This window comes from Eleutherodactylus coqui, chromosome 6, assembly GCF_035609145.1.
Source record: "Eleutherodactylus coqui strain aEleCoq1 chromosome 6, aEleCoq1.hap1, whole genome shotgun sequence".
Classification (NCBI taxonomy): domain Eukaryota; kingdom Metazoa; phylum Chordata; class Amphibia; order Anura; family Eleutherodactylidae; genus Eleutherodactylus; species Eleutherodactylus coqui.
Window position 1 is genome coordinate 33,803,727 of NC_089842.1, and position 144,179 is coordinate 33,947,905.

Here is a 144,179-nt window from a genome sequence, read left to right on the forward strand (position 1 = left end):
CGTATGATTTTGTAGAACTACTACACCCCGCACACACGGACCCAGAACACTGAGCACAGTGACAGGCAGGCCAAATAGATTTTTTGCACAATATTTTTTAGAAAAGGCCCACTGCCTATATTCAATCAATAATATATGTCTTCTGTCCCTGCCTACACACTTCTGTCCCTGGAGTATTACTGCAGGGCGCAATGCTCTGCACGGCCGATATACCAAAAAAAAAAAAATGTGCAACGCTGCAAAAAGCAGCCTCCACAGTACTGCACACGGTTAGATGTGGCCCTAAGAAGGACCGTTGGGGTTCTTGAAGCCTACAATCACTCCTAACGCTCTCCCTGCCTAAGCACTTCTGTCCCTGGAGTATTATTGCAGGGCGCAATGCTGTGCATGGCCGATATACCAAAAAAAAAATGTACAACACTGCAAAAAGCAGCCTCCACACTACTGCACACGGTTAGATGTGGCCCTAAGAAGGACCGTTGGGGTTCTTGAAGCCTACACTAACTCCTAACACTCTCCCTACTGCAGCTCCAACACGATAGCACTGTCCCTCAGCTATGTCACAACGCATCTGAGGCGAGCTGCGGGAGGGGACGATTTTTATACTCGGGTGACACCTGATCTCGCCAGCCACTCACTGCAGGGGGGTGGTATAGGGCTTGAACGTCGCAGGGGGAAGCTGTAATGCCTTCCCTTTCTTTCAATTGGCCAGAAAAGCGCGCTAACGTCTCAGAGATGAAAGTGAAAGTAACCCGAACATCGCGTGGTGCTCGTTACGAGTAACGAGCATCTCGAACACGCTAATACTCGAACGAGTATCAAGCTCGGACGAGTACGTTCGCTCATCTCTAGTGTAGACCTGTAAACTCTGTCACAGGATATCATCCTGTATATGAGGAGATGCTTGCTTCATTGAGCGTTTAGTCGGACAGCAATCTGTGGGGTGGTCCAATCTGGAAACAGAACTGTAGGGGTATCTAAGAAAAGGAATGCGCCATCTAGATCTGCGGGAGAGTGGAATGTGTAGATATGACCACGGTTTCTTAATATGATTTGAAAAAGATGTCCCCATCTGTAGGTGGGGTCAGCTGCTCTGGTTGCTTCTAGGAGGGTTCGCACTAGTCTGCACATATTGAGGGTGAGTCTAGAGTCTAGTAACAAAGTGATTTTTGCGCTGTTGTAGGTCATCTTACCCTGTCTCCAGGCTCTGCTCAGGATTTTCTGCTTTTGTTTGTAGAAGTACATGTGGCAGATTATATCTTGTGGATGGTTGGGGTTCCTATTTCTTGGGCCTGGCAGGTGATGGACTCTGTCTAGTTCAATTGCTCTGTCTTCAGGGCTGTTCAGTATTTTATCGAAGATAGAGATTACACGATCATAAAAGGCATCGGGAGGGATGTCCTTAGGCAGCCCCTGCTGTTTCAGGTTGTTGCCACGCCCTCTACTTTTGATGTCATGGAGGTTATGGATTTTGGCTTTAGGGTTGAGACCAGTTTAGACATGGATTGGATTGATTGATTAACTGCATGTATGGCCGCATCATGTTTTTCCTCAGTACATTGCAGTTGGGACTCTAGGTCTGCTTTGACTGGTAACACACTGATCATCTTCCATAATTCTTGTAATGGATTAGATTTATCTGAGGGATAAGTAGTGTGGGTCCTGCAGACTGTTTAGAGTCACCCTGGTGTGGGAAGACCAATACTGGGGGAGAGGTCAGGTCATCAGGATTCTTGGGAGAGAAGGCTGTAGGGGAGACAGGTGGTGCGGAACCACTTCTCCTAGCATGCCCATTCAGTGCTATGCCTCCATCAGGAGAGGGAGAGTCTATCTGGTGCACTGCCCCATTCTTTGCATCAGTGGTTCTGCTCACCTTCTGCCCAATGAATGGTCTGTGCTCTCTGGCCTGGGGGACAGTAGTGTCCCCAGGCTGCCCCTGTCTCTTCACAGCATCGATGGGTGTCACGGGGTCTCCTCCAGGGCACTGGACAGTGCCACTGTCACTCGCTGATTGATCCTCCCGAGGGGGTGGGGGTGGGGCATGCTCCTCCAGTGCCGTGACAGGAGGTCGCCGGGCAGAAAATACAGCCGCCATGCTGCCCAGGAAGCCGCTCAATGGAGCTTCTGCTGGGCATGATGTAATCCCTTTTCTCTTGTTACGCATTGCCATGCCTCAGGGGGTATGTGTACTGTGTGTGTTAGCTGAAAGTGGTGATATGAGGGTCCGGGGCTCTGGTTCTTGCTGCCTCACGCCGCTATGCCGAAGCCGCCCCCTATCCCTTCTGCTTTCTCTCTTAACTACATAGCATTCATTGAGTACTATGTATCCTGTAAAGGAGAAGGCAGAAGTGGTCAAGAACCGCTTCTACTCCGGGTCCTGTGGCTAACAGCTGGGGACCCGACCTGCTCCTGCTTGATTATAGAAGCTAGAGATTTAATCCTTCGTTTTATTACTAACCAGGATTAAAGCCTAGAACCAAGTGCTGTAAATTTACTGAGCTTGGTTCTTAAGGGGTTAAAGGGACTTTAGACTGAGCCTTGAATTTTAAGGGGAAGTTGCTAGACATACCAGGGGAATAATGAGTCTGTGAGAGGGGAGCAGCCTGTCATCTGTAAGAAATAAACGACCACTTGTGTATTATAGGGTTAAAATCATTGAGGAACCAAAAGTGAAAATAACTTATAGAAGTTCCTCCATTCTTTAGCACTCAGACTTTTCCTGGAGATCTGGTATTTCTACACCCTGCACTCGGCTCTCCGGTAAGACCTTCATCTCTTATAAGCTGATTATATAAAGTATCACTTGTTTTATGGTGAACAGTTGTACAAGGGGGTCACAAACTTCAGGAAGATCCAATCTTCAGACAAGTTCAGAGCGTTTTTATTAGCCGTTCAAGTCAGTGAAAGAAACATCATAAACTGCAGCGAGTCATAAACCTCAACCACATAGGGGATTTATCAACCCATCCAGAGGTGAAGCTAAAGGCTCAGGGGCTCGGGCCGCCCCTCCCCTGTACCCACACCTAAACCGCGCAGCATACAGCTGCAAAACAAATACATGATCGGCCCCTTTGCATAAAGCTTTCCAAACAGGACTTATTTCCTGGACTAGATGAAAATTTGTTTGCAGCCCCTTAGGCCAGGCTCACAGGAGCGTATGATTACCGCATATTACATGCGTGTTGTACGTGCATTTCATACTCAGTAATTTGCTGGCAATCAAGTACATTGCAATACGCAGTTCCTTGTGGCAGTTCCGTATTATGTGTGACAGAGCCTGTTGTTGTCGATTGATGCATAATCAATGCCGCCCATATGTAATTACATTGTATATGGACAGCATGTATATTGTGAAGCGATGGTGCAGGAAATATAAACAAAAAAAACCTGATGGACTCCGCATGACAGCGTGCGTGAGAAAAAACTGCATGCGGTCTTCAAAAACCACAAACATATTTAAGAAACTGCATACACTATTAAAAACCACATGTGAATTTAAAAAATCCATGTGTTTTTTTTAAACCGCATGCAGCTTATTGATGCATTTTTTAAATTGTGTGTAAAGTGTGCAATCTTATACAGGAAATGCCCAGGTTATACCAGCACAGTCCATATCACTATATACATGGTTGACGTCACTATATACAGGGAGAAATACAGTATATACATCTCCCGTATATAGTAATATTGACCATGCTGGTGTAAGGCCGGTTTAACATCTGTGTTTGATCCTCCGGCCAGAGGTTCGGTCGCAGATCCGGCACAAAATACTGGAAGAAAAAGTGCTGCAATGCTTCTACTTCTGCCCAAAAGCCGGAAAACTGGGCAGAAAGTGGACGGACCCCATTATAGTTAATGGGGTCCATCTGACGTTGTTCCGTTCTGTCCAGAGACAGAGCCGTTCTGCCATGGGAATTCTTTGTTTCTGCTCCCCGAATGGAGCAGAAAAGTGGAATCTCTAATTCTATATATATATAGTGATATAGACCATGCTGGTATAACCTAGGTATCTCCTGTATATAATTATATATGTACAGCTGCTATATGTTACACATCTCCTTTATATAGTGACCACCTGATTACCCCACGTTGCCTGTGTATTTTTTTTAGACATGAAATACTTTAAATATATGTGTGCATGTACTGATATAATATGTTAGTATATGAGGAGGAAGAGGTCATCTGTGTAACATATTAGTGTATGATAAGGAGACGGTCATCTGTGTAATATATTAGTGCATGAGGAGAAGGTTGTCTATGTAATATATTAGTATATGAGGAGGGGGTTGTCTGTGTGATATATTGGTATATGAGTAGGTGGTCGTCTGTGTAATCTTAGTATTTGAGGAGGAGGAAGTTGTCTGTGTAAAATATTATTATCTGAGGAGCAGGAGGTCTGTGTAATACCGGCGTTATTAAAAATCTAAAACTTACTGACTTCCCCTATAATTTTTTTTGTTTGCGATTTCTTATACTGCAGAGGTAAAAGAAAAGCTGCACCGTGATTGGTTGCTATTATACTGCTGAGGTAAAAGGAAAGCTGCGCTGTGATTGGTTGTTATTTCTTATACTGCTGAGGTAACATGAAAGGTGTGCTGTGATTGGTTGCTATATATTATACTGCTGAGGTAACATGAAAGCTGTGCTGTGATTAGTTGCTAATTCTTATACTGCTGAGGTAAAATAAAATAAAAGCTGCACTGAGATTGTTTGCGATTTCTTATGCTAATGAGGTAAAATGAAAGCTGCGCTGTGATTGGTTACTATTTCTTATACTGCTGAGGTGAAATGAAAGCTGCGCTGTGTTTGGTTGCTCTGGGCAACACAGATTTCCTTTTGGGCAGCTTTCATAAGAGTGGGTGCTGGGCTCATTTCTGTGTGGTACATAGTGGCTCAGTGCTGGTGGGAAGCTGTGTGGTAGTTGGAGCAGAGGAGGAAGTTGTCTGTGTAAGATATCTGAGGAGCGGGAGGTCTGCGTACTATATTAGTATTTGTGGAGGAGGAGGTTGTCTGTGTAATAGATTAGCGTATTATGATGAGGAGGTCGTCTGTGTAATATAAGACTGTGAAATAAAAAACATCTGCTCAAGTGCAATTTCAGCATTCCCTCCCCCTCCCCCCAGGGGTAGTGGGGCTGTCTTATCCCCCTACCCGCCCAAATCTGTCTGTATGGGTTGAGTTATATATGTACCAAGTTTGGTTGAAATTGCTCCAGGCGTTCATGAGTTATGGTGGCACATACACACACACACATACATCCTATTGTGTGTATACTGTACACCAGCATAGTATATAGCAGTGGTTCCCAAACATTTTCAGCCATGTAGCCCTTTCTAAAGCAAAAGTTTCTAATGGAGCTCCAAGATGTCATCAGGGGAGGGGTTAGAGGCATGGCTTATTATGTCGTATAATTTTTGCTTCCGTTGTTATTAAAAGGACAGGACCGTTTAAAAAAACAGAGAGGAATGCTGGAGCGCTGGATGGGCTATTGATAGATATTATATCTAAATTTAACATGTTGCGGAATTAACTCTCTCACCACATTTCAATATTTTTGTGGAGTTTTTTTCCACAGCATCTGGGTGAGATTTTCAAAATCTTGTCAACTTTGCTGCTACAGCTACTGTAAATTCTGCAGCTAATCCGCCCTGTGTAGTAATATGGACCTCCTATATTGCCCCAGTAGTAATAGCGTCCCATATATTGGCCCCAGTAGTAATAGCGTCCCCAATATTGGCCCCAGTAGTAATAGTGTCTCCTATATTGGCCCCAGTAATAATAGTGTCCCCTATATTGCTGGCCCCAGTAATAATAGTGTCCCCTATATTGCTGGCCCAGTAGTAATAGTGTCCCCCTATATTGGCTCCAGTAGTAATATAGTACCCTGTATTGGCCCCAGTAGTAATAGTGACCCCTATTGTGGCCCCAGTAGTAATACTTTCCCCCACAGTGGAACAGTAGTAATAGTGACCCCTATATAGGCCCCACTAGTAATAGTGACCTCTACAGTGGCCCCAGTAGTAATAGTGACCCTTATATTTTCCCTAGTAGTAATAGTGACCTCTATTGGGGCCCAGTACTAATAGTGACCCCTTTTTTGACCCCCAGTAGTAACAGTGACCCCTATTGCAGCCCCAGTAGTATTAGTGGTCCCTATATTGACCTCAGTAGTAATAGTCACCCCTATTGCGGCCCCAGTAGTAATAGTCACCCCTATTGCGGCCCCAGCAGTACCATAATAGGCTCCCCAATCGCTGCCCCAGTAGTGATAGTGGATTACAATAGGGGCAATTGGGAATGCCGAAGACCCCCTTGGAGTTTCGGGCCCGGGCGGTCACCCAATCGACCCTCTTATAATCTGCCATTGATACTGACTCTTGGCCTCAGTAGTAATAGTGACCCTCTATATTGGCCCCAGTAGTAATAGTGATCCCCTATATTATCCCAGTAGTAATAGTGACACATATATTTGCCTCAGTAGTAATAGTGACCTCTATTGCGGCCCAGTACTAATAGTGACCACTTTTTTGACCCCCAGTAGTAACAGTGATACCTATTGCAGCCCCAGTAGTATTAGTGGCCTCTATATTGACCCCAGTAGTAACAGTCACCCCTATTGCGGCCCCAGTAGTACCATAATAGGCTCCCCAATTGCGGACCCAGTAGTGATAGTGGATTACAATAGGGGCAATTGGGAATGCCATGGACCCCCTTGGAGTTTCGGAGTAATCTGCCATTGATACTGACTCTTGGCCCCAGTAGTAATAGCATCCCCTATATTGGCCCCAGTAGTAATAGTGACCCTATATTTGCCCCAGTAGAAATAGTGATCTCCATTGCGGTCCAGGAATAATAGTGGATTTTTTTGATCCTAGTAGTGCTAGATGATAGCCGTGGACCCCTGGATTCTTGGGCCCGGAGCGATCCCTAATTGCCCCAATTACAATCGGCCATTGATCTTGACTCTTGGCCCCGGTAGTTATAGCATCCCCTATATTGGCCCTAGCAGTTATAATGACACCTATATTTGCCCCAGTAGTAATAGTGACCTCAATTGCAGCCCCAGTAGTAATAGTGACCCCTATATTTACCTCAGTAGTAAAAGTGACACCCTATTGTGGCCTCAAGCAGTAATAGGCTCCACCATTGCGGCCCCATTAGTGACAGTAGATTACCAGTGGTTATTGAGATGTGGGCTCCCTTGAAGTCTTGGGCCCTGGGTGATCGCCCCAACTGCCCCTATTATAATCCGCCATTGGTCCTGACTCTTGGCCCCAGTAGTAACAGCATCCTCTATATTGGCTGTCGTAGTAACAGCGTCTGCTATATTGGCCCCAATAGTAATAGCATCCCCTATATTGGCCCCAGTAGTAATAGTATCCCTGATATTGACCCCAGTAGTAATAGTGACCCACTATATTGGCCCCAGTAGTAATAAAGTCCTCTATATCTGCCCCAGTAGTAATAGTGTCCTCTATATTGGTGGCCCCAATAGCAATAGTGACCCCCTATTTTGGCCCCAGTAGTAATAGTGACCCCCTATATTGGCCCAGTAATAAAACTGTCCCTTATATTGGTTCCAGTAGTAATAGTGACCCTTATTGTGGCCCTAGTAGTAATAGTGACCCCGACAGTGACCCAAGTAGTAATAGTGTCCCCCACAGTGGCTCCAGTGGTAATATTGTTCCCTATATTGGCCCCAGTAGTAATAGTGACTCCTACAGTGGCTCCAGTAGTGATAGCATCCCTTTTATTTTTTTTTATTAAAAGTGACCTCTATTACAGCTCAGTAGTAACAGTGACCCCTATTTTGACCCCAGTAATAACAGTGACTCCTATTGCTGCCCCAGTAGTAATAGGCTGCGCCATTTCAGCCCCATTGGAGTCTTGGGTCCGAGGGTGGTTGCTCCAATTGCCCTTTTTATAATCCACCATTGGTTCCAACTCCCATCTCTACTCACTTCTGTAGCAGTGTACCGAGGAAATCAGCATGCAGGACGTGCGTTTGCATAGCAACACAAATCACATTCTGATTTCCTCGGTCGGGAGAGGATTTCCTCGAGATCCCGCTACAGGGGTGAGTAGAGCCGGGCCCAATGGCGTGTTATAATAGGGGCGATTGCCACAGACACAAGACTCTAGGGGGGCCAACGGTCAATCCAATCTCCCCTATTGTAATCTGCTTTCACTACTGGGGTCATTTTCACTTTCATTGCACCGCTGACTGGAACAATTACGTGGCCGGCAGTGCAGTGACTAGTGCCCGGTCACACTTGTGACCCCTGTGACCCCTAGCGGTATGCCAATCAAGCACTAGTTTTGTGGTGTAAAAGTCACAAATTTTGGTTCCCACCATAAAATTTTCAACTTTTCAGCCTCTAGTTAAAGAGATTCTGTGATGTCCTGTACGCCCACAAACTAAAGTATTGCGCACCATAAGCTACACTATGGGGATACCTTTTTTATATTTTCCTTTCTTGCCATTTTCACTGTCCACCTGCAGAGCCGCCGCTCTATGTATCCGCAGACTACTTAGACCGGTGTGCATGTTGAGGTAAATTCTTGACAGAATGCCACAGGCTGTTGCAGCCAATCACAGACCTCAGCGGTTGACTAGAAGTGCGGGGATTCGGTACAGGTGCATATAGGCTCATTTATTATTGTTTGCCATGGAGATCTTACAAATATATATATATATATATATATATATATATATATATATAATTTTTTTTTTTTTATCTTGGAGAACCCCTAAAAAGAAAATTCTGGACAATTTTTCTCTTTTTATCTGTAAATGTAATAATGTTTTCATCTTGCAGGGTCGCACCATCCTCTTCAGGAATGGGTTCAAGAATGAGTATTAGAGTTGCCAGGGATGGTAAGGACGCCTTTTCTTCCTTTCCCTCCCATCACTGTATACAATAACTGATCCCTCCACATACGGAGAATTCACACATTCTAATGTCCTGATAAGGAGGAGACTTTTACACGGGCTGATAAATCGTTCAGAATCCCACATCCAGGAGGAAACTAATGATTTTCATTCAGCGTAAATGCTGCCCTGACTGAATGACGAATGAGCATTCGTTAGCTTCTTATTAATTTTCTGCATGCAGGAAACTGAACAATGGATCAGACGGTGTAAACAGGCAGCCGGTCACTTATGAAGGACTGCCTGCTTAGGGCCCTTCTACACGCAATGATTATCACTCAAAATTTGTTTAAATCTCAGAAAGTGAGCGATAAACATTACTTGTAAACGCAGGCATTCGAGCACTCTTCGTTCATTTTTCGCTCAGCGTTGGATTTTAGTCCGCCTAAATATAACAGTGCTACACATTTTTTGTAACAAATAAGCAGACAAGTCGCTCATAGTAACTTTAATGCGCTGAATTCCAATATGATGTCTGTTTTTTTTCTGCCACGTAAGGTTTTCCAGTTAGGGGCAAAATATAATTAATTGCTGTTGTACTTTATTTCTTGGAAATATCCCTATACAATTAATCCAGTAGGCTCGCTATTAAACTTGCTTAATAAAAAGAACAAAAGTTATTGCGCAGTTATTTCACAATCACTGTTACACACCGTGCGCTGACTGCACGCTATAAGGGTAGGTTTATGTAAGATATAGGAAATGTTTCCACATTGCGGAAATGCTGCGGATCATCCACCAGTAAGTTGTAATTAGTGAACTGTGTTTTTACAAGTCATTGGTTAGACTAGAACTATTTTTCAAAATGTAATAATAATATGGCTGAGCGGCGCGGATGTCTGAACAACCCAGACAATTTCTGCTATGTCTGTGGACAGTTCACAACAAAGACACAGCAGAGGAAAATAACATCCTTGGTAAAGTGGGTCTATCACAATTATGATGATGACCAAGATAACAAGTGGCATCGCACGTCATCTGTGTCACGTAACACTCATCTCACACAGAGGCTGAAAGCCAAGGGTAGAATGCCTTTTGCAATTCCGATGGTATGGCGAGAACAAGGAGACCTCTATACTGACTGTTACTTCTGCGTGACAAATACCAAAGGTTTCTCTAGTAAACAGAGGGATAACATTCTGTATCCAGATATATCTTCTGCAATAAAACCTCATGACGCTAGATTACCTATTCCTGAACCAATGGGAGGGTTGCTATTGGCATCTGATGGGGCAGCATACCTGGGACTACTATGGTGGTCACTATTACTACTTGGACCAATATAGGGGGCACCTTAACTACTGGTGCCAATATAGGGGAAACTATTACTACTGGGGTCACTATAGTGAGCACTATTACTACTTGGACCAATATAGGGGACACCTTTACTACTGGGGCCACTATAGGGGAAACTGTTACTACTGGGGACACTTACTACTGGGGCCACTGTAGTGGACAGTACTGCTACCAATATAGGGGACACTGTTACTATTGGGGCCACTATGGGGGACAGTACTAGTGCCAATATAGGGGACGCTGTTACTACTGAGGCCACTGTGCGGGTCACTTTTACTACTGGAGCTACTATAGGGGTCACTATTGGGGCTCATTCCAATCGACATAAGTGCATTTCAGTCGTGCAAATGCGATATGTATTTGCAAGACCAGAAATCACTTACACCCTTGTTTTTCGCCTGCTCTGGCATGTTTTTAAGTGCACAAATGCACTGCATATTTGCAGATGAATAGATAGGCTCATTGAAATAGTGTGCAAATAAGCAGGTTTCCTGCGTACTCACTGCGTATTTCTTCCCACCCATTAACTTCAGTGGCTTACTGCAGTGTGTAATAGGCCCCAACAAGGTCATGCTGCAATTTTTTTGACGCGATTGTACATTGTGCAAAAAATACTCTCATGTGAATAAACCCATTGAAATCAATGGGTTCTATTCACTTTTTATTACGCATGCAAGACACTTGAGTAATTGAAGACCGTTACAAAGGGAAGTACAATCCGAATATGATTGGCGATTTTCGCTGGTTCTTACAGAGGGAAAGTAATGCTTCTTAAAACAAAGTTTTTTATTTGTTTTTCAATTTTAAAGTAATGTTTCTTACAGGAGAAAGTCAAGATCCAAGCGTAATTTTCCAACAAACACAGTTGAATAGTAATATTAAGGCATGTCCAAACTGTTACCATCTTAAATAAAGGGAATGGTTCGTAACTTGAAAGTGAGACGTGCTGCTGGTAATCAGTTGTACCGGTGTAATCGGCAGGTTTTAATTTTACAGAAACATATAAATTACTTTCCCCAGTTCGCTCACTATGGCCAACCACAACTGTTCTGCTGTCATAGAAGTGTAGAGATCCAGCCTTACCAACATTCAGCTATTAACACTTAAGAAATGGGTCGTGGTTGAGCTCTTCCCTTTAATCGGTATACTGTGTCCACACCATGGTGCCCTTTTCTGAATATCCCACATTGGCCCTCGTTCTTCTAATGCCTCAATCCCTTACAGTGTTTTCCTGCTGATACATCCCCTCTACTTGTGAGACAAATCCCCATCTTCGCCCCTTCAGTTTTTTTGAGACAGCATGCGGCAAACACCATCTGATCCCTAACTGAGCTTGCTAGAGATGTGCGGTACCCTTTATAGTTGTTCACTGGGAGCCCCTAAATTATTGTCTTCCTAACTTTTTATTTCTCATAAACCTTTTTGCATTTCCAATGACAATAGATCCGCAGAGGCAGAAGTACGTCTATATTTCAATTGAAACTGAAGCCCTTCGCAGATATAGACTAAATTAAAATTTTACTTTTATTAGAACCCTTACTAAAAAACATGAAAATATTTGCTGACAAACAAACATAAAACACAATACAATCTATGAATGGAAGGGTCATGTGATCGGGCTGCGCGCGCACCATGTGACCGGCGTGCTGACGTCACCTGGTCACGTGTCGGGATCATATGACCGACGTGCTGACATCACGCCGTCACCCGCGCATGCGCGATCTCCTCACTATGGGGGTAATACTCAGGTCCCCTACTACGGCTTCTATTAGCTTCCGACGGACCGGTAAGATGGATCGGACTACAACACAAGTTCGGCACCCTATTTTTCTTGATGGCGCTATCCTACTGCATAAGTCTATGTTTATATTCGCCGCTCTGGAGGTGTTAATTACAGCAATATATTTGGCTCCACTCACTATTTCTAATTATTGGCCAATTTTTCGGTACCCACCCACTAAGGGAGGATCTAGCAGGGTATATCTTCAGCCACATACTGGGCTCACATTGAGCCGTCACCTTTTTGAGTGACCCGATCCTATTTACGTCAATATATAATTGATGATTGACGTTTGCTAAAGCTAATATCCATGAGCTATTTGATTGGTGTAGTATCTAAAATACACCAATCTACATAGACATCCAGTGTCCACACAGGACCTAATATTAAGGTCTTGGCATATACTGTTATCTATGTTGGGCTATTTCAAGGTATTATAGATCCTGTCTTACAATTATCAGACTCGATCTACTTTAGGGCATAACAGTCATTATTTATTATTTTTTCACTTCATTGTAAGCCACGAATGCACCTGCTTTATCTAAGTAGTGATCTTGAGAAGCACCAATAATAATGACTGACTTACCCTAAAAATCTATACTTGTCCCCTAGTTTTTTGTTTTATGTTTGTTTGGCAGCCCATATTTTCACGTTTTTTTAGTAAGGGTTCCAATGACAATAGAGGTTCAAACCCCTCGGAGATGTCAAACAAATGCAAATTAAATCAAGTCACTTGAAATGATGCTAATATATCCTAATGATGCTCAAACAGCAAAAGTTGCTAATAGTTGTGCTTCAAATACAAAGAACTTGCGGCTAAAAAGGATCATCCGGAAGTACTGTGTAATAATGGGTTTTCCCACTTTGGATGATTCCTGCTTGTTAGAAGGGTCTTTTGACAATGAGCAGATGACAAAGGGTCCCCCTGCTGAGACCAGTACTGATCAGCTATAATCTGTAGGGAAACCTGTCAATAAGTGTCCACTTTCTCTGCAGCACCCCTACAGGGAAAATGAAGCATTGCAGAGTGTTCATTCATATCAATGGGATGCCTGGGTAATACAGAAAAGGACAAGTCCACCAGAGAGAGATGCTCTTTATAACTGCTCTACACTCCGACCAATACATAAGGTTCCTGAGCAGAGGACCCCCCCCCCCTCTATTATGAATTATCTGTCACCGTTCTGTACTAGAGACAGCTCCACAGTGGTGAAGATATTGTGCTGTATAGCTAATAGCACCTAAAAAAGACTTCAGTGGGATTAAAGATATGTGCCCCTCTCCTACACCCTCATCCCCAGACACACATCCACACGCATACACTGGCAACTAATGGCCCCTTTTACATGGGCCAACAGTTGGGTAAATGACTACATGAGCGGTGAAGTCATTGCTAAGGTCGTTAGCGCTCGTGCAAAGCATTTACACTGACAGACTTCACTAGTGGATTGCGGGCTTCTCGCTCAGCGCTTCAGCTTCTAAGTGAAGAACTGAGCCGGGAGTGTTTTAAACTGAACGAGAAGTCTGTGATCCAGCAATGGATTTTAAGCTGACTAAAAGTCAGCGATAAAACCTGGGAATGAATAGTGAGTGATTTTTCAGATTTTTCAATAATCATTCAGAGTATTCACACTGAACGATTATTGCTCAAATTTCTTTGTTTAACTGGATTTTGAGTGATAAGCGTCCCGTGTAAATGGCCCATAAGATGTGCTGCTTATCTGCATGTATACGAAGATCAAAGAAGAAATATCCCATATAATTACCTTCTAATTGTGCTGCTTAGTTACGAGGGATTTCTCACTAGTGGACAAGAATATTATACATGAGATGCCGTTAGTCCTCTGCAGGTTCTAGATGACGTCATTCTTGTGTCTCCTTCATTTCCTAGATGATGATGATGAGACCAGACGGTTTTTCCAGCAACTCTGTCAGTATGAAGACCATGTAGTGAGGATAATACATCAATATTTCCAAGATGATCTGCACCACATAGTGGAGAACTTGAGTCCTATTTCACTCTTGGATCAACTGAGTTCCCGAAATATCCCTTATGTTGAGGTGAGTGGAGATGAATCACCGGTGTTGTATACAAGAGTCCCATGTGTTATAGAAGCAGTTTAGTCCAGGTGGCCGTCCTGCTGTCTCCAAGGGGCTGAGATACAATTGTGCTTCATATCACAAAGTAAGATGTCTCTTTCCAGTTTAGTAGAAGGCAGCAGCATATATTTAATTGAGAACACTCCAAAAGCTCATAACCCAGTCTAGATGGAGTATTTAGCCCCTTCCCTGCACACATACTATGCATTTGGAAAGTCCCCGCTTTTTTTACATGTTGCTATGTTGTGGCCTTTTGTTCCCCATCATTCTGTACTTAGTACCCCATAATGACAAAGTGACAACAGAATGGTGGAAATCTTTGTAAATTTTCTTGAAAAATGAAAAACTAACATTTTGCATTGACATAAGTATTCACACCCTTTGGTATGATACTTACTATTTAGTTCTGGGGCTCTCATTTCTCTTGATCATCTCTGAGATGTTTCTACTCCCTTATTGGAGTCGCCTGTAGTAAATTCAGTTGATTGGACATATATAGACAGAAGGGTCTTTAAAGGGCTTACCGTTCACAATGCATATCACAACCAAAACCAAGGAGGAGGAAAGAACTGCCTGTAGAGCTCAGAGACAGGATTGTGTTGAGGCAAGGAGCTGGTGAAGGTTATATAAACATTTCTGCTGCCCTGAAAGTTTGCAAGAGCCCAGCGGCCTTCATAATTCTTAGATGGAAGAACAACCTAGACTCTTACTAGAGCCACCAACCCCCAAACTAAGTGGTAAAAGTGTCTTGTAACTAAGGTGACCAAGAGCCCAGCAGCCCCCATAATACTTCCATGAAAGAACAACTAGGACTCTTCCTAGAGCCTCCGACCCCCAAAATAAGAGGGAGAAGGGCCTCAGTAAGAGAGATGACTTCAAGAACCCAGTGGTCACACTGGTTGAGCTCCCAAGATCCTGTGTGCAGATGGGAGAAACTTCCATAAGGTGACCATCACCGCAGCCTCCACCAATCTTGGCTTTATGGCAGAGCGGCCAGAAAGAAGCCTCCTCAGTAAGACATATGGAAGCTGCCTGGAGATTATCAAAAAGCATCTAAAGGAACCTCAGTCTGCGAGAAACAAGATTCTCTGCTCTGATGACACCAAGGTAATATGAGGCAGCTTGGTCTGGTCGAAAACATGTGTATCTGGGTAAAGAACTCACTCAGAGATAGAAAGCAGAGGGTGGTAATAAATGATTCGTACTCTGATTGGGCCACCGTCGCTAGTGGTGTGCCACAGGATTCGGTATTAGGCCCCATTCTGTTCAATATATTTATCAATGACCTGATAGAGGGACTGCACAGTAAAATATCAATATTTGCAGATGATACAAAATTATGTAAGACAATTAATACAACGGAGGACAATGTGCACCTGCAAATTGACCTAGATAAACTGGGTGCTTGGGTAGAAAATGGCAAATGAAGTTCAATATTGATAAATGTAAGGTTATGCTCATGGGCAGGAGAAACAATGTCACCAATATACACTAAATGGGTACCGCTAGGGAAAAGTGAGATGGAAAAAGACCTTGGGGTACTAGTGGATTGTAGACTTTACTAGAGCAATCAATGCCAGTTAGCTGCTGCAAAAGCAAATAAAATCTAGGGGTGCTTTGAAAGAGGTATAGGGGCGAGGGACGAGAACATTATTTTTCCACTATATAAGGCACTTGTCAGGCCCCACATGTATCACTGTGTACAGTTCTGGAGACCGCTGCTCAGGAAAGATGTTGCAGTGCTTGAGGGAGCTCAAAGAAGGGCTACTAAATTATTTAAAAACGGAATGAGAGGACTGGAATACCCAGAGAGGCTATCAGAATTGGGATTATTTACCCTAGAAAAAAGATGGCTAAGGGGCAACCAAATAACTATGTATAAATACATGAGAGGACGATACAAGGATCTCTCCCAGGATCTGTTTTATCCAGAACTAGAGATGAGCGAGCATACTCGCTAAGGACATTTGCTCGATCGAGCATTGTCCTTAGCGAGTATCTCCCCACTCGGCAGAGAAGGTTCGGGTGCCAGTGCGGCTGACAGGTGAGTTGCGGCAGTCAGCAGGGGGGGAGCGGGGGGGAGAGAGTGAGAGAGAGATCTCCCCCCCGTTCCTCCCCACTCTCCCCAGCAGCTCCCTGCCCGCCGCCAGCAGATGAATCTTTGCTGCCGAGCGGGCAGGTAATCGCTAAGGGCAATGCTCGATCGAGCAATTGCCCTTAGCGAGTATGCTCGCTCATCACTACCCAGTACCACAACGGTAACAAGAGGGCATCTGCTACGTCTAGAAGAAAGCAGGTTTCATCAACAACACAAAAGGGGGTTCTTTACTGTAAGAGCAGTGAGACTGTGGAACTCTCTGCCTGAGGATGTGGTGATGGCAAAATCAATGGAGGTGTATAAGAGGGGACTAGATGTCTTTTTGGAGCACAATGATATTACAGGATATAGACATCAAATAACCAGCGGGGTTGTTGATCCGGGTCTTGGAGTCCGGTGAGAACTTTCAAATGTTGATCCAGAGATTAATCTGACTGCCATTATGTGACAAATTGGCTTCTGCATCATTGGGGGGTTTTCGCCTTCCTCTTGCTCAATGGAGGGGAGTGGAAACAGGCTGAACTTGATGGACATTTGTCCTTTTTCACCCTAACATACTATATTTCTATGTTATTATGAATCACACAGCATAGGATTAGATACACGGCTCAGCAGACAGTATCACACAGGATAGAATTACATATACGGCTCAGCAGTTAGTATCACACAGATGAGGATTAGATACCTGGCTCAGCAGACAGTATCACACAGGATAGGATTAGATACACTGCTCAGCAGACAGTATCACACAGGATAGAATTACATATACGGCTCAGCAGTTAGTATCACACAGATGAGGATTAGATACCTGGCTCAGCAGACAGTATCACGCAGGATAGGATTAGATACACAGCTCAGCAGACAGCATCACACAGGAGAGGATTAGATACACGGCTCAGTAGTCAGTATCACACAGTAGAGGATTAGATACACAGCTCAGTAGTCAGTATCACACAGGATACAATTAGATACACGGCTCAACATACAGTATCACACAGGAGAGGATTAGATACACAGCTCAGCAGACAGTATCACACAGAATAGTATTAGATTCACAGCTCCACAGACAGTATCACACAGAATAGTATTAGATTCACAGCTCCACAGACAGTATCACACAGCATAGGATTAGATACACAGTGCAGTGTCCCAGAACATCATTTCTGGGCCCCTCCATATATGTCATACATCTTATGTGGATGAACTGTGCAAACCTGTCTTGTCATTTACAGTATGTGAGGTGCAGAGCTGCAGAGCGTGACAAGTTAATTTCAATAAATCACTGCCTGCAGGTAAGGCTGGGGTCACACTGGGTGGATTTGCCGCGGAAATTCTGTGCAACCTGTGAAGAGTGCTACCACAGACGAACATAAGGGCACCTTTACCCCTTGTGTGTTGAAGATGGAGGAAAAAGAGAGACTTCCCATGTAGAATGTGCTGAGAATAGAAGTGGATTTGGATAACGGCAATCACATCACCAGTAACTGCATACCGTGGCCCCCTATGACATCTCCAGGCTCTCGGCTACTTTTGGTAGCCAGGAGCAGGGCGATTTTAAATTTCCCGGGCAATCCTTGACTTTTGCAAATGCGTCCGCCATTATGCTGACAGATGCATACGCTGAAGCCGGAGTAAGGTCTGAGGATATAGATCCTATCAGGGGACAAATCCACTAGAGATGAGCAAGCATACTCATTAAGGACAAATACTCGAGCGAGTATCGTCCTTTTCGAGTATCTGCCTGCTCGTCTGCAAAGATTCGGGTGTCAGCAGGGGTGAGCGGTGGTTTGCAGGAGTGAGCAGGGGGAGCGGGGGGAAGAGAGAGAGAGATCTCCAACCCAATCCCCCCCGCTCTCTCCGGCCACCCCCCGCCAACAAACTAATCTTTTCTGACGAGCAGGCAGATACTCGAAAAGGACGATACTCGCTCGTGTATTTGTCCTTAACGAGTATGCTCGCTCATCTCTAGTAATTTCATCTCCCCTCAATGATACATTCCGTAAGAAGAGATGGAATTTCAATTTTTTAAACTTTTTAACTTTCCATGGATAACGGTGATCATGTGACCGGGAAACGTATACAGTGGTCCCTGATCGCCGAGTGCTCAGGGTGAGTCACATTGTGAACGAGTCCTGCTTAGCCTCGTTGTACGACAAGTATGTACAGAGGGGCTATCCTAGGGATCTGGTTGATCAATATAAGGCTAAGGCCAGAGTCACCCATAGGGAAGATCTGTTAATGAAAGTTGGGGTAAGACCTGATTCTGGTAGGATTCCTTTTGTTTCTACCTATGGGGTTATTAGTAGACTGGTTAAAAATATTATTAACAAACATTGGTATCTACTGGCACAATGTCATCCGCCAATAACTGAATTCCAAACACCACCAATGATGGCGTATCGGCAGGGTTGTAATTTCAAGGACCAGTTGGTCCACAATGTGAGACTGAGAGAGAGCACCAATGGGCAATGTATACTGACTCCTTTAAGGAGTGGCAATTTTCCTTATCTCAGTCGTGTTAACTGCAATAATCTGATGAAAGGTGACAGCTTTGCCCATCTACAGACAGGTAGGCATTAGAAAAAAATAATTCTTAGAAAAGAATTTCTAGCCACAAAAGCACCATTAGGACGAGTAAAGTAGACTTGCCCATCCCTAAGCTTTTTTTGCAGGCGGCGCATGCTGTTAGTCTTTTATGATATAGGGTAATTGACTCGGTACCCAGTAACATCAGGGGTGGTGATCGGGAGAAACAACTAAAGCTCCTTGAAGCTAGGTGGATTTTTTAGTTGGACACTATTTATCCAAGGGATCTCAGTTTTGATTATAATTAGAGATGAGCGAACACCAAAATGTTCGGGTGTTCGTTATTCGTAACGAACTTCCTGTGATGCTCGAGGGTTCGTTTCGAACAACGAACCCCATTGAAGTCAATGGGCGACCAGAACATTTTTGTATTTCGCCGATGCTCGCTAAGGTTTTCATGTGTGAAAATCTGGGCAATTCAGGAAAGTGATGGGAATGACACAGTGACGGATAGGGCAGGCGAGGGGCTACATGTTGGGCTGCATCCTAAGTTCACAGGTCCCACTATCAAGCCACAATAGCGGCAAGAGTGGCCCCCCCCCCCTCCCAACAACTTTTACTTCTGAAAAGCGCTCATTAGCATGGCATACCTTTGCTAAGCACCACACTACCTCCAACAAAGCACAATCACTGCCTGCATGACACTCCACTGCCACTTCTCCTGAGTTACATGCTGCCCAACCGCACCCCCTCCCCCCCACAGCGCACACCAAACTGTCCCTGCGCAGCCTTCAGCTGCCCTCATGCCACACCACCCTCATGTCTATTTAGAAGTGCGTCTGCCACGACGAGGGACCGCAGGCACACACTGCACAGGGTTGGCACGGCTAGGTAGCGACCCTCTTTAATAGGGGCGGGGCGATAGCCCACAATGCTGTACAGAAGCAATGAGAAATACAATCCTGTGCCACCGCCATCAGGAGCTGCACACGTGGGCATAGCAATGGGGAACCTATGTGCCACACACTATTCATTCTGTCAAGGTGTCTGCATGCCCCAGTCAGACTGGTTATATGCACCTTAACAGTAACCGCGTTGGTGGTAATGTGGTGGTGACTGCGGACCTAGTACCACGGTTGTATTTTGTTGGTTTTCGGAATGTGGCCAGGATTAAGTGGGCCGTGGCGGGGGGATGGTGGGGGGGCTCTCTTGTAGTGTCGGTAAAGGTGAAATTCTTGGACTGCCACCAGACGAACCAATGCAAAGGCATTTGCCAACAATGTTTTCCCTGTTGGAGGAGGAGGGGGATGTTTTTGAGGCACTACGTGTCCTCTCCACGTGTCCGTGGTTATATGCACCTTAACAGTAACCGCGTTGGTGGTAATGTGGTGGTGACTGCGGACCTAGTACCACGGTTGTATTTTGTTGGTTTTCGGAATGTGGCCAGGATTAAGTGGGCCGTGGCGGGGGGATGGTGGGGGGGCTCTCTTGTAGTGTCGGTAAAGGTGAAATTCTTGGACTGCCACCAGACGAACCAATGCAAAGGCATTTGCCAACAATGTTTTCCCTGTTGGAGGAGGAGGGGGATGTTTTTGAGGCACTACGTGTCCTCTCCACGTGTCCGTGGTTATATGCACCTTAACAGTAAACGCGTTGGTGGTAATGTGGTGGTGACTGCGGACCTAGTACCACGGTTGTATTTTGTTGGTTTTCGGAATGTGGCCAGGATTAAGTGGGCCGTGGCGGGGGGATGGTGGGGGGGCTCTCTTGTAGTGTCGGTAAAGGTGAAATTCTTGGACTGCCACCAGACGAACCAATGCAAAGGCATTTGCCAACAATGTTTTCCCTGTTGGAGGAGGAGGGGGATGTTTTTGAGGCACTACGTGTCCTCTCCACGTGTCCGTGGTTATATGCACCTTAACAGTAACCGCGTTGGTGGTAATGTGGTGGTGACTGCGGACCTAGTACCACGGTTGTATTTTGTTGGTTTTCGGAATGTGGCCAGGATTAAGTGGGCCGTGGCGGGGGGATGGTGGGGGGGCTCTCTTGTAGTGTCGGTAAAGGTGAAATTCTTGGACTGCCACCAGACGAACCAATGCAAAGGCATTTGCCAACAATGTTTTCCCTGTTGGAGGAGGAGGGGGATGTTTTTGAGGCACTACGTGTCCTCTCCACGTGTCCGTGGTTATATGCACCTTAACAGTAACCGCGTTGGTGGTAATGTGGTGGTGACTGCGGACCTAGTACCACGGTTGTATTTTGTTGGTTTTCGGAATGTGGCCAGGATTAAGTGGGCCGTGGCGGGGGGATGGTGGGGGGGCTCTCTTGTAGTGTCGGTAAAGGTGAAATTCTTGGACTGCCACCAGACGAACCAATGCAAAGGCATTTGCCAACAATGTTTTCCCTGTTGGAGGAGGAGGGGGATGTTTTTGAGGCACTACGTGTCCTCTCCACGTGTCCGTGGTTATATGCACCTTAACAGTAACCGCGTTGGTGGTAATGTGGTGGTGACTGCGGACCTAGTACCACGGTTGTATTTTGTTGGTTTTCGGAATGTGGCCAGGATTAAGTGGGCCGTGGCGGGGGGATGGTGGGGGGGCTCTCTTGTAGTGTCGGTAAAGGTGAAATTCTTGGACTGCCACCAGACGAACCAATGCAAAGGCATTTGCCAACAATGTTTTCCCTGTTGGAGGAGGAGGGGGATGTTTTTGAGGCACTACGTGTCCTCTCCACGTGTCCGTGGTTATATGCACCTTAACAGTAAACGCGTTGGTGGTAATGTGGTGGTGACTGCGGACCTAGTACCACGGTTGTATTTTGTTGGTTTTCGGAATGTGGCCAGGATTAAGTGGGCCGTGGCGGGGGGATGGTGGGGGGGCTCTCTTGTAGTGTCGGTAAAGGTGAAATTCTTGGACTGCCACCAGACGAACCAATGCAAAGGCATTTGCCAACAATGTTTTCCCTGTTGGAGGAGGAGGGGGATGTTTTTGAGGCACTACGTGTCCTCTCCACGTGTCCGTTCCATGTAAGCAATAGTAGCACTCAAGACAGGCCCCAGTAACAATTCTGAAGCAGCAGTATAGCGGGAGCGCAGTCTTCGTTCCATGTAAGCAATAGTAGCACTCAAGACAGGCCCCAGTAACAATTCTGAAGCAGCAGTATAGCGGGAGCGCAGTCTTCGTTCCATGTAAGCAATAGTAGCACTCAAGACAGGCCCCAGTAACAATTCTGAAGCAGCAGTATAGCGGGAGCGCAGTCTTCGTTCCATGTAAGCAATAGTAGCACTCAAGACAGGCCCCAGTAACAATTCTGAAGCAGCAGTATAGCGGGAGCGCAGTCTTCGTTCCATGTAAGCAATAGTAGCACTCAAGACAGGCCCCAGTAACAATTCTGAAGCAGCAGTATAGCGGGAGCGCAGTCTTAGTTCCATTTCAGTAGCCTTAGTATAGCCAAGGCACAAGTGACATTTATGTAGCTAAAGTGTAGGCCAACCCCACACACCTTTCTGTACCATGAGTGCAGGCGAAGAACATAGAAATTACTATGATTACACTGTAGGTGAGGGCCCCAAAAAATTGGTGTACCAACAGTACTAATGTACCTCAGTAAAAATTGGCCATGCCCAACCAAGATGGCAGGTGAATCGCTTTGGTTAATGTGGCTTAAGTGGTAACTAGGCCTGGAGGCAGCCCAGTGTAACGAAAAATTGGTTCAAGTTAAAGTTCCAACGCTTTTAAGCTAATTGAAACTTATAAAAATTGTTCTGAAAAATTATTTGAGTGAGCCTTGTGGCCCTAAGAAAAATTGCCCGTTCAGCGTGATTACGTGAGGTTTCAGGAGGAGGAGCAGGAGGAGGAGGAGGAGGAATATTAGACACAGATTGATGAAGCAGAAATGTCCCCGTTTTGGATGGTGAGAGAGAACGTAGCTTCCATCCGCGGGTGCAGCCTACGTATTGCTTAGGTATCGCTGCTGTCCGCTGGTGGAGAACAGAAGTCTGGGGAAATCCAGCCTTTGTTCATCTTGATGAGTGTTAGCCTGTCGGCACTGTCGGTTGACAAGCGGCTACGCTTATCTGTGATGATTCCCCCAGCCGCACTAAACACCCTTTCCGACAAGACGCTAGCCGCAGGACAAGCAAGCACCTCAAGGGCATACAGGGCTAGTTCAGGCCACGTGTCCAGCTTCGACACCCAGTAGTTGTAGGGGGCAGAGGCGTCACCAAGGATGGTCGTGCGATCCGCTACGTACTCCCTCACCATCCTTTTGCAGTGCTCCCGCCGACTCAGCCGTGACTGGGGAGCGGTGACACAGTCTTGGTGGGGAGCCATAAAGCTGGCCAGGCCCTTAAAGACTGTTGCACTGCCTGGGATGTACATGCTGCTCGATCTACGCACATCCCCTGCAACATGGCCCTCGGAACTGCGCCTTCTGCCACTAGCGCTGTCGGCTGGGAATTTTACCATCAGCTTGTCCGCAAGGGTCCTGTGGTATAGCAACACTCTCGAACCCCTTTCCTCTTCGGGAATCAGAGTGGGCAGGTTCTCCTTATACCGTGGATCGAGCAGTGTGTACACCCAGTAATCCGTCGTGGCCAGAATGCGTGCAACGCGAGGGTCACGAGAAAGGCATCCTAACATGAAGTCAGCCATGTGTGCCAGGGTACCTGTACGCAACACATGGCTGTCTTCACTAGGAAGATCACTATCAGGATCCTCCTCCTCCTCCTCCTCCTCCTCAGGCCATACACGCTGAAAGGATGACAGGCAATCAGCCGGTGTACCGTCAGCAGCGGCCCAAGCTGTCTCTTCCCCCTCCTCCTCATCCTCCTCATGCTCCTCCTCCTCCTCCTGTACGCGCTGAGAAATAGACAGGAGGGTGCCCTGACTATCCAGCGGCATACTGTCTTCCCCCGCCCCCGTTTCCGAGCGCAAAGCAGCTGCCTTTATGGTTTGCAGGGAATTTCTCAAGATGCATAGCAGAGGAATGGTGACGCTAATGATTGTAGCATCGCCGCTCACCACCTGGGTAGACTCCTCAAAATTACCAAGGACATGGCAGATGTCTGCCAACCAGGCCCACTCTTCTGAAAGGAATTGAGGAGGCTGACTCCCACTGCGCCGCCCATGTTGGAGTTGGTATTCGACTATAGCTCTACGTTGTTCATAGAGCCTGGCCAACATGTGGAGCATAGAGTTCCACCGTGTGGGCACGTCGCACAGCAGTCGGTGCACTGGCAGCTTAAAGTGATGTTGCAGGGTGCGCAGGGTGGCAGCGTCCGTGTGGGACTTGCGGAAATGTGCGCAGAGCCGGCGCGCCTTTACGAGCAGGTCTGACAAGCGTGGGTAGCTTTTCAGAAAGCACTGAACCACCAAATTAAAGACGTGGGCCAGGCATGGCACGTGCGTGAGGCTGCCGAGCTGCAGAGCCGCCACCAGGTTACGGCTGTTGTCACACACGACCATGCCCGGTTGGAGGCTCAGCGGCGCAAGCCAGCGGTCGGTCTGCTGTGTCAGACCCTGCAGCAGTTCGTGGGCCGTGTGCCTCTTATCGCCTAAGCTGAGTAGTTTCAGCACGGCCTGCTGACGCTTGCCCACCGCTGTGCTGCCACACCGCGCGACACCGACTGCTGGCGACATGCTGCTGCTAACACATCTTGATTGTGAGACAGAGGAGGAGGAGGAGGGTGCTTTAGTGGAGGAAGCATACACCTCCGCAGATACCAGCACCGAGCTGGGGCCCGCAATTCTGGGGGTGGGTAGGACGTGAGCGGTCCCAGGCTCTGACTCTGTCCCAGCCTCCACTAAATTCACCCAATGTGCCGTCAGGGAGATGTAGTGGCCCTGCCCGCCTGTGCTTGTCCACGTGTCCGTAGTTAAGTGGACCGTGGCAGTAACCGCGTTGGTGAGGGCGCGCACAATGTTGCGGGAGACGTGGTCGTGCAGGGCTGGGACGGCACATCGGGAAAAGTAGTGGCGACTGGGAACTGAGTAGCGCGGGGCCGCCGCCTCCATGATACTTTTGAAGGACTCCGTTTCCACAACCCTATACGGCAGCATCTCAAGGCTGATGAATTTTGCGATGCGGACGGTTAACGTTTGAGCGTGCGGGTGCGTGGCGGCGTACTTGCGCTTGCGCTCGAACACTTGCGCAAGCGACGGCTGAACGGTGCGCTGAACTACACTGCTGGATGGGGCCGAGGACAGCGGAGATGAGGGTGTGGGTGCAGGCCATGAGGCGGTAGTGCCTGTGTCCTGAGAGGGGGGTTGCATCTCAGTGGCAGGTTGGGGCACAGGGGGAGAGGCAGGGGTGCAAACCGGAGGCGGTGAACGGCCTTTGTCCCACCTTGCGGGGTGCTTGGCCATCATATGTCTGCGCATGGTGGTGGTGGTGAGGCTGTTGGTGTTGGCTCCCCGGCTGAGCTTTGCGCGACAAAGGTTGCACACCACTGTTCGTCGGTCGTCAGGCGTCTCTGTGAAAAACTGCCAGACCTTAGAGCACCTCGGCCTCCGCAGGGTGGCATGGCGCGAGGGGGCGCTTTGGGAAACACTTGGTGGATTATTCGGTCTGGCCCTGCCTCTACCCCTGGCCACTGCACTGCCTCTTGCAACCTGCCCTGCTGATGCCCTTGACTCCCCCTCTGAAGACCTGTCCTCCTGAGTAAGCGTTGCACACCAGGTGGGGTCAGTCACCTCATCGTCCTGCTGCTCTTCCTCCGAATCCTCTGTGCGCTGCTCCCTGGGACTTACTGCCCTTACTACTACCTCACTGCAAGACAACTGTGTCTGATCGTCATCGTCCTCCTCACCCACAGAAAGTTGTTGAGACAGTTGGCGGAAGTCCCCAGCCTCTTCCCCCGGACCCCGGGAACTTTCGAATGGTTGGGCATCAGTGACGATAAACTCCTCTGGTGGGAGAGGAACCGCTGCTGCCCAATCTAAGCAGGGGCCCGAGAACAGTTCCTGGGAGTGCTCCCGCTCCTGAGCAGGTGTTATTGTAGTGGAGTGAGGAGGCTGGGAGGAAGGAGGAGCAGCAGACAGAGGATTCGGATTGGCAGCAGTGGACGGCGCAGAACTGCGGGTAGACGATAGGTTGCTCGAAGCACTTTCTGCCATCCAGGACAGGACCTGCTCACACTGCTCATTTTCTAATAACCGTCTCCCGCGTGGACCCATTAATTGGGCGATGAATGTGGGGACGCCAGAAACGTGCCTCTCTCCTAATCACGCAGCAGTCGGCTGCGACACACCTGGATCAGGAGCTTGGCCTGTGCCCACACCCTGACTTGGCCCTCCGCGTCCTCGGCCGCGTCCACGTCCTCTAGGCCTACCCCTACCCCTCAGCATGCTGTATTACCAGTGATTTGATTTAACAGGCAGGAAATAAATTGGCGCAAGACTGCAGGCCAAATATAATTTTTGCCCTTTTGGGAAAACGAAAGGCCCCACTGTCTCTAGTGAATGAATAATCTAAGTTTAATAACTGTGCTGTGTCCCTGCTTATGTGTCACAGAACGTGAGGGTAGCAGAGTTATTATAACTGTGGCAGAGCAGGTATTTTTTTTCCCAATTAAGGAAAGCAAATGGCGAAGCCAGCAGTAAAGCGTAGCTGGGTGCGTATGATTTAGCAATGTTTTTCACGCAGCTCACACGTGTCCACAGCCCGTAAGGACGGACAGAGGCTGGACAAATAGATTTGTTTTCAGTTTTTTCCCACCAAAAGGCAGCACTGCGTATATTCTATGAACATGAGAAGTTTAATAACTGTGCTGTGTCCCTGCTTATGTGTCACAGAACGTGAGGGTAGCAGAGTTATTATAACTGTGGCAGAGCAGGTATTTTTTTTCCCAATTAAGGAAAGCAAATGGCGAAGCCAGCAGTAAAGCGTAGCTGGGTGCGTATGATTTAGCAATGTTTTTCACGCAGCTCACACGTGTCCACAGCCCGTAAGGACGGACAGAGGCTGGACAAATAGATTTGTTTTCAGTTTTTTCCCACCAAAAGGCAGCACTGCGTATATTCTATGAACATGAGAAGTTTAATAACTGTGCTGTGTCCCTGCTTATGTGTCACAGAACGTGAGGGTAGCAGAGTTATTATAACTGTGGCAGAGCAGGTATTTTTTTTCCCAATTAAGGAAAGCAAATGGCGAAGCCAGCAGTAAAGCGTAGCTGGGTGCGTATGATTTAGCAATGTTTTTCACGCAGCTCACACGTGTCCACCGCCCGTAAGGACGGACAGAGGCTGGACAAATAGATTTGTTTTCAGTTTTTTCCCACCAAAAGACAGCACTGCGTATATTCTATGAATAATAACTGTGTTGTAGCCCTGCCTATACAATTCTTTCCCTGCAGTATCAATGGAGGGTGGAATGCTCTGCAGAGGCGATTTTGAGAAGCCCCAAAAAAATGCAGCACAGCTAACAGCAGCCTGGACAGTACTGCACACTGATAAATATGGCCCTAGAAAGGACCGTTGAGGTTCTTGAAGGCTACACTCACTCCTAACACTCTCCCTGCCTATGCAGCACTTCCGTCCCTAATGCCAGGTGCAACGGTCTGCAGAGGCGATTTTGAGAAAAAAAAAAATCCCACTGCTAACAGCAGCCAACACACAGCTATCAGTGGCCCTAATAAGGACCTTTGGGGGGTCTTGAAGCCTACACTAACTACCAATTCTTTCCCTACAGCAGCTCCGGTATAAACAGCACTGTCCCTCATCTAACTCACACCGCATCTGAGGCGAGCCGCGGGAGGGGCCGACTTTTATATTAGGCGAACACCTGATCTCGCCAGCCACTCACAGCAGGGGGGTGGTATAGGGCTTGAACGTCACAGGGGGAAGTTGTAATGCCTTCCCTGTCTTTCAATTGGCCAGAAAAGCGCGCTAACGTCTCAGGGAAGGAAGTGAAAGTAACCAGAACACAGCATGGTGTTCGTTACGAATAACGAACATCCCGAACACCCTAATATTCGCATGAATATCAAGCTCGGACGAACGCGTTCGCTCATCTCTAATTATAATCCACTGTTATTTGTGTGGTCTTTCATAATCTTACTGTTGGTGCTATATTAACATTTATATATGAACATTGCTTGTACATCTTGAGTGTTTCAGGTTATTTACATATATTTTTGTTGTTATTTACAGTCCTGTTTTTTCTTGAGGAGATCCCGGAGCTGGAGACACTGACACCCTGGGACGGCCCTTAGATTATGAGAATTGTAGATTGATGTAGATCGTGATGGTGTTTCACCTAATTAGTGTGCTGTTGTGATCTAAATAAAAGAAAAATAATTTTATGAGCAACATTCTCTGTTGTGATAGTTTATGATTTGTTCTCACCCACTGTATGATGATTAATGAGTCCAGTTATACACTTAATGATGTTGGCACAGAAAAAATGATTTATTTATTTGGAGTTGCTAGGTGCTGTATATTTCATTAGTTAGGCTGAGGGTGTTTTATTGATCCTTGGCCTTTTTGAGTGATATTGTTATTCCTCCAGTCTTCTCAGACAGATATTGGGATGCTTGCGGTATTTTGATGCAAGCTGTGGCTGATGGGAGGGAGGTTAGCACTTAGGTATAACTGTTGGGTGGTTGGCCCATGTAAATGGATTACATGGATAGACAGCCAGGATCTGCGCTTGCACCGGTCACCTGCGTCATTACCACAGGCAATATGGTGCCATCTGTATTGAGGAGGAACCAGCAGGAGGTTGCTATGATTTTGCATGTCTGCGTCATCAAATTAAGGTAGCCAGGCATAGTAACGTTGGCGCAGGGTGAATCTCACACAGACGCAGTATCCAGGTTTTGATACTGGGTTCCAAGTATGTGGTACCGCATGAGTGTGGCAGTTCTCGCATATGCGCAATAGATGCGGGGTGACGCTGGGACACTGAGACACGCTCATGCACCTTTTCGAGAGGGATGTAGGTCTCGCACAGGTGCAGTAGCTCTGATGGTTACGCTGGGATGCATACATGTGGTGAGGATAATGGGTTAATCCCGGGGCAATCAGTGTATTCAGGTGCAAGAGACGTCTCTACACCCTATTAGCGTGTAGAATTGTACAGAGCGTTTTTATGAAATCATATGTTGGTGTGGTGATTTTATGTGTAGGATATTTAAACAGTGTTTGTCTTGACTCGGTCCCAGCCTCCACCAAATTCACCCAATGTGCCGTCAGGGAGATATAGTGGCCTTGCCTGCCAGTACTTGTCCACGTGTCCGCGGTTAAGTGGACCTTCCCAGTAACCGCGTTGGTGAGGGCACGTATAATGTTGCGGGAGACGTGCTGGTGTAGGGCTGGGACGGCACACCAGGAAAAATAGTGGCGACTGGGGACTGAGTAGCACGGGACCACCGCCGCAGCCATCACGTTTTTGAAAGCCTCCGTTTCCACAAGCCTATATGGCAGCATCTCCAGGCTGATTAATTTGGCAATGTGCACATTTAAAGCTTGTGCATGCGGGTGCGTGGCAGCGTGTTTGTGCTTTCGCTCTAATGCTTGTGCTAGCGACAGCTGAACGCTGCGCTGAGAGACATTGTTGGAAGGGGTCGAGGACAGTGGAGGTGAGGGTGTGGGTGCTGGCCGGAAGGCGCTCGTGCCTGTGTCCTCAGAGGGGGATTAGATCTGAGTGGCAGGTTGGGGCACAGGGGAAGAGGCAGTGGTGTGACCTGGAGGCGGTAAACGGCCTTTGTCCCACCTTGTGGGGTGCTTGGCCATTAAATGTCTGCGCATTCTGGTGGTGGTGAGGCTGATAGTGGTGGCTCCCCGGCTGATCTTGGTGCGACACAGGTTGCACACCACTGTTCGTCGGTCGTCTGCGCTCTCACTGAAAAACATCCACACATTTGAACACCTAGCCCTTTGGGAAACAGTTGGGGGATTCTTCGCTCTGGCCCTGCCTTCACCCCTTGCCACCCCACTGCCCTGTCCTCAGTAGGCTTAGCAAACCAGGTGGGGTCAGTCCCCTCATCGTCCAGCTGCTCTTCCTCCGAATCCTCTGTGCGCTCCTCCCTCGGACTTACTACCCTTACTACTACCTCACTGATAGACAGCTGTGTCTCATCATCATCATCCTCCTCACCCACTGAATGCTCTTGAGACAGTTGCTGGAAGTCCCCAGCCTCATCACCCGGACCCGGGAACTTTCCAAAGGTTGGGGATCGGTCACGACAAACTCCTCAGGTGAGAGAGGAACCATTTTTTCCTACTCAAGACAGGGATCCGAGAACAGTTCCTGGGAGTCTGCCTGCTCATCAGAATATGTCATTTTCATGGAGTGAGGAGGCTGAGAGGAAGGAGAAGCAGCAGCCAGAGGATTCAGAGTTGCAGCAGTGGACTGCATAGAATTCTGGATGGTCGATACATTGCTGGATGCATATTCTGCCATCCACGACAGGACCTGCTCACACTGCTCTGTTTGTAATAAAGATCTACCATGTGGACCCATAAATTGTGATAAGAAGCTGGGCACCCCAGAAACTGTCCTCTCTCCTAATCCCGCAGCAGCCGGCTGTGATTCACCTGGACCAGGAACTCGGCCTGTGACCACACCCTCACTTGGACCTCTGCATCCTCATCCGCGTCCACGTCCTCGACCCCTACCCCTCATCATGGTGGATTACGAATAGAGCAGGGGCCGAATAAATTACCCCACTATACAGCACTGACAACTGGGCCTTAATTTACTCCACACAGAGACTTGTAGATAGCGGAGGCTCTATGCTGTGTCTAGGAAAAAAGTAATCCGCTGTCTCGCGCTGATACCTTGGGGTAATTTACTGCTTGCAGAGACTTGTAGATTATAGAGGGTGTGTGGAGTGGGAGAAGACTGTAAAGCCAGTGGATAGTGCTGATAACTGCGGCGATCTCAACCCCACCAAGGAAAGGGTATTGTGAGACGCTCTGCACAGCGGCTGAGCTGAAATACTTTGCAGTGGCCCCGGTAATATTACCGTACTGTTTAGCGGTGAGACCGCGGTCTAATGCACTGCAAACAGAGAACGGTATAAATAATTATAGAATTATTTGCATACACTTTCACGCTGAGAGCGGTATTGTAACACAAACTCCAGCCAGAAAAAAATTATAAGGAAGGCTACAAACAGGCCTACCTGTGTAATACTGAAGCACTACAACTCCCAGCAGCCACCCAGTAAAATGCACACGGTCAGATGTAGCCCAACGAAGGAGCTTTTTTTTAAAAAAAGAATACAGGCTGTATAGTGTATATCACTTTCCCTCTAGAAGTGGCTGTGTCCGTAAGCTCTGCGTATAATTCACTGCAGAAACAGACTGGTGTAAATAATTATGGAATTATTTGCGTACACTTTCACGCTGAGAGCGGTATTGTAACGCAAACTCCAGCCAGAAAAAAATTATATGGAAGACTGCAAACAGGACTAGCTGTGTAATACTGAAGCACTACAACTCCCAGCAGCCACCCAGTAAAATGCACACGGTCAGAGGTAGCCCTAAGAAGGACCGTTGGGGTTCTTGTACACAGGATCCTACACTACCACTTTCCCTTTCTCTGCAGCACTTTTCCTATTTTCTGTATTACAAACTGCAGACTGAGAACGCTATAGCTGTAATAGGCTGCACAGCCCGAGATGAAAAAAGAAAAATTTGTGCAAAACTGCTCCCAGCCAGCCACAACAGTAATGCACATGGTCAGATGTGGCCCTAAGAAGGACTGTTGGGGTTCTTGAGGACAGGATCCTACACTAACACTTTCCCTATATCGTCAGCAGCACTTTCCCTATACTCTCCCAGTGTGTGTCTGAGGCGAGCCGCGGGCAGGACCGCTTTAAATACTCGGCGGTCACTTGATCTCGCCAGCCACTCACTGCAGAGAGGTGGGATAGGGCTGGCACGTCACAGGAGGAAGTGGTAATGCCTTCCCTGCATGTCTATTGGCTAGAAAATGGCACTAAACATGCAGGGAAGGGAAATGGAATTGACTCGAGTACCGCGTGGTGTTCGTCTCGAGTAACGAGCATCTCGAGCACCCTAATGCTCGAACGAGCATCAAGCTCGGACGAGTGTGCTCACTCATCTCTACTTGTATGATATTGGCTTGATAAAGACTGCAGCTTAGCAGGCCAAACGTTCCTGCTACATGGATTGCTGTTATATGGATTGAATAAAGAAAGCATCCTTTTTAAAGGATGCATGTTATGGATTTTATTGCACCCCAGATGCTGCTCTGATTGAAGTTGGAGTCGTACTATGGATGGATGGTCTACATCTTGGTGAGCCTGCATCATAGCCCGGGTTTACTCCTCTCCGTATGAGAAGGGATTGTTTGTTGCGCGGCTATCTGCTGGACTGTGTGTTTTACGTTATGATATTACTGTTTATTAACCCTTTGTACTATTGATCTCTGTAGAATGACCCTCATGTGTGAACCTTCTTGTGCTCTAGAAATACCAAAGTCTAGAACACGATAGAAGAACCTTGGCCCGGACTTTACTACAAGATATTTTCCATGGAAAAGCAGAAGCTGTAATAGCGCTGTGGGTCAGTCTTCATGCTCTGCGGAGGCATCATGATTCCCCCGACCTGGCAGCTGTACTGGAGGAGCTCCGTCATAGAGGTAACATTGTGTATGAGGTGTCAGTCATATAAAAGGGGTTCCCAGAACTTACACTGACCACAATATATTCTTCTTTACCTCGGACATTTACTGGTAGAGAAGGTGGTTGACTTCTTCCAGGAAAAGTGTTCTCCTTGGATAGTTTGAGTAGTGATAAATGGAACACTGGATGGATTTTCAGTTTGTTAGGGAGTTTTAAACTGAAAACAACTTGGCTTATTTTTGCAGTAATCTGAGAAGTTCCTATTAATGTCTGACCCCGCTTTGGAGATCATACATGCAATTTAAAATTTTTAGTAGACAACCAAACCTTGTCATGAACCGGAAAGGTAGGAGGAGCTTAGCCATGTTTATCCGCTGCCTTTTTATAGTTTCCCTGGACTTCTTGTAGCATCTCCAAAAGATTCTTTTGCGTTTCCTGCAATGTTATTAGTCTGTGAGTAAAAGTAGGAATAGGAGCATTAAAAGGAATGTCAGGAATAAATACTGGATATAAGCCAAAGTTAGCATAAAGTGGACTTTGAGATGTCGAGTACGGAAAAAGAATAGGGTTTTTGGGAGTATTAACATTTTATATAGAGAAATTCTCCCAAACCAGGAGTGCTCTTTTTTCTCTATTTGGTCAAAATATTTTTGAGTAGACAAAAGCAAAGGTCCTGCACAATCCTAGATAATGGATAGCATAATTGTATGTCCAGATAAGGGATTTCAGAATGCCATGGGAAAGCAAACTCTCTCTGGATGTCTGATCTTAGTTGTGTATCTACGTTGATTCCCAGAATATTTGATTTGTCTATATTCAATTTATAGTAGGATGCTTCACTAAATAACAATATGTTTTCTGACACTTTTCTCAAAGAATTTAAGGGGTCAGTCAAAGTTAGTAACACATCATTGGCAAGTAATTCAATTTTTTTGTTGTCTAAACCCATAAGGACACCCCTTATCCCTGGTGATGTCCTAATTAGTTTCGCCAGCGGTTCCATGACCATTATGAACAGTAGTGGGGAGAGAGGGCACCCCTGGCAAGTTTCATTTGTTACATTGAATGATGAAGACAGAACTTCACCCACTAGGACTCTTGCAGATGGCGAGGAGTACAAAGCTTGAATGGCCTGAAGGAACGTATTCCCCATTTCAAATTTTTTGAGAGTTGCAAATGCTAATCATCAGTGTAGACTGTCGTATGCCTTCTCGGCATCCAAAGCAAGGAGGAGAGGCGACGCCTGACTCGTTTCCAGTACCAAAATCAGATTAAAAGTCTTCCTCGTACCATCTACTGCCTGTCTCCCTTTCGCTTGCAACATCTCTTTCGGCAATGATCATCAAACATCGCATCATTAAATAGTTTGACAAGGTGAGGTGACAGATTTGGGGAATACAATTTATAATATACATTTAAAAACCCATCTGGCCCAGGAGATTTGAAATTTTTTAATCCGTTAATGACTTTCATCGCCTCTGTAATAGAGATGGGTTTATCTGATTCCTGCGCTTTAGTGCCTAGAGTGAGGAGTGCTACTTTGTCTAAAAACGTATTAATAATCATCTATTTGGGTTGTGGAGTAGAAATTTCATCTTTCAAATTGTATAGCTTGGTGTAGAACTGTTAAAATTCTTCCGCTATCTATTGGGGATAAAAAAATTAATTTAGGATCTCCTGTTTTAATTACATATGGAATTTTAGCTTTACCCGCTTTGGCTTAGTAAGGGAGGCCATAAGTTTCAACGGTTATCCATGTATGTGTAGAAATATGCCTGCCAGTATGTAGTGTCTTTATGGAAATTGTCCAGGAATATTGCCCTCCGAGAGCACCTAAGTAACATCAAGTCATCTTGTTGCCTGTTTGGAGAAGGGTTTTGCATTTCCTGCTCCAGTCCTTTTATTTTATCAAGAAGTTCATCTATGAGTTTTCTTTAATTCTTTCTATGCTGTATACTAAGTTTTATCAATCGACCACTGATCACCGCTTTATGCACATTCCATAAGGTGTCATTCCTGATCTTCGGGCTTGAGTTTAGGTCAAAGTATTATTTTAACCCCTTAACGACTGCCCCATCGGGAAACTACGTCCTCAGTAAGTGGGCTTTAATCCTAGAGAACATAGTTTTATGCATCCTCTTAGGATTAATGCCCACTTGCCTGAGGACGTGACAGCTCCATGCTGTCGGTGCCCGCAGGTAGCCGACAGTATGGAGCTGTCATCCCAGGATGCGGGCAGTCCCCCCCGGCATTGCCGATCGCAAAAAAGTAAACAAAAATGTGTAAAAAAGAAAAGATTCAGCTGCCCTGATGGATCGGATCCATCAGGGCAGCTGAAAATACTCACACGGCTTGTCCGCGGTGTCCCACAAAGACCGGGTCCTCCCGGACCCGCCGGCGGTCTTCTGCGCATGCGCGCCAGACGATGACGTCAGGCGCATGCGCAGAAGCCAGGGAGCCCCCGGCAAATTTGAAATCTCCTGGCTCCCGGCTCCTGAAGGTAGTCGGGAACCAGGAGGTGTTCGCGAAAAAGTTAAAAAGAGTTTTAAGAAAAGTCAGTTTCACCTCCCCTCATGGATCGGATCCATGAGGGGAGGTGAAAATACTCACCTAAGTCCTCCCTGATGTCCCCGGACCCGAATCCCCGTCTGCGCATGCGCGCCCGATGATTGACATCGGGCGCGTGCACAGAGGGGCTCAAGCCCCGGGAAATTTAAAATCCCTCTGCTCTTGGCTGCCATGTGTAGCCAGGAGCAGAGAGATTATACCGGGGACATGATCACTGTTATCTAATGGATAGCAGTGATCATGTAAAGTAAAAAAAAAAGTGTAAAAAGTGAAGAAAAAAAAGTGTAAAAGTAAAAAAAAAGTTTAAAAAAAGTTTTAAAAAGTTTAAAAAAAGTTATCCGCAGGTTCTATTTTACTGCGGATATCCGCAACATAGAGCCCATTGTGCTCCATGGTCGCGGATATACCCGCTGCCCATACGCAACTACATTGTGTATGGGCTGCGGGTACCCGCGTCATCGCTAAGCGACGGTGCGGGAAATGCAAACAAAAAAAAAGTACTGCGAATGACCGCCTGTGTGAGTAGGCAGTTATGCGCATTACGCGGCCGTACGCAGGGTCGCAGCCGGGCTCACAGATGGGATCCGCTGCGGGCCTTCGCAAGCGGATTCCACCTACGGCTGCGTGAGCCTGGCGTTATTCAGACCGCTACCTGTGATACGTATTTTACAAGAAGCCCCGGGAACGCTCGCCTTCCTGCAGTTCCAGGAGCACCTTGTTGAGCGTCTTCTGTGCGAGACCGCCGCACCTCATCAAGCTTACGGAGACTCACAGAGCGCCACTTTTTATACCCCATACCCGCTACTGAGGTCACAAAATACCCCCCAGAAAGCATGAGAGAAGGGGGGATACACGGTTTTATTGCCCCATGTACCCAACCAGCCTCCGTAATTACCCCTGTCTTCGGAAATACCACACAGTTTACATTATTACTTTTATCTAAGATTTGGGGAACGCCAAAAAGGGCGCGGAGTGTGTGTGTGTGTGTGGGGGGGGGGGATATTTTTAGGGAGTCAATTTTTATTCCGTACAAATGAACAATGGGGCCTGGGATTTATTATCGGCCTTGCCATGTGTCCTGTAAGTAAATTAGGGCCACAATGGGTATGTTTTTAAACACGGGACAAACAGGGGTATCCATTTTGGGGTGAACGTCTTCACTTCTATGTACACTGTACAAAAAAAAAGTTTTTAAATTGACAAAATTGCCAAAAAAATGAAAATCGTAATTTTTTCCTTCTGCTTTGCTTAGATTTATTCAAATACTGTGTGGTCAAAATATGCAATACACCCCTAGATGAATTCATTAAGGGGTCTAGTTTTTAAAATGGGGTCATTTGAGGGGGTTTTTTATCGTTTTGGACGCTCAATGGCTCTACAAGTGGGCAATGGGGCCTGGAATTTATTCCGTTGTACCTGAAATCCAACGTGTGCTCCTTCCATTATGGGCCTAGCCATGTGTCCTTTAAGTAGATTAGGGCCACAAGGGGTATGGTTCTGAACACGGGACAAACTGGGGTATCCATTTTGGGGTGAAAGTCTTCATTCCTATGTGTGCTGTACAAAAAAAACAGTTTTTAAATTGATACAACTGCCAAAAAAATGAAAATTGTAATTTTTTTCCTACAGCTTTGCTTAGATTTATTCAAAAATTGAAGGGCAAAAATACACAGTACACCCCTAGATGAATTCGTTAAGGGGTCTAGTTTTCAAAATGGGGTCACTTGTGGGGGTTCTCTTTGGTTTTGGCCGCTCAAGAGCTCTACAAAAGTGCTATGGGGCCTAAAACGCCTTCAAGGAAAATTTATGTTCCTAAACCCACCAACTACTCCTTTCATTTTGGGCCTCGTTGTGCATCCAAACATAAGATTAGGGCCACAATGGGTATGTCTCTGAACAGGGGACAAACAGGGCTATCCATTTTGGGGTGCAAGTCTTCATTCATGTGTGTGCTGTACAAAAAAAGCAGTTTTTAAAATGACAGAATTGCCAAAAAACGAAAATCACATTTTTTTCCTTTTGCTTTGCTTGAATTCATTCAAAAACTGTGGGGTCAAAATGGGCAGTACACCCCTAGATAAATTCGTCTAGTTTTCAAAATGGGGTCACTTGTGGGGATTCTCTTTGGTTTTGGCCGCTCAAGAGCTCTACAAAAGTGCTATGGGCCTAAAACGTCTTCAAGCAAAATTTACTCCTTTCATTTTGGGTCCCGTTGTGCATCCAGACATAAGATTAGGGCCACAATGGGTGTGTTTCTGAACACGGGAGAAACGGGGGTATCCATTTTCATGGGCACTATAGGAAAAAAATATGTCTTTAAAATGACATATTTGCAAATTGAATTAATTACTGAAAAAAACTGGTGGGGTCAAAATACTCATGACACCCCTCAGTGAATACATTAATGGGTGTAGTTTTTAAAATGGGGTCATTTGGGGGGGGAGTATCTATTATTCTGACACTCATGAGCCTTTGCAAACTTGGCTTGGTGCAGGAAAACAAAGTGTTCCTCAAAATGCTGAAAAGTAATGTTAAATTTGTACGTCCTATAAATGGTTAAAAAAAACACAAAAGTTTTTCAAGTGTGGATTGAGAATAAAGTAAACAGATGGAAATATATATCTAATCAAAAATTTGTACAGTATGTTTGGACATATTTGAGATATTACAGTTGAAAATGTGAAAAAATGACAATTTTTTCTAAAGTTTTCCAATATTGGTACTTTTAATAAATATATACAAATTATATCGGTCTATTTTTACAACCACAATGAAGTACAACATGTGGCGAAAAAACAATGTCAGAATTACTTGGATATGTAAAGCCTTTACAGAGTTATGCTACGTTGAATGACGCATGTCAGATTTCCAAAATTTGGCTCCGTCACTAAGGCGCAAACAGGCTTCGTCACTAAGGGGTTAAAGCTTCCTTAATTAGAGTTTGATTCCTAGGAGATGTAATTAAGGTTAAATCGGTACTCCATATTTTTGTATTATTGTGAGAAATACCTGATTTAAGCTTTAATATTATAGGTGCGTGATCTGTCCATGTGGTTAGGCCAATTTCAGATATTTGGATTAATGAGAGGGTCTATTTGTCGACTAGGAACAAGTCTATCCGCAAGAACGTTTCGTGTCGTGGGGAGTAATATGTAAATTCTTTAGACGAAGAATTAAAGCATCTAAAAGTATCATATAAATTTTCTTCATGTAGCCATGGGTTTAGTGTGGGCGAAGTTTTTGAATCTTTCCAATCTTCCTCGTTATTTTGTTCAGTAATGAAATCTGAGCTTTATTGGGGGCATACATATTTTTTAGGGTGGTCATCTGTGCATTTAAGGTACTCACTAATATGATAAATCTACCCTTCTCATCTACCACTTGTTCTTTCAGCACAAAATTTACTTTTTCTCTAAAAGCAATTAATACCCCTGCTTGCTTCTTCTCCGCACATTCCATGAATATTTAGAGAAACTTTTTATTAGTGAACTTTGGGCATGCTGTGCTTGCAAAGTGCATCTCCTGCAAGCACATCACATCTATATTTAATTCTCTTACATCCCTCCAAATCATTGCTCTTTTGAAGGGGGAGTTCAGCCCCTTAGTATTCTGTGACATAATTCTGACCGCCATAACACCTACAAAAATGTAATAATATACCCTGCCATGGAAATTTAATGACAATGTTAGCAAACTCTGTAATTATACCAAACAGTAAAAACCAGGAATTTGGCCTCATGTTTTTGTTCTTCTCAAGTGGACTTAATTGAGCATCATACCTGAAAAACAATAGAACAAAAAAACAATACCAAACAGCAGAGCAGGCATTAACATCTGTTTATTTCTGGGGGGAAAAGAAATGTTTGCCTGAATGTTTTCAGCCTTTTTAAGTTTGAAAGTCTACCAGCAACAAAGAATTATCATATTCATGAAAGGGTGGAGAGTAGTAAATATTTCAGGTGGGTGAGGGCCGAGAAGTGGGTCTAGGAGACCTTTTCTGACGTGACGGATTGGTGATTTGATACTCTTCCGATTGCAAGCTTCCCCACTTTCCATAGTTTTTTCTCCTTCTGATGGTGTTGTAATAACTAGAGATGAGCGAGCACCAAAATGCTCGGGTGCTCGTTACTCGGGACGAAATTTTCGCGATGCTCGAGGGTTCATTTCGAGTAACGAACCCCATTGAAGTCAATGGGCGACCCGAGCATTTTTGTATTTCGCCGATGCTCGCTAAGGTTTTCATGTGTGAAAATCTGGGCAATTCAAGAAAGTGATAGGAACGACACAGCAACGGATAGAGCAGGCGAGGGGCTATATGTTGGGCTGCATCTCAAGTTCACAGGTCCCACTATTAAGCCACAATAGCGGCAAGAGTGGGCCCCCCCCCTCCCAACAACTTTTACTTCTGAAAAGCCCTCATTAGTATGGCATACCTTGGCTAAGCACCACACTACCTCCAACAAAGCACAATCACTGCCTGCATGACACTCCGCTGCCACTTCTTCTGGGTTACATGCTGCCCAACCCCCCCCCCCCCCGCACGACAGTGTCCACAGCGTACACCAAATTGTCCCTGCCCAGCCTTCAGCTGCCCTCATGCCACGCCACCCTCATGTCTATTTATAAGTGCGTCTGCCACAGGAAAAGCAGGCACACACTGCAGAGGGTTGGCATGGCTAGGCAGCGACCCCCCCATAAAAGGGGCGGGCCGATAGTCCACAATGCTGTACAGAAGCAATGAGAAATCCAGTCCTGTGCCATCTCCATCTCGAGCTGCACACGTGGGCATAGCAATGGGGAACCTATGTGCCACACACTATTCATTCTGTCAAGGTGTCTGCATGCCCCAGTCAGACCGCGGTTTTTTATAAATAGTCACAGGCAGGTACAACTCCGCAATGGGAATTCCGTGTGCACCCACAGCATGGGTGGCTCCCTGGAACCCACCCGCTGTACATAAATGTATCCCATTGCAGTGCCCTGGACAGCAGAGCTAACGTCAGATGAAATGCAGGTGGGCTTCGGCCCACACTGCATGCCCCAGTCAGACTGGGGTTCTTTAGAAGTGGACACATGCAGTTACAACTCCGTGTGGACCGACAGCATGGGTGGGTGCCAGGAAGCCACCGGCGGTACATAAAAATATCCTATTGCATTGCCCAACACAGCTGAGGTAGTAATGTCGTGCTTAATGCAGGTGGGCTTCGGCCCACACTGCATGCCCCAGTCAGACTGGTAATGTGTACCTTAACAGTAACCTCGTTGGTGGTAATGTGGTGGTGACTGCGGACCTGGTAGCGCGGTTTTATGTAGTTGGTTTTCGGAATGTGGCCAGGATTAAGTGGGCCGTGGCGGGGGGATGGTGGTGGTGCTCTCTTGTTGTGTCGTTAAAGGTGAAATTCTTGGACTGCCACCAGACGGACCAATGCAAAGGTATTTGCCAAGAATGTTTTCATTGTTGGAGGAGGAGGGGGATGTTTTGGAGGCACTATGTGTCCTCTACACGTGTCCGTGGTTATATGCACCTTAACAGTAGCAGCGTTGGTGGGAAATGGCCTCGCCGCCATCATGTCTTTGTGAAGACTCTGTTTCCACACCCCAGTGACATACCATTAGCAGCGGTATAAGCAGAGCCCAGAATTATTAACATTTCAGCGGTAGCATTAGGGACAGGCCCCACTAACATATCACTAGCAGCAGTATAGGGGGAGCGCAGTCTTAGTTCCATTTCAGTAATAGTAGCACTCAAGACAGGCCCCAGTAACATTCCCATTGCAGCAGTTTAGGGAGATAACAGTCTCTTTCACATTTCAGTAGCTGCAGTATAGACAAGGCCCCAGTTACATTTATGTAGCTAAAGTGTAGGCCAACCCCACACACCTTTCTGTACCATGAGTGCAGGCGAAGAACATAGAAATTACTATGATTACACTGTAAGTGAGGGCCCAAAAAAATTGGTGTACCAACAGTACTAATGTACCTCAGAAAAAATTGGCCATACCCAACCAAAATGGCAGGTGAAACCCATTAATCGCTTTGGTTAATGTGGCTTAAGTGGTAACTAGGCCTGGAGGCAGCCCTGTTGAACGAAAAATTGGTTCAAGTTAAAGTTTCAACGCTTTCAAGAGCATTGAAACGTATAAAAATTGTTTAGAAAAATTATATGAGTGAGCCTTGTGGCCCTAAGAAAAATTGCCCGTTCGGCGTGATTACGTGAGGTTTCAGGAGGAGGAGCAGGAGGAGGAGGAGGAATATTATACACAGATTGATGAAGCAGAAATGTCCCCGTTTTGGATGGTGAGAGAGAACGATGCTTCCATCCGCGGGTGCAGCCTACGTATTGCTTAGGCATCGCTGCTGTCCGCTGGTGGAGAAGAGAAGTCTGGGGAAATCCAGGCTTTGTTCATCTTGATGAGTGTAAGCCTGTCGGCACTGTCGGTTGACAGGCGGGTACGCTTATCCGTGATGATTCCCCCAGCCACACTAAACATACTCTCTGACAAGACGCTAGCCGCAGGACAAGCAAGCACCTCCAGGCCATACAGCGCGAGTTCAGGCCACGTGTCCAGCTTCAACACCCAGTAGTTGTAGGTGGCAGAGGCGTCACCGAGGACGGTGCTGCAATCGGCTACGTACTCCCTCACCATCCTTTTACAGTGCTCCCGCCAACTCAGCCTTGACTGGGGACCGGTGACACAGTCTTACTGGGGAGCCATAAAGCTGGCAAAGGCCTTAGAGAATCTCCCCTGCCTGCACTGTACATGCTGCCTGATCTCTGCGCCTCCCCTGCTACCTAGCCCTCGGAACTGCGCCTTCTGCCACTAGCGCTGTCGGATGGGAAGTTTACAATCAGTTTGTCCACCAGCGCCCTGTGGTATAGCATCATTCTCGAACCCCTTTCCTCTTCGGGAATGAGAGTGCAAAGGCTCTCCTTATACCGTGGATCGAGCAGTGTGTACACCCAGTAATCCGTAGTGGCCAGAATGCGTGTAACGCGAGGGTCACGAGAAAGGCATCCTAACATGAAGTCAGCCATGTGTGCCAGGGTACCTGTACGCAACACATGGCTGTCCTCACTCGGAAGATCACTTTCAGGATCCTCCTCCTCCTCCTCCTCCTCCTCTGGCCATACACGCTGAAAGGATGACAGGCAAGCAGCATCTGTCCCCTCAGCAGTGGGCCAAGCTGTCTCTTCCCCCTCCTCCTCATGCTCCTCCTCCTCCTCCTCAACGCGCTGAGATATAGACATGAGGTTGCTCTGACTATCCAGCGACATACTGTCTTCCCCCGCCTCCGTTTCTGATTCCAAAGCGTCTGCCTTTATGCTTTGCAGGGAACTTCTCAAGAGGCATAGCAGAGGAATGGTGACGCTAATGATTGCAGCATCCCCGCTCACCATCTGGGTAGACTCCTCAAATTTTCCAAGGACCTGGCAGATGGCTGCCAACCAGGCCCACTCTTCTGTAAAGAATTGAGGAGGCTGACTCCCACTGCGCCGCGTAAGTTGGAGTTGGTATTCCACTATAGCTCTACGCTGCTCATAGAGTCTGGCCAACATGTGGAGCGTAGAGTTCCACTGTGTGGGCACGTCGCACAGCAGTCGGTGCACTGGCAGATTAAACCGATGTTGCAGGGTCCGCAGGGTGGCAGCGTGCGTGTGTGATTTGCGGAAATGTGCGCAGAGCTGGCGCACCTTTCCGAGCAGGTATGACAAGTGGGGGTAGCTTTTCAGAAAGCGCTGAACCACCAAATTAAAGACATGGGCCAGGCATGGCACGCGCGTGAGGCTGCAGAGCCGCCACCAGGTTACCGCCGTTGTCACACACGACCATGCCCGGTTGGAGGCTCAGCGGAGCAAGCCAGCGGTCGGTCTGCTCTGTCAGACCCTGCAGCCGTTCGTGGGCCGTGTGCCTCTTCTCTACTAAGCTGAGTAGTTTCAGCACGGCCTGCTGACGCTTGCCCACCGCTGTGCTGCCACGCCGCCTGACACCGACTGCTGGCGACATGCTGCTGCTGCTGACACATCTTGATTGCGAGACTGAGGTTGCGTAGGAGGAGGAGGAGCGTGGTTTAGTGGAGGAAGCATACACCACCGCAGATACCACCACCGAGCTGGGGCACGCAATTCGGGGGGTGGGTAGGACGTGAGCGGTCCCAGGCTCTGACTCTGTCCCAGCCTCCACTAAATTCACCCAATGTGCCGTCAGGGAGATATAGTGGCCCTGCCCGCCTGTGCTTGTCCACGTGTCTGTTGTTAAGTGGACCTTGGCAGTAACCGCGTTGGTGAGGGCGCGTACAATGTTGCATGAGACGTGGTCGTGCAGGCCTGGGACGGCACATCGGGAAAAGTAGTGGCGACTGGGAACCGAGTAGCGCGGGGCCGCCGCCGCCATCATGCTTTTGAAAGCCTCCGTTTCCACAAGCCTATACGGCAGCATCTCTAGGCTGATCAATTTTGCAATGTGCACGTTTACCGCTTGAGCGTGCGGTTGCGTGGCGGCGTACTTGCACTTGCGCTCAAACTGTGGCGCTAGCGACGTCGGGACGCTACGCTGAGAGACATTGCTGGATGGGGCCGAGGACAGCGGAGGTGAAGGTGTGGGTGCAGGCCAGGAGACGGTACTGCCTGTGTCCTCAGAGGGGGGTTGGATCTCAGTGGCAGGTTGGGGCACAGGGGGAGAGGCAGTGGTGCAAACCGGAGGCGGTGAACGGGCATCGTCCCACCTTGTGGGGTGCTTGGCCATCATATGCCTGTGCATGCTGGTGATGGTGCCTCCCCAGCTGATCTTGGCGCGACAAAGGTTGCACACCACTGTCCGTCGGTCGTCAGGCGTCTCTGTGAAAAACTGCCACACCGTAGAGCACCTTGACCTCTGCAGGGTGGCATGGCGCGAGGGGGCGCTTTGGGAACCAGTTGGTGGATTATTCGGTCTGGCCCTGCCTCTACCCCTGGCCACCGCACTGGCTCGGCCTATGCCCACACCCTGACTTGGGCCTCCGCGTCCTCGCCCGCGTCCACGTCCTATAGGCCTACCCCTACCCCTCAGCATGGTGTATTACCAGTGATTTGATTTCCCAGCCAGGAAATAAATTGGTGCAAGCCTGCTGTTAAACGTAGCTGGCTGCGTATGATTTTTGTTTAAGTTCTCCACCCAGCACGCACATACCCAGAACGCTGAGGACTGTCAGAGGCAGGCCAAATAGAATTTTTTCCCTTTTTTTTTAAAGGAAAGGCCCACTGCGTATATTCAATCAATAATAAATGTGTTGTGGCCCTGCAATGTGTCACAGAACTGCAGTGTTGCAGAGTTATTAACTACAGCAGAGCGGTGATTTCCCAGGCAGGAAATAAATTGGCGCAAGCCTGCTGTTAAACTTAGCTGGCTGCGTATGATTTTTTTTACGTTCTCCACCCAGCACACACGTACCCAGAATGCTGAGGACTGTCAGAGGCAGGCCAAATAGAATGTTTTCCCTTTTTTTTCAAGGAAAGGCCCACTGCGTATATTCAATCAATAATAAATGTGTTGTGGCCCTGCAAATGTGTCACAGAACTGCAGTGTTGCAGAGTTATTAACTACAGCAGAGCGGTGATTTCCCAGGCAGGAAATAAATTGGCGAAAGTGTGCTGTTAAACTTAGCTGGCTGCGTATGATTTTTTTTACGTTCTCCACCCAGCACACACGTACCCAGAACGCTGAGGACTGTCAGAGGCAGGCCAAATAGAATGTTTTCCCTTTTTTTTCAAGGAAAGGCCCACTGCGTATATTCAATCAATAATAAATGTGTTGTGGCCCTGCAAATGTGTCACAGAACTGCAGTGTTGCAGAGTTATTAACTACAGCAGAGCGGTGATTTCCCAGGCAGGAAATAAATTGGCGCAAGCCTGCAGGCCAAATAGAATGTTTTCCCTTTTTTTTCAAGGAAAGGCCCACTGCGTATATTCAATCAATAAAATATGTCTTCTGGCCCTGCCTACACAATTCTGTCCCTGTAGTATTACTGCAGGGCGCAATGCTCTGCACGGCCGATTTGGAAAAAAAAAATAAATGTGCAACACTGCTAACTGCAGCCTCCACACTACTGCACACTGTTAGATGTGGCCCTAAGAAGGACCGTTGGGGTTCTTGAAGCCTACACTAACTCCTAACGCTCTCCCTGCCTAACCACCACTTCTGTCCCTGTAGTATTACTGCAGGGCGCAATGCTCTGCACGGCCGATTTGGAAAAAAAAAAAAAGTGCACCACTGCAAAAGGCAGCCTCCACACTACTGCACACGGTTAGATGTGGCCCTAAGAAGGACCGTTGGGGTTCTTGAAGCCTACACTAACTCCTAACGCTCTCCCTGCCTAACCACCACTTCTGTCCCTGTAGTATTACTGCAGGGCGCAATGCTCTGCACGGCCGATTTGGAAAAAAAAAAAAAGTGCACCACTGCAAAAGGCAGCCTCCACAGTACCGCACACGGTTAGATGTGGCCCTAAGAAGGACCGTTGGGGTTCTTGAAGCCTACACTAACTCCTAACGCTCTCCCTACAGCAGCTCCGGCACCAGCAGCACTGTCCCTCAGCTATCTCACAAGGCATCTGAGGCGAGCCGCGGGAGGGGCCGACTTTTATACTCGGGTGACATCTGATCTCCCCAGCCACTCGCAGCAGGGGGGTGGTATAGGGCTGGAACATCACAGGGGGAAGTTGTAATGCCTTCCCTGTCTTTCAATTGGCCAGAAAAGCGCGCTAACGTCTCAGAGAGGAAACTGAAAGTAACCCGAACATCGCGTGGTACTCGTTACGAGTAACGAGCATCCCGAACACGCTAATATTCGCCCGAGCATCAAGCTCGGACGAGTACGTTCGCTCATCTCTAGTAATAACGTGTAGTGCATTATTTTTATGTACAAGTAATTTTGTTGGGAGGCCCCATCTATATGGAATGCAGGCCACTCTTAATGCTGTGGTTATAGGAGAAAAGGTCTTTCTCTTTTGGATTGTGAATGGTGAGAGATCTGCAAAAATGAGGCTATTGGAGTACGGGCTAGGTAGTGATTTCCTCGCCGCAAACATTAATGCGTCTTTAACATGGAAAAAATGAACTCTTGCAATTACATCTCGCGAAGTATCTGCTGACAGGAATTTCTGTTAAGGTACTCTATGTATTCTATCTATTATGCAATCCTGTTTGGTGGTGTTTGTTAAAATCATTGCCATGAGTTTGAAAAGAAAATTTTTTTTAGCTCAGACTGGCCAATATTTTCTGACACCCCTCTGAGTTTAATGTTGTTCCTCCTATTTCTGTCTTTGAGATCTGTCAGGTTGTGTTTAAGAGAAGTTACTTCTTCTCTTAGGGCATAATGAGCGTCTATTAGATTGTTATGCAAGGTTGAGAATTCCGCCCTCTTGTTTTCAATATGGTTGGTATGTTCCCCCGAGCTCTTGAAGCGAGTTATAGAATGCAGAAGAAATATGTTTTATATCATTCTGTAGAGACCTTCTCAAAGCTATAACCATATTTTTAATAAAGTCCTCTGTGGCAGGAATGCTAGATGCAGGGACATGCGTGATGTAATCTTCTTCTTCCTCAGCATGTTTTTGTAGTGAGGGAGGTGCAGAGAGCTTTGGTCTTTGTTTTTCTGGGTTCATTGAGGGAGATGAGGTTTGAGGAGGCACAGTATACATGGCTGTGGACTTTTTATAGGTTGCCTGCCCAGTGAGAGAGAAGCTGCCGGCTCATTTTCCCTATGAGATTTATCCCCCTTATGTCCTGGGCTTACATGTGTCCCCTCTCCATGTTTTTTATTAGCTTCTGCAGCTTTATCTTTTGTGCTGCTATCTGTTGCTGTCAGTAGCTGTCTGGGAGCATGTCGGCGCCATCTTAGCTGTGCGCGGAGGCACTGCTTCTACTCTCTTGACACTCACCCCTCCCTGCGTCGAGACTCTCACAGTGACTTGTGGCGGCTGCTAACCCTCTGCACTGCAGGCAACTCTCTGTCTGTGATATCAATGCCTATCTCCTATCTTCCTCGTCGCTGGCTGCTGATTCTGTGGGGGAGGACGGCTCTCTGGTACACACGGCCTCCTTCTGTCCGGTCCTCACAGGGAAGAAGTCGGAGACTCTCTGTGGTGGGACTTTGAAGACTCTCTGCTTTGGCATGCTGCTCCGTGAGTTGCGGGATCCTTCCCAGGAGTTATTAGCTGCTGCCGGCAAACTGGGATTAGTAGCTCTAGGCCCCCTGCAGATGGGTGGAAATGCTGCGGCAGAATTTCTCGCAAAAATTTCGCCCGTGGAAGCTACCATAGGATTGCATTAGAAAACGCAATCCTAGGCAGACGGCTGTGATTTGTCCGCACGAAATCACCATCCTGATCTCGGCTATCAGTCACAGCCGAGATCAGGTGGGTGAAAACAGAATGCGAAAGTATTACTTCTGCATTCCCCGAGCGATCATGTGACCGCCGGCACCCTCCTGATCTCTGTCAGAGATCAGGAGGGTGAAAGGAGAATGGCATTCTTCCCAGCTCCAAATAAATTGGAGCTGAAGAGAATGGAGGAGAAAATATAAATGGATTGGAAAGAGTTAATCCCCAAGGACGTAAAAGCATGCTCCCTGTGGGGATTCACCCTTTCCAATCCAATTTGTATCTTGGTTTTCCCAGGGGGCTTACTCTTTTTCTGCCGTTGTACAACTGCACTAAATGCTGGCTAAAGCCAGTACTGCATGAGGTGACACATTGCATAGGGTCCGACAGCAGAGAGGCTGGTAATATACAGTAAGAGAACCCCGACGGATGTCTTCCAACATTGAAGCTGTGCAGCCTTAAATCATAATGTCTTCAGAGGTCAGCCAGTGGATTGGAAAGGGTTAAAACCATGCAAGCTTTGGACGTGACAGCTCCATGCTGCTGGTTACTGGAGATAGTGGAACCTTCCCTCCCATTTACCGAATGCCAGTGATCTTATGAAAGTCAATTAAAAGTTTAAAAAAGTTAATGCAGCTGAAAGTACTCACCCCTGTGCTCTCCAATGTCTCACGGTGTTTTGGCCTTCCGGCCCCGAAAGCTCCATCTGCGCCAGACGTCATACTTCGGGCACGTGCACAGAAGGGCACGCAGCCCGGGAAAAATCTATCTGGCTCCCAACTAACATGTGTAGCCCAGAGCAGAGAGATGTCACCGGTAGCTGCTGTATGCAGTTCCCAGTCACATGTAAAAAAAAAATTTGAAAAAAAAAAAAAGCTTAAGTTTCATCTCGCCTCACGGATCAAATCTGTGAGGGGAGATGAAATTACATACCTAACGCCCCTGGATTTATCCGTGGACCTTACCCAACTTTTGCACACACGCCTGCCGCCAAAATGGCGGAAGCATGTGCAAAAGATGCAGATTGCCAGGATGATTTAAAATCTCCCTGCTCTTAGCTACCAAACATAGTCAAGAGCCTGGAGATTACACAGGGGGGCACGGTACGCAGTACCTTGTCACGTGATCGCCGTTTTCCAATAGAAAACAGTGATCATGTAAAAGTAAAAAAAGGTAGTTTCACCTCCCATTACGGATCCGATCCATGAGGGGAAGTGAAATTACTTACCTAAAGCCTCTGGCATTGTCCCCCGATGGGATGTTTATCCACGGACCTTTCCCCAACTTCGGTGCTTGCGTTTATCGGCAAAGTGTAAAATGTATTTTAAACTGCACTCTATTTCTTCTGGTGATGAGTCTCAGAGGGTAGGGCGGGTAATCTCCAGGTTGTAGGGAGATCCCCAGGCCTGGGCGTTTTCATTGCCTCCTACCTCTGAGGCTTTTTCGGCTTTGGGTCTGATATACAATGACCCCAATAGGGTATCCCTGGCGGAAGGTAAGGTCTGAGGCCTATGTCAGGAGAAATCACCTATTGAAGTTTTTGTGCAGAGTTTCACCGTTGGTAAAATGATTTACAGTGGAATGACCCTGCAATGTGGAGTCAATTTTGCTTTGCGCTTTGCGATAAGACGGTTTCACATCCTACACCTAGAACTCTTGAAAAGGCCGTCTCCCTAGACATACGGAATGGTCGGTGGTTGAGAGAGCGAGTGAGCTATCTTTTGTCTCATCCGTAGAACCCTTTGAGCTTAATGAACCTATGCAAGTGGGCTCTTTACCAAGTGGAACGGGGAAAAGTGAGAAGCAGGGGGCAGAGGTCGCTAAGTGTCCGTAAAGGACACTTTGAACAGGTTTGTCCTTTCTGAGGGTCTCCATCAGGGAAAATTGCTGATAAGAGGAAGTTCCTGTTGGGTCCGCAAGTCACCTGGATATCACCCTCCAAGTTGGTCCTTCCAGCACAGATCTGTATTGGTGGGCATAGTTGCCAGGTAACAATCTTTTTGGCTAGTGGAGCTGGAGTCAATTTAATTCATTAAGAGGTTTCCAAACAGCTGAGACTTGATATAACACATTTGGATTACCCGATACCTTTATCAGCCATTGATTCTGTTCCACTGTCCCAGAAGTGCTTAAATTTTTTTGTGTCAGACGTTTGTCTCAAGGTTGGGTTGTTCCATTCAGAGAAAATATTGTTGTTTGTCAAGAAATCGCTCTCTCTATGCAGGTAGTGTTGGGTTTGCCATGGCTGAAGTTGCACAACTCAGTGGTAGACTGGAAAAAAGGAGATGCGGAATCCTTCTTGTAGACAGAACTGCATGTCATTTAATGTCTCTGCGGTACAAACTGAGGAGTTTCCGGTGTACATCAAGGATTTTGCTGACCTTTTTTCCAAGGAGAGAGCGGATAGGTTACCACCTCTAGGGCGGCGGTATTGCACTATTAACCTAATTCCTGGTTGCAAGCTACCCGAGAGTCACATTTATAATGTGTCAGATCCAGAGAGGCAGAGTATATCATGAACAGTTTAAAAAAAGAGACATATACGCCAATCCAATTCTCCAGTAGCTGCCGGTTTTTTTTTTGTTAAGAAGGATGGGGGTCTGCAAACCATGTCTGGATTTTAGGGATCTCAACAAGATCACTAAGCACAATCCTTATCCGTTACCGCTCCTTCCTGATTTGTTTAGCCAGTTAATGGGTTCCCGCTGTTTTTCCAAGCTGGACTTGTGGGGGGCATACAACTTAATACGGGACAGAGAGGGATGAGTGAAAGACAGCTTTCAATACTCCCGAGGGTCATTTTGAAAATCTGGTGATGCCTTTCGGTTTGACCAACGACCCCGCAATACTTTAAGCTTTTATAACAGAGGTTCTTCAGAAGTTCATTAGACGTTTTGTGCTGGTTTAGGGTGCATTCACACGAGCGTAGGCGTATTTACGTTCACACGAGCGCAGCGTATAATCGCCGGAAAGAACGTTTTTCGCCGATCACGACCAGAGCTAGAAAGCGTATTTTCGTTTGTTCCTACTTTTCAAACGGTCTTTTCGGCCAGCGAATATTCGCCGGCACGTATTTCGGTCGCGTATGTCTGTTTTTCCGCGGGTTGCCATTTTTACGTGCCGTAAAATCGCCCACGTGAACGAATACATTTGAAACCATTGCCTTAGATGGTCACGTATATACGTTTGGTCGCAAAAACGCGCCGTTTATGTGCTCGTGTGAACGCACCCTCATTTGGATGACATCTTTATTTTCTCCCCTGATTATGATTGTCATATTCTGCATGTTCGACAGGTATTGCAAGCTCTCTGTGAAAATTACCTATTTGCCAAGAGAAAAAAGTGTACTTTCTCAGTACATGAGATTTCTTTTCTAGGGCATATTATAACCCCAGAGGGATTTAAGATGGACCCAGTGAAGGTCCAAGCTGTTCTGGATTGGGTTCAACTTAAGAATTTGAAGGCCCTTCAGAGATTCTTGTGGTTCACGAATTACTATCGCAAGTGCATACGCGGGTTTTCAGAGAGGGTAAAACCTTTGACCAATTTGAAGAAAAAAGGGTCTTTTACTCCTGAATGATCTCCTAAAGCAATTCTCGCATTTGAGACATTGAAAAGGTATTTTGCGTCTGCCCTAATTCTTATACAGCCAGACTTCGCCAAGCCTTTTGTTGTTGAGGTGGACGCTTCAGAGGTCAGGGTGGGGGCTGTTCTGCCTCAAAGCACTGGCAAACTAAAGAATCTTCATCCTTGTGCATTTTTTTTTCACGAAAGCTTACCTCTGCTGAACAGAACTACGACGTTAGGGACAGACAGTTGTTAGCCATTAGGTGGGCCTTTGAGGAATGGCGACATCTTCTGAAGGGAGCTCAACATAAAGTAACAGTTATCACCGATCACAAAAATTTGATTTTTTTGGAATCAGCAAAAAGACTTAACCCTAGACAGGATCGGTGGTCGTTGTTTTTCGCTCGGTTTGTTTTTATGGTCACATACGGACCTGGCAGTCGTAATATCCACGCGGATGCTCTTTCTAGGTGTTTTGTTCCGGTCATGTCAGATGAACCCCCTGCACCCATCCTGTCGGAGGGGGTGGTGGTGTCCGCAGTGTCCCTGGATCTTGAGGAGCAGATCCATAAGGCACGAGATTTGGTGCCGGCTGGCTTGCCTGAAGACAAACTGTTTGTTCCACTACATTTAAGGTTTCAGGTACTTTAGCAGATGCATAGCTGTTTTCTGGCAGGTCACCCTGGCATCAATAATATGCATAAGTTAATAAGTCGAGCTTTTTGGTGGCCGTCGTTAAGAAGTGATGTTTTTTGTTTTGTGTCAGCGTGCAAGGTTTGTGCTAGAGCCAAACGCCTCGGCATCTCCCTGCCAGGAAGTTGTTGCCTCTACCGATGCCAGAGAGACCCTGGACTGATCTGTCCATGGATTTTATCACGGACTTGCCGTCCTCCGAGGGAAACACAGTTATCTGGGTGGTGGTTGATTGTTTTTAGTCAGATGTATAATTTTTTTGGCTCTGCCCAGCCTACCTAACGCTAAGACATTGGCTAAGCTCTTTATTGTTAATTAGAGATGAGCGAGCACCAAAATGCTCTGGTGCTCGTTACTCGGGACGAAATTATCGCGATGCTCGAGGGTTCGTTTCGAGTAACGAACCTCATTGAAGTCAATGGGCGACCCGAGCATTTTTGTATATCGCCGATGCTCGCTAAGGTTTTCATTTGTGAAAATCTGGGCAATTCAAGAAAGTGATGGGAACGATACAGCAACGGATAGGGCAGGCGAGGGGGTACATGTTGGGCTGCATCTCAAGTTCCCAGGTCCCACTATTAAGCCACAATACCGGCAAGAGTGCCCCCCCCCCCTCCCAACAACTTTTACTTCTGAAAAGCCCTCATTAGCAATGCATACCTTAGCTAAGCACCACACTACCTCCAACAAAGCACAATCACTGCCTGTATGACACTCCGCTGCCACTTCTCCTGGGTACATGCTGCCCCCCCCCCCCCCCCACGACCCAGTGTCCACAGCGCACACCAAACTGTCCCTGCGCAGCCTTCAGCTGCCCTCATGCCACGCCACACTCATGTCTATTCATAAGTGCGTCTGCCATGAGGAGGAACCGCAGGCACACACTGCAGAGGGTTGGCACGGCTAGGCAGCGACCCTCTTTAAAAGGGGCGGGGCGATAGCCCACAATGCTGTACAAAAGCAATGAGAAATCCAATCCTGTGCCACCTCCATCAGGAGCTGCACACGTGGGCATAGCAATGGGGAACCTATGTGCCACACAATATTCATTCTGTCAAGGTGTCTGCATGCCCCAGTCAGACCGCGTTTTTTTATAAATAGTCACAGGCAGGTACAACTCCGCAATGGGAATTCCGTGTGCACCCACAGCATGGGTGGCTCCCTGGAACCCACCGGCGGTACATAAATATATCCCATTGCAGTGCCCAACACAGCTGATGTAACGTCAGCTTTAATGCAGGTGGGCAAAAAATTAATTGGATTACACTGTAGGCGAGGGCCCCAAAAAAATGGTGTACCAACAGTACTAATGTACCTCAGAAAAATTGCCCATGCCCAACCAAGAGGGCAGGTGAAACCCATTAAGCGCTTTGGTTAATGTGGCTTAATTTGTAACTAGGCCTGGAGGCAGCCCAGTTAAAATAAAAATTGGTTCAGGTGAAAGTTTCAACGCTTTAATGAGCATTGAAACGTATAAAAATTGTTTACAAAAATTATATGACTAAGCCTTGTGGGCCTAAGAAAAATTGCCCGTTCGGCGTGATTACGTCAGGTTTCAGGAGGAGGAGCAGGAGGAGGAGGATCAATATTATACACAGATTGATGAAGCTAAAAGGTCCACGTTTTTGAGGGTGAAAGAGAACAATGCTTCCATCCGCGGGTGCAGCCTACGTATTGTTTAGGTATCGCTGCTGTCCGCTGGTGGAGAAGAGAAGTCTGGTGAAATCCAGGCTTTGTTCATCTTGATGAGTGTAAGCCTGTCAGCACTGTCGGTTGACAGGCGGGTACACTTATCTGTGATGATTCCCCCAGCCGCACTAAACACCCTCTCTGACAAGACGCTAGCCGCAGGACAAGCAAGCACCTCCAGGGCATACAGCGTGAGTTCAGGCCACGTGTCCAGCTTCGACACCCAGTAGTTGTAGGGGGCAGAGGCGTCACGGAGGACGGTCGTGCGATCGGCTACGTACTCCCTCACCATCCTTTTACAGTGCTCCCGCCGACTCAGCCTTGACTGGGGAGTGGTGACACAGTCTTGCTGGGGAGCCATAATGCTGTCAAAGGCCTTAAAGAGTGTTCCCCTCCCTGTGCTGTACATGCTGCCTGATCTCTGCACCTCCCCTGCTACCTGGCCCTCGGAACTGCGCCTGCTGCCACTAGCGCTGTCGGATGTGAATTTTACCATCAGTTTGTCCGCCAGGGTCCTGTGGTATAGCATCACTCTCGAACCCCTTTCCTTTTCGGGTATGAGAGTGGAAAGGTTCTCCTTATACCGTGGGTCGAGCAGTGTGTACACCCAGTAATCCGCAGTGGCCAGAATGCGTGTAACGCGAGGGTCCCGAGAAAGGCATCCTAACATGAAGTCAGCCATGTGTGCCAGGGTACCTGTACGCAACACATGGCTGTCCTCACTAGGAAGATCACTTTCAGGATCCTCCTCCTCCTCAGGCCATACACGCTGAAAGGATGACAGGCAAGCAGCATGGGTACCCTCAGCAGTGGGCCAAGCTGTCTCTTCCCCCTCCTCCTCATCCTCCTCATGCTCCTCCTCCTCCTCCTCAACGCACTGAGATATAGATAGGAGGGTGCTCTGACTATCCAGCGACATACTGTCTTCCCCCGGCTCTGTTTCCGAGCGCAAAGCGTCTGCCTTTATGCTTTGCAGGGAACTTCTCAAGAGGCATAGCAGAGGAATGGTGACGCTAATGATTGCAGCATCCCCGCTCACCATCTGGGTAGACTGCTCAAAGTTTCCAAGGACCTGGCAGATGTCTGCCAACCAGGCCCACTCTTCTGTAAATAATTGAGGAGGCTGACTCCCACTGCGCCACCCATGTTGGAGTTGGTATTACACTATAGCTCTACGCTGCTCATGGAGCCTGGCCAACATGTGGAGCGTAGAGTTCCACCGTGTGGGCACGTCACACAGCAGTCGCTGCACTGGCAGATTAAACCGATGTTGCAGGGTGCGCAGGGTGGCAGCGTCCGTGTGGGACTTGCGGAAATGTGCGCAGAGCCGGCGCACCTTTCCGAGCAGGTCTGACAAGCGTGGGTAGCTTTTCAGAAAGCGCTGAACCACCAAATTAAAGATGTGGGCTAGGCATGGCACGTGCGTGAGGCTGCCGAGCTGCAGAGCCGCCAGCAGGTTACCGCCGTTGTCACACACGACCATGCCCGGTTGGAGGCTCAGCGGCGCAAGCCAGCGGTCGGTCTGCTCTGTCAGACCCTGCAGCAGTTCGTGGGCCGTGTGCCTCTTATCTCCTAAGCTGAGTAGTTTCAGCACGGCCTGCTGACGATTGCCCACCGCTGTGCTGCCAAGCCGCGCGACCCCAACTGCTGCCGACGTGCTGCTGCTGACACATCTTGATTGCTAGACAGAGGTTACGGAGGAGGAGGAGGGTGGTTTAGGGGAGGAAGCATACACCGCCGCAGATACCAGCACCGAGCTGGGGCCCGCAATTCTGTGGGTGGGTAGGACGTGAGCGGTCCCAGGCTCTGATTCTGTCCCAGCCTCCACTAAATTCACCCAATGTGCCGTCAGGGAGATATAGTGGCCCTGCCCGCCTGTGCTTGTCCACGTGTCCGTTGTTAAGTGGACCTTGGCAGTAACCGCGTTGGTGAGGGCGCGTACAATGTTGCAGGATACGTGGTCGTGCAGGGCTGGGACAGCACATCGGGAAAAGTAGTGGCGACTGGGAACGGAGTAGCGCGGGGCCGCCACCGCCATCATACTTTTGAAAGACTCCGTTTCCACAACCCTATACGGCAGGATCTCCAGGCTGATAAATTTGGCTATGTGCACGTTTAACGCTTGAGCGTGCGGGTGCGTGGCGGCGTACTTGCGCTTGTGCTCCAACACTTGCGCTAGAGATGGCTGGACGGTGCGTTGACAGACATTGGTGGATGGGGCCGAGGACAGCGGAGGTGAGGGTATGGGTGCAGGCCAGGAGACGGTAGTGCCTGTGCCCTGAGAGGGGGGTTGGATCTCAGTGGCAGGTTGGGGCACAGGGGGAGAGGCAGCAGTGCAAACCGGAGGCGGTGAACGGCCTTCGTCCCACCTTGTGGGGTGCTTGGCCATCATATGTCTGCGCATGCTGGTGGTGGTGAGGCTGGTGGTGGTGGCTCCTCGGCTGATCTTGGCGCGACAAAGGTTGCACACCACTGTTCGTCGGTCGTCTGCACTCTCAGTGAAAAACTGCCAAACCTTTGAGCACCTCGGCCTCTGCAGGGTGGCATGGCGCGAGGGGGTGCTTTGGGAAACAGTTGTTGGATTATTCGGTCTGGCCCTGCCTCTACCCCTGGACACCGCACTGCCTCTTGCAACCTGCCCTGCTGCTGCCTTTGCCTCCCCCTTTGAAGAACTGTCCTCAGTAGGCGTAGCAAACCAGGTGGGGTCAGTCACCTCAACGTCCTGCTGCTCTTCCTCCGAATCCTCTGTGCGCTCCTCCCTCGGACTTACTGCCCTTACTAGTACCTCACCGATAGACAACTGTGTCTCATCGTCATCGTCCTCCTCACCCACTGAAAGGTCTTGAGACAGTTGCCGGAAGTCCCCAGCCTCATCCCCCGGACCCCGGGAACTTTCCAAAGGTTGAGCATCAGTCACGATAAACTCCTCTGGTGGGAGAGGAACCATTGCTGCCCAATCTGAGCAGGGGCCCGAGAACAGTTCCTGGGAGTCTGCCCGCTCCTCAGAATGTGTCATTGTAATGGAGTGAGGAGGCTGGGAGGAAGGAGGAGCAGCAGCCAGAGGATTCAGAGTTGCAGCAGTGGACGGCGCAGAACTCTGGGTGGACGATAGATTGCTGGATGCACTTTCTGCCATCCACGACAGGACCTGCTCACACTGCTCATTTTCTAATAAAGGTCTACCGCGTGGACCCATTAATTGTGAGATGAACGTGGGGATGCCAGAAACGTGCCTCTCTCCTAATCCCGCAGCAGTCGGCTGTGATACACCTGGATCAGGAGCTCGGCCTGTGCCCACACCCTGACTTGGGCCTCCGCGTCCTCGGCCGCGTCCACGTCCTCTAGGCCTACCCCTACCCCTCAGCATGGTGTATTACCAGTAGTGCAGAAACAGAACGCTGTAATTAAATGTGCCGCTTATTGGCCTGTGGTTGGAGGCTGACTTCGCTTACGGAACGCCAGGAAATAATTTTGCGCAAGCCTGCTGTAACACTTAGCTGGCTGCGTATGAATTAGGAGGACAACTACACCCAGCACAGACCCAGAACACTGAGGACAGTCACAGGCAGCCCAAATAGATTTTTTTCCCCAAATGTTTTTGGAAAGGCCCACTGCCTATATACACTGTATATGTCTTCTGTCCCTGCGTCACCACTACTGGCCCTGGAGTATGTAAAATAACTGCACACTGTTGCACTGTGGACTGGAATACAGCGGTGATTTAACAGCTAACACAGAGCCAGGAAATAATTTTGCGCAAGCCTGCTGTAACACTTAGCTGGCTGCGTATGAATTAGGAGGACAACTACCCCCGGCAGAGACCCAGTACACTGAGGACAGTCACAGGCAGCCCAAATAGATTTTTTTCCCCAAATGTTTTTGGAAAGGCCCACTGCCCATATACACTGTATATGTCTTCTGTCCCTGCGTCACCACTACTGGCCCTGGAGTATGTAAAATAACTGCACACTGTTGCACTGTGGACTGGAATACAGCGGGGATTTAACAGCCAACACAGAGCCAGGAAATAATTTTGCGTAAGCCTGCTGTAACACTTAGCTGGCTGCGTATAAATTAGGAGGACAACTACCCCCAGCAGAGACCCAGTACACTGAGGACAGTCACAGGCAGCCCAAATAGATTTTTTTCCACAAATGTTTTTGGAAAGGCCCACTGCCTATATTCAATAAATATATGTCTTCTGTCCCTGCCTCACAATATATGTCTTCTGTCCCTGCCTCACAATATATGTCTTCTGTCCCTGCCTCACAATATATGTCTTCTGTCCCTGCCTCACAATATATGTCTTCTGTCCCTGCCTCACCACCACTACTGGCCCTGGAGTATGTATAATTACTGCAGGGCGCAATGCTCTGAACGGCCGATATACAAAAAAAAAAAAGTGCAACACTGCAAAAAGCAGCCTCCACAGTACTGCACACTGTTAGATGTGGCCCTAAGAAGGACCGTTGGGGTTCTTGAAGCCAAAAATACTCCTAACACTCTCCCTATAGCAGCTCCGGCACCAACAGCACTTTCCCTCCTCTATGTCAAAACAAATCTGTGGGGAGCCGCGGGAGGGGCCGATTTTTATACTCGGGTGACACCTGCTCTCGCCAGCCACTCACTGCAGGGGGGGTGGTATAGGGCTTGAACGTCGCAGGGGGAAGTTGTAATGCCTTCCCTGTCTTTGTATTGGCCAGAAAAGCGTGCTAGCGTCTCAGAGATGAAAGTGAAAGTAACTCGAACATCGCGTGGTACTCGTCACGAGTAACGAGCATCTCGAACACGCTAATACTCGAACGAGTATCAAGCTCGGACGAGTACGTTCGCTCATCTCTATTGTTAATGTTATTAGGTTTAAAGGGGTACCATCTGACATAGTCTCTGATCGAGGGGTGCAATTTGTATCCGGGTTCTGGTGTTTTGTGTGTCACCAGTTAGGCATACAAGTGTCTTTTCATCTGCTTACCATCCTGAGACAAATGGCCAGACGGAGAGGTGTAGCCAGAGTCTCGAGCAGTATCTGCAATGTTTTGTATCAGAGAATCAGGATCGCTGGTTGGGTTACTTACCTCTGGCAGTGGTTGCCCTGAACAACAGATCTTTACAGTTTACAGGTGCATCTCCATCTTTTTGCAATTATGAGTTCCATACGAAATTCACGTTGGAGGTAACACAAGAGAGTGAATTTTTGTCCAGCCTCGAAGCAGTTTGGGAGGAGGTGCAACGAAATATCAAAAGATCGGACAGAGGGTGGTGGATAACAATATGTCAGAACGGATTAGCTTTCAGGTGGGTGACTAAGTTTGGTTGTCCACAAGGAACATCAAACTTAAACAACCATATTTTAAGCTGGGACCATGGTTTATTGGTCCTTTTAAAATCACTGAGAGCATTAACTCGGTGCCCTTCAGATTAGAGATTCCCAGATAACTAAAAATTACTGATGTGTTCCATAAGTCGTTACTTAAGAAGGTGGTGAATCCCGGACTTGGGTTGTCACCTCCTCCTCCAGTGTTGGTTGATGGGAATCAGTTCGAGGTCAGCTGCATTATTGACTCTCGTCGAGTCAGGAACTCGCTGAAGTATCTGGTGCATTGGCGGGGGTACGGTCCTGAGGAGAGGACGTGGGTTCCAGTGGCTGAGGTCAACACAGATCGTTTAGTCAGGAATTTTCACAAATGGAATCCTGGTAAACCAGGACCTAAGGGTCCAGAGGCCCCTCCCCAGAGGGGAGGTACTGTTGCGGCTTGTCGGTCATGACATCGTGGCATGGTGGCTTCAACACAGACAAAAACCTGTTGCCTTGTTAAGCAGGTAAATGGTTAATGCACCATGTGCAGTGACTGCTAGTTCTGTCTGACTTTGCTGCATGGTTGCATACTGGATTAGTCATGCCTGGGAGTAAAGTGGAGGTGTGGTTTTCTACTCACTCTGCCAGTGTTTCAGGTGCAGTGGGGCTGTATATTCTCACCCCTCTTGGTGATCAGTGCTGCTTATTCCGTTTCATAATGGAGAACTTGGAGTTTGGAGCTCTGCAGTGCTGGGTGCTTTTGCTACCTGCAGATCAGTTGATGCAGTTTACTTTTCAGTTGGATTTTTGTGTTTTACATTTCTGTTTTTGCTTTGTGTGTCGGTTCATCACTTCAGGGGTTCCTATAGGGACAATCAGGGCCCAGAAAGAAGACCGCTGGGCTACCTTTCATTGAGAAGATGTCCCCACTTTAGGCAGGGACCCATCACCCTCCCTGCTAGGTTAGGACCAGGCTACAGTCTCTCTCCCTGGAGTTAGTGCTACCATCCTGCATAGCTGTGTGTGGCTTTTTCTACAGTATGTACGTTCCGTTTCACCATGCGGAGTGTTGTACTCTGGTGTTGCACAGGCCTTTCTTCTGAGTTACATACTTCAGTTGTGGTGCACACTGTTCGTCAGTGCAATAGTCGATCAACTACTGTCGTGGTTATCATCACCCTGCATCCATGCTGAGATTGGTGCTCGTGTGCTGCATGGACGTGACAACTACATTATCAGGAAATCCATGCAGCCTAAATATCCCCTTGATCATTTATTCCTCAGTTTGTTCAGTTGTGAAAATGAAATAGGCCATTTTTGTGAGTCTGTCCACCAGAAAAAAGTTAACAGTCATTAGAAGTGGGGAGATTGACAATAAAGTCCATCGATATTGATCCCCCTGGCCCGGATGGAACTGAAAGTAGTTGAAGGAGATTGTGGTGTCTTGTTTCTGTTAGGACTTGAACCGGGAACCTCCTGCACTTCAAGCATTAGCCCTTCTTATTGAGCAATCAGCCCTTTGCATGATTCTCAGCCATCCTCACGATCCCAGTAATCTTGTCTCTGCCTCCTGATCCTGACTCTGCCTCTGTTTTCTGAATAAACTCATTATAAAAGCCTGACCCTGCCACTGCACCAGTGCGGTATTATTGTGCTTCACTGCCTTTATCAAGAAGCATCTCCTAACCTGCTTCTGTCCTGTAAACTGTGACTACCTGCTGTCGACTCCTGGCTTTCCTTCAGATTATGCTTTCTGCCTCATCCATTTGTACTGCAAGCGTGAATACCTGCTGATGACCTTCAGCTTCCTCCTGACTATTCTTCGGTCCCACGTGGTGTTATATTTAATGTATTTAAACCCGTTATTGTATATACAGCACCCAGGAATCATCCGTGCTTTATATTAAAGGGGTTGTCCGGCCACACAGGGTAAAATTTTTTATAATGCTTCTGCTTCCCTTTCAGTAAGGATAGTAACACACAGCATACAGGGGCTCAAACCGGCAGGCAGATCAGCTGGAATGTCAGTTTCTTACCTTAGAATCTGATCTTCACTGCAGCTTTCAAAGATGGCGCCTTTGTGCTGCCTTCCCTCAATGCTCTGCGCTCTCCCTCCTCTGTGTGCATGCTCCCGATGGCAGTAAGAGGCATGAAAAGGCAGGATTTCATGGCCTCCCTCAGCTCACGTCCTAGCCCCACTCACGGCATGCCCATGACAGGCCCACCTCTATTGAACTGATCGACAGTCTCTCCCCGCCCCCTGCTGCATACTATAATCAGAGGGGTTGTGGCCAGGGGAGACTGTCATACACTCAGGGTTCAGGATAAAATCCTACCATGAAAGTAAACAGCAGCACTATGTATAGTGAATAGAGAGGGGCTGGGGAGAGCTGAGAGAGAACTCTCCTGCAGCCCCCCACTGCAAGGCTACCTACTCCACAGGCGCCCCCCCCCCCACAAGTAACACTGGCAGACACCCTTCCCCCACCACAAGTAACACTTACAGCCCCCCCCCACCACCACCACCACCACCACAGCGGTTGTCAGCACCCCGACAGGTTGTCAGCACCCTGACCCCGACCGGTCGGGGTGCTGACAACCAGTCAGGGTGCTGACAACCGGTCGGGGTCGGGGTGTTGACAACCTGTCGGGGTGTTGACAACCAGTCGGGGTGTTGACAGCCGGCTGTCAGCACCCTGACCCCGACTGGTTGTCAGCACCCCGACAGGTTGTCAGCACCCTGACCCCGACCGGTCGGGGTGCTGACAACCAGTCGGGGTGCTGACAACTGGACCCCGACCGGTTGTCAGCACCCTGACTGGTTGTCAGCACCCTGACCGGTTGTCAGCACCCCTTGGGCAACTAGTTGTCAGCACCCCAACCCTACTATAATGTGACAGCACCCTCTGCCCCACCACCCTGCTAAAGTAAAGTAAAACAAAACATTTCCCCCCACACACATGCCCCCATAGTGCCCCTCCCACAGCGACCCCCCTCACAATGACCCCCCCACAGTGCACTCTCCCACAGTGCCCCCCTAATGATCCCCCACAGCCCCCCCTACAGTGCCACAAACAGTGCCCTCCACAGTACCCCCTGCACATGCCCCCCCCCACAGTGCCCCCCAGTGTCACCCCTACAGTTCCCTCCAAAGTAGCCCCCCTCCACATGCCCCCCTCATTCCCCCCCTACCGCAGCATTCTCCACAGTCCCCCCTCAACAGTGCCCCCCCCAGTATTCTCCCCCATAGTGCCCTCCACAGTACTCCCCCTACATATGCCACCCCCCCAATGTCCCCCCCCACTGCACTCCAAAGTAGCCCCCCTCTACATGCCCCCCACAGTCCCCCCATCCACAGCATCCCTATACAGTGCCCCCCCCCTGTGACCTCCCCCACAGAGTCCCCCTTTACAGTGCCCACACACAAGCACACTAACAGCACCCCCTCCAACCCCACGTGACAAATTACTGTGACAGACCACCCCCCCACAGCTACAAATCTATGTGACGGGACACCCCACCCCCACAAGTCTATGTGACCGCACACTCCACCGCGGCAAGTCTATGTGACCGCACACTCCACCGCGACAAGTCTATGTGACCGCACACGCCACCGCGACAAGTCTATGTGACCGCACACGCCACCGCGACAAGTCTATGTGACCGCACACCCCACCGCGACAAGTCTATGTGACTGTACACCCCACCATGACAAGTCTATGTGACCGCACACTCCACCGCTACAAGTCTACATGACAGCACCCCCCACCCCCCCCCGCGACTTCTGACAGACGGGTCTCCGCACACCACTAGCGCACCCCGCCCCCCCGCGACTTCTGACAGCTGGGTCCCTGCACACCACTAGCACACACACACCACTAGCACCCCCAGCCCCCAGCACCCCCAGCCCCCCCTCCCCCGCTACTTCACTGGCACATACACATCACTGCACACCACTAGCACCCCCACAACCATCCCCCCCCCCCCCCCGCGACTTCTGTCAGCTGGGTCCATGCACACCACTAGCACACACACGCACACCACTAGCACCCCCACAACCCCCCCCCCCCCCCGCGACTTCTGTCAGCTGGGTCCCCGCACACCACTGCACACCACTGCACACCACTTGCATACATCCATCCCCCCCCCCTGCGAGAGCCCGCCCCTCCACTCATTCTCCTCCCCTTAGATACCTTGGAGATGAAGAGCCAGCAGCCACGCCTCCCCTGCAGGCAGAACTGAGCTTCCCAGCTGCTGAAGTTCTTCTGCACATGCGCGGAGCTGTGCTGGAGAAGCGCGTCCCCATCGTCCCGACAAGAAGAGGAGAAGACTTGTCGGATCCAATGGCAACCGAGGAGCAACACAGGGGGGCACCCCAAAAGGTAAGTGAATAACTTCTGTTTGCCTAATTTACAATGCACAATGTATATTACAAAGTGCATTGTATTGGGCATACCGAAGTGATAACATTAATTGTCTATGGCCGGACAACCCCCTTTAATACTAGTTGATTACGCGGTGTTGCCCATGTATTTTTTTTTTAGACACGAAAAGAATGTAAATGTGTGTGTATATATGTGTGTGTACTGATTTAATATATTAGTACATGAGGAGGAAGAGGTCGTTTGTGTAATATATTAGTGTATGATGATTAGGAGGTCGCCTGTGTAATCTTAATATTTGAGGAAGAGGAAGTTGTCTGTGTAGAATATTATTATCTAAGGAGCAGGAGGTCTGTGTAATACTGGCATAATTAAAAATCCCAAATCACCGACTATCCCTGTAATTTTTGTTGCCAATAGCAACCAATCACAGCTCAGCTTTTATTTGTTATACTGCTGATATTTAGGTGCAAGTTTTACAATATTTGGATACATAAATACCCGGGGCGACAAAATAATAATAATTTTAATTACAAAGCTTATAAACAAAATTTTTTGTTACTCCTGCATGAGCATAAATAAACAAATTATTGGGTGAACTCACCCTTGAGCAATCAACATAGAGTGGCCTGTGAGAGAAACATGGCAATCTCAAATCCACTCCACAGTACTTAATGGACTGCCCCTGTGACTTGTTGATTGTTATTGAAAACGCAAGTCTCATTGGAAATTGTAATCTCTTAAAATTAAAAGTGAGATCCGTCGGAATGAGTGGTATCCGGGGGATAAAAACTGAGTTGCCCTCTCTCTTTCCTGTTAAAATAGTCGCTTCAATTACATTGGCCAGCATCTTTTTTACACTCAGCCTTGTGCCGTTTCAAAGTTTTGGCGGGTCGGGGTTCCGTAGCAAGATAACTGGAGGAGGAGGTAGTCTGTGTAATATATTAGTATATGAGGAGAAGTAGGGCATATGTGTAATATATTAGTATATGAGGAGAAGTAGGGCGTCTGTGTAATATATTAGTATATAGGGAGGAGTAAGGCGTCTTTTTAATATATTGGTACATGCGGAGGAGATCGTCCATGTAATATATTAGTATATGAGGAGGAGGTCGTCTGTGTAATATATTGGTATATGACGAGGAGGTCGTCTGTGTAATCTTAGTATTTGAGGAGGAGTAAGTGGTTTGTGTAAGATATTATTATCTGAGGAGCAGGAGGTCTGTGTAATACTGGTGCAATTAAAAATCAAAAAGTCACTGACCTCCCCTGTAATTTTTTTTTTTTTTGCAATTTCTTATACTGCAGAGGTAAAAGAAAGCTGCACTGTGATTGTTTGTGATTTCTTAAACTGCTGAGGTAAAATAAAAGCTGCACTGTGAATGGTTGCTATGGACAACACAGATTTCCTTTTGGACAGCTCTCATAAGAGTGAGGGCTGGGCTCATTTGTGTGGGTACATAGTGGCTCAGTGCTGGTGGGAAGCTGTGTGGTAGTTGGAGCAGAGGAGGAGGTTGTCTCTGTAAGATATTATTATCTGAGGAGCAGGAGGTCTGTGTAATATATTAGTATTTGAGGAGGAGAAGGTGGTCTGTGTAATAGATTAGTGTATGATGAGGAGGAGGTCGCCTGTGTAATATAAGACTGTGAAATAAAAAACATCTGCTCAAGTGCAATTCTGGCATCCCCACCCCGTTTCCCCCAGGGGTAGTGGGGCTGTCTTATCCCCCCCAAATTTGTCCCTATGGGATGAGTTTTATATGTACCCAGTTTGGTTGAAATTGTTCCAGGCGTTCATGAGTTATGGTGGCACATACACACATGCATACATACACACACACATCCTACACACACATTCCACCCTACCCCCCAGGGGTAGTGGGGCTGTGTTATCCCCACCGAATTTGTCCCCATGGGATGAGTTATATATGTACCAAGTTTGGTTGAAATTGCTCCAGGCGTTAATGAGGTATGGTGGCACATACATGCATACATAAATCCTATTTTATATATATAGATATAGATATATAGATTTACAACTGCACATCCAGCACTGTGATGTCTGTTCAGTAGAGTGTCTTTCATATCTGTCATTTCTTATAGGTGACAGTCTGGTGGAGCAAATTGTACTAGATAAATACGGACACCAACTTACCCCAGAACTGAAAGGTAAGTGTACATTATGTCACGTATACTGGGGCTCATGACACATGACGCGGGGCCTAACCACAGGGTTGACTTATTTCCAACTCCCCTGATTCTGCACTTGTTGGAAGATGGAGCATAAGTCGCACCCCAAAAATACTCACTGCCATCACTGACTGTTTTCCTGCAAGGCAGGTCAGCCACCTACATTCTAGTCTGCTACTGGCTACATGCCCTCCTGGCTCACCAGCCAGCAGAGTTACCACACTTATTAGGGTCCATGGGGGATTTATAGAGCGACACGACTGACTTAATAAAGATTAAAACATTATTGCATATAAACAGCAGTGCTTATAAAAAGTATATAAACATATATGTTATACTAAAGAAAAGGAGCACACAGTATATACAAGACAGCTATGAAAAATAAGGGGGATACAAATAAGAGATTAGATCGCACAATTTTCAACCAAAATGCATATTTTGGTAATATTTCCCCTAAGAAGCCCCTAGGGAGGGTTTTAGGGGTTTGTTTTGTCCTGTGACCCCACCATGTACACGTTAAGAAGCGACTGTTTTCTCTGAGCACAACTATATAACTGGCGTTACCCAGTAAATGGATGGTGCTGAGGAATCGTAAATTATAGTATTTCCTCTGAACTGTAAGGCTGGGTTCACATGGGTTCACATTGCCACAGCGGAAAACCACGAGACTTCCGCCGGAAAAGCTCAGCTTCAAAACCCGTGGCACTTAGAGAGGAGCGCGGCCTTAACAGGAAAAAAAAAAAAACATAGACATGCTGCGGCCGGGGAATCAGCACCACAGCGCCAGCTTCTGCTGGCTTTGCCATCCGGTGTGGACAAGATTTTTGACATGAATTTTGTGGAACTGAATGATAAATCATGAAAATCTACAGAGGCAAATACTGATGATACCCGGTAGTGATGCCATCTGGAACATGTCTGATTACAGATCCATAGTACAGACATTTCTCTATATCGTCGTCTGATACCGGCCTTATGTGTAAAGCTAATAAAAGGGTCTGTTCGGTCCAGCGATGTGCTGTGGTATAGACATTAATACTTTCACAGTACCAGGAGATGCTGAAGTTTTTTACTTCTGGAATATCCTAATTTAATATGGCATTATCTTATGATGAACTCCTTCTGGAGACCCGTGTGACGGATAGCTATGACTTTATAACATTTGATCTGATTGTTGTGTTGGACTTCACCTCCTACTCTCCATGTGTAACTAGTCGGAGCTATTGCAGGCTGCCGCAATGTCCTCCATGCCGGCAGAGCATTTCTTTCTGGAAGCCGGGCTTGAATTCCACGCCTCCAGCAAAGATAATGCTCTGATTGGCTAGCCAGTGCCAGTGTCAGACAATTAGAAGCCGGCACTGGGTTAACCAATCATAGCCATTCAATGTCTAGTTCTTTAGGACAAAAACACCCTGCTCCTTAATATTCCCTTGTTGCTGCTGACCCGGACATATGACTACTGCAGCCAATCACTAGCTATAGAAGGTCACTGTTGTGGCCAGTGATTGGCTGCAGCAGTCACATGTCCTGTCAGCAGTATCCAGGAAGGACAGAGAGACTGTGAAGCAGTTTTAAGTATAGTGAAACCTCTACTAACGTTGCCATTGATTAGCGTCGATTTTTATAATGTTGATTGCTTTAAAAAAAAAAAATAATAATTTGCTTCTAATAGTATCAGTGTATGCCGGCCGTAGTTACACTACATGAAAAAAAAAAAAACTATACTCACCAAGCAGGCGGCATTCAGGTCCGTCATGCTGGCCTGTGGCACTCCGACAGTCTTCTGTGTAGTCCTCAATGCTAAGAGAGCATTTATTTCTGGTAATGGAGCTTGAATACCTCGCCTCCAGCAAGAGATTGCTGTGATTGGCTGAGGCGGTGTTCCTGAACCAATCACAGCAATATCTTGCTTTAGGCGGGATTATCAAGCCCCTTACCAGGAATAAATGCTCTCTCAGCGTTGAGGACTACATAGAAGAATGCCGCAGCCCCGCAGCCCAGTGTGAGGGAGACGTACACCGCCTGCTAGATGAGTTTTTTTAATGTAGTGTAGTTAGGGAAATAATTACCTTGAGTATGAACTGTTTCAGGTAAAGCAGATTGCTTTCAGATTGCTTACCAATGTTAGTAGAGGTTTGACTGTAGTTGGAAAACCCTTTTAAGTAATCATTGTACTATGGAGCACTTTTGGTCTTTTATTTTTTCAGTATTATCCATTTTAGATGCTTTTTATACATATGTTGCTTGTTGTCAAGAGAATTTATTAAATGCACCAAATTTATTAAGTATGTCGACCATTTTATTAAAATATTTAGTTTTGTTTTAGCTTCTCTTTTTTACCTTAATTTTCCTATCATTTATAGACATTCAGGACCATCACAAGAAGCATTTAAATGACAAAAATGAGAAACTTCTAGAGAACAAACCTCCAAGATGTGACCAGCAAGAGGAAAGATTTCCATTCTGTACACGTTATGTGAACCTCATCGTTGTACCCACTGATCACTTTAGGAAACGCTCTGAGAATGAGCTCATAGTGACTGGGGTAAAACATGAGGAATATTTAAAGAAAACCCAAAATGAATTACAACAGATTTCCCCTAACAAGATGTTCCGCTGGTGCCACAAATCCAAACTTGAGCCAGATGTGGTAATGGTGAGTGGAGTGCCCGGTGTAGGGAAGACCACACTGATGCAGAAGTTTGTCTATGACTGGGTGAAGGGGGATCTCTATCAGAGATTCTCTTTTGTCTTTTTCTTCAAATTCCGAGAACTCAACAGACTGCATGAGGTTAGTCTGGAGACAATGATCCTTCATCAGTACCCATATCTGAGGGAGCAGCTTGGGAAGATCTTACAAGATCCAGAGAAACTTCTCTTCATATTTGATGGATTAGATGAAAGCAATCATAACATGGATTTTACATCAAGCCACTTGTGCTCTAATCCTAAACAGCCCGAACATTGTGGTCAGATTGTTGTCAGTCTGGTGAGAAAGTCTGTTCTTGATGGTTGTTCTGTTCTAATGACCAGTCGTCCAACCAGACTGACATCAATTGATTGTAACATATTCCAGCGAATAGTGGAGATCATTGGGTTTCTTACAGAAGAGCGAAAGATATACTTTGAAAACTTCTTCCCCGACCCGGAACTGTCAGAAAAGGCTTTTAATTACGTGAAGGAGAATGACACGTTGTACACGTTCTGTTACCTCCCGTCCTACTGCTGGATCATCTGTACTGTATTATCCAAGAGCTTCCAGACAACAAGTAGTGGTCAGCCAGCATCATTATTACCCAAAACGGTGACACAACTCTTTGTGATATTTGTCGCCAACATCCTGTCCAATCACAGCCTGCACAAAAGTGATGCTAAGAAGATCCTGCAGTCCATCGGATGGATGGCTGAACATGGAGTCATGAATCACAGGGTTGTTTTTGATGAGGGAGATCTGGATTGTTTCCATATGAACAATCAGTCAAAGCTCTTATCAAGTTTTCTGATGGAATCGGAGGAGTCTGGAACCTATTCCTTCTTACATCTCACTGTTCAGGAATTCCTCTCTGCCTTGGTGCATTATATTGATTATTCTCCTGAGAAGTTACAGAAGTCACTAGAAGAAGCCAAATCCTATCCCGATGGACGAGGTGAGATATTCCTCCGTTTCCTGTGTGGTCTATCAGACGGGTCCACCAGCTCAATACTGAAGGAATATCTTGGCACACAAGCAGCTCAGGCTTCCAGACATGTTATCACTTGGATGAAGGACTTCGTTCTAGAAAAACAGAGGGCAAGTAATGACACTAAACATCTACTCAGGACTTTCTACTATCTGTTTGAGACCCGGAATAAGGCTCTGGTGTTGGAATCAGTAAAATTACACAGAGGATTTTACCTTTCTCGTGTTCACATGTCGGCTCTCGACTGCGCAGTGATGGCATTTATTCTGGAAACCTGCACAAATATAAAAGAACTTTATCTAACTGCATGTGACTTAGATGATGAAGGACTGAATAGACTTGCACCAGCGTTACATAACCTGCAGATTCTGAGGTAATGTACTAGTTATTTCTTGGCATTCTGGTATTAAAGTTCTGAGAAACATCTTATAAACTTATTACACTTATACGTCATGCCTGTTAGTATTATGGTCCTATTATAAAGTAGATGGGGTCAGATTTATGTGGTAATGTTATGTTTCTCTTACACAGAGCGATTTGCTTCAGTAGAAAGTGCTGGTCAACAATATCTGGGCTCCTCTGCTGGCCTTTATATGAGCTGATGCAGACTATTAGGGGGAAGATGATCATTAAGAGAGCTGTTATTGGTCCACTGTACACCTTCTTGTTTACACAGGGAGCAGGGCCATATCTACAGCTTCTTTTCCATTTTTCCTGTTAACTTTGATATCAACACAGTTCAAGTCCAGGAAATAATGTGAAGAGGTTCAAGTCTGTTAGAAATATAAAAATATTGTGATATTTAACATGAAATGTAACATTAGTCTGAATTTATGATTTTAAGGCCTCTTTCCCTCGAGTGAATATCGGCCCACCGTTTTCACGGTCGCCCGATATACACTGTGATCTGATGCATTGGCTTCCAATGCATCAGATCACATGGCCGTATTCCCATGACATAAAAACGCCCGGCCAGCCAATAATGTGGTGGCCGTTTTTACGTTGGGCCCAAAAGATAGTCCTGGAACTATCTTTTTTGCCAGAATATGTTGGCTGCTGTATGGGCTCCTATGGGAGCTAATGACAGCGGCCGGAGAAGGGAGGTGGGAGGGAGTTTAGCAGCGTAACCGCTAAACTCCCTCCCTCTCCTCCCCTCTGGCTGATTTCAATAGGAGGGGGCTAAGTGCAGCCCCATCCCATTGCTGGCTGCGGACAAGGGACGGCGGCGGAGTTAAGCTCCTGCCCCTTGTCCATAGCCAGCAATGGAAGTGAGACGGCGAATAGTTCCCCCGCCCCGCCCTTTCCCATTGGAATCAGCCCGGGGAGGAGAGAGAAGGTGAGCCGGCGTGAGGGAGGGAAGATGAAGGCTCAATGGCATGCCATCCTCGATGTATATGCGCCGGCGCCCATGTCGTGTGAATGGGCGCACAACCAGATTTGTGCACTCGTTCACGAGCTTTCATGCCCCAGATAATCGCGTATATCGACGTCATGTTACTGAAATTAGTAATTTCTTATCATTTTTTATGTGCTAAACACGAATATGACAGTCAAAAAGCAAAATTGTCCCTATTTTTTGTCATCTGCAATTATTGCTTATTTCACGAAACACATGCATGCAGAAGGGTCAACAGCTCTTCATACGTAGATGTCCCACTGTTCTCCACCCCCCTGTAGATTAGTGCAGCAGCTAAGTCTGCTCTCTGGCTGCCCGCTCTGTGCCTCTGTGGAAGCAGGTGTTGGCAGCCCGTACCGAGGGGTACAGTGTGTATGCATGCAGGATAGTTAGCAGCGCTTCATACATAGATGTTCCACTGTTCTTCCGCCCTCCCTGTATATAAGTGCAGCAATTATTGTGCTCCCTGGCTTCCCACTCTGTGTCTCTCTTTAAGCAGGTGTTGGCAGCCCGTACCCAGGGGCACAGAGTATACTGCATGCAGGTGTAGTGGCCTGTAAAAAGGCACTACCTTGCCCTTTTTATTTATGGGGACCTGTCAGTCTGCTCCCTGGCTGCACTCTGCACACTCTATACCTCTGTGTAGGCAGGTGTTGGCAGCCCATACCCAGGGGCACAGAGTGTACTACATGCAGGAGGGTCAGCAGTGCTTCATAGACAGATGTCCCACTGTTCTTCTGCCTCCCTGTATATTAGTGCAGCTGCTCAGTCTGTTCCCTGTATGCCCACTGCTCGCTCTGTACCTTTGTAGAGGCAGGTGTTGGCAGACCATACCCAGGCGCACAGAGTGTGTTGTATGCAGGAGAGTCAACAGTGCTTCATACATAGATTGTGATTGTTCCCAGCAAGAAAACCATATAATCTTGTGAATATGATACCTTTTGATGGCTAACACAGATACATGATGTTAATGTGAGCTTTGGTGATTAAAAGGTATCATATTTACAAGATCACATGGTTTCTCTTGCTGGAAACAATCACATTTTACTCTACTGGCTCAGATGGTACCAAACCTTTGTTTTCATCATACATAGATGTCACACTGTTCTTCTGCCCCCTGAATGTTAGTGCAACAGCTCAGTCTGCTCCCTAGTTTCTGGCTGCACACTCTGCGCCCCTGTGTAGGCAGGTGTTGGCAGCCCATACCCAGGGGCAGAGAGTGTACTGCATGCAGGAGGGTCAGCAGCACTTCGCACTGGTATCTGTATCTGAGGGAGACTAATATAGTCCACTGCCCACCCTCATAGCACTAACATTCTATGCCACTTGTGGGGGCCAAGAGTCAGACAAGAGGGTCACAGGATACACCCAGCTCTGCTTTACTGCACACTATCCATGTCAGATTCACAGCAGCACAGAGTATTTAGCATCTCCTGAGCATATGAGCAGCTATGACCGGTACACTTCAGTGTTGTCCTATTAGTCAAAGCAGAGCCATGAGTGACGTGTAATAATGAGAAGACCTGAAGTAAATGGAGGATACAGGAGCCGCAGATTGAGGGCTAAAATATATAGTGGAGGAAGGAGAGTTCTCGGTCACTGTTGACCTCTGATATAAGGTCCTCCATCCAGCTTTATGACTATTGTAGGTCCATGTGCTGCAATAATCACCGATTTATGACATGACAAAGTGAGGACATTACTCAGGACTTCTGTATTTCTAGACCATGAATTAGGTGTCAGAGGTAGTATCATATAGCTGCCGCGATTCCTGACATCCACCGCACACAAGAGGGGATTCTAGTGATGATACTTATACTTACTATGGATGTTACTAACAGTCGGGGATGTTTTCTCTCCACATTCACCATGTACAGATGTTATACTAATGCTCTGTGGATGCGTCACCCTCATTTTATCTTCTTACTCTTACAGTTTGAGTCATAATGATCTATCAGACATGTCTTGCACCAAGTTGGCATCTGTAATAAGGAATAACCAGTCTCTGAAGAAACTTGACCTGTCCAAGAACCATCTGCCTGGTCCTCACTTCAGCGACTTGACGGACGCTCTCTCCAGTCCAGCCTGCAGGATAGAGGAATTATAGTGAGTATAAGAGACGTGTGCAGGATGAGAGATGTGGGCGGCACAAGCTATACATTTACAGGATGAGACATGGGGGTACAAGCTATACATGTACAGGATGAGACACGGGGGGGGGGGGGTAAAACTTATACATGTACAGGAGGAGACATGTGAGGGGTACAAGTTATACATGTACAGGATGAGACATGTGGGGGGCACAACTTATACATGTACAGGATGAGAAATGTGGGTCGCACAAGCTATACATTTACAGGTTGAGACATAGGGGGTACAAGTTATACATATACAGGAGGAGACATGTAGGGGCACAAGTTATGCATGTACAGGGGGAGACATGTAGGGGCACAAGTTATACATGTACAGTAGGAGACATGTGAGGGGCACAAGTTATACATGTACAGGAGGAGACATGTGAGGGGCACAAGTTATACATGTACAGGAGGAGACATGTGAGGGGCACAAGTTATACATGTACAGAAGGAGACATGTGTGGGGGGGCACAAGTTATACATGTATAGGATGAGACATGTGAGGGGCACAAGTTACACATGTACAGTATGAGACGTGGCGGGCACAAGTTATACATGTACAGGATGAGACATGTTGGGTACAAGTTATACATGTATAGGATGAGACGTGGCGGGCACAAGTTATACATGTATAGGATGAGACGTGGCGGGCACAAGTTATACATGTACAGTATGAGACATGGGGGGACACAAGTTATCTATCTACAGGATGAAATTTGGGGGCACAAGTTATACATGTATAGGATAAAACATGTGGGGGGCACAAGCTATACATTTACAGGATGAGACGTGGGGGGTACAAGTTATACATGTACAGGAGGAAACATCTGGGGGTACAAATTATACATGTACAGGATGAGACATGTGGGGGGAACAAGCTATACATGTACAGGATGAGACATGTGGGGCACAAGTTATACATGTACAGGAAGAGACATGTGGGGGGCACAAGTTATACATGTATAGGATGAGACATGTGAGGGACACAAGTTATCTATATACAGGATGAAATGTGGAGGCACAAGTTATCTATCTACAGGATGAAATGTGGGGGGACACAAGCTATACATTTACAGGATGAGATGTGTGTGGGGGGGGGGTACAACCTATACATGTACAGGAGGAGATATGTGAGGGGCACAAGTTGTATATTTACAGGATAAGACATGTGGGGGCACAAGTTATGCATGTACAGGATGAGACGTGGGGGATTACATCGGTTTTATACTATTTTAGTCTCCACAACATTGTTATATCTATGAGATAATTCAGTGACTGCACTCTGATATATCTACAAATGTCTCTTGTCTCCTCCTATCAGTTCTCTTTATGGTGTAATTGCAGCCGGTGCTGCGCTAACCACGGAGTCTGAATACACCCCATGTTATCAATATGTCCCTCATTGCTCTCCTTAAGGGACATCACACACAGAACAAAGAGGAATGATCCAGCGTCATGGCATGAGGGAGAATTCTGTACTAATAATCAAGTAAAATCCAAGATGGTTAAACTGATACACAAACACAACACGGGTTTCAGAAGCTTCATGCATCTCTAATCTCATTGTTTGACACATAGATCCCGCAACCTATGTAAAAAACATATCACAGTGCAGCTTTCATGTTACATCAGCAGTATAAGAAATAGCAACCAAGCACACCACAGCTTTCATGTTACCTCAGTAGTAAAAGAAGTATCAACCAATCACAGCGCAACTTTCATGTTACCTCAGCAGTATAATATATAGCAACCAATCACAGCGCAACTTTCATGTTACCTCAGCATTATAGGAAATAGCAACGAATCACAGCACAGCTTTTATGTTCCCTGGTTTCAGTATACCTCAGCAGTATAAGAAATAGCAACCAATAACAGCGCAGCTTTCATTTTACCTCAGCAGTATAAGAAATAGCAACCAATCACAGCGCAGCTTTCATGTTACCTCAGCGGTATAAAAAGTAGCAACCAATCACAGCGCAGCTTTCATTTTACCTCAGCAATATAAGAAATAGCAACCAATCACAGTGCAGCTTTTATGTTACCTCAGCAGTATAAGAAAGAGCAATCAATCACAGCACAGCTTTTATGTTCCCGCAGCAGTTTAGAAAGTAACAACCAATCACGGCACAGATTTTATGTTAACTTAGCAGTATAAGAAATAGCAACCAATCAAAGCACTGCTTTCATGTAACCTCATTAGAATAAGAAGTAGCAACCAATCACAGTGCACCTTTCATGTTACCTCAGCAGTATGAAAAAATAGCAACCAATCAAAGCTCAGCTTTCATGTTACTTCAGCAGTATAAGAAATAGCAACCAATCACAGCACAGCTTTCAGTTTACCTCAGCATTCCCAATATCCAGCAATTGTTTTGCGAAACGTTCGGCGGATGCATCATTTTGTAGTTGAACACGCATCCTGTTGCTCATAATGCCTTTTTCTTTCGTGCTTGAGATAGAAATTGATATTTACGTTTGGGGGACATAACTGTTGACGATGCTCACACATGCGAAACCTATCGTAGGATAGATGTGCTATGCTATGTACTCAACAACTTCCAAAGTTTCATGGCGATCGGATGAATGTTGTAGTAATGCATAAAGGACAAACAGACAGAAAGACATTCATTTATATATATATATATATATATATATATATATATATATATATATATATACACACATAACACCCAATCACAGCGCAGCTTTCATGTTACCTCAGCAGTATAAGAAATAGCAACCAATCACAGCGCAGCTTTTATTCTGCCTCAGCAATATAAGAAATAGTAACCAATCACAGCACAGCATTCATTTTACCTCATCGGTATGATATATAGCAACCAATCACAGCGCAGCTTTAATTTTAACTCAGCAGTATAATATATAGCAACCAATCACAGCACAGCTTTCAAAGAAACCTCAGTAGTATAAGAAGTAGCAACCAATCACAGCACAGCTTCATTTTACCTCAGCAGTATAATATATAACAACCAATCACATCGCAGCTTTCTATTACCTCAGCAGTATAATATATAACCACTAGAGATGAGCAAACCTACTCGTTTCGAGTAATTACTCGATCGAGCACCGCGATTTTTGAGTACTTCCGTACTCGGATGAAAAGATTCGGGGGGCGCTGGGGGGCGGGGGGGGGGGTGGCGTGGCGGAGCGGGGGGTACCAGCGGGGAACAGAGGGGAGCCCTCTCTCTCTCCCTCTCCCCCCCCCCACTCCCCGCTGCAACCCCCACTCACCCACGGCGCCCCCCGAATCTTTTCGCCCGAGTACGGAAGTACTCGAAAATCGCGATGCTCGGGCGAAAAAGGGGCGTGGCCGAGTAGGTTCGCTCATCTCTAATAGCAACCAATCACAGCACAGCTTTCATGTTACCACAGCATTATAAGGAATAGCAACCAATCACAGCAAAGCTTTCATGTTACCTCAGCACTATAGGAAATAGCAATGAATAAAAGCACAGGTTTCAGTATGCCTCAGCAGTATAAAGAATAGCAAAACATCGCATCGCAGCTTTTTTATGTTACCTCAGCAGTATAAGGAATAGCATCCAATCACAGCGCAGCTTTCATTTTACCTCAGCGGTATAAGAAATAGCAACCAATCACAGTGCAGCTTTTATTCTATAAGAAATAACAACCAATCACAGCGCAGCTTTAATTTGACCTGAGCAGTATAAAAAAATTGCAACCAATCACAGCGCAGCTTTCATGTTACCTCAGCAGTATAATATATAACCACTAGAGATGAGCGAACCTACTCGTTTCGAGTAATTGCTCGATCGAGCACCGCGATTTTCGAGTACTTCAGTACTCGGGTGAAAAGATTCGGGGGGCGCCGGGAGGGTGGGGGGAGGCGTGGCGGAGCGCTGGGGAGCAGCGGGGAACATGGGGGAGCCCTCTCTCTCTCTCTCCCCCACTCCCCGCTGCAACCCCCCACTCACCCACGGCGCCCCCCGAATCTTTTCACCCGAGTAGTGAAGTACTCGAAAATCGCAGTGCTCGGGCAAAAAAGGGGCGTGGCCGAGTAGGTTTGCTCTTTTCTAATAACCACCAATCGCAGTGCAGCTTTAATGTGACCATTAGTAAAAGAAGTAGCAACTAGAGACGAGCGAACGTACTCGTCCGAGCTTGATACTCGTTCGAGTATTAGCGTGTTCGGGATGCTCGTTATTCGAAACGAGCACCACGCGATGTTCGAGTTACTTTCACTTTCATCTCTGAGACATTAGCGCGCTTTTCTGGCCAATAGAAAGACAGGGAAGGCATTACAACTTCCCCCTGCGACGTTCAAGCCCTATACCACCCCCCTGCAGTGAGTGGCTGGCGAGATCAGGTGTCATCCGAGTATATAAATCGGCCCCTCCCGCGGCTCGCCACAGATGCATTCTGACATAGCTCAGGGAAAGTCCTGCTGATGCTGGAGCTGCTATAGGGAGAGTGTTAGGAGTGATTTTAGGCTTCAAGAACCCCAACGGTCCTTCTTAGGGCCACATCTGACCGTGTGTAGTACTGTTGAGGCTGCTTTTTGCAGTCTTGCGCATTTTTTTTTTTTTGTATATCGGCCGTGCAGAGCATTGCGTCCTCAGTCTGCAGTAATTTTACATATTTTAGGGCCAGTAGTGGTGAGGCAGGCACAGTGAAAAAGGTGAAAGAGATATACTGTCTATATAGGCAGTGGGCTTTTCCAAAAAAATTTGGGAAAAAAAAATATATTTGGGCTGCCTGTGACCGTCCTCAGTGTACTGCGTCTCTGCTGGGGGTAGTTGTCCTAATTAATACGTAGCCAGCTAAGTGTTACAGCAGGCTTGCGCAAAATTCTTTCCTGGCTCTGCTGTGCATTCCGTAAGCGAAGTCAGCCTCCAACCACAGGCCAATAAGCGGCACATTTAATTACAGCATTCTGTTTCTGCACTACTGCTAATACACCATGCTGAGGGGTAGGGGTAGGCCTAGAGGACGTGGACGCGGGCGAGGCCGCGGAGGCCCAAGTCAGGGTGTGGGCACAGGCCGAGCTCCTGATCCAGGTGTATCGCAGCCGACTGCTGCGGGATTAGGAGAGAGGCACGTTTCTGGCGTCCCCACATTCATCTTACAATTAATGGGTCCACGCGGTAGACCTTCATTAGAAAATGAGCAGTGTGAGCAGGTCCTGTCGTGGATGGCAGAAAATGCATCCAGCAATCTATCGACCACCCAGACTTCTGCGCCGTCCACTGCTGCAACTCTAAATCCTCTGGCTGCTGCTCCTCCTTCCTCCCAGCCTCCTCACTCCATTACAATGACACATTCTGAGGAGCAGGCAGACTCCCAGGAACTGTTCTCGGGCCCCTGCCCAGAATGGGCAGCAATGGTTCCTCTCCCACTGGAGGAGTTTGTCGTGACCGATGCCCAACCTTTGGAAAGTTCCCGGGGTCCGGGGGATGAGGCTGGGGATTTCCGGCAACTGTCTCAAGACCTTTCAGTGGGTGAGGAGGACGATGACAATGAGACACAGTTGTCTATCACTCAGGTAGTAGTAATTGGAGTAAGTCCGAGGGAGGAGCGCACAAAGGATTCGGAGGAAGAGCAGCAGGACGATGAGGTGACTGACCCCACCTGGTTTGCTAAGCCTACTGAGGACAGGTCTTGAGAGGGGGAGGCAAGTGCAGCAGCAGGGCAGGTTGGAAGAGCCAGTGCAGTGGCCAGGGGTAGAGGCAGGGCCAGACCGAATAATCCACCAACTGTTTCCCAAAGCGCCCCCTCGCGCCATACCACCCTGCAGAGGCTGAGGTGCTCAAAGGTCTGACAGTTTTTCACTGAGAGTGCAGGCGACCGACGAACAGTGGTGTGCAACCTTTGTCGTGCCAAGATCAGCCGGGGAGCCACCACCACCAGCCTCACCACCACCAGCATGCGCAGACATATGATGGCCAAGCACCCCACAAGGTGGGACGAAGGCCGTTCACCGCCTCCGGTTTGCACCACTGCCTCTCCCACTGTGCCCCAACCTGCCACTGAAATCCACCACCCCTCTCAGGGCACAGGCACTACCGTCTCCTGGCCTGCACCCACACACTCACCTCCGCTGTCCTCGGCCCCATCCACCAATGTCTCTCAGCGCACCGGCCAGCCGTCGCTAGCGCAAGTGTTGGAGCGCAAGCGCAAGTACGCCGCCACAGACCCGCACGCTCAAGCGTTAAACGTGCACATAGCCAAATTGATCAGCCTGGAGATGCTGCCGTATAGGCTTGTGGAAACGGAGGCTTTCAAAAGCATGATGGCGGCAGGGGCCCCACGCTACTCGGTTCCCAGTCGCCACTACTTTTCCCGATGTGCCGTCCCAGCCCTGCACGACCACGTCTCCGGCAACATTGTACGCGCCCTCACCAACGCGGTTACTGCCAAGGTCCACTTAACAACAGACACGTGGACAAGCACAGGCGGGCAGGGCCACTATATCTCACTGACGGCACATTGGGTGAATTTAGTGGAGGCTGGGACAGAGTCAGAGCCTGGGACCGCTCACGTCCTATCCACCCCCAGAATTGCGAGCCCCAGCTCAGTGGTGGTATCTGCGGTGGTGTATGCTTCCTCCACTAAACCACCCTCCTCCTCCTCCTCCTCCTCCTCCTACGCAACTTCTGTCTCGCAGTCAAGATGTGTCAGCAACAGCAGCACATTGCCAGCAGTCGGTGTCGCAACAGTGTGGCAGCACAGCGGTGGGCAAGCGTCAGTAGGCCGTGCTGAAAATACTCAGCTTAGGAGAGAAGAGGCACACGGCCCACGAACTGCTGCAGGGTCTGACAGAGCAGACCGACCGCTGGCTTGCGCCGCTGAGCCTCCAACCGGGCATGGTCGTGTGTGACAACGGCCGTAACCTGGTGGCGGCTCTGCAACCTCATGCACGTGTCATGCCTGGCCCACGTCTTTAATTTGGTGGTTCAGCGCTTTCTGAAAAGCTACCCACACTTGCCAGACCTGCTCGGAAAGGTGCGCCGGCTCTGCGCACATTTCCGCAAGTCCCACACAGACGCTGCCACCCTGCGCACCCTGCAACATCGGTTTCATCTGCCAGTGCACCGACTGCTGTGCGACATGCCCACACGGTGGAACTCTACGCTCCACCTGTTGGCCAGGCTCTAGGAGCAGCGTAGAGCTATAGTGGAATACCAACTCCAACATGGGCGGCGCAGTGGGAGTCAGCCTCTTCAATTCTTTACAGAAGAGTGGGCCTGGTTGGCAGACATCTGCCAGGTCTTTGGAAACTCTGAGGAGTCTACCCAGATGGTAAGCGGCGATGTTGCAATCATTAGCGTCACCATTCCTCTGCTATGCCTCTTGAGAAGTTCCCTGCAAAGCATAAAGGCAGACGCTTTGCGCTCGGAAACGGAGGCGGGGGAAGATAGTATGTCGCTGGATAGTCAGAGCACCCTCCTGTCTATATCTCAGCGCGTTGAGGAGGAGGAGGTGGAGGAGCATGAGGAGGAGGAGGAAGAGACAGCTTGGCCCACTGCTGAGGGTACCCATGCTGCTTGCCTGTCATCCTTTCAGCGTGTATGGCCTGAGGAGGAGGAGGAGTAGGAGGATCCTGAAAGTGATCTTCCCAGTGAGGACAGCCATGTGTTGCGTACAGGTACCCTGGCACACATGGCTGACTTCATGTTAGGATGCCTTTCTGGTGACCCTCGCGTAACACGCATTCTGGCCACTACGGATTACTGGGTGTACACACTTCTCGACCCACGGTATAAGGAGAACTTTTCCACTCTCATACCCGAAGAGGAAAGGGGTTCGAGACTGATGCTATACCACAGGACCCTGGCGGACAAACTGATGGTAAAATTCCCATCCGACAGCGCTAGTGGCTGAAGGCGCAGTTCCGAGGGCCAGGTAGCAGGGGAGGTGCAGATCATGCAGCATGTACAGCACAGGCAGGGGAACACTCTCTAAGGCCTTTGAAAGCTTTCTGGCTCCCCAGCAAGACTGTGTCACCGCTCCCCAGTCAAGGCTGAGTCGGCGGGAGCACTGTAACAGGATTGTGAGGGAGTACGTAGCCGATCGCACGACCGTCCTCGGTGACGCCTCTGCCCCCTACAACTACTGGGTGTCGAAGCTGGACACGTGGCCTGAACTCGCGCTGTATGTCCTGGAGGTGCTTGCTTGTCCTGCTGCTAGCGTCTTGTCAGAGAGGGTGTTTAGTGCGGCTGGGGGAATCATCACGGATAAGCGTACTCGCCTGTCAACCGACAGTGCCGACAGGCTTACACTCATAAAGATGAACAAAGCCTGGATTTCCCCAGACTTCTCTTCTCCACCAGCGGACAGCAGCGGTACCTAAACAATACGTAGGCTGCACCCGCGGATGGAAGCATCGTTCTCTATCACCATCAAAAACGGGTACCTTTTAGCTTCATCAATCTGTGTATTATATTCATCCTCCTCCTCCTGCTCCTCCTCCTGAAACCTCAGGTAATGACGCCGAACGGGCAATTTTTCTTAGTCCCACAAGGCTCAGTCATATAATTTTTGTAAACAATTTTTATACGTTTCAATGCTCATTAAAGCGTTGAAACTTGCACCTGAACCAATTTTTATGTTAACTGGGCTGCCTCCAGGCCTAGTTACAAATTAAGCCACATTAACCAAAGCGATTAATGGGTTTCACCTGCCCTCTTGGTTGGGCATGGGCAATTTTTCTGAGGTACATTAGTACTGCTGGTACACCAATTTTTTGGGGCCCTCGCCTACAGTGTAATCCAATTGAATTTTTGCCCACCTGCATTAAAGCTGACGTTACATCAGCTGTGCTGGGCACTGCAATGGGATATATTTATGTACCGCCGGTGGCTTCCTGGCACCCACCCATGCTGTCGGTCCACAGGGACTTCACAATAGGGAGTTGTACCTGCCTGTGTCTATGAATTAAAAACCCCGGTCAGGTTGGGGCAGGCAGTGTGGGACGAAGCCCACCTGCATTTAATCTGACGTTAGCTCTGCTGTTCAGGGCACTGCAATGGGATACATTTATGTACCGCCAGTGGGTTCCAGGGAGCCACCCATGGTATCGGTCCACACGGACTTTATATTAGGGAGTTGTACCTGCCTGTGTCTATGTATTAAAAACCCCGGTCTGACTGGGGCATGCAGTGTTGGCCGAAGCCCACCTGCATTAAACATGACATTACCTCAGCTGTGCTGGGCACTGCAATGGGATTTATTTATGTACCGCCGGTGGGTTCCAGGGAGCCACCCATACTGTTGGTCCACACGGAGTTGTAACTGCATGTGTCCACTTCTAAAGAACCCCAGTCTGACTGGGGCATGCAGTGTGGGCCGAAGCCCACCTGCATTGAACATGACATTACCTCAGCTGTGCTGGGCACTGCAATGGGATATATTTATGTACCACCGGTGGCTTCCTGGCACCCACCCATGCTGTCGGTCCACACGGAGTTGTAACTGCATGTGTCCACTTCTAAAGAACCCCAGTCTGACTGGGGCATGCAGTGTGGGCCGAAGCCCACCTGCATTGAACATGACATTACCTCAGCTGTGCTGGGCACTGCAATGGGATATATTTATGTACCACCGGTGGCTTCCTGGCACCCACCCATGCTGTCGGTCCACACGGAGTTGTAACTGCATGTGTCCACTTCTAAAGAACCCCAGTCTGACTGGGGCATGCAGTGTGGGCCGAAGCCCACCTGCATTAAACATGACATTACCTCAGCTGTGCTGGGCACTGCAATGGGATATATTTATGTACCGCTGGTGGCTTCCTGGCACCCACCCATGCTGTCGGTCCACAGGGAATTCACAATAGGGAGTTGTACCTGCCTGTGTCTATGAATTAAAAACCCCAGTCAGGTTGGGGCATGCAGTGTGGGCCGAAGCCCACCTGCATTAAAGCTGACGTTAGCTCTGCTGTCCAGGGCACTGCAATGGGATACATTTATGTACAGCCGGTGGGTTCCAGGGAGCCACCCATGCTGTGGGTGCACACGGAATTTCCATTGCGGAGTTGTACCTGCCTGTGACTATTTATAAAAAACCCCGGTCTGACTGGGGCATGCAGACACCTTGACAGAATGAATAGTGTGTGGCACATGGGTTCCGAATTGCTATGCCCACGTGTGCAGCTCCTGATGGAGGTGGCACAGGATTGGCTTTCTCATTGCTTCTGTACAGCATTGTGGGCTATCGCCCCACCCCTTTTAAAGGGGGTCGCTGCCTAGCCGTGCCAACCCTCTGCAGTGTGTGCCTGCGGTTCCTCCTCATGGCAGACGCACTTATAAATGGACATGAGGGTGGTGTGGCATGAGGGCAGCTGAAAGCTGCGCAGGGACACTTTGGTGTGTGCTGTGGACACTGGGTCGTGCGTGGGGTGGGCAGCATGTAACCCAGGAGAGGTGGCAGCAGAGTGTCATGCAGGCAGTGATTGTGCTTTGTTGGAGGTAGTGTGGTGCTTAGCTAAGGTATGCCTTGCTAATGAGGGCTTTTCTGAAGTAAAAATTGTTGGGAGGGGGGGGCCACTCTTGCCGCTATTGTGGCTTAATAGTGGGACCTGGGAACTTGAGATGCAGCCCAACATGTAGCCCCTCGCCTGCCCTATCCATTGCTGTGTCGTTCCCATCACTTTCTTGAATTGCCCAGATTTTCACAATTGGAAACCTAAGCGAGCATCAGCGATATACAAAAATGCTCGGGTCGCCCATTGACTTCAATAGGGTTCGTTACACGAAACGAACCCTCGAGCATCACGATAATTTCGTCCTGAGTAACGAGCACCCAAGTATTTCGGTGCTCGCTCATCTCTAGTAGCAACCAATCACAGCGCAGCTGTCATGTTACCTCAGCCGTATAAGAAATAACCAATCGCATCGCAGCTTTCATGTTACCTCAGCAGTATAAGGAATAGCAACCAATCACCTTGCAGCTTTTTATGTTACCTCAGCATTATAAGAAATAGCAACCAATCACAGAGCAGCTTTCATGTTATCTCAGTAGTATAAAATATAACCAATCACAGCGCAGCTTTCATTTTACCTCAGCATTCCCAATATCCAGCAACTGTTTTGCGAAACGTTCGGTGGATGCATCATTTTGTAGTTGAACACGCATCCTGTTGCTTGTAATGCCTTTTTCTTTCGTGCTTGAGATGGAAATCGAACGATCTTTGTCTGGGGGGGCATAACTGTCGACAATGCTCACACGCGCGCCACCTGTCGTAGGATAGATGTACTATGCCTGAAACCTTCGCAGGAGTGTACTCAACTACTTCCCAAAGTTTGACGGCGATCGGATGAATGGTGTAGCAATGCATAAAGGACAAACAGACAGAAATAAATTTATATATATATATATATATATATATATATATATATATATATATATTTCTAATTTTCTGGGATACTGTGTATCTAATCCTATTGTGTGATACTGTCTGCTTAGCTTTTTTCTAATCCTATCCTGTGTGATACTGTCTGCTGAACTGTGTATCTAATTTTATTCTGTGATACTGCCTGCTGTATCTAATCCTGCTAAACTGTGTATCTCATTCTATTGTGTTATACTATCTGCTGAGCGGTGTATCTAATCCTATCCTGTTTGATTCTGTCCTCTGAGTTGTGTATATAATCCTATTGTTTTATTTGTAAATCAATTTTTATTGAACATTTTCCTTTACATTCACATGAAAACAATAATCATGAGTAATGAGTAGTGCAGGAATTATATGTTACAATCAGGATATCATTTTTGGAGCAGAACTGACCATAATATGTCTTAAATCAAATATCTGCTATAAATTATAAAATTCTCCAGGCAGGCGGGCAAATACTTGAATCAAAAAGAAAAACACATAAGGGAAAATACTAAAGGAATAGAAGAGGGAAAGAGGGGGAAGGAGTGGGGGGTAAGGAGAAGGAAGGGGTGGGGGGGAGGGGGGGAGATGGGGGGTGATAATCATTGTCTAGACATATGAAACTAACAGTGGTATTGGTAGAAGCCGTGAATCAGTGCCTAAAATCACTTCGGGACATCACACTCAGCCATGAACTCCATATCTGGAGGAATTTCCCATGTGTGTGCTTATTCCAGCTGGATAGTTCTTCAAGGTTTTAAATCATGTCTACCTTCTCTTTCCATTGCACCAAGTTTGGTGGAGTAGATTGTTGCCAGCGCAGGGGAATAAAGGCTTTTGCTGCATCCACCAATAAGGAAATTAGCTTGTTCTCTTTAGATGGTGAAATGATGTAGAAGGTTTCCATAGAAAAACTATCTCTGGCGACAAAGAAAAGTTTGGGGCAATTTTTTGTAGCACTTTCTCCACTCCGGTCCAAAAGGGTGTCAGGACTGGGCAGTCTCACCATATGTGGAGAAATGAGCCCATCTGTTTATCGCATCTCCAACATCTCCCATGAGGAGCTAATTTGCAGCCGAAAAACCATTGAGGGGTTTTGTACCATCAAATAATCCTATTGTGAGAGATATTATCTGCTGAGCTGTTGATCTATTCTTATCCTATGTGATACCATCTGCTAAGCAGTAAATCCAATTCCATCCTGTGTGATACTGTCTGCTGAGCTGTGTATCTAATTCTCTCCTGTGTGTTAATGTCTGCTGAGCTGTGCATTTAACCCTGTCCTATGTAATATTGCATTCTGAGCTGTGTATTTATTACTATCTTGTATGATACTGTCTTATGAGCTGTGTATCTAATCCTATCGTATGAAATTCTGTCTGCCGAGCTACATAACTTATCCTGTCCTTTGTAATGCTATCAACTGAGCTTTTGTATCTAATCCTATCTTCTGAGCTCTCTATCTAATCCTTTTGTGTCATACTATCCACTGAGCTGTGTATCTATTCCAATCCTGTATCATCCATATATTTATGTATAATTTACTGTGTATCTAATTCTTGTACAGGATAAGGCATGTGTGGGGCACACAGTATACATGTACAGGATGATATATATGGGGGCCCAAGTTTAACATGTAGAGGATCAGACATGTAGGGGGTACATATTATGCATGTACAGGATGAGATATGTGGGGGCACAAGTTATACATGTACAGGATGAGACATGTGAGGGACACACGTTATACATGTATAGGCTAAGACATATGGGCCACAAGTTATGCATGTAGAGGATGAGACATGTGAGGGGCACAAATTATACATGTACAGAATAAAACATGTGGGGGCCACAAGTTGTACATGTAGAGGATCAGACATATGGCGGCACAAGTTATACATGTGCAGGATGAGCCATGTGGGGGGCACAAGTTATACATGTAGAGGATCAGACATATGGGGGTACTAGTTATACATGTACAGGATGAGACATGGGGGGCACAAGTTATACATGTACAGGATGAGACATGGGGGCACAAGTTATACATGTACAGTATTCATTTGGCAAGAATTTATGACCGTTATCTTTGTTTAAAGATTGCACTACAGTCACTCCTCAAAAAAATATAGTTTTTTTGTTTTGTAAATAAGCGCCCGTGAACATTGGCGGTGGCGGCTGTGTGTGGGTATTTTAGAGCTCTGGAGTGCGTTGGAACGGATCAGGTAGTGATTTGAGCTTTCGCTTTGCATGCGTGCAGAAACCCCGAAAAGCTAGGTACAAATCAGCCTGAATTCTAAGGACTCCACGCTTACAATACCGCGTGAGTGATCGAGGACTGAGCTGGGATCGATAGGTATCATCCCCCCTCTCCTGTGTCCTGTACGTGACAAATTGGTAATAAATAAATAATAAATAAGCGCTGCGGAATAAGTTGGCGCTATACAAATAAAGATTATTATTATTTATTAATAAATTTTGTCAGCGATTCCATACATTTACCTTATATCGAGAACATTTCGTAGGTTGGTCTATACCTTCTTAAAAAACACAAGTCGTCTGCATTCTATCCTTGCTACCAAGCTCCCGCTTCCTCACTTTAGACTTTTCCACACCAGGGCTCCTCCAGTTTATCCCTTTCTTTCTACTTCCTTACTGATGTTGATGACACTTATGGGGGGTACTGATACAAAGAGAGAGAGTTGTGCCAGCAGCACCAGTAAGAAACCCACTCTGGGTTGCGCTATACTATGCAACAGCCAAAAAGAGGAGAATCCAAACCTTTGTTTCTTCAAGGAGTCCAAGTAGCGAAGAAGAGGCTTTGGCAGCATATAGAAGTGCAAAATGTAAAAGGAATTTATTACCCTATCACAATGCAATACAGTGACATTTCAACTGCAACTTATGGGTGTGACTAACAGCCGGGGACATTTTCTCTCCACATTCACCATGTACAGATGTTATACTAATGCTCTGTGGACAAGTCACCCTCATTTTATCTTCTTACTCTTACAGTTTGGATTGTAATGATCTAACAGACATGTCCTACACCCAGTTGGCATCTGTAATAAGGAATAACCAGTACCTGAAGATACTTGACCTGTTTGGTGACCTGTTTGGCAACTGTCTGCCTGGTCCTCACTTCAGTGACTTAATAGACGCTCTGTCCAGTCCAGCCTGCAGGATAGAGGAATTACAGTGAGTATAAAAGATATGTGCAGGATGAGACATGTGGGGATGAAGCAATACATGTACAGGATGATACATGTGAGGGGCACAAGTTATACATGTGCAGCATGATACATGTGGGGGGCACAAGTTATACATGTACAGGATGAGGCATGTGGGGTACAAGTTATACAGGTACAGGAAGAGACATGTGGGGGCACAAGTTATACATGTACAGGATGAGACGTGTGGGGGGCACAAATTATACATGTACAGGATGAGATGTGGGGGGTACAAGTAATACATGTACAGAATGAGACGTGTGGGGGCACAAGTTATACATGTACAGGAAGAGACATGTGGGGGCACAAGTTATACATGCACAGGATGAGACATGTGGTGGGCACAAATTATACATGTACAGGATGAGACGTGGGGGGTAGAAGTTATACATGTACAGGATGAGACATGTGGGGGCACAAGTTATGCATGTAGAAGATGAGACAGGGGGACAAGTTATACGTGTGTAGGATAAGACTTGGGGGGTAAAATCTATGCATGCACAGGATGAGATATGTGGGGGGTTAAAAGCTATACATGCACAGGATGAGAAATGTAGGGGGGACAAGTTATATATGTACAGGATGAGACATGTGGGTGTTACAAATTATACATGTGCTGGATGAGACACGTGGGGACACAAGCTATACATGTATAGAATGAAATGTGGGGAGATTAAATGGGTTTTATACTATTTTATGCCCTGCCCGACTGTTATGTCACTGAAATAATCCCTTGACTGCACTGAGATATGTGACATCTCTCTCAGGACGCCTCAGGGGCTTACTTCTGTCTATGGTGTAATTGCAGCTGGTGCAGCCCTATCTACGGAGTCTGAATACACCCCATGCTATCAATATGTCCCACATTGCTCTCCTTAGAGGACATCACACACAGAACAAAGAGGAATGATGCAGTTTCATGGCATGAGGGAGAATTCTGCACTAATAATCAAGTAAAATCCAAGGTGGTTTAACTGATTCCCAAACAGAAGGCTTATGCATCTTCTGTCGTATTGTTCGACCCATAGATTCCACAACCAATGTAAAAAACATTGTATCAAATCAGAAACTGGTCACATGACCAGAAACATCACAGAAAGGTGATTCTTCTGCATATTCATACATTAGCTATAAAAGTCTCTTGACGGCACTGCATTTGAATTCTGATATGGGTCTTCCGTGCCAGGAAGAATGGGTACTCAGCTGTCAGATGACAATCTGGCACTTGCGCTAATTCCTGCTGTTTAACCCTTTACATGCCACGGTCAGTGTGACCGCTGTGTGTAAAATGTTGACAAGCAGTGCTCCCTCACCCATCAGAAAACCTTGTGATGTGATCACGTGGACTCGATGGCTTGCTATGGTACCTGGCGGCTTGGATATAACCTTTGGATCTACCAGTTGTAGTGGTCTATAAGGCTCAGCCTCTGTTTGAGCTTCATAGGCCTTCCGATGCACTGTTATATAGAAGTATAGTCATATATTAGATGAATGAAGAGATGGTTATATTAAACTGCCCTACAGGAACAAAAATTGAAAGTTAAAACAATAATAACATTTTTTTAAAAATAAAAAAGTCAAAACCTCACCATTCCCCTCTTTACTATGTTTATTTTTGAATCACGCATATTGTATTACTATGTTCATACTGACCTAGAAAAAAAAGTTAGTACGTTTTTTAAAAAAATACAAAAAACTTGTCAAAAATAGCTAATTTTGCCAATCTTACCTTACCTAAAACGGAATCGAAAATCATCAAAATGTCTCAATAATCAACAAATAGCGCCATTTAAAAGTACAACTTGTTCTGCAAAAACAAACCTCTTACACAACACTGTTGATAAAAAAAGAAAATGTTAGGGGTCTTGTACAGATAAAAAAGATATATATTATTTTAAATGTGTAAAAAAATTGCAGAAAAACCACTACATTAATTTGTTATTGGTGTAATCATTCTGTCCATTATAATTTATTTAACACTAGCTTACCCGTCGCGCGTTGCTGCGAAGACAGACAGACATACATTCGTTTTTATATATCTAGATAACAACCAATCACAGCGCAGCTTTTTTAGGTTACCTCAGTGGTATAATATATAACAACTAGAGATGAGCGAGCACCAAAATGCTCGGGTGCTCGTTACTCGAGACGAAATTATCGCGATGCTCGAGGGTTCGTTTCGAGTAACGAACCCCATTGAAGTCAATGGGCGACCCGAGCATTTTTGTATATCGCCGATGCTCGCTAAGGTTTTTATTTGTGAAAATCGGGGCAATTCAAGAAAGTGATGGGAACGACACAGCAACGGATAGGGCAGGTGAGGGGCTACATGTTGGGCTGCATCTCAAGTTCCCAGGTCCCACTATTAAGCCACAATAGCGGCAAGAGTGCCCCCCCCCTCCCAACAACTTTTACTTCTAAATAGCCCTCATTAGCAATGCGTACCTTAGCTAAGCACCACACTACCTCCAACAAAGCACAATCACTGCCTGCATGACACTCCGCTGCCACTTCTCCTGGGTTACATGCTGCCCTTCCCCCCCCCGCACGACGCAGTGTCCACAGCGCACACCAAAGTGTCCCTGCGCAGCCTTCAGCTGCCCTCATGCCACACCACCCTCATGTCTATTTATAAGTGCGTCTGCCATGAGGAGGAACCGCAGGCACACACTGCAGAGGGTTGGCACGGCTAGGCAGCGACCCTTTTTAAAAGGGCGGGGCGATAGCCCACAATGCTGTACAGAAGTAATGAGAAATCCAATCCTGTGCCACCTCCATCTGGAGCTGCACACGTGGGCATAGCAATGGGGAACCTATGTGCCACACACTATTCATTCTGTCAAGGTGTCTGCATGCCCCAGTCAGAGCGCGGTTTTTTATAAATAGTCACAGGCAGGTACAACTCCGCAATGGGAATTCCGTGTGCACCCACAGCATGGGTGGCTCCCTGGAACCCACCGGCGGTACATAAATATATCCCATTGCAGTGCCCTGGACAACTGAGGTAATGTCGTGCTTAATGCAGGTGGGCTTCGGCCCACACTGCATACCCCAGTCAGACTGGGGTTCTTTAGAAGTGGACACATGCAGTTACAACTCCGTGTGGACCGACAGCATGGGTGGGTGCCAGGAAGCCACCGGCGGTACATAAATATATCCCATTGCAGTACCCAACCCAGCTGATGTAACGTCAGCTGTAATGCAGCTGGGCTAAAAATTAATTTGATTACACTGTAGCCGAGGGCCCCCAAAAATTGGTGTACCAACAGTACTAATGTACCTCAGAAAAATTGCCCATGCCCAACCAAGAGGGCAGGTGAAACCCATTAATCGCTTTGGTTAATGTGGCTTAATTCGTAACTAGGCCTGGAGGCAGCCCAGTTAAAATAAAAATTGGTTCAGGCGCAAGTTTCAACGCTTTAATGAGCATTGAAATGTATAAAAATTGTTTACAAAAATTATATGACTGAGCCTTGTGGGCCTAAGAAAAATTGCCCGTTTGGCGTGATTACGTCAGGTTTCAGGAGTAGGAGCAGGAGGAGGAGGATGAATATTATACACTGATTGATGAAGCTAAAAGGTCCACGTTTTTGATGGTGATAGAGAACAATGCTTCCATCCGCGGGTGCAGCCTACGTATTGTTTACGCTGCTGTCCGCTGGTGGAGAAGAGAAGTCTGGGGAAATCCAGGCTTTGTTCATCTTGATGAGTGTAAGCCTGTCGGCACTGTTGGTTGACAGGCGGGTACGCTTATCTGTGATGATTCCCCCAGCCGCACTAAACACCCTCTCTGACAAGACGCTAGCCGCAGGACAAGCAAGCACCTCCAAGGCATACAGCGCGAGTTCAGGCCATGTGTCCAGCTTCGACACCCAGTAGTTGTAGGGGGCAGAGGCGTCACGGAGGACGGTCGTGCGATCGGCTACGTATTCCTTCACCATCCTTTTACAGTGCTCCCGCCGACTCAGCCTTGACTGGGGAGCGGTGACACAGTCTTGCTGGGGAGCCATAAAGCTGTCAAGGGCCTTAGAGAGTGTTCCCCTGCCTGTGCTGTATATGCTGCCTGATCTCCACGCCTCCCCTGCTACCTGGCCCTCGGAACTGCGCCTTCGGCTACTAGCGCTGTCGGATGGGAATTTTACCATCAGTTTGTCCGCCAGGGTCCTGTGGTATAGCATCACTCTCGAACCCCTTTCCTCTTCGGGTATGAGAGTGGAAAGTTTCTCCTTATACCGTGGGTCGAGCAGTGTGTACACCCAGTAATCCGTAGTGGCCAGAATGCGTGTAACGCGAGGGTCACGAGAAAGGCATCCTAACATGAAGTCAGCCATGTGTGCCAGGGTACCTGTACGCAACACATGGCTGTCCTCACTAGGAAGATCACTTTCAGGATCCTCCTCCTCCTCCTCCTCCTCCTCAGGCCATACACGCTGAAAGGATGACAGGCAAGCAGCATGTGTACCCTCAGCAGTGGGCCAAGCTGTCTCTTCCCCCTCCTCCTCATCCTCCTCATGCTCCTCCTCCTCCTCCTCAACGCGCTGAGATATAGACAGGAGGGTGCTCTGACTATCCAGCGACATACTGTCTTCCCACGGCTCTGTTTCCGAGCGCAAAGCGTCTGCCTTTATGCTTTGCAGGGAACTTCTCAAGAGGCATAGCAGAGGAATGGTGACGCTAATGATTGCTGCATTGCCGCTCACCATCTGGGTAGACTCTTCAAAGTTTCCAAGGACCTGGCAGATGTCTGCCAACCAGGCCCACCCTTCTGTAAAGAATTGAGGAGGCTGACTCCCACTGCGCCGCCCATGTTGGAGTTGGTATTCCACTATAGCTCTACGCTGCTCATAGAGCCTGGCCAACATGTGGAGCGTAGAGTTCCACCGTGTGGGCACGTCGCACAGCAGTCGGTGCACTGGCAGATGAAACCGATGTTGCAGGGTGCGCAGGGTGGCAGCGTCCGTGTGGGACTTGCGGAAATGTGCGCAGAGCCGGCGCACCTTTCCGAGCAGGTCTGACAAGCGTGGGTAGCTTTTCAGAAAGCGCTGAATCACCAAATTACAGATGTGGGCCAGGCATGGCACGTGCGTGAGGCTGCCGAGCTGCAGAGCCGCTACCAGGTTACGGCCGTTGACACACGACCATGCCCGGTTGGAGGCTCAGCGGCGCAAGCCAGCGGTCGGTCTGCTCTGTCAGACCCTGCAGCAGTTCGTGGGCCGTGTGCCTCTTATCTCCTAAGCTGAGTAGTTTCAGCACGGCCTGCTGACGCTTGCCCACCGCTGTGCTGCCGTGCCGCGTGACACCGACTGCTGGCGACGTGCTGCTGCTGACACATCTTGATTGCGAGACAGAGGTTGCGTAGGCGGAGGAGGAGGGTGGTTTAGTGGAGGAAGCATACACCGCCGCAGATACCAGCACCGAGCTGGGGCCCGCAATTCTGGGGGTGGGTAGGACGTGAGCGGTCCCAGGCTCTGACTCTGTCCCAGCCTCCACTAAATTCACCCAATGTGCCGTCAGGGAGATATAGTGGCCCTGCCCACCTGTGCTTGTCCACGTGTCCGTTGTTAAGTGGACCTTGGCAGTAACCGCGTTGGTGAGGGCGTGTACAATGTTGCGGGAGACGTGGTCGTGCAGGGCTGGGACAGCACATCGGGAAAAGTAGTGGCGACTGGAAACTGAGTAGTGCGGGGATATTCATGGCAATTCTTGACAAGCTTCACCGCATGTCCAGTCCGTCTGGACAGAATATATCTGATGATGGCATTTTTTTTGCAGGTATCTCCTCGGGGTAGACCATGTAATATTTTAAGGTCCTATTGCTCTAGTTTATCTTCCGGGTCCCTGGCTTCATCCTCTCGTTCAGTGCCTCACAGAGTATGTCTCCAAGTGTTCCCTAGATATAGTAGCTGAGCAGAGGGTGAGGTATATGTATCTCCCTCTGACTCTGATGTGAACATGGAGCAGGTTTCCAAATTCTCAGCGATGGTGGATAACCTAATTACAGCAGTAATAAATGTCTTTCTGCTGTGGGCATGGCCAGAAGATGTCCACAACCTCTCTAGCACTGGGCATCGGCGGCTATGCCTCTTCTAGCCAATATGGAGGGAGTGTAATACCAGCATGTCAATAAATTTAAATGGGTCTCAATCAAATTAGCACCTTGTGAAGCTTGTCCTGCCCACCTAAAAGCTTTAACCCCTTAGTGATAGAGCTTTTTTGCTTTTTTCCATTTTCGTTTTTTCCTCCCCCCTTTTAAAAATTCTTAACTCCTTTATACATACATCGACGTTGCTGTATGAAGGCTTGGTTTTTGCGGGATGAGTTGTATTTTAAATGGTACTATTTAATGTACCACATATTGCACTGAAAACTTAAAAAAATTCTAAGTGGAGAGAAATTGAGAAAAAATGACATTCCGCCATCTTTCGATAAATCCTGTTTCTACGCGCACGAACTGCAACAAAGATGACATGTAACTTTATTTTACGGGTCAATACGATTACTATGATACCAAACTTTAAAAAAAAAATTTTTTTTTGCTGCACTACTTGTATTTTTTATTTTTAATTTTTCCAAATTATTTTCTGTCTCTATTTTATGCACACAAGTTTTATTTTTTATTTTTTTGGCGACATAGTTGTGTGAGGGCTCATTTAGTGAGGTATGTCCTGCCGTTTCCGTTGGTACCATACTTGTATACAAACAACTTTTTGATCGCTTTTTATTACATTTTTTCTTGGAGACAGGGTGACCAAAAAAGCACATTTCTGACATTCTTTTTTTTTTTTTTGAACGACGTTCACCATGCAGGGTAAATAACGCATTATTTTGCTGGATCAAACTTTTACGGACGCAGTGATACCAAATACATATTTTTGCTTTATTATTTAGAATATTTTATTGCAAATATGGCAAAAGAGTGGTATTTTGAACTTTTATTCCTTTTTTTTAATAATTACTAAAACTTTATTGTTTGGTTTTTTTTACACCCTATTTTAGTCCCCAGGGGGACCACATACAGCGATGCTTTGATCGCTCCTGCAGTATGACGTTATGCTATAGCATTACGTCATACTGCTTTTTGGCGTGTATGTTCAAGTCTGTATAGGAGATTTAGAATTCTTCTAGTTCCATCAGAGACCTGTCTTCCCTTTGTGAATCCTACGTGATCCGAGTGTATAATGTCGGGCAGGATACTTAAGAGCCTCTGAGCTATCACTTTAGCATAAATCTCAATATCGCAGTTTAAAAGAGAAATAGGTCTAAAATTAGAGGGGTAAGTAGGGTCTTTTCCTGGTTTAGGGATTGTTACAATTGTTGCTTCTAGATTTTCTTTAGGGAAATAACCACATGTGATTCCTTGGTTAAAGGCACGTGACATATGTGGGACAAGTGAGATAGAAAATAGCTTAAAGTAGTCATTAGAAAAACCATCAGGCCCAGGGGCTTTTTGAGGCTTTAAAGTTTTAATGGTATCTATTATTTCTGTGGGTTATATATAATTATTAAGAATTTGTAGTTGGGAATCCGAGAGAGTCGAAGCTTAATATCACTCAAAAATGTTTCAATGGCTTCACTAGTGGGTTGAGGAGTGTTTTTATCATGTTTTAAGTTGTAGTATTGCTGAAAGTTTTGGTGAAAGGTTTCTGTTATGTGAGAGGGAAGGTATAGTTTCACTGTTGGGTTTTAGGGGTCAATTATATATGGGATTTGGGATTTTTGTACCTTTTTGTTACAAGATTGGCCAACATGCGTTAATGGTTTGTTGCTGGACATGTAAAATGACGCCCATTTAGCTCGCATTTTTTTGTCAAAGTTGTCCATCAGCTTAGATCTAAGCGCCTGTCTCAAAGTAAATAATTCCTTATTTAGAGATTCAGAAGGAGCATTAGAAAGTTGGTCTTCAGTAGTAGAAATTTATGTTATTAGTCTGTTAATTTGTTGAGTTTTTCCCTCTTGTGTTGGGCGCTAATTTTAATCAGAACCCCTCTGATAGACTTATGTGCATTCCAAATAGTGAGCAGAGATATTTCAGGGATAGAGTTATTTTTAAAGTAATCTTTCAGAGAGGACATTATAATAGAGTGATATTTTGGGAGTTTTATTAAAAACTTGTTGTTTCTCCAGGTTTTAGGTTGTTCACCGAATTCTTCCAAAGAAACAAATTGAGACAGGGACATGATCAGACCAAGTTGCTATCCCAACTTGTGCCGATGTAACTAGGGAGAGGGCAGCCCTGTTCACCAAAATCAAATCTATTCTTGAGAAGGTTTTATGTCTTGGTGAATAGAAAATAAACTCCCTAGAGGAGGGATCCAGGCATCTAAAAGTGTCAAATAGTGCCTCTTTATGAAGCCAGGGGAGCAGGGAAGGCGCCGTTTTCAGAGGTCCCCTTGTGAATCAGACAACTTATCATGTACATAGTACTAAATGTACTAAATGGATATACATAATAATACTATGTACATAGTACTAAATGTACTAAATGGATGTACATAGTATTAAAGTCACCACATATCATAAGGTTGCCCACCTCGCGTCTCCTTACTTTTTTGATAGTTTTATTTAAGAAACGTATTTGAGAATTGTTTGGGGTGTATAAATTGACCAATGTGAGAGGCTTATGGTTTAAATAGCCTGTTAAGATCAAGCATCTTCCCTTGACATCTATTTCTTGTGACGTGATATCAACCTGTAGGGGATCTTTAAAAGCGATCATAACTCCTGCTTGATTTTTGGAGGAGCATGCTAGATAAATTTTTTGTGTGAAAATTTTGGGCATGCAGAAATTGCGAAGTGGGTTTCCTGTGCACATATGATATCAGCAACCATAGATAGGGCCTCTTTCCAGAGTGAGGATCTCTTAAAAGGCAAATTCAGCCCATTAGTATGTAGAGATAATATTTTAACCAACATCTTGATATTTCAGAACACAAGAATAGATATGTGGACATTTAAAGAAGACTGGTAGATCGTATTTAAGAACATAAACAAGAACAGGTTAAACAACATCTGTTCCAGAACATATGTGGAGAAATTTAACAGGCTACTAGGCTTGATCAATGGAGGGGGGGATGAAAAGTTCGCCTGTTAGGGAGCTTCCGGAATCACCTAGTATAGGTGCAGTTTGGGATCCAGCGTAATAAGATGAGTGTCATTTTTGGATCCAATCTTGTGCTTGCTTTCTTTGAAATTTTGATGCCGACTGAGGACATTGTGAGCAGGGCAAATTAAGTTCCCAATATTTGAGTAGTAATTAAGAAATAGCATCCTCAGGTTTGAGAATAACATGGGTGGTGTCATCTTTGTGGATCAAGATCTTCTCCCTCGGCCAGGCCACACCCACCTCCCAAAATGAGTATTTTGATGACATCTTAGTCAGGGAGTAGAAAAGTCCCGAAAAACGATTCATTATGCCTAAGCGTCTTGGGTTGGCAAGGTCACAGCTGAGTAGTCCAAGCAGCTGCGCAGGGGTATTCATTTCTGTTCCTCGGCAGAAGAATTGGTGGATATTGCTTATCAGATTGGCCAGGCAGGGAATTTATTTGTGATGTTTCCCTTCATGCAGCCAAACATTTGGCACATGCTTTTGCAGCCTTAATAATTACTCATCGCATGTTGTGGCCAAAATCTTGGGAGGCAGATTATTCTTCTAAAAAGATCTTAACAAATGTTCCTTTTGTTGGCGCCAGGTTTTTTTGTGCCAAACTAGATAAAATTATTGCTGATGCCACCAATGGGAAAGGTTCCCACCTTCCACAGAATAAGCCAAGATGCATGCAAACCATATAGAGAAAAAGGTTGCAGTTTTCTTAATTTCCTGATCTAGTCCCCAGTTTGTGGACAGTAAAAAGGCAACACAAGATCAAAAGTGTAAGCCTTCCTTAAGCCAAGACCCTCTTGGCGTCCTTGGCCTCAACCTCTTAAATCGTTGTTAAATAAGTCCTCTGTTTCACAGGGGAGCCCCACAAATTTCTTCAGGGTGCGGGGACGTCTTTTTCTTTTCAGAGAGTCCTGGCTTACCCAAGTCTTGGAAGCCTAGGTTTGCGAGGTAATTTCTTCAGGTTACTATGGAATTTTTCAACCATCCTTCTGAGTACTTTTCAGCTTATACATTCCAAGATCTCTTCAAAGGGCCCAAGCCCTCATTTAGGTGGTACACAGTCTTGTGTCTTAAGGTGTCATCTTTCACGTCCCTCCTCTCCAACACTCTACGAGTTCTTATTTCAAACACTTCGTAGTGCCCTAAAAGGATGGATCTGTCAGACCCATTCTGGACTTGGAAAAAGGTAATCAGTAGAGATGAGCGAGCCTACTCGGCCACGCCCCTTTTTCGCCCGAGTACCGCGATTTTCGAGTACTTCCATACTCGGGCGAAAAGATTCGGGGGGCCCTGTGGGTGAGTGGGGGGTTGCAGCGGGTAGTGGGGGGGGGGGAGAAGGAGAGAGAGAGGGCTCCCCCTGTTCCCCGCTGCTACCCCCCGTTCCGTCACGCCTCCCCCCGCCCCCTGGCGCCCCCCGAATCTTTTCACCCGAGTACTGAAGTACTCGAAAATCGCGGTGCTCGATCAAGTAATTACTCGAAATGAGTAGGTTCGCTCATCTCTAGTAATCAGTATATAAAGGTCAGGCATTTCCGCATGCAGTTACTGAGATTGTTCATTGTACCCATGGAGCAGGGGGGGTTTATTTCAATTTTTGACATGAAGGATGCCTATCTTCATATCCCATCCAACAAACCCACTAGTGTTTTCTCCATTTTGCCGTTCATTTTGATCATTATCAGTTAACAGCACTTCCTTTTGGGCTTGCTATGTCCCCTTGAGTGTTTGCAAAGATTTTGGCATTGGTGGTTCTCCTCCATGCTAGAGAAATAGTTGTAATTCCATATCTTGACAAGATTTTGATAAACTTTCCGACCAGGGTGGCCAACCTTGAAATTCTTCCCATTACCATGGATACGTTGCCCAGGTTCGGTTGAATGATCAATCACCCCAAGTTGTCCTTCTCTCCCTCACAGTATCTGACTTTTTTTGGGCCTATCCTTCGATATGGTTCGGGCCTTGGTACTATTGCCACTGGGGAAACAGCATCAATTTCAGGATCAGGTTTGCTCTTTAATAGCACCAAAATGGGTGTCCATTTGCTATTGCATGAGAGTGCTGAAACTGATATTACCCCCCTTTGTGGCCGTTCCAATCAGCCAATTTCACGCTTGACCTCTCCAGTGAGCCATTTTCTTAAGGTGAGAAAGATCTATCTGCTCATTGGTTCAGAGGGGTTTATGTTTCTTGGCAAACTTAGCATGTACTTCTTTGAATGTTAGTCTCCCCAAAAGTCTGTCTAGAGCGCTCCTCCCTGCCTCTTCAGTGGCAGGTATTCACTATGGACTCCAGTCTTTCCTGCTGGGGGAATGTTGTGGAATCTCTCAGTGCATGGAACTTGAACGGAACAAGAATCTATCCTGCTGATAACGTGTTATGAATTAAGATACATTCTCTGATCCAGTTTAGGTTCAGACCCACAACATTATAATGGTTGCATATTTAACCCCTTTATGACGCAGCTTTTTTTTTTTCATATTCGCCCCCCCCTTTTAAAAATTGTAACTCCTTTATTTATCCATCGCTATATGAGAGCGTGTTTTCTGTGGGATGGGTTGTATTTTTCAATGATGCTATTTAAATGTACCATATAATGTACTAAAATATTTTTAAGAAAATCCTAGTGGAGTAAAAGGAAAAAAATGAGACATTCCGCCATCTTTCAGTGCATCTTGTTTCTACGGCACACAAACTGCAACAAAAATCACATGATAACTTTATTCTATGGGTCAGTACAATTACTACCGTACAAAACATGTAGTTTTTTTTGTTGTACTACTTTTTTTTCAGACATTTAATTTTTTTACATTTTTTTCTGCTGCATTCTTCTGTGCACAATAACTTTTTTTATTTTTCCGTCAATGTAGCTATGCTATGGCTCATTTTTTGCGGGGGGTCCTATAGTTTGCGTTGGTACCACCTTGGAATACATATGACTTTTTGATCGCTTTTTATTGCATTTTTTCTGGGATACAGGGTGACTGAAAAAGAGCATTTCTGGCGTTTTTTGTTTTTTTTCCGAACGACTTTCACCATGCGGGGTAAATAATGTGCCACTTTGATAAATCGGACTTTTACGGACCCGGCGATACGAAATATGTTTGTTTTACAATTAGTAAAACTTTATTATTCTGATTTTAATTTTTTTTTTAAGTTCCTCCAGGGATGCTTTGATCACTCCTGCAGTATGATGTAATGCCATACTATTATATCATACTGTGATCTGACAGGCAGTCTATCAATTAACCCCACGGGACGGCTTGATAGACAGTCTCAAAGACGGCCCTGGGGCCTTTCAGAAGGTCCCCATCTGCCACGACCCCCTTATGTTTCCCTGCAATCTTACAGTGGGGGGCCATACGGGACGATGTTTGGGGGATTTAAATGCTGCTGTCAGAAATGACAGCAGCATTTAAAGGGTTAATAGCCATGATTGGCAAATGTGGCTATTGCCCGTGGCTGTCAGCTGTAATAACCAGCTGACGCCCGCGCTGTATAAAGAAAGGTTGTCCCGCAATCTTTCTTCATACATACCCTGAGGCTCTAGGACATTAATGTATGTCCTGGAGTGAGAAGGGGTTAAATCACTAAGGTGCGCCCTGTAACTTAACAATCATGGAGGAAATGGCCATAATTCCAGCCTGAGCAGGGTTACTTTCTGGATCTTTAGGCATTGCATATACCAGGGGTGGACAATTGGATAGCTTACTTCCTCAGTCGAGAGACAGTCAATCCAGAAGAATCGGAGCTAAATCCTGAAGAGTTTCCGATGATATGCCTGAGGTGGGGTTGTTCGGAAGTCAATTTGATGGCATCCAGAATCACTTGCAAGCTACTGGCCTTTGTAGCCAGGCCTCAGGATAAACTGGCTGAAGTCATAGATGTGCTCATAATCCAGCGGATGGGCTTTCAGTTCCCGTATGTCTTTCTTCCATTTTCACTAATCCCATGTCTTCTCAAGAAGATCAAGGCAGAAAGGCAACCCGTAGATCTCCTAGCCCAAGATGGGCCTTGACAAGTGTGCTGTTGTTCATTTTCTTGTTGATGCCCTATGGCACCTCCCTTTTCGAGAAGATCTTTTCTTACAGGGACTCCTTTTCCACCCAAGTTTGTCAATGCTTCACTTAACATCATGGTGGTTTAGGGCACAGTCTTGAGAACATGCTGGTTTGAGGAGCGTATCATTCAAACTATGTTAAAGGTGAGGGAATCATCCTCCTCTCATGTTTATCATGGTCTTTGGAAGAGTTTTCTTCTTTGATGTGAAAGTTCCAATTTTTACCCTATGAGTTTTTCCCTCTCTCACCTTTAGTCCTGTCTGCAGCAAGGCCTGGATATAAGATTGAGTCTGAGTTCCGTGAAGGTTCAGTCATCCGCTATATCTGTTTTGTTTCAATGTCCATTGGCCTCAAAGTTGAACGTCCATACTTTTCTGCAAGGGGTTGTTCATGCCGTCCCTCCATATTGCTCTGCCATACTGCTTTGAGACCTGAATCTGGTGTTTGACTCACTTCAGTCCCATTCTTTTTAACTAATAAGCGAGGTTCTAGTACATCTTCTGACCTACAAGTCACCTCTCCAGGGTTTCCAAGCTGGTAGCCTTGTCAGCCAAGCCATCAGTTCACTGTTTTCCATCAGGATAAAGTAGTACTGCGTCCCATTTTTTGGATCTGGTGCAAGCCTTGAGAATCTATATCATACAGCCTCTTTCAGATGCTTTGAGTGCTTGTTTACAATTCCTGATGGCCCAAAAAGGAACCTTTTGGCCTCTAAAGTTCCCATTAGAGATGAGCGAACGTACTCGTAATGAGTACTTACGCACCCGAGTACCGCCATTTTCGAGTACTTCAGTACTCGGGCGTAAAGATTCGGGGGGCGCCGGGGGGCGGGGAGAGGCGCGGCGGTGCGAGGGGTAGCAGCGGGGAACAGGGGGGAGCCCTCTCTCTCTCCCTCTCCCCCCCACTCCCCACTGCTACCCCCCGTGCCGCCACGGCGCCCCCCGAATCTTTACGCGCGAGTACCGCTGTACTCGAAAATGGCGGTGCTCGGGTGCGTAAGTACTCGTAACGAGTACGTTCGCTCATCTCTAGTTCCCATTTCTTATTCAATATGGTCCTTGGTGAGCAAAACCTATTGTGCAGAAGGTTGGGCACCTCCATTTCAGTTGATAACGCTTTCCACTTGAGCAGTGGGAGCATCATGAGCGATTCATAATGGGGCCACAGCTCTGCAGATGTGTAAAGCTGTCACATGGTTCTCTATGTACGCATCTTTGTAAAGGTCCATCAGGTGCATACATTTGTGTCAGCGGAATCCTTCCTTAGTCAGAGAGTTTTACAGACAGCTGTGGGCTTTCCGCATCTATCATGATATATCCTCTCCCCTTCCTACGCATTGCTTGTGGATGTTGCACGGTTTAACGAGATGTTGTACGAGATTTTAGTACTTGTTAAAAAATCTCTTTCCCGTCTCGTTCATTCAGCAAACACCCAGTATACGTCTATTTTATTTATTGCCTTTTCTCTCCTAGTCAGAGTTTTCTTTCCTTTGCTGTTGTGAATGGTGCAATTCCCGAGTTATAATTTTTTTCTGTCCGCCATAAAGTGCTAGTAGCTATACCTACAGTCAAAGCTTTGTTCCCAATGATACGTGCGACACAGAGATTTTACGGTAAGTACCAAAATAGCAAGACATAAAAAAACTGTAAACTTGGTATTACCGGAATCGTGGTGACCCCAAAAACAGTGTAATCACATTATTATTTATTTTGCACACTGAATGCTGTAGGGCTCTTTCATATGGCCATGGTTTTAGTGCTGTATAGACGCGTAAAATAATCGCAGCTATACTGCGCAAAAAGTCACATACACGGGTAATTTTTCACGTGCAGAAGACTTGAGCTTCACACACATGAAAATTATGCATTCACTGGTGCAGCATGTTGCTTAAAAAAGCACAGCTTCTACAGGAGGGAAGAGAGAATAGGCCCCGCAGGGTTTGGGGATTTTCCCATAGCAAAGAGAACGTGGGGCTATGGGGGATTGACACATAGCACCACTCTCTATCTCCCTGTGATGGGTTAACCCCCATAGTACCGCTCTCTCTCCATCTGCTCTGGGGATCGCCGAGGGATATCCCCATAGTGCAGAGAAAGGGTGGGTGGGGCTACCGTGATTCCAAAGGGATATCCCCATAGTGCAGAGAAAGAGGAGTGGAGCTAGAGAGAGGGTGGGGCAAGAGGAATTCTGCCAGGAATTTCTCCATAGCGAGTTGAAAGGGAGAGGTGCTAAAGGGAGGGACTAGATTGCAGATCCCTCTAACCCCCCTCCGGTTCACAGGGAAGGCCTCTAACCCCACCCTCTCTCACATCCCACTATCGGGAAATACCTTGAGTAACCCGATGCTGGGGAGATAGGGGGAGGGATACTGGCCCCCTGATGCTGGGGAATTGCTTAGCAGTGGTGTTGGAGGAATTCCCCACTACTTACAGCAGGACATTGGAAACTTGCTGCCCAGAAGCACATTTTGAATTTCCTGCTATAAACTCCTATTAGTCCCTTAATTAGAATTAAGGGAACCTGCAGGGAGATGCATTGAATTCTCAGGGCTTTCCCCTCATGCCCATGGGGACTAACAGATGTTTACAGCGGGACATTTAAAATGTGCTTCTGGGTGTAGCGACACTGCTGATGTTTGGAATCCGTCTATTGACTTCTAAGCTTCTCTTCTGACTGTCGAACACAGCTAAATTACTACCATCGGAGTCTATAGAAAACTCCTGCACATCACGCACCAAAGATAGGTCAGGTCTAAAGATGAGCAAACACCAAAATGCTCGGGTGTTCGTTATTCGAAACGAACTTCCCGCGATGTTCGAGGGTTCGTTTCGAATAACGAACCCCATTGAAGTCAATGGGCGACCGGAGCATTTTTGTATTTCGCCGATGCTCGCTAAGGTTTTCATGTGTGAAAATCTGGGCAATTCAAGAAAGTGATGGGAATGACACAGCAACGGATAGGGCAGGCGAGGGGCTACATGTTGGGCTGCATCTCAAGTTCACAGGTCCCACTATTAAGCCACAATACCGGCAAGAGTGAGCCCCCCCTCACAACAACTTTTACTTCTGAAAAGCCCTCATTAGCAATGCATACCCTAGCTAAGCACCACACTACCTCCAACAAAGCACAATCACTGCCTGCAGGACACTCCGCTGCCACTTCTCCTGGGTTACATGCTGACCAACCACCCCGCACGACCCAGTGTCCACAGCGCACACCAAGTTGTCCCTGCGCAGCCTTCAGCTGCCCTCATGCCACGCCACACTCATGTCTATTTATAAGTGCGTCTGCCATGAGGAGGAACCGCAGGCACACACTGCAGAGGGTTGGCACGGCTAGGCAGCGACCCTCTTTAAAAGGGGCGGGGCGATAGCCCACAATGCTGTACAGAAGCAATGAGAAATATAATCCTGTGCCACCGCCATCAGGAGCTGCACACGTGGGCATAGCAATGGGGAACCTATGTGCCACACACTATTCATTCTGTCAAGGTGTCTGCATGCCCCAGTCAGACCGGGCTTTTTAATTCATAGACACAGGCAGGTACAACCCCCTATTGTGAAGTCCCTGTGGACCGACAGCATGGGTGGCTCCCTGGAACCCACCGGCGGTACATAAAAATATCCCATTGCATTGCCCAACACAGCTGAGGTAGTAATGTCGTGCTTAATGCAGGTGGGCTTCGGCCCACACTGCATGCCCCAGTCAGACTGGGGTTCTTTACAAGTGGAAACAGATGCATTTACAACTCCCTGTGGACCCACAGCATGGGTGGGTGCCAGGAAGCCACCGGCGGTACATAAAAATATCCCATTGCATTGCCCAACACAGCTGAGGTAGTAATGTCGTGCTTAATGCAGGTGGGCTTCGGCCCACACTGCATGCCCCAGTCTGACTGGGGTTCTTTAGATGTGCTTTCAGATGCATTTATAATTCTCTGTGGACCCACAGCATGGGTGGGTGCCAGGAAGCCACCGGCGGTACATAAAAATATCCCATTGCATTGCCCAACACAGCTGAGGTAGTAAGGTCGTGCTTAATGCAGGTGGGCTTCGGCCCACACTGCATGCCCCAGTCTGACTGGGGTTCTTTAGATGTGCTTTCAGATGCATTTATAATTCTCTGTGGACCCACAGCATGGGTGGGTGCCAGGAAACCACTGGCGGTACATAAAAATATCCCATTGCATTGCCCAACACAGCTGAGGTAGTAATGTCGTGCTTAATGCAGGTGGGCTTCGGCCCACACTGCATGCCCCAGTCAGACTGGGGTTCTTTACAAGTGGACACATGTAGGTTACACTCCGTGTGCACCTACAGCATGGGTGGCTCCCTGGAACCCACCGGCGATACACAAAAATATCCCATTGCATTGCCCAACACAGCGGATGTAACGTCAGCTGTAATGCAGGTGGGCTAAAAATTCATTTGATTACACTGTAGGCGAGGGCCCACAAAAATTGCTGTATCAACAGTACTAATGTACATCCAAAAAATTGGCCATGGCCAGCCAAGAGGGCAGGTGAAACCCATTAATCGCTTTGGTTAATGTGGCTTAAGTGGTAACTAGGCCTGGAGGCAGCCCAGTTTAACGAAAAATTGGTTCAAGTTAAAGTTCCAACGCTTTTAAGCGCATTGAAACTTTTAAAAATTGTTCAGAAAAATTATATGAGTGAGCCTTGTGGCCCTAAGAAAAATTGCCCGTTCAGCGTGATTACGTGAGGTTTCAGGAGGAGGAGCCGGAGGAGGAGGAGGAATATTAGACACAGATTGATGAAGCAGAAATGTCCCCGTTTTGGATGGTGAGAGAGAATGTAGCTTCCATCCGCGGGTGCAGCCTACGTATTGCTTACGTATCGCTGCTGTCCGCTGGTGGAGAACAGAAGTCTGGGGAAATCCAGGCTTTGTTCATCTTGATGAGTGTTAGCCTGTCGGCACTGTTGGTTGACAAGCGGGTACGCTTATCTGTGATGATTCCCCCAGCCGCACTAAACACCCTCTCCGACAAGACGCTAGCCGCAGGACAAGCAAGCACCTCCAGGGCATACAGCGCTAGTTCAGGCCACGTGTCCAGCTTCGACACCCAGTAGTTGTAGGTGGCAGAGGTGTCACGGAGGACGGTCGTGCGATCGGCTACGTACTCCCTCACCATCCTTTTACAGTGCTCCCGCCGACTCAGCCTTGACTGGGGAGCGGTGACACAGTCTTGGTGGGGAGCCATAAAGCTGTCCAGGCCCTTAAAGACTGTTGCACTGCCTGGGATGTACATGCTGCTCGATCTCCGCACCTCCCCTGCTACCTTGCCCTCGGTACTGCGCCTTCTGCCACTAGCGCTGTCGGCTGGGAATTTTACCATCAGCTTGTCCGCAAGGGTCCTGTGGTATAGCAACACTCTCGAACCCCTTTCCTCTTCGGGAATGAGAGTGGGCAGGTTCTCCTTATAGCGTGGGTCGAGCAGTTAAACCGATGTTGCAGGGTGCGCAGGGTGGCAGCGTCCGTGTGGGACTTGCGGAAATGTGCGCAGAGCCGGCGCGCCTTTACGAGCAGGTCTGACAAGCGTGGGTAGCTTTTCAGAAAGCGCTGAACCACCAAATTAAAGACGTGGGCCAGGAATGGCACGTGCGTGAGGCTGCCGAGCTGCAGAGCCGCCACCAGGTTACGGCCGTTGTCACACACGACCATGCCCGGTTGGAGGCTCAGCGGCGCAAGCCAGCGGTCGGTCTGCTCTGTCAGACCCTGCAGCAGTTCGTGGGCCGTGTGCCTCTTATCTCCTAAGCTGAGTAGTTTCAGCACGGCCTGCTGACGCTTGCCCACCGCTGTGCTGCCACACCGCGCGACACCGACTGCTGGCGACGTGCTGCTGCTAACACATCTTGATTGCGAGACAGAGGTTGCGGAGGAGGAGGAGGAGGAGGAGGGTACTTTAGTGGAGGAAGCATACACCTCCGCAGATACCACCACCGAGCTGTGGCCCGCAATTCTGGGGGTGGGTAGGACGTGAGCGGTCCCAGGCTCTGACTCTGTCCCAGCCTCCACTAAATTCACCCAATGTGCCGTCAGGGAGATGTAGTGGCCCTGCCCGCCTGTGCTTGTCCACGTGTCCGTAGTTAAGTGGACCTTGCCACTAACCGCATTGGTGAGGGCGCGTACAATGTTGCGGGAGACGTGGTCGTGCAGGGCTGGGACGGCACATCGGGAAAAGTAGTGGTGACTGGGAACTGAGTAGCGCGGGGCCGCCGCCTCCATGATACTTTTGAAGGACTCCGTTTCCACAACCCTATATGGCAGCATCTCAAGGCTGATGAATTTTGCTATGCGGACGGTTAACGTTTGAGCGTGCGGGTGCGTGGCGGCGTACTTGCGCTTGCGCTCCAACAGTTGCGCAAGCGACGGCTGGACGGTGCGCTGAACTACACTGGTGGATGGGGCCGAGGACAGCGGAGGTGAGGGTGTGGGTGCAGGCCATGAGGCGGTAGTGCCCGTGTCCTGAGAGGGGGGTTGGATCTCAGTGGCAGGTTGGGGCACAGGGGGAGAGGCAGGGGTGCAAACCGGAGGCGGTGAACGGCCTTCGTCCCACCTTGTGGGGTGCTTGGCCATCATATGTCTGCGCATGCTGGTGGTGGTGAGGCTGTTGGTGTTGGCTCCCCGGCTGAGCTTTGCGCGACAAAGGTTGCACACCACTGTTCGTCGGTCGTCAGGCGTCTCTGTGAAAAACTGCCAGACCTTAGAGCACCTCGGCCTCTACAGGGTGGCATGGCGCGAGGGGGCGCTTTGGGAAACAGTTGGTGAATTATTCGGTCTGGCCCTGCCTCTACCCCTGGCCACCGCACTGCCTCTTGCAACCTGCCCTGCTGCTGCCCGTGCCTCCCCCTCTGAAGACCTGTCCTGTGTAGGCGTTGCACACCAGGTGGGGTCAGTCACCTCATCGTCCTGCTGCTCTTCCTCAGAATGCTCTGTGCGCTGCTCCCTCGGACTTACTGCCCTTACTACTACCTCACTGCAAGACAACTGTGTCTCATCGTCATCGTCCTCCTCACCCACAGAAAGTTCTTGAGACAGTTGGCGGAAGTCCCCAGCCTCTTCCCCCGGACCCCGGGAACTTTCGAATGGTTGGGCATCAGTGACGATAAACTCCTCTGGTGGGAGAGGAACCACTGCTGCCCAATCTGAGCAGGGGCCCGAGAACAGTTCCTGGTAGTGTTCCCGCTCCTGAGCATGTGTCATTGTAGTGGAGTGAGGAGGCTGGGAGGAAGGAGGAGCAGCAGACAGAGGATTCGGATTTGCAGCAGTGGACGGCGCATAACTGTGGCTGGACGATAGGTTGCTCGAAGCACTTTCTGCCATCCACGACAGGACCTGCTCACACTGCTCATTTTCTAATAACCGTCTCCCGCGTGGACCCATGAATTGTGCGATGACTGTCGGGACGCCAGAAACGTGCCTGTCTACTAATCGCGCAGCAGACGGCTGCGATACACCTAGAACAGGAGTTCGGCCTGTGCCCACACCCTGACTTGGCCCTGCGTGTCCTCGGCCGCGTCCACGTCCTCTAGGCCTACCCCTACCCCTCAGCATGCTGTATTACCAGTGATTTGATTTCACAGGCAGGAAATAAATTGGCGCAAGACTGCAGGCCAAATATAATTTTTTCCCTTTTTTGAAAACGAAACGCCCCACTGCCTCTAGTGAATGAATAATCTAAGTTTAATAACTGTGCTGTGGCCCTGCTAATGTGTCACAGAACTTGAGGGTAGCAGAGTTATTAACTCTGGCAGAGCAGGTATTTTTTTCCCAATTAAGGAAAGCAAATGGCGAAGCCAGCAGTAAACCGTAGCTGGGTGCGTCTGTTTTTTTAACGTTGTACACGCAGCTCACACGTGTCCACAGCCCTTAGAATGGACAGAGGCAGGACAAATAGATTTCTTTTCCCTTTTGTTACACCAAAAGGACCCACTGCGTATATTCAATGAACGTGAGAAGTTTTATAACTGTGCTGTGGCCCTGCTAATGTGTCACAGAACTTGAGGGTAGCAGAGTTATTAACTCTGGCAGAGCAGGTATTTTTTTCCCAATTAAGGAAAGCAAATGGCGAAGCCAGCAGTAAACCGTAGCTGGGTGCGTCTGATTTTTTAACGTTGTACACGCAGCTCACACGTGTCCACAGCCCTTAGGACGGACAGAGGCAGGACAAATAGATTTCTTTTCCCTTTTTTTACACCAAAAGGACCCACTGCGTATATTCAATGAACATGAGAAGTTTTATAACTGTGCTGTGGCCCTGCTAATGTGTCACAGAACTTGAGGGTAGCAGAGTTATTAACTCTGGCAGAGCAGGTATTTTTTTCCCAATTAAGGAAAGCAAATGGCGAAGCCAGCAGTAAACCGTAGCTGGGTGCATCTGATTTTTTAACGTTGTACACGCAGCTCACACGTGTCCACAGCCCTTAGGACGGACAGAGGCAGGACAAATAGATTTCTTTTCCCTTTTTTTACACCAAAAGGACCCACTGCGTATATTCAATGAACATGAGAAGTTTTATAACTGTGCTGTGGCCCTGCTAATGTGTCACAGAACTTGAGGGTAGCAGAGTTATTAACTCTGGCAGAGCAGGTATTTTTTTCCCAATTAAAGAAAGCAAATGGCGAAGCCAGCAGTAAACCGTAGCTGTGTGCGTCTGATTTTTTAACGTTGTACACGCAGCTCACACGTGTCCACAGCCCTTAGGACGGACAGAGGCAGGACAAATAGATTTCTTTTCCCTTTTTTTACACCAAAAGGACCCACTGCGTATATTCAATGAACATGAGAAGTTTTATAACTGTGCTGTGGCCCTGCTAATGTGTCACAGAACTTGAGGGTAGCAGAGTTATTAACTCTGGCAGAGCAGGTATTTTTTTCCCAATTAAGGAAAGCAAATGGCGAAGCCAGCAGTAAACCGTAGCTGGGTGCGTCTGATTTTTTAACGTTGTACACGCAGCTCACACGTGTCCACAGCCCTTAGGACGGACAGAGGCAGGACAAATAGATTTCTTTTCCCTTTTTTTACAACAAAAGGACCCACTGCGTATATTCAATGAATAATAACTGTGTTGTGGCCCTGCCTACACAATTCTTTCCCTGTAGTATCAATGGAGGGTGCAATGCTCTGCAGAGGCGATTTTGAGAAAAAAAAAATGCAGCACTGCTAACAGCAGCCTGGACAGTACTGCACACGGTTAAATATGGCCCTAGAAAGGACCGTTGAGGTTCTTGAAGGCTACACTCACTCCTAACACTCTCCCTGCCTATCCAACACTTCTGTCCCTAATGCCGGGTGCAACGCTCTGCAGAGGCGATTTTGAGAAAAAAAAAAAAAAGGCACTGCTAACAGCAGCCAACACACAGGTATTACTGGCCCTAATAAGGACCTTTGGGGTTCTTGAAGCCTACACTAACTGCTATTTCTCTCCCTACAGCAGCTCCGGTACCAGCAGCACTGTCCCTCATCTAACTCACAAGGCATCTGAGGCGAGCCGCGGGAGGGGCCGACTTTTATATTCGGGTGACATCTGATCTCCCCAGCCACTCACTGCAGGGGGGTGGTATAGGGCTTGAACGTCACAGGGGGAAGTTGTAATGCCTTCCCTGTCTTTCAATTGGCCAGAAAAGCGCGCTAACGTCTCAGGGAAGGAAGTGAAAGTAACCCGAATACCGCATGGTGTTCGTTACGAATAACGAACATCCCGAACACCCTAATATTCGCACGAATATCAAGCTCGGACGGATACGTTCGCTCATCTCTAGTCAGGTCCTATCTTTTCACGTAGCACGGACCTTAGATGCGTGCATTGTAATCACGCATGTCCTATCTTTTTAAGGTTTTAATAGATGCATTGTTTTATGCGCTTATTATGCATAAAAATGCTGCCCGTCTAAATGTGTCTTCAAAGATGAAATCCAAAAGACAAATGGCAGACTTCATTTTTTTTAACAAATCCCCCTAAAAAAGACATTCTACAGTACATTATATGAACCCAAAAATGATGCTAATAAAACATATTAGTTGTCCTATAAAAACCAAGCCTTCATACAGCTATGTCAGCCAATAAATTAGAAGTTTACGGCTCCTGTGTATCTCATCCTATCCTGTGTAAAACTGCCTGCGTTATGTGTTAGTGACTGTCGGCTCTGAATGCTGCAGACACCCCAGTATAATAGTCTTTATGTAATTAGACAAGTAAAACCACCCTTTTGGCCCCTATATTTCTCTTCCCTCCGTCTATGTGACCCCGAACCCTCACTGATCGTGTCACTCTTCTGACAAGCATATACCTTAGACTAGAGTCAACCCACCAGTATTCCTCCGCTGCCACCTGTCAGACTGGCAGGAAAAGGTTTTGTGTCACTTCCTGGAGTTGTAAATAATACAAATGGTATTTTTCATCTGAGTGGCTGAGCGCAGACATGTACGTTCTTCTCATCATATATAGAAGTATCTATATCTGGAGGGAGACTAATACAGTCCACTTCCAACCATCATAGTGCCAACATCCTGTGCCACTTGTGGGGGAAAAGAGTCAGACAAGGGGTTGCAGGATACACCCAGCTCTGCTTTACTGCTCACTATCCATGTCAGGTCCACAGCAGCACATGGTATTTAGCATCTCCTGACCATGTGAGCAGCTGTGACTGGTACACGTGTGACATGTAATAATGAGAAGATCAGAGGTGAATGGAGGACACAGGAGCCGCAGACTGACGGCTACAATACATAGTGGTGGAAGGAGAGTTCTCGGTCGCTGGTGACCGCTGACACAAGGTCCTTCACCCAGCGTTATGACTATTGTACATCCATGTGCTGCAAAATTACTCACTGATTAATGACATGCCATAAAGTGAGGACATTACTCAGGAATTCTGTGTTTCTAGACCATTGATTAGGTGTCAGTGGACATAATTATATAGCTGCCATTCCAGACATCCACCACACACAAGAGATGGCTTCTAGTGATGACACCTATGGATGTTACTAAAAGTCGGGGACATTTTCTCTCCACATTCACCATGTACAGATGTTATACTAATGCTCTGTGAATGAGTCACCCTCATCTCATCTTATCTTCTTACTCTTGCAGTTTGGGTTGTGATGAACTAGCGTATACATCCTGTACCCACTTGGCATCTGTAATAAGGAATAACCAGTCCCTGAAGATACTTGACCTGTCTGAGAGCTATCTGTCTGGTCCTCACTTCAGTGACTTGACGGACGCTCTGTCCAGTCCAGCCTGCAACATAGAGGAATTACGGTGAGTCTAAGAGACATGTACAGGATGAGATATGTGGCGGGCACAAGTTATATGTGTACAGAATGAGACGTGGGGACACAAGTTATACACATACAAGATGAGACATGTAGAGATTACAAGTTATACATGTATAGGATGAGACATGTGGGGCACAAGTTATACATGTACAGGATGAGACATGTGAGGGGACAAGTTATATATGTACAGGCTTAGACATGTGGGGAACAAGTTATTCATGTACTGGATGAGACAGGGGGCACAAGTTATACATGTACATGATGATACATGTGGGGCACAAGTTATACATGTACAGGCTGAGACATGTGTGGGTACAAGTTATACATGTATAGGATGTGACATGTGGGGACACAAGTTATACATGTATAGGATGAGACAAGTGGGGGGCACAAATTATACGTATATAGGATGAGACATGTGGGGCACAAGTTATACATGTATAGGATGAGACATGTGAGCAGCACAAGTTATACATGTACAGGATGAGACATGTGGGGCACAAGTTATATATGTACTGGATGAGACATGTGGGGGCACAAGTTATACATGTACAAGCTGAGACATGGGGCACAGGTTTAACATGTACAGGATGAGACATGCGAGGGCACAAGTTATACATGTACAGGATGAGACATGTGAGGGCACAGGTTATACATGTACAGGATGAGACATGTGGGGGCACAGGTTATACATGTACAGGATAATACATGTGGGGGGTACAAGTTATACATGTACAGGATGAGACATGTGAGGGCACAAGTTATACATGTATAGGATGAGACGTGGGGGGCACAAGTTATACATGTATAGGATGAGACATGGGGGGCACAAGTTATACATGTACAGGCTTAGACATGTGGGGCACAAGTTATACATGTACAGGTTGATACACGTGGGGGGCACAAGTTATACATGTCTAATACTAATACATTGTTTACAAAACTGACAATTTACATGTCTTAGGTTGTATATATATGTAGCAGATTTTTGAAGATTTCACTCCAATTTACAGTATAAAGCAATACTCTCTAACAGTCAAAGGATTAACTCCATCAAAGAGAGGTTATGGACTTTTAATCTTACAAAGCTCATCTATGTGGTGTTAGCATAGATTTCAGGCGCTGACTAAGATTGGTGGAAGTTCCTGGATAAAATACCCGGTGAGGCCTACCATAATTGTAAAAAGATTATACAAGCGTATATTGGTCAGGTTTTCACGGCCAGCCGATATAAGCTCCTATCTAAGCAGTTCCCCCCTTCCCTCCCACTCACTGGCTCTCTCCTCCCCTCTGAGCGGTTTGCAATGGTAGTGGGTGGGATGGGGCAGAGCTTATCTCCCCATGCCACCTCCTCTCATTACAAACACTGGACTGGAGGAGAGAGGCAGAATACCAGTGAGAGGGACGGAAGGGGGGAGCAGAACTGCTTAGATAGGAGCGTATATCATCCGGGCGTGAAAACCAGACCGATATAGTAATTGTGTAAATAAGCCCTAAACATGTCCCCCTCCAATCCTACTACAGCACTTGCTATATTGGATTTTTAGGGGACCTGGGATTCAAATCCCTTCACTCCTATCCCCGCAATTCTGGTATTATTTAACTTTTTTTTTTTTTTAAACGGCATTCACGGTAAATATTGTGATATTTTAATAGCCCAGACTTTTACATGCACGGCAATATTGAATATGTTTTTCTTATTGTTTACTTTCCTAATAGGAAACATAGGAAAAATGTTTTTTTTTTACTTTTAATATGTTTTTAATTGTTAAAAAGACTTTCTAAAAACATTTTTACACTTTTATTTTGTTCCTACAGTAGACTTGGACTTGTGATCATTTGATTGCTTGTACTATATACTGCAATAATTCAGTATTGCAGTATATAGTGATTTTTGATGTTACCATCGGCAATGCTTGATCACCATCTTTGTATAACAGTTCTCAGAGGCTTCAGTAGGCTCAGGGCAGCCATGCTAGCCCATTGACACACTTTGATTATGCTACAGAGGTTGCTGATGGGGTACAGTAAGAGGTTCTCCCTTTCCAACTGACTGTTTAAATGAGTGGTCAGCTTTCATGATGGCACCTTAGCAGTTAACTGCTGTGATCAGCACTGACTCTGATCGCAGCAATTACCATCAGTTGTCAGAAACATTGGATGTGGAGCAGACTTGGCTCCTGAGCCTGCTTCAGACACACTTCAGGACCACAGGATGTTCATAGTAATTCTGCAGTCCTGAAAAGTTTAATCATCAGCTTTGCTGGTGGAATCAGTTGTATGAATGATCCCAGAATGATTAATTGGCTGCAGGGCAGTTGGTCATTCATTTTGTGGTTGTTTTATTGTTGATGCTGGAGTTTTTGGGTTTTGTTCTAGCATGGATTACAATGGATTGTATAATGAGAAGAAGGAAGAACTACGAAAACTGGAAACGTGCAAACCAAATGTGAAGATAAATTATGGAACAATCATGTAGCTGGACTTCTCCCTGTGGTCAGACAACACGACATTCAATGGTTGATATTGCTCGCAGTAAGAGTGCTTCCTGGTCCATTGTGGGCAGTACAACTCTTTTAAACATTGCACACAGTGTAATCTCTAGGTCACGTGTCACATTGTTTTTTTTATTTTCATATTACTTTTTTCAACTTCTACTTGACGTGATACATGATGTCATACTGATGAACACGAGATCTGTCACTGGATTACCAGAAGTGACACGGCAGTTTCCTCTATTGTGCATACACAGAGCTCAGTGACTGCTATGTAAAATGAGAAGGAGATACAGAGAGATGGACGCTGCTTGCCAAGAAACATGACATGGGTGGATGCCCCCTATGTTGACACCTTAATGATATGGACTGTTGGATTGTAAAGTTGTGGCATTAGCCCTGATAGTGAGGGTAATGCTGATGTGTAGTTAGAGGCCAGGTGGTCAGGTGTTTATTTAATGCCATGCATTGTGTAAACTCTAATACCGTAAAACATTGCTCTGATCTGCTAAAGTGAAGCAATAGAAGACTCAGGGACGCAGTAACAGACTTGGGGTCGCTGCTCACCATGCATACCCCCACCCCCCAAATATGCTACCAACTCCACTAATAATAGGGTTAACGCTTACAGGAAAGTATTGCACTTTAGCCCTTTCACTGCTGAATGGTGACAAGCTCCTCACACTGCAGTGAAAACAGGAGTTTAAATGTTATTAAATGTAAACTTTCCATGGCCTGTGGCATGTATAGCACATATAGCAGGGCTGTGAGGGGGGGCACATTATACACTGAGGGATTACCAACAGACAACAGCTCAGGGACCTTCTGCAGTGGCAGGAAGAAGGCAGCACATAGTTTGTCCATTACAAGCTTATGTGAGGCTTCCATACAGGAACGTGCAGTGTATGTAAAGGTTATATGTCATTGTTTTAAATTACATTTACTCCAATTCATAAACTGTAAAAGAGAATAAAAATCTGCCACACCTCTGGAGTGAGTCCAGGTGGAATTTTAACCCCTGCAAACCCTATGGTTACGCCACTTAAAAAAAGGCTGCTGAATCCTTGTTTTGAAGAAAAACTGCATTGTGGATGTGAATTCCTGGAGTGTTGCCACCTTATCTTATGTGGAAAAGATGGTGGTCTCAGTCTGACTCGGTGCTCAAGTGCCCGACAAGCGGTCACATGAACTTTCGCACTATTATTGTGGTGCAGCCATGACACTACATCACCATGATAAAAATGATAGTAGCCAGGATGAAGTATGTGCCCTGACTGCCATCATAGTTTGTTAATTGATAGCCTGGCATCCAGGGCATGAACCTTGGAATATATTATGAAATTGCCCTAGGATTACTCTGTGTTGTATAAACACAATTCGAACTGCCAAAGGCAAAAAATACCCATGAGTAATATCTAGAGATGAGCGAACGTACTCGTCCGAGCTTGATACTCGTTCGAGTATTAGCGTGTTCGAGATGCTCGTTACTAGAGGCGAGTACCACGCGATGTTCGAGTTACTTTCACTTTCATCTCTGAGACGTTAGCACGCTTTTCTGGCCAATAGAAAGACAGGGAAGGCATTACAACTTCCCCCTGCGACGTTCAAGACCTATACCACCCCCCTGCAGTGAGTGGCTGGCGAGATCAGGTGTCACCCGAGTATAAAAATCGGCCCCTCCCGCGGCTCGCCACAGATTTGTTCTGACATAGAGGAGGGAAAGTGCTGTTGGTGCCGGAGCTGCTATAGGGAGAGTGTTAGGAGTATTTTTGGCTTCAAGAACCCCAATGGTCCTTCTTAGGGCCACATCTAACCGTGTGCAGTACTGTGGAGGCTGCTTTTTGCAGTGTTGCACTTTTTTTTTTTTTTTGGTATATCGGCCGTGCAGAGCATTGCGCCCTGCAGTAATACTCCAGGGACAGAAGTGGTGGTTAGGCGGGGACAGAAGACATATATTGTGAGGCAGGGACAGAAGACATATTTATTGAATATAGGCAGTGGACCTTTGCAAAAACATTTGGGGAAAAAAATCTATTTGGGCTGCCTGTGACTGTCCTCAGCGTTCTGGGTTTCTGCTGGGTGTAGTAGTCCTCCTAATTCATACGCAGCCAGCTAAGTGTTACAGCAGGCTTGTGCAAAATTATTTCCTGGCTCTGTGTTGGCTGTTAAATCACCGCTGTATTCCAGTCCACAGTGCAACACTCTGCAGATATTTGACATACTCCAGGGCCAGTAGCGGTGACGCAGGGAGAGAAGAGATATATTTATTAAATATAGGCAATGGGCCTTTGCAAAAACATTTGGGGAAAAAAATCTATTTGGGCTGCCTGTGACTGTCCTCAGTGTTCTGGGTCTCTGCTGGGTGTAGTAGTCCTCCTAATTCATACGCAGCCAGCTAAGTGTTACAGCAGGCTTGCGCAAAATTATTTCCTGGCGTTCCGTAAGCGAAGTCAGCCTCCAACCACAGGCCAATAAGCGGCACATTTAATTACAGCGTTCTGTTTCTGCACTACTGGTAATACATCATGCTGTGGGGTAGGGGTAGGCCTAGAGGACGTGGACGCGGGCGAGGACGCGGAGGCCCAAGTCAGGGTGTGGGCACAGGCCGAGCTCCTGATCCAGGTGTATCGCAGCCGACTGCTGCGGGATTAGGGGAGAGGCACGTTTCTGGCATCCCCACATTCATCACACAATTAATGGGTCCACGCGGTAGACCTTTATTAGAAAATGAGCAGTGTGAGCAGGTCCTGTCGTGGATGGCAGAAAGTGCATCCAGCAATCTATCGTCCACCCAGAGTTCTGCGCCATCCACTGCTGCAACTCTGAATCCTCTGGCTGCTGCTCCTCCTTCCTCCCAGCCTCCTCACTCCATTACAATGACACATTCTGAGGAGCAGGCAGACTCCCAGGAACTGTTCTCGGGCCCCTGCTCAGATTGGGCAGCAGTGGTTCCTCTCCCACCAGAGGAGTTTATCGTGACTGATGCCCAACCTTTGGAAAGTTCCCGGGGTCCGGGGGATGAGGCTGGGGATTTCCGGCAACTGTCTCAAGACCTTTCAGTGGGTGAGGAGGCCAATGACGATGAGACACAGTTGTCTATCAGTGAGGTAGTAGTAAGGGCAGTAAGTCCGAGGGAGGAGCGCACAGAGGATTCGGAGGAAGAGCAGCAGGACAATGAGGTGACTAACCCCACCTGGTTTGCTACGCCTACTGAGGACAGGTCTTCAGAGGGGGAGGCAAGGGCAGCAGCAGGGCTGGTTGCAAGAGGGAGTGCGGTGTCCAGGGGTAGAGGCAGGGCCAGACCGAATAATCCACCAACTGTTTCCCAAAGCGCCCCCTCGCGCCATGCCACCCTGCAGAGGCCGAGGTGCTCAAAGGTCTTGCAGTTTTTCACTGAGAGTGCAGACGACCGACGAACAGTGTTGTGCAACCTTTGTCGCGCCGAGATCAGCCGGGGAGCCACCACCACCAGCCTCACCACCACCAGCATGCGCAGACATATGATGGCCAAGCACCCCACAAGGTGGGACGAAGGCCGTTCACCGCCTCCGGTTTGCACCGCTGCCTCTCCCCCTGTGCCCCAACCTGCCACTGAGATCCAACCCCCCTCTCAGGGCACAGGCACTACCGTCTCCTGGCCTGCACCCACACCCTCACCTCCGCTGTCCTCGGCCCCATCCACCAATGTCTGTCAGCGCACCGTCCAGCCGTCGCTAGCACGTGTTGGAGCGCAAGCGCAAGTATGCCGCCACGCACCCGCACGCTCAAGCGTTAAACGTGCACATAGCCAAATTTATCAGCCTGGAGATGCTGCCGTATAGGGTTGTGGAAACGGAGTCTTTCAAAAGTATGATGGCGGCGGCGGCCCTTTGCTACTCAGTTCCCAGTCGCCACTACTTTTCCCGATGTGCTGTCCCAGCCCTGCACGACCATGTCTCCCGCAACATTGTACGCGCCCTCACCAACACTGTTACTGGCAAGGTCCACTTAACAACGGACACGTGGACAAGCACAGGCGGGCAGGGCCACTATATCTCCCTGACGGCACATTGGGTGAATTTAGTGGAGGCTGGGACAGAGTCAGAGCCTGGGACTGCTCACATCCTACCCACCCCCAGAATTGCGGGCCCCAACTCGGTGGTGGTATCTGCGGCGGTGTATGCTTCCTCCACTAAAGCACCCTCCTCCTCCTCCTCCTCCAACGCAACCTCTGCCTCACAATCAAGATGTGTCAGCAGCAGCACGTCGCCAGCAGTCGGTGTCGCGCGGCGTGGCAGCACAGCGGTGGGCAAGTGTCAGCAGGCCGTGCTGAAGCTACTCAGCTTAGGAGATAAGAGGCCCACGGCCCACGAACTGCTGCAGAGTCTGACAGAGCAGACCGACCGCTGGCTTGCGCCGCTGAGCCTCCAACCGGGCATGGTCGTGTGTGACAATGGCCATAACCTGGTGGCGGCTCTGCAGCTCGGCAGCCTCACGCACGTGCCTTGCCTGGCCCACGTCTTTAACTTGGTGGTTCAGCGCTTTCTAAAAAGCTACCCACGCTTGTCAGACCTGCTCGGAAAGGTGCGCCGGCTCTGCGCACATTTCCGCAAGTCCCACATGGACGCTGCCACCCTGCGCACCCTGCAACATCGGTTTAATCTGCCAGTGCACCGACTGCTGTGCGACGTGCCCAAACGGTGGAACTCTACGCTCCACATGTTGGCCAGGCTCTATGAGCAGCGTAGAGCTATAGTGGAATACCAACTCCAACATGGGCGGCGCAGTGGGAGTCAGCCTCCCCAATTCTTTACAGAAGGGTGGGCCTGGTTGGCAGACATCTGCCAGGTCCTTGGAAAGTTTGAGGAGTCTACCCAGATGGTGAGCGGCGATGTTGCAATCATTAGCGTCACCATTCCTCTGCTATGCCTCTTGAGAAGTTCCCTGCAAAACATAAAGGCAGGCGCTTTGCGCTCGGAAACAGAGCCGGGGGAAGACAGTATGTTGCTGGATAGTCAGAGCACCCTCCTGTCTATATCTCAGCGCATTGAGGAGGAGCATGAGGAGGATGAGGAGGAGGGGGAAGAGACAGCTTGGCCCACTGCTGAGGGTACACATGCTGCTTGCCTGTCATCCTTTCAGCGTGTATGGCCTGAGGAGGAGGAGGAGGATCCTGAAAGTGATCTTCCTAGTAAGGACAGCCATGTGTTGCGTACAGGTACCCTGGCACACATGGCTGACTTCATGTTAGGATGCCTTTCTCGGGACCCTCGCGTTACACGCATTCTGGCCACTACGGATTACTGGGTATACACACTGCTCGACCCACGGTATAAGGAGAACCTTTCCACTCTCATACCCGAAGAGGAAAGGGGTTCGAGAGTGATGCTATACCACAGGACCCTGGTGGACAAACTGATGGTAAAATTCCCATCCGACAGCGCTAGTGGCCGAAGGCGCAGTTCCGAGGGCCAGGTAGCAGGGGAGGCGCAGAGATCAGGCAGCATGTACAGCACAGGGAGGGGAACACTCTTTAAGGCCTTTATGGCCTTAACATAACAGCTTTATGGCTCCCCAGCAAGACTGTGTCACCGCTCCCCAGTCAAGGCTGAGTCGGCGGGAGCACTGTAAAAGGATGGTGAGGGAGTACGTTGCCGATCGCACGACCGTCCTCCGTGACGCCTCTGCCCCCTACAACTACTGGGTGTCGAAGCTGGACACGTGGCCTGAACTCGCGCTGTATTCCCTGGAGGTGCTTGCTTGTCCTGCGGCTAGCGTCTTGTCAGAGAGGGTGTTTAGTGCAGCTGGGGGAATCATCACAGATAAGCGTACCCGCCTGTCAACCGACAGTGCCGACAGGCTTACACTCATAAAGATGAACAAAGCCTGGATTTCCCCAGACTTCTCTTCTCCTCCAGCGGACAGCAGCGATACCTAAACAATACGTAGGCTGCACCCGCGGATGGAAGCATTGTTCTCTATCACCATCAAAAACGTGGACCTTTTTGCTTCATCAATCTGTGTATAATATTCCTCCTCCTCCTCCTGCTCCTCCTCCTGAAACCTGACGTAATCACGCCGAACGGGCAATTTTTCTTAGGCCCACGAGGCTCAGTCATATAATTTTTGTAAACAATTTTTATACGTTTCAATGCTCATTAGAGCGTTGAAACTTTCACCTGAACCAATTTTTATTTTAACTGGGCTGCCTCCAGGCCTAGTTACCAATTAAGCCACATTAACCAAAGCGATTAATGGGTTTCACCTGCCCTCTTGGTTGGGCATGGGCAATTTTTCTGAGGTACATTAGTACTGCTGGTACACCAATTTTTGGGGGCCCTCGCCTACAGTGTAATCAAATTAATTTTTAGCCCACCTGCATTACAGCTGACGTTACATCAGCTGTGTTGGGCACTGCAATGTGATATATTTATGTACCGCCGGTGGCTTCCTGGCACCCACCCATGCTGTCGGTCCACACGGAGTTGTAACTGCATGTGTCCACTTCTAAACAACCCCAGTCTAACTGGGGCATGCAGTGTGGGCCGAAGCCCACCTGCATTAAGCACGACATTACCTCAGCTGCGATGGGCACTGCAATGGGATATATTTATGTACCGCTGGTGGGTTCCAGGGAGCCACCCATGCTGTGGGTGCACACGGAATTCCCATTGCGGAGTTGTACCTGCCTGTGACTATTTATAAAAAACCGCGTTCTGACTGGGGCATGCAGACACCTTGACAGAATGAATAGTGTGTGGCACATAGGTTCCCCATTGCTATGCCCACGTGTGCAGCTCCAGATGGAGGTGGCACAGGATTGGATTTCTCATTGCTTCTGTACAGCATTGTGGGCTATCGCCCCGCCCCTTTTACAGAGGGTCGCTGCCTAGCCGTGCCAACCCTCTGCAGTGTGTGCCTACGGTTCCTCCTCATGGCAGACGCACTTATAAATAGACATGAGTGTGGCGTGGCATGAGGGCAGCTGAAGGCTGGGCAGGGACAGTTTGGTGTGCGCTGTGGACACTGGGTCGTGCGGGGGGGGGGGGGGGGGTTGTCAGCATGTAACCCCCAGGAGAAGTGGCAGCGGAGTGGCATGCAGGCAGTGATTGTGCTTTGTTGGAGGTAGTGTGGTGCTTAGCTAAGGTATGCATTGCTAATGAGGGCTTTTCAGAAGTAAAAATTGTTGGGAGGGGGGGGGCCCACTCTTGCCGCTATTGTGGCTTAATAGTGGGACCTGGGAACTTGAGATGCAGCCCAACATGTAGCCCCTCTCCTGCCCTATCCGTTGCTGTGTCGTTCCCATCACTTTCTTGAATTGCCCCGATTTTCACAAATGAAAACCTTAGCGAGCATCGGCGATATACAAAAATGCTCGGGTCGCCCATTGACTTCAATGGGGTTCGTTACTCGAAACGAACCCTCGAGCATCGCGATAATTTCGTCCCGAGTAACGAGCACCCGAGCATTTTGGTGCTCGCTCATCTCTAGTAATATCCCCTAAATTATAATATAATTTTTTTTTGTCTTTTTTTAGACTATGAAAATTAATAAGTCAGCACTACCAAAACCCTATTAAAATCTAACCTATAGGCATACCAACATGTTTTGCCTTGTGGCGTGCTCAGGAGAAGCAAAAAGAAAGAAAAAAAAAAGGCATAAACTTTGCACCCAGTGAACTCAATGTTGGGTGTATCCTACATATTACATAGCATCAGGACTGTACGATATGCTCAGAATCTTTATATCACATTGATTAAGACACTGATATCTCACCATCAGACCATCCACAAGATCAAATACTAAAGTGCATAACTCCCCTAAATCTTCCAGCCACCATCTGTATAATAATTTTCATAATTTACTAAAGACTGGCGATCTTATGCCAAAGACACGTAGGGCCCCTCTTACAGTCCACCACTCAGTGCGGTTAAAGAAGAGTGGAGCTAAGGAAATATATTTTAGCGTTAACTTTCCCTAATTACTTTATAAGTGAAATTGAACGAAAGACCGTGTTCTATGATGTAGCAGAGTGGTGGCAACAAGAAGAGAAGCCAGGGCTAGGAATATTGTTACCTGATGCAGTTGTGCAGCGGTACAACACACTGATGAACCTGTCAGTATAGCAGAAGCCTCCATGAGGAACTAGAGGAGGTTTCCTTAACAGAAGTCAGCAAAGCTCTGGGAGAAGAATGGGATGTTGGCTGGCTTAACAGAAATGGCAGAGATTCCTTTCCTAGGCAACGCATTTCAATCTCATTCTGGCACCCAAAATGCCTAGTCTAAGAAAGGAATCTCTGCCACTTCTGAGTCTCCTGCCCAGCCCACCAACATTTCTTTCTTCTCCCAGTGCTTTGCTTACATCCCTTATAAGTCATCTGGGATGCCAATTGCTCTTGAAGTTATAGGGTTGCGGCACTCAAAAATGTCAAAATGTATTTCCTGATGTCGAGAGGAGAGCTCTTTCTGCCATTTCTGCAGTGTTGGCTTTGGACCCTCAATGAGTGTCATCACCATAGAAACTAGTACAGTCCTCCAGCTCCTTCACCTGTCCCAGCGCTGTGATCTGACTGTAGCCTGGTGGGGAACACAAGATGGCCCACCACATGGAAGACAGGGGGAACACCAGGAGAGAACAGGGCCCCAAAGGAAGAGAGGTGAGTGAGAGGAAAGCTAGCCCGTCTGCCTTACATGCATGTATTAATATACTGTACACATATCACAGAAGTACAGAATATACCTATAATACACACAGGTACAGTGTATACACATTTAGGGCGCCCACCCACTGGCGTTTGCGATTTTCGTGCGTGAAAAACGCAGCGTTTTCGCGGCGTTTTCGCGGATTTTCCATTAATTTCCATTGACTTTCATGGGTGCATTAGGAGAAAAATAAGGACACATATGCAACTGACAGTTCCTATGTTAAAAAACGCAACGCAAAAAAAAAACGCCAGTGGACAGGAGTACATTCAATTCTAATTGCTCTTGAGAAAAAACGCAAAACGCAAAGAAAAAAAATCGCCAGTGGCGTTTTTTTCCCCTGCGAAATTCGCAGCATTTTTTTCTCTGCAGGGGTCTATGGGACTTGTAATGTTAAAATCGCGATCGCGCAAAATCGCAATTTACCGCGAAATCGCGATTTTGCGCGATCGCGATTTTAACATTACAAGTCCCATAGAACCCTGCAGAGAAAAAAAAGCTGCGAATTTCGCAGGGAAAAAAAACGCCAGTGGGTGGGCGCCCTTACTAAGTCTACAAGAAAATGATAATGGCTGGTTATACATTTCTTTCTCAGTCCAGGTCTCCACTGTAAGGTCCAATGTTATAACCCCATGTACCAGCACCTGGACTGAAAACCTAGTAAACCTCTAAATAATAGTCAGATACCAGTTCTATACGGTGATGGGGATTACAGTGCAGTTACTTCCAGGGTCATAGGTAATGTCTTTTTGGTTAGGTGACATCCTTTTTTTTCTTCTCTATCTGAGCCCAGACCGCAATGAAGACCGTTTTCAGCTACAAATCGTCTCTGCATGCACTTCTGATCCTTAAGCTTTTACCTGCCGAATAAGGATCCACCTCACAATCCAAAGCAAGGCAGCAACTGTGTGACTCCACTGTTCCAATTTTGGAGAATTGGAAGATAAAAGGTAATGTGCCTCTGTGGGTCATGAAGGAAACAACCTCTACCAACGCGAAATCACATATATGTCCCATGTGCCTAGATGTCATCCATCAGAGGGCACACAATGCAGGTCCTTGGATGGCTAGCTGCTACCTCTCAATTTACAGACTTCGGAAGGGTTGGGGGGCGGAGCCTGAGTGCAGAGCTTGATGGAGGAGACAGTTCCATAGCAGTACTTTAAAACGTGCTATTTCACCAGCAAGAAGGTGCCCAGAATGGGTGGGGGGGGGACGGTAGGGACAGAGGAGGAGAGCTCCTGGACACCCCGCGCCCTTCCAGAGGGCATTCGGACATGCAGAAGTTCCTGAAAGATCGGAGTGCCAGGTCCCCTCATACTGCAAGCAAGATGGCGCTGAGCCAGAAAGCAGCGAGAGCCCTCAGCACAAAGCAGGAGGAAAGAACTTCATGAGAGATCTGATAACTAAAGCTCTGCAACCAGTGATGATTGAATTATCAGAGATAAAGGAGGAGGTCAGACATATTTCCACACTTACCTACCCCAGAGAACTGGCAGATAGTCGAGAATTTTAAGCCCCCTAAAGGACAAAAGAAGAAGAACGGGGAAGATACCTCCTTGAGAGACGCTTGAATTACAAATAAATCCGTTCTCAGGTCTACCTGACCTCCTGGACTTTACTAATCAGTAATGTTTATGTTACCTGAGCCCCCCTGATTGATGGCGTTTATGCGAGAGCCCGGTATACCATTCTCTCCTGCTCTCACCCTTACCATACAATTTTGTTCACTTCCTTGTACTGTTACCAAAGTGTTTAACATTTTTTCGTTAGGAACAATTGTTTCCCAGACAGCTACGGCCTGAGACTATACCTGTCTGATCAGGCTAAGTTACCTTTCCACGTGTTAGGGCGATAGTGACCTTACGCCCCCACTCTCCTGCCTTGCTGGCAAGCTGTGATCTGCAGGATAACAACTCTCTTCCTTGAGAGGGTAAATTACGCCTTTTCCATTTGTGCAGATCTATTTCTTTTGCTTTTTGTACTACTGTCTTTATTCCCTACCCTTTCTCTCTCCTTTTTTTTTTACCCACTCCCCCATTTTGTGAAGTCGGATTAGTCAGTCTTAAACCGATCAGGTATATCTCAAAATTATACAACCACAAGCACAAGTTTAATTATTATTTGTACACTCTTGTTCACCTGACTGCTTGAGTTCCTGTGTAGGTTTCCTGATCCCTCTGCTTCTCTTCAGGACCGTTACCGTTATGGATGCTTTCCGTCTTACATCATTCAATGTCCGAGGTCTCAACTCGTCTAATTAGAGGCACAATTTGGCTCAGCTTCTGAAAAGGTATGGTACTAAGATTCTCCTGCTGCAGGAGACACATTTTATGAATAGGAAACACTGGGTCTTACCGGGAAGATCCTTTCAACAAAGTTACCATAGTACGCACCCTAATTCAGCTTCAAAAGGGGTCTTAATACTGTTTCATAAGTCACTGTCCTTTACCCAAAAGCACAGTATGCTGACGAAGAGGGGAGAGTTCTTTTTGTTAAGGGCTCAATTAATAACATCAAATTAATTATTGCCAATTTATATATCCCTAACTCGAATCAAATCCCTTGGCTGCTCAAACAGTTGGAGGTCCTTAAACAGTTTGCAGTAGGATGGGGCTGATTTAAATGTTACTCTGAATCCTGTACTAGATTCCTCGGTAGGCAGATCCCAGGTCTCGCAAGCAAAAATGAAAAAGCTGAATCGGTTCCTTCAGGAGTTGGAAGTTGTGGATGCTTGGCGTTTCTTACATCCGTCTAATAAAGACTATACTTATTTCTCCCAGGTATACTCGTCCTGCCAGAGATTGGACTATCTGTTTGTCTCCTCTGGTCTCCTGCCATACCTAGAAAGCGCTAGAATTGATCTGATGACTGTTTTGGATCATGCCCCAGTACATGTAGATTCCCATTCCTTTAGGGAGACCCCTTGTGAGTTAAGATTGTGGCTTAATAAGGCATAATTAAACTCACTGGAAGACAGAATACACATCTCGGATGGGATTGAGGAATATTTTAAGATCAACGCAGTAGGAAGTCAGGAGGCGCCAATGGTTTGGGAGGCCCATAAGGCTTATGTGAGAGGACTCCTGATAGCTTTAAGATCTGGAATTAAAAAACAACAGCAAAGGGAAATTGACAAACTTCTATCCCAGATAGCTAAATTGGAACAGGTGGCCAAGCTCTCAAAATCTTCAAAAAGCCTTAAGTAGCTTACGTCGTTAAGGCATAAACTTAGATGTTGCCTTAATTCCAAATTTAATTAAAAAAAAACACCTGTTTCTGAAACATGTAGTTTATGCCCACGATAATAGGGGGAGTAAATACATGACAGCTCTACTCAAGCAAGCTCGCGCACGGAATTCTATCAATTTTATTAAGGTGCAAGCAGTGTGGGGATATAGAACAGGCGTGGCCTGCGTTTATTTATATCACAGCAACATAAAACGTCCAACCTTACTTCAGGCAAATAAATAATAGTCCACCTTCCAGATATCCGGCAAACAGACAATAGTCCAGAGTCCAGTGCTCAGGTTGCACTTAGCCGGTGCAGCGCGCAGCAGGGCTTCTCCCTCCAAACTGATCACGCAGGCTGCCATGACTTAGCAGGCATCTTAGCCAATAAACAGTCCAAGTAAACACCCCACCTGGGTGTTTGAGGTTAGGGCCGTCCATCTCTTGCCTTTCCAGGCCACCAGCCTGCAGCACCTCACTCTGCTGCGCTGGTTCTCACTCTGTCTCTCCTTGGCAGGAACTGGCCTTTTATCTCGTTCCTGTCCCACCCCCTGGTTAACCCTCGCAATAGAAGTCCTGTCTCTGGCCCTCTACAGGCCCTCCTGTGTACTGCACTACTACATACCCTCCGTCTTTGATATAGGCCGTATCACCTTTTCTTCTTGGCCCTCCCTGGTCAAAGCTCCAGGCTCGGGGGTTTCTTTCTAGTTTAGGTACAATCTTTTCACCATCATCCTTGCAGCTAACACAGTCTTCCATTTCAGTGCAGGACAGCTTGTGGAGACTTTCTAACTGAGCCTCCATTTTGAAGGTCTCTTCTAGCTCAAGAACCTTGTCTCTGTATTCTTCCAGTTCCTTTTGTAGCTCATGCTCCAGCATGGCCTCGCTATGGATTACAGTCTCCACTTCATTTTTCAGTTTACTCATGTTTATAAACATCATCTTTTCCTCACTTTGTAATAATTCTACTTCTTCTCTTAGTACAATGTTGTCCTCGGTTAGAACCCATAGCATTCTTCGAACTTCCTTTACCTCTGACCTTTGCTTGGCAGTGTGCAGTTCACTGATGAGTTGGTCCTTGGAGCCAGCATCCCTGTGATAGGCTTCTCCCACTTGGACAAACTGTTTCTTCACTTTCTGGGTTTGCTTCCTTACGTCATTATTCTTTTGCTGCATTTCCTCCCAGACTTCTGCCGCCACTTGTGAAACCTTCTCAGATTCAGTAGCTTTGCTTTCTGCCTTCTCCTTGGCCTCTTGTACTTCAGAGGTCTGTTTAGTCTGTATCTTTTGCTCAGGTTTCACCTTAATAACTTTTCTTTTGTTTACAAAAGTGCTGTCTTTCTTCCAGACCGTCCAAGTCTTTACAAACTATTCACCTGGAGTGCCCAGGTCACCTTCAACTAATTTCGTATATGTAACGACTTGCGTCCTGCTTTTGTAGAATTGGCTCAGCCTCAGCCTCTCGGCTGATTGGGCTCGTCCGCACCCTGGAGTGGAGGAGGTGGAATGGACGGCCCCACTACAAACCTGCCATCCATTCCAAAAAAAACAGGCCCCGATACTTTTAAAGAATGGATCTCCAGCAACTGTTTGCGGGAGACCACATCACATTCCTGGTTTATTACGTCTCCGAGAGCGGGACATGACCCTCCTCCAGTCCCCTGATGCATAATACCGGAACCTAGGGGCGACATACAATTCTTCAGACCTGCCACCGGTTGTTGGACCACGCCCTTGCGTTCTCTTTGTACCAGAGTTTGCTTTCCAGCATCATTATCGGGACTCTTCCACAAGCCCTTCTCTTTTACTTGCTGTCTGAACTGACTCCTAGACCGCACTAGTCTCTGAACCCTCTTTTCAGCAATATGACTCTTGGACTTCCAGAGCTTCACCTTTGTATTTAACTTCTTAGCGGACTTTTGCAATACCACTTTTTCTTCTGACACCACCTTCAGGGGGCGCTTCAAGGTTAGTGCCTCTTTCTCAATATTCTCCAACAGAATCTCCTTTTCTTCTACCGGCCGTTGGGCCACACCTTTTGGTTTTTCCCGTATCAGGGTTCTCTTCTCAGCATCCGTCTTGGCGCTAATCCAGTCTGGTACTTCAGTGCACACCTGCTGGTTAGGCCTTTCTTTTGCAACTTTAGGGAACCCCGACTTCCCCTCAGTAAGCCATTGTTCACCCATCTTTTGTGTCTTCTCCCAGTTGGACACCATCTGACATCGGTAACCAAGCTCCACACTAAGATCTTCTACTTCCTGCTGAAGACTCACTGTAAACTTCTCAAGTTCATCATAGACATCGGTTTGAAGACAAAACGGCGGATTTATCGCTTCCACCTCTTTTAGGATTTCACCGTCGTGCTCTTCAACCGTGACCCCGCATGCCGGGTGCTCATACTGTTTCTCTTCCATCTTTGATATCATTTTCAGGGTGGGTGTTAAAGTTAACACTTCGGCCTCTTTCATGCAGACCCTTTCTTCAGCGCGCTCATATTCAGTGACATATCTTGCGGACCTGTTTGTCTCCTCTGTAAGCTGCTGTTAACATAGTTGCTGCGTCTTCCTTAGTCTGGACACTAGCTCCTTTTGGAGACCCAGCTTCACAGAAGCCTCTTCTAACTCTTGCTGAAGATGTACTTTAACCTTCTCAAGCTTATCCCAGACAGCTGCCTTCTCTTCATACTGCTGCCTTGTAGCTCTTAACTCCTCTTGTACTTCTCTTTTCTGTTTTTCCACAGAATCCAAACACAAAGCACTCTTCTCCAGTCTATCTTCCTGATCCACCACCTCAGCCTGAAGTGTTGCAATCTGCTCTGATAGGTTTCTCTTAGCTTCTGTATCGTCCTCTACTTGCTTGAGGAGCACATTTTTCTCATCTTGCATAGTCTTCAGGTGTGCACTGAGACCAAGCCACTGCTGCGTCTCTTCTTGCAGTAACTTCTGGAACTCTTCACTCTGAGCTTGCAGCTTCACCTGCAGCCTGCTCACCTGCTCAGACAACGCTGTCTGCACACTGTCACCTTCAGTTACTTTTATTTGTAGCTCTTGAAGCTGCATCTCTACTGTATTTTTCTTGCATTCATATGCACACTTGTCTTCCAACAACCCCTTCACCTTTTGGGTCAGCTCAAGACACTCACTTTTCAACGTTTCTTTCACTTTTCCAAGTTGCTTCAACTGCTTGGACAGTTTCCCTACAACCACAGCATGACTCTGTTCCAGCTCCTGGATTTGGGTTCCATGAGCTTCAGTTTTCTCATCCAAGCTCATCTGTAGCTGGCACACCAGTCTCTCAAGCAGTACTTCCTGGTTTTCCCTGTCACCCAGTAAGTCTTTCAAGAACTCTGCTTGCTTTTCTGCCTGACCACACAGCTTTCTGTATTTCCAGCTCTTCCTTGAGCTGACTTATCTGGCACTCCAAATCACCATTTTTCTTTGCTAGCTGCATTTTCAAGTCTGCAACCTGATTCTGCAAACCTGTAGTTTGATTACGTGCATCTGTAGAAGCTCTTTCTAACTCGCAACACGTCATCTCCAACTCTTGTGTTTTCATTTGCAGTTTCTTACAGTCCTGTTCACACTGCACAGCTTGTTCTAATCGTTGGGACAGTTCACTTTTAGCTAGCGCATGAGTTTGCTTAAGGTTCTGGATCTGAGCTTCATACAGCTCTATTTCTTCATCCCTGCTCATCTGTTGCTGGGTCAGCACCTGCTCCTGATGAGCTTCTTGGGCTTTCTTGAAGCCCAGTATACCTCTCAATACCTCTGTACACTCAGTGGATGAAGCTTCAGTTTTTGCCAGCAGAGTCTCAGAAGCTGGCAACTCCTCACACGACATATCTGGTGAAATTTTAGGCACTGAAGTGTTGCCGACTGCAACCTGAGCTTCCACACAAGAGGACATTGTTCTTCCTCTCCCACCAACAAGCTTTCTGTGTCACCAGGCTTCCATGTTGTCGCTAGTGGTCATTTTCTGCAGCGCCACTTGCACCGAGGCCCTTGTGGATAGTGGTCCTCCCTGGGGGTGGGGGCCCTGGCTGGCTGGGATCGCCGGCCGCTGTAACACCACCGCCTCTCGCGGGGTTGCCATTTGCTCCAACAGGAGGCGATTGGTTCCCTGTTGTTGTAGATTGGCCTGCACCATCTGTTGCACCAGGTCCTCCACAGATGACATGCCGGGGTTAATGGACTTTTCTTACCCCACTTGGTCAGCAACACAGGTCATAGATACATTTTCTTTAAATGTCTGTGCACTGTGCGGCTTTCATGGTATCAGGGTGCAGCACATTATCCACAACACAGTCAAGCGCATGCCGCACAGAGAGCACAGTCTTTTTCGGAGTCTCACCTCTCCACGGAACGTGACCACAGTCCTTTGGTGGGGACACCTCCCGTTGTGTGCTCAAAGTGCTGTAGTCCGCCTCCAAGACAGACCAGTGGGGTTTTCTGGCCACTTTGCCACTGGACACCCACACTCGGCCTCCTGGCCTTTGAAACGCAGCCTCGGCCTCCTCTCCCTTTAAACTGCTGATTCGGCCTCCTGTGCGCCATCCTGGAACCATATGTGGGGATATAGCTCAGTAGGTGTGCGAGTTTCTTGATACACACAGACGGAACACCAGTGGATGCAGTCCCAGAACAGGCGTGGCCTGCGTTTATTTATATCACAGCAACATAAAATGTCCAACCTTACTTCAGGCAAATATATAATAGTCCACCTTCCAGATATCCGGCAAACAGACAATAGTCCAGAGTCCAGTGCTCAGGTCGCACTTAGCCGGTGCAGCGCGCAGCAGGGCTTCTCCCCCCAAACTGGTCACGCAGGCTGCCAGGGCTTAGTAGGCATCTTAGCCAATAAACAGTCCAAGTAAACACCCAACCTGGGTGTTTGAGGTTAGGGCCGTCCCCCTGTCCACCTCTTGCCTTTCCAGGCCACCAGCCTGCAGCACCTCACTCTGCTGCGCTGGTTCTCACTCTGCTGCGCTGGTTCTCACTCTGTCTCTCCTTGGCAGGAACTGGTCTTTTATCTAATTCCTTTTCCACCCCCTGGTTAACCCTCGCAATAGAAGTCCTGTCTCTGGCTCTCTACAGGCCCTTCTGTGTAGTGCACTACTACAGCAGGTAACTCAATCACCTTGACCACAGAAATTGCTAGTGAATTCCAGCGATTCTATTCATTTCTATATAATTTAAGAGACAAAACAACACTTTCTGACCATCAGAAAGAACAAGACTAAGTTGACTTCTTGTTAGGCAAATTAAATTTAACTAGGCTGGATGATGGAGTCGCTGCATCCCTGTTGGGTCTGATTTCAAGTTCTGACATAGAAGGTATTCATGCTGTCGATGCCATACTATAAAACCTTTAAGACCATACTCCTCCTTCACTTGACGGAGCTTTTTAATGCCCTATTATAGGGTGGTGAGCTTCCGAGACAGTCTCAGGAAGCACATATTACGCTTATCCATAAAGATAACAAAGCTCCTGAGTTGTGCAGCAGCTACAAACCCATCTCACTGATCAATTTAGACTTAAAATTCTGGGCTAAACTGTTGGCTAAAAGAATGGAAGACTATGTCCTGATCGGAACAGTAGGGAACAGGCGGGATTTGTCAAGGGGAGGGTAGAGACAACTGCCTCAGGTTGCTACACGCCTCTAGATATGCACGATTACACCATATTTCCATGGCCTTTGTAGGGACTGGCGCAGAAAGGCCTTTGACAGGGTGGACTGGATCTATATGGAAAGAGTGCTATGCCAATTCAACTTTCCTGCCCCATTTATTTCTGCTATTTTTTCCCTATATGCCAAGCCACATGCTAGCCTGAAAGTTAATGATATACTCTCTCCCCCGTTTGATATTTGCAATGGTACTAGGCAGGGTTGCCCACTTTCCCCATATATTTTTATTCTTGCTATGGAACCCCTTTTACAAGAAGTGAGGCAAGATCCAATTATTAAAGACCTTAAGCTACCCTCTTACACATTATCTACTGTTGCTTTCGCGGATAATATCATGTTTATATTTATGGACTCTGAAGCATCCCAAGACTTGTTTCACTCCTGGAAGATTTTAGCACTATTTCTGACTTTAAAGTGAATTTCTCTAAATCTACAATTTTAAACGTATCTATCCCTGAGCCTAGCCGTAGTTCCCTGAGATCCAGTTCACCCTTCACTTGGTCAGAAACTTCTATAGATTATCTGGGTGTCAAACTAACCAAAAAAGCTGAGTACCTTTATGCATATAATTTTCAACCTCTAATAAACCAGGTTAAAGCCAAGCTGCACTCATGCGACCTTCCTTTTATTTCCTGGTTTGGCAGGAAGAATATCCTCAAATCCTATGTCTTCCCCATTATTTTATACAAACTTCGCATGCACCCTATTTATCTCCCAATTATTCACTGAAAAAGCCTAAAATGCAATACCTGAGTCTGCAAAGCAGACACAGTCTCCCAATATTCTTTTTCAAAACCGTTTGCATTGCTTTCTCGGGTTTTGTCTGGAGACAGAGGAGACCGCGCTTGGCCTACAGCCTCATGATTAAGAAACGCTGGGAGGGCGGAATCAACCTGCCTTGTGTCCACAACTTCTACCAAGCCATTCAACTCAGCTACTGGATGGATCTGACTTGCCCCATTAGAGATTCACTACTGTATGATCTGGTGGTGAACACATATGGTGAGACCCTACTGGAAGACCTTTGGTTCCCAAATAAGAATGTACTCATAACTAAGGGATTTCACCTCTTACTCCGGGGCCCTTGCAAGACCTGGGAGGGGTTCAGGAAGTCATTGGCGCCCTTGAGTGCTTTACACAAAAATATTAGCTATTCCTCCTGACCCAGGAGTAACTAGTATCTAGAGAAGATTCGTGGGTTTCCAAATTGGCGACCTTCAGACTCAGGCTCATAGACCTCCTAAATAGTTATTGCAAACTTTGTTACCACACAAAGACTTCATTTCTACTGAAATTACATGTTTCTACAGCCTTGGGAGATTTCCTTAGACTCTTTAAAACTACTAGGCCAAAGACCCCCTTTGAAAAAACCCTGTGTGCTAATAATCTCAAGTCAAGGAAAATAATCGCAGGTGAAACACTTCATCACTCCTCCAGTGCTGACCAAGCCAACATTTCTCAGCTCCTGGGAAAGGGAATTAAAAATATCTCTATCAGACACTGAATCAAAACTCATTCTAAAAATGGCCTATGGTCTCTCTCCATGTATGTTAATGCAGGAGAGTCATTACAAATTGCTAGTGCGGTGGTATAAAACACCACAGTGGCTATTTGCTTATAAATTGGCTCTGTATGCACGGTGTTGGAGGTGTGATGCTGCTATAGGCTCATATTTACACATCTGGTGGGACTGCTCAATCATTGCCCCTTTCTGGGTGGAGGTGGGAGAGGTACTGAAGATGTTCTCCCCAGATATAAAAATCTCTGCTGACATAGTCTTTCTTTGGAGACCCTCAACAGGCTTCCACCTCTTAAAAAACAAACTAATTGCATATCTGGTGGATGCTGCAGAGGCAATGATCCCTCTCTATTGGCTTCAGAAGGCACCATCCCCATTGGCTCAATGGAAGGAGATAGTCAATTTAATCTGTAACCTAGAGGAACTGTTGAGCTGGTACTTACGATAGTTTTCTACAGATTTGGGACCCCTGGCAAACACTGAGAAAGAAGCTATAAGGTCTTGTAGGAGCCATAGGCCTTAGATCAAACGTATTTATGGTGACTAGGGAAGATCTCCCCTTCTGAGTACTTATGACGGTACCTCCTGGGATATATAGTAGTTGGCGATCTCGGACATACTTCATATTTCTTTTTCCACACTCCATAATCCTTGGCTTTGTGGCAGTGGTGGAGTCATGCATTTGGACCTGGTCCGAGGAGCGGAGGCTCACTGTACACATCTGGCTCTCTGACTCTTCTTACCCCTCTTTTTTCTTTCCCCTACCTATTTGGCCTATCCCCCCTTTCCCCTCTTGTCTTTAGTTCCCTGTTCTTAAGTTTTCTTTATAAACTAAATTTTTGAGAATAGTGAGAATGTGCTATATGTTTTTCTATGGTCCAGCACTTCACAACACAGCTCAAAGGAATGCCTAATTATTGTCTTATGTGTTTTCATTGTGTGTAGACTGGAATCTGTTACAATATTTTTTTTCTCTCTGTAATGCAAAATTATTGGAAAATGCTAATAAAAATTGATTTGAAAAAAAAAAGCAGGTGTTTCCAACCCATTGGCCACACGTGGGCGAGGATGGCTATGAATGCGGCAGAAGGCGAGAGGGCCTGTGCAGGCTGAATGTAAAGGAGGGGAGGCTGTAGGTGGTACCTGGCAGCAGCAGGCTTCCACTCACTCAGGCTCATACAGATGACGAGGCACTGGTGACTGTCTGACTCATTTAGTCTCTCCAAGTTCAGCAGGTGCAGTGGTTCTCCTTGTGTAGGACAATGGGAGTTGTGTGGATGATGTTGCCCTGCCTCATTAGTGTATTTTCACAGTGTTTTTAACTCCAACTTGTATCCTAAAGGGTTTGTCTATTTGCTAGGTGACTTTATAATATATTAGAAGCAGCGGTAACTGACCTGTTTGTTTCCCTGTCAATGCAGCACTGCAGTCCTGCAATTCTCTCAGCTTTTGTTAGGAATGGATACCACCTGACCAATGGAGTTAATCAGAAGCTGTAGCAACCAGGTGCCATTTTCTTGGTATCATGGTTCTCAGCATCTAAGTGGTTATGGAGGAGAATGGCAACCAAACAACCCCTTTAACTTCCACTGAAGTGAATGGGAGCTTTGCCTGTAATACCAAGCCAGGCCACTGCAGTGAGAACAGCACTGTCTATTTTCTACAGATTTCTGCTTCATGCATGAGCATGTATTGTGACTGTGGTATTATGCAAGAACTTGGAATATGACAGAGAAACTGGAGGCATGAAGACAGTTTACAGATTTCCTTCTCAGTGGTAAATAGATTGTCAGATCATAATCAGTGCAATTTAATAGTGAATTCTTGAACCTCATGGTTGTCACAAAAAGCACACATGTCCACGGCAAATTGTCACAGATGATGATTTATGGGTCCAACAGTCGCCACTGTGGGATGTCGACACCCGGGGCAGGCTTGCAAGGTTGACTTAGTTCCAACTCCTTGGATCCTGCACTCACGCAAGACAAAGCCTAAGTCACATCCTGTAAGGCCTAATAGACCCCAACACACCTTGCTGCCACAAGTAACTGTTTCCAACAGGTAGGTCAGCTACCACACATACACAATCACCACACTTTGGAGTTATGGATCTCTTAAAGCATTCAAGGAGGACTAGTAAAGTTTATATTATGTTCGTGTGGGCTAATAAGCACCGGGCCCACACGAATGTGCCCATGACGGATAGGGTACGCATGGAACTACCACAAATATACATCTCTCCTTATCTACTACTAGGTTTAGTGACACAGACCTACCTGAGTGGGGACATCATCGCAATAAAGCGCGATCTTTGGATCTGGGCCCTTGCTGCTCCTAGGAACTTATGCACCTAGGGTAGGACACATAAACATGCCACCATGACAGGGACAACTGGACAGAGTAAGCTGACACACAGAGACAGAATCACAGTATACATCAGCCAAAATGCAAATGCTAGTAGCAGGTGTTAAGCTATAAATGCCAGGTATTAGTTGACATTTTGATCAAAATATGGAAGCTAGCAGGCCACTTCACGGCTCCTGGCTTTACCACTAGTCCCTACACTAACCAGGAGTCCAGCGACACCCACCTCTCTTACAGCCACCACACATAGAACCTGTTCACACCACAAACAGACAGAATGATCACAGAATAGGACTGTCCACACCTGATGTCTGGTCACCTGCACAGACACTGGACAAGACGCTGTTCACACACCTAACACATACACAGGTATGAAAGAATACAAACCCTGAAGAGAAGGGATACCAACTACCTCTTGCAAAGGGAATTGTGTGTATATATGCAGCAGACCCGTGAGGATTGGCTGGCAGGAGGAACTCCACACCCAGCTAGCTCAATTATCCCTCACCTGTGAAAGGTGTGCTGCTGGAACCTTGTAGTGCAACAGATCCCAGCAGCATAGAATGTCAGTACCTCCTCTTTAAAAAGGGGGCTTCTGGACCCTTAAGGCATAAAAAAAGCCAAACAAATGAAAAAAACCCACAACCTCTAAACAGGACCACTGTGCCTTACATCAAAAGGCCACCGAACAGTAGCTTGCATCGAGTATGCACAAATACAGGCCATCACATAGCCTGCACCACGCAACAGAAATCAGCCGTTTGGGGGCCGCACCTGCCAAGGGGAGGGAGAACCCTGCAAGTAGCTGCATCTGTGCAGTCACCGTACCACACACAACTGGGTGCACCACCCCAGAACAGCAGGAGAGGAGGAACAGCAAGTGTTCAAACCATCTGTGGGGACATAAAGGGGCACTCATTCCAACAACTGCATGCAACTACACCACAATCTGAGCACCATCATAGCATACAACATACTCAGAACAGGATTATCCGCACCTGATGTCTGGCCACCTGCACAGATACTGGACCTGTCACTGTTCACAAACAACAACATATTGCACACCAACATAATGCCTCCCCAGTTAGAAAAGGGGGTGCATTATGTTACATTCATGTGGGCAATTAAGCACCGGGCCCACACGAACGTGCCCAAGACAGATAGGGAACACATGGAACTACCACAGATATACATCTCTCCCTATCTATTACTATATTCACTGAGGCAGTGGGGTTCTTGTTTGAGTATCTGCTACTTCACTGGAAAGGACCCACTAAAAAATATCTTTTGTAGATTTAAAATTAACTTTTATTTATTCTGTTAAAATTATAATAGACACTTATTACTAGGTTTAGTGACACAGACCTACCTAAGCGGTGACATCGCCCCAATAAAGGGCAGCCCAGCGGTCTTCGGATCTGGGCCCTTGCTGCTTCTAGGAACCATGCACCCAGGATAGGACACATAAACATGCCACCACAACTGAGACAACTGGACAGAGTAAGCTGACACATGGAGCCGGAATCACACCATACAGCAGCCAAAATGCAAATGCTAGTAGCAGGTTAAGCTATAAATGCAAGGTATTAGTTGACAGTTTGATCAGAATATGGAAGCTAACGGGCTGCTTTACGGCTCCTGGCTATACTGCTAGTCCCTACACTAACCAGGAGTCCAGCAACACTAACCTTTCTTGTAGCCACCACACATAGAACCTGTTCACACCACAAACAGACAGAATGAGCACAAAACAGGAGTGTGCACACCTGATGTCTGGCCAACTGCACAGACACTGGACAAGACGCTGTTAACACACCTAGCAAGACTACAAACCCTAGAGAGAAGGGATACCAACTACCTCTTGCAGAGAAGAACAATAATATCTCAGCGCCTCAATATATAAAAGATTAGAAAAATAAATGTGGTAAATGGTGAGTAATAACTCACCTGGTGCACAGTGTACTCCTGGTTAAAGGAGCCACCGGCACCCGAAATCCACGATCGCCTTCAGAATAACCTGGTCCACAATCCTATGCTCATAGGAGAGACGTCCCGGGGCGAAAGCCCTCAAAAGGCTTTGAATATCCAAACAGGTATGTAGTAAAGAAAAGTACCCCCGCGCTCCGGGACCAGGACACCTCGTTTTATATTATTAAGTCCCCTTTTATTGCTGCGACGCGTTTCGACGGTACACAGCCGTCTTTTTCAAGCATTACATAAATAAACATACATACATCTTTTCTTTTCTTTACTACATACCTCTTGCAGAGAGGATTGTGAATATATATGCCTCAGATCGGTGGGGATTAGCTGGCAGGATAAACTCCACACCCAGCCAGCTCAATTATCCTTCACCTGTGAAAGGTGTGCTGCTGGAACCCTATAGTACAACAAATCCCAGCAGCACAACTTGACAGTTTTTATCTTTATTCAACAAAAAGAGGTAGCAGTGCTTAGATAAAAATATACAAAAGAAAATTTACGTAAAAGATAAGGAGCACACATATACACACAAACAGTATAAACTAAAAGGGACAAAATAAGACCTAAAGAAGCAGTAGGATCAGGAGTCAACCAGCACCCATTCTGCTCGGGAACCGGTACGAGTTTCTCACACAGGGGGACCTGGTACTGGTTCCTGAGCAGAAGAAGAAAGCGTTACAGCAAGAGATGACTCTACCCACAAAGAACAGAGCATAGAAGAAAGAGGTAGAGCAAGAAATGACTCTACCCACAAAGAGCAGAGCAGAGGAGAAAGAGGTACAGCAAGAAATGACTCTACCAACAAAGAACTGTGTAGTAAGCACACAGAGTCCTCTTAAATGGAGAAAAAGAAGTGCTGTTGTGAAGAAGAATCTGAAGTTCTCATATGAATGGGACTCGATTGGTACTAGATACTTAGGTACAACAATCACCTCTCTAATAAATAATATACTGAACCTTAATGTGGTATAATTGATGAACGAGATGCAGGAAAGCCTCACAAACTACAATAAAGTAGAATTTTCCTGGCTAGGGAGAATAGTTATCTATAAAATGATGGTCCTTCCAAAAATTCTATATATATTTAGAACAATTGCACTAAAAAGTATTACTAAATTACTCAAGAATCTGCAAAAACAACTGATGTTATTTGTTTGGGGAAACAAGAGATCAAGAGTGGCTGCGGCAATAATGTATAATCCCAAGAGACATGGTGGAATTGGAGTACCCAATCTAGAAGTTAATTACAAAGTAAATATTATTTCTCAGTTGAGAGCATTGTGTGCACAACAAGAGGGAATAAATTGGCCTAACATTGAACAAAGTTCACTAGGGAATAAATCCCGTAGAAAACTACTGTTAGGAACAAGTGCAGATATAGATATAATTATGCTAAGAAATCCAATGATCAAAAATGCTATACCTGTATGGCAACAATTAATACAAACAACAACAGAACATTCTACTAGGAAAGTAGTTCCTTTCCCGATAGAAGTATTAGAGTTTTGGTCAGATAATATAAACACACGTATCTGGAGATCAAAAGGTAATAAGCTAATTTCTGACATAGCTGAAGGCTCAAAATTAAGAACATTCAAATGTTTATAGGAAGAATATGGTCTCTTGGGTGGAGATTTTATCTGTCCACATGGATGTGGACTTCCACTGTCTCTCAGGGGACCTCCTTGCCTATTTATTTATACAGATTTCTCTTTGATCCCCCTCCATACAAATTAACACTAAAAGATATTTACGAGATTTTTTGTGGGGGAGGAGATCATGCACACAACCCGCAGGAAAAAAAGCACATCTCAATTGGGAGAGGGAGTTAGGGGGACCATACTCTTTCTCACAGTGGAATAAGGCACATCTGTGGGCAAACAAGGCATCCTCTTGTGCTTCTCTAGTGGAGGTCCACTACAAAACCCTCACACGATGGTATTGATCCCAGTGAGATTGGTGGATTTCTTTTCAGAGGTCTCTGACAAATGCTGGAGGGGATGCCGGAGGATAGACTCTCTACTACACATTTTCTGGGTCTGTCCCGGGATTCAGGCCACCTGGCTAGATTTCGTTTTACTCATCAGCAAAATAATTAAAATAAAAATGCACCCCTCATCAGAATTAGCAGTGCTCCTGCTAGGAATAGAAAATATTCCCACCAAATTTAGAAAATTAGTGGCACATAGTCTGTTCTCTATTAAATTACTGATTGTAAGGAAATGGAATTCACAGCATACTCCTTGCTTGTCTGAAATGCATTTAGACAAGATAGAGTGGCTAAATTTAAACAGGAGTGGGCCCCTAGGTGGATCATTTTAAGCAAGAATCTCCAAACTTGGAAATAAAAATCTAATGGTATAAGGAGAAATAATGAAGTGTATATGCAGATACTATAAGATATGTTCGATGGTTGATTGTACAACAGCAGATTGGATACTATCATTTTGCCCTTCCCCCTCCCCCCTCCCCCCTTTCCCCTCCAACCCCCTGATTTCCCTTACCCCACTTACCCAGTTAGTAAAAACTATAACAAATGTTTTGAAGTTATAAAGAGGAATATAATCTCTCAAAATAGCACTGAAATTAACTAGAAATCATCTATACGAGAATAATTATATTTGCTAAATGTCTGTATAATTTTGTTACTTGCTAATTCTCAAAAAAATTATTGAATATTAAAAATCTATGAGGAACATATTCAACACCTCTGAGAAGTGTTTCAGACCCTTATTGACCATGGGTTAAAAATAAAACCATCTAAGTGCCATCTGTTGCAAACCAGAGTGCGTTATCTTGGACACATCGTTAGTGCCGAGGGGTGTTTTCAGACCCTGACAAAGTAAACGCTGTTAAAAACTGGCGAACCCCAAAGTTACTGAAAGATATCTGAAGCTTTCTAGGATTTGTAGGGTACTATACGCACTATATTCCTAAGTTTGCGCAGATTGCGGCCCCCTTGCAAGAAATTTAGCGCGACCACACAAAAGAGACCTTCAAACATCCAGTTGCAATTAACTGGTAAAAAGAACCTGAGCAAGCTTTTCAAGTACGTAAAGAAAGGTTGACTACTCCCCGCATCCTTGCTTACCCTGACTATGTGCTCCCCTTTAACCTTTAAACGGACGCTAGCTTCAAGGGCCTAGATGCAGTACTTAGCCAAGTGCAGGAGGGCAAGGAAAGGGTAGTCACATATGCCAGTCACTCATTAAAAGGTGCTAAGAGAAATGACCAGAACGACAGCTCCTTCAAGTTGGAACTTCTCACATTAGTCTGGACTGTCACAGAAAAATATAAAGACTATTTCGCCGCTGCCACTTTTACTGCTTACACGGATAACAATCCGGTTGCCCACCGGAACTCAGCAAACCCTGGAGCATTAAAACAAAGAAGGTTGTCCCGCTTAGCCAACTTCTCCTTTCAAGTGAAATACCGCACTGGTAAAAGCAACACAAACGCTGATGTTCTCTCCAGACTGCCCACAGCAATAGACAATTCCTCTGAAGATGACATATGAGAGGACATTGAAATGCTGGACTTTACCTCACATCAAGCCAAAAAAAGTGCCAAGCAGTCTCTGCTTATCCAAACTGTTCACCAGAAAATATAGACACTCTAAAACAATGGCTCTTGCTGCAGCAGGACAGTCGGACCTTTGGTGAACTACAAGAACATTTACTTACAGGAGCCATCCCAAAAGGCATTTTATGTAAATCCATGGACCCTGAGTTGCAATGACTATATAAACAGCGAAAAAGATTATTTCTCAAGAAAAACATCATCTTCAGAAGTTCTATTAACCGTACTCATCAGATAGTGATTCATTGCAGAGACGCCAGCCAAGTTCTACTCTCATATCTTGATCAATCAGGACACTTTGGCATTCATAAAACATAAGCTATAATCCGCCAGTGTTTCTACTGGATTGGCATGATAAATGACATTGAAAAATGGTGCCAAAAATGCACAGTATGTGAAACCAAGAGGAGAGCCCAAAATGACCAAAAGTCGTGCTGCATCTTATAGTCACAGCCAAGCCTTTAGAAATCCTTGCCATTGATTACCTAAAAATAGAATCACGTAACCAATTATAGCTATGTACTCACTTTGATCGACCACTACACTATATAATAATAATCTTTATTTGTATAGCGCCAACTTATTCCACAGCGCTTACAGTCGCCAGAACCACTGCTGCCATTGTATGGATGCATTTAATCTTCATCTATGGATGCCCCAACCAAATCCTTTCAGACAGAGGACCAGCTTTTAAATCCCAACTCTTTCAGGAATTATGTGACACTTACAATTTTTAAAAAACTTCGTATCACTGCTTATCATCCCCAAGAAAATGGACTTCGGGAAAAAGCAAGCCAAACTATCTTAGAGCTTATTAGCCCACTCTATTACCAGAATTAATCTACACCTACCACAATACTCCCCATTGTTCCACAGGATACACTCCCTATTACTTAATGTTTGGCCGTCAAGTAAAGTTGTCCGCTGACCTTAAACTAGGAATCCAAGAAACCAATCATCACAACCCTTTGCCCAAAACAGACTGGATACAAGATTATCAAAGAAGGATCAAGAAAGCCCAAGAAACTGTTGACACCCGCTTGGAAGGAGGAAGAGAAAAACAAGCTTGGGATTTTGATTAAAAAAAGCCCATTCATCAGATCTACAAATTGGAGACCAAGTCTCGTTAAGAAAAGAATATCACAATGGAAAGTTAGACACCAGATGGAAACTGACCCCCTATACAGTCATCACCGTAACATCCCCCCAAAAAGGACTCTATCGCATCACCCATCCTGAAGGAAAAATCCAAGTTGCAAACAGCAATCACCTTAAAACCTGCTTCACCTGCAGAGTCTGAAACTGAAGAAAGCCAATCAGACTAAGAAGAAAAAAATATCAAAACTACTTCTAAATCAGTCACAGAATGTTCTTCTCCATTCACCCTAGAAAATCAGTTGCTTTGTTATCTGAATCCTTTTTCTCGCTTAGTATATCAAGTATATCAAGAATCCAGTTCTACAGAAACATCACGAAGTCCTTCAACGTTAACCCCATCATCAAGTTCTTCTACTTCAACTACCCCATCCAACTCTGTACTAACATCGCCAGTATTGTCCCTAACACCAAGAAGATCATCAGGAATGCCAATTCTCAGAGGATCTACCAGATCCACACGTGGTCAACCACCTCCAAGATTTCTTGACTAGGCTTTGTTATACAAATGTCATCTTATTAATTCAATGGATTCAGAAAAATTACCTTATTTATTGTAACATTTGCCGCAACCAAGCTCAGAGCCCTGAGAGGCTACTCAGCGTGTTCTAAAGTTCTAAAAGTTCTTAGGTTTATTGGCAATATATCAATAAAGTGCATAGTGATTTTATATTTTTATTAGAGATGAGCGAGCACACTCGTCCAAGCTTGATGCTCGTTCGAGCATTAGGGTGTTCGAGATGCTTGTTACTCAAGACGAGCACCACGCGGTACTTGAGTCAATTCCATTTCCTTCCCTGCATGTTTAGTGCCATTTTTTAGCCAATAGACATGCAGGGAAGGCATTACCACTTCCTCCTGTGACGTGCCAGCCCTATCCCACCCCCTGCAGTCAGTGGCTGGCGAGATCAAGTGACCGCCGAGTACTTAAAGCGCCCGCGGCTTGCCTTAAACACACGCTGGCAGAGATTAGGGAGAGTGCTGCTGCTATAGGGAGAGTGTTAGTTTACGATCCTGTCTACAAGAACCCCAACGGTCCTTCTTAGGGCCACATTTGACTGTGTGCCTTACTGTTGTGGCTGCTGGGAGCAGTTTTGCACAAAAAAATTTTTTTTTCATCTCGGGCTGTGCAGGCTATTACAGCTATAGCGTTCTCAGTCTGCAGTCAATTATACAGAGTATAGGGACAGTGTTGGTGAGACAGGGACAGTAGTAGTGTAGAATCCTGTCTAAAAGAACCCCAACGGTCCTTCTTAGGGCTACCTCTGACCACCTGAATTTTACAGGGTGAGTGTGGGAGTTGTAGTCCATCACTATTGCACAGCTAGGCTAGTTTGCATCCTTCCGTCTAATTTTTCGGCCTGGAGTTTGTATTACAATACCGCTTTCAGTGACAAAGTGTAAGCAAACAATTCCATAATGATTTACACCGGTCTGTGTCCGCAGTGAATTTGAGATGCACAGCATACGGCCTACGCAGCCACTTATAGAGGGAAAGTGATATACACACTATACAGCCTGTATTCTAATTAAAAAAAAAAAGCCCCTTTGTTGGGCTACCTTTCACTGTTTAAATTTTACTGGGTGTCTGGTGGGAGTTTTACTCCATCAGTATTGCAGTTAGACCTGTTTGCGGCCTTCCTGATTATTTTTTTCTGCCTGCAGTTTGCCTTACAATACCGCTCTCAGTGACAAAGTGTACGCAAACAATTCCATGAGTATTTACACCGGTCTGTGTCTGCAGTGAATTTGACGCTCAGCGTACGGCCAACACAGCCACTTATAGAGGGAAAGTGATATACACACTATACAGCCTGTCTTTTTTTACAAAAAAAAACCCCAAAAAGCTCCTTCGTTGGGCTACCTCTGACCGTCTGCATTTTACTGGGTGCCTGGTGGGAGTTTTGGTGCATCCATGTTGCACTGCTAGGCCTGTTTGCGGCCTTCCTTACAATTTTTTTCTGCCTGGAGTTAGCATTGCATGTCCGCTCTCAGTGAGAAAGTGTACGCTCATAATTCCTTAATTATTTACAGCGGTCTGTGTCTGCTCTATCCACCATGCTAAGGGGTAGGGGTCGAGGACGTGGATGTGGGCGCGGGCGAGGACGTGGAGTTCCAAGTGAAGGTGTGGGCACAGGCCGAGTTCCTGGTCCAGGTGAATCCCA

The 144,179-nt window shown here is 46.9% G+C and overlaps 1 protein-coding gene across 1 annotated transcript; it reads left to right on the forward strand.

The window, feature by feature from the left end:
- The first annotated feature begins 2,700 nt into the window (after window positions 1–2,700).
- LOC136632019 (NACHT, LRR and PYD domains-containing protein 3-like) lies at window positions 2,701–114,794 on the forward strand. Its single transcript, XM_066606559.1, has 10 exons — window positions 2,701–2,760; window positions 8,820–8,878; window positions 13,900–14,069; window positions 32,172–32,343; window positions 64,982–65,047; window positions 67,432–69,121; window positions 72,080–72,250; window positions 86,645–86,827; window positions 111,133–111,303; window positions 113,700–114,794. The coding sequence occupies exons 2-10, from the start codon at window positions 8,842–8,844 to the stop codon at window positions 113,797–113,799; spliced, it is 2,760 nt and encodes a 919-aa protein (XP_066462656.1). The 5' UTR covers window positions 2,701–2,760; window positions 8,820–8,841; the 3' UTR covers window positions 113,800–114,794.
- The last annotated feature ends 29,385 nt before the right edge of the window (window positions 114,795–144,179 follow it).

What these genes read in the sequence shown, in the direction of transcription:
- LOC136632019 (XM_066606559.1), top strand. Translation starts at nt 8,842, where the DNA reads ATGGGTTCAAGAATGAGTATTAGAGTTGCCAGGGATG. An exon ending in ACTTACCCCAGAACTGAAAG is followed by an intron (nt 65,048 to 67,431) that starts GTAAGTGTACAT and finishes TATCATTTATAG; the next exon opens with ACATTCAGGACCATCACAAG. An exon ending in TGCAACATAGAGGAATTACG is followed by an intron (nt 111,304 to 113,699) that starts GTGAGTCTAAGA and finishes GTTTTGTTCTAG; the next exon opens with CATGGATTACAATGGATTGT.